Source organism: Homarus americanus, unplaced genomic scaffold, assembly GCF_018991925.1.
Source record: "Homarus americanus isolate GMGI-L3 unplaced genomic scaffold, GMGI_Hamer_2.0 scaffold50924, whole genome shotgun sequence".
NCBI classification, from domain to species: domain Eukaryota; kingdom Metazoa; phylum Arthropoda; class Malacostraca; order Decapoda; family Nephropidae; genus Homarus; species Homarus americanus.
This window is the reverse complement of record NW_024718094.1, coordinates 4,331,419-4,475,597: the sequence shown is the minus strand read 5'-3', so window position 1 is coordinate 4,475,597 and position 144,179 is coordinate 4,331,419. Positions and strand designations below refer to the sequence as shown.

Genomic DNA, 144,179 nt, shown 5'->3' with positions numbered 1-144,179 from the left:
AATGTTATTCTCCACGTACTGAAAATCTGGTGTCGTTTGTGTATCATGAAGGATGCTTAGACAATAGCGCCTCTCTTCTTTCGGTATTTTGATAATTTTAAGATACTGAAAAGAGGAAATTTCTCACTATTTTCGTTTCTATACGTTAACAAACAAATATAAAAATTTAATTCTTGTTATTTCAAAGGAGTGGTCAGAGAAACACGTGTTCAAGGGCTGTAAGAACACTGGCTTGTATAGTCTGACGTAGAGGCTTTTTTATGACGACAGGGGGAGCAATGAGGGGCCTGGGGTACGGTGAGGGGCTGGGGGTGCAGGGAGGGGCCGGGGGTGCAGGGAGGGGCCAGGGGTGCAGGTGAGGGGCCGGGGGGTGCAGGAGGGCTTGGGGTGGGAGAGGTTAACTAGAGGGATGGCCACTTATGATCAAGGGAGAGGAGGAGGAGGAGGAGGAGGATCCGTTACCAGACAAAAGGAACATAAATCGGTTATTTGAGTGAGGGAGAGAGTGGTGAGGGAGGGAGGAAGGACGGATGGTGAGGGAGGGGAGATGGATGATGAGGGAGGGAGAAGAAAATGGCGAGGGATTGGGGAGGGGAAGCACTATAATGGGATGATATCTGGTATTGCCTAACGATTACGATATCTTACTGATGAGGTGGTTAGGTTAGTTATTGTTAGGTGAGATGATGCGGTCTTGTTAAGGTCCGGGGAGGGGGGGGATGGCGATTTCCTATGTATTTGGGTCATGTTTCTTTGGTTTAACTGTCAGTGTATTGTTATTCGTTGCTAATTAATGGTGTTTGTTTGTGTCTTGTTCTATTCATGTTCTTGTTTCCATTCACTCATTTACTTCCTCGTTCGTCCACCTTCTCACTCTCACACTCTCAATCATCCACCCCCAGACCCTCCTTCAGTCTACTCCATCTCCACTCCCCTGCTTCATCTCCTCTCCCCTGCTTCATCTCCTCTCCCCTCTCCCCTCCTTCATCTCCTCTCCCCTCTCCCCCCTCTCTGTAGTGTACAGTTGCAGCAGTACACAAGAGAGTGGACGGCGGTACATAATGAATTGAGGTGTTTTAAGACATCTCCGGTGTGGGTGTGGACAGAGGGGATGGGCGGACAGGTCACACATCACCCGGGACGCCCACGTGTAATGACTAACCTGTGGGAGACGAGGACAAGGAACAGATAAGAGATAAAGATAACATTAAGATACATAGAAAATAAATAATGTAGCTATTTGTATATATAGCGAGAACAGAGGGACCTGGCTCAATGTTGCTAAGTTAAATATGTTAGGTAGTTAATATATGTTGTGAAAAGACATAAGCGGTTATATTATAGTCGGAGTTGTTGACGAGAGACAGATAATAGACTTGTTAAATAGGTTCTAGGAGGTACACACACACACACACACACACAGACGGACGGACAAGAGTGGATGGTGGGGCGGGCGTCAGGTAAGATGGGAAAGGAGGCTAATAAATAAGGTGAGGACAGGGTACACGAGTGGACGACAGGCCGTCTCTTGAGAACCATGTAATTCCCTCCAACCCGCCCTCCCTCTCTCCCTTCCTAACCCCCTCCCTCCTTCCCTTCCTACCTCCCTCCCTCCTTCCCTTCCTCCCTCCCTTCCTCCCTCCTTCCCTTCCTCCTCCCCTCCCTCCTTCCTCCCTCCTTCCTCCTCCTCCCTCCCCTTAATTTACTCCCCTCCCTCTCCTTCCCCCCCCTCTCCTCCTTCCCTCCTCCCCTTAATTTACTCCTTCCCTCCCCTCTCCTTCCCCTCTTTCCTCCTTCCTTCTTTCTTTCTCCCCTCCTCCCCCCCCCTCTCCTCCTATCCCTGAGGTTCTTAGAGTTTATTGGTGATTGGTCTTCAGAAGTAATGGTCCTCTGCCGCTGATGGATAGAGCCTGAAAAGATAATTTCGTGTGTAAAATACTTAAAAGGTAAACTAAAGAAATACACGTGGAGGTAATTGATCTCCCGCCACTGATGGTCAGAGCTTAGGAAATATTTCTGTGGTATTTCTCGTCATTTTTTTTTTGGTGGGGGGGGGGATTTAAAGTGCTTTAATGACTGTGTAAAGAAGAAATTAATCTGGTGTGTTTTGATAGTTATGTGATGTTTGCGTGTAACTCCTTCTCCTCCTACCCTGTGCCCCCCCTCCCTTCCCTCCTCTTCCTTTCGCCTCCTTCCTCTCCTTCTTTCCTGCGCCCTGTCTTCACCTGTGGATCATCGTCAGGAGGTTCCAGGCCATTGCTCTTTTTATATGTTTTCAGAATCGATGAGCGTGGTAATGTGGGCGAGGGCGGGGAGGGTACAGGCTGCAAGACAGGGGTGATAGGGCACGGGCGGCAGGATACAGGACACTGGTTTAGGGATAGCAGGATAAGATCACGTTCCTGCTGCAGCTGTTGACGGCTTAGAAACACTGTAGTACCCACAAAAAGGGATCTTATTTTCGGCGTCTTTGAAGGCGAGCTTAAAACACGACCTTTTAGGCATAGGGGTCAGAGTTGGCGTCATTAGGTGTTACGTATAAAGAGCAGCGTGCCATTCACCAGCCGGCGGTAGTTACGTGTTGGTGCCGCCGCCAGTAGTGGAACTTTATGGTGGTGTTGAGGCGCTGATGGTGGCGATAACTCATTGGTGACGACACTGGTGCCTTCATGGTGGGCGTGGTGGCCTGGCCTGGTTGACCACAAAGATAGTGAGGTGTGTGTGGGGGGTGTTGCAACGTATGAGGCGACCTCACTGTTTTGTGACGCCTCGCTCCCCACACCTTATTCTTGTCTCCGGACATTATCACACCCTCCCCGTTGTGAAAGTCTGAGGGAAGGAGTTACTGTGTTGGTCTACGTTGCTGCTCTTACTGAGTTCATACGGACCAGCCGCTTGTCTAGAGACTGCCGGGGTTTGGTAGTAGGTTGTGTGCTGGTAGTAATAGTAGGTCGACTGCTGCTGGTGGTGGTGGTAGGTCGACTGCTGGTGGTGGTGGTAGGAGTAGATAACTGTTATTGGTGGTAGGCATTTCTGTCTGTCTTCGAAGATGGTGTAGTTCAGTGTCTTCGTCAGGAAAGCAGCTGGTTAGTGTAAGAAAAGGAAATACCTGTTGTTATTGCTTCACTAAAAGGTCGCTTCGGCCCAGTAAGAGTGTGACTTGGCTCAGAGGTCAGTTATGGGGTGAAACTAGGGGAGATATTAGTGGAGTTGGTGGGTTTAGCAATTTGATATTTGTCGCTGTAAATATTGGACTTGTATATGTTGTCGAAGGTTTATCTACTGGATATGTAAATATGTACATGTAATATGGTTTTTGTAGAAGCTGGTAAAGGTAGACTGGTTAGCGTATTGTGGCGCTGTGTTGTGGTGCTCTGTTGGCGTGTTGTGGCGCGGGTTTGGCTTGTAGCGTTGTGTTGGCGTGAATTAAAGTGTTTATTCTGTGCGGTCACGTTCCACTTGGCCAGAAAATTGTCGCCACAATGGCCAGAGCTACGGTCACCTCGCAAACACTGCCCGAGGGGGGTGTGGAAGGCCTGGATATCGTGTGTTAGCGTCAGTAATATGGGTTTCGTAGTGAAGATGTGGCGATTACCGTGTGTGGGGGATTGATGTCTAGATGATTGATGTGCGTGTGTCAGGGTGGTTCCGCCTAGTAGTTAATGACTGTAGTTTGACATTATAAACCACGGTCGCCTCCAGAAGACACTAGTTTATAATCTGGTTGAGCTGTGTATATTATGTAATGTTATAAGTAAACAGTAACGTACCGTCACTTTGGCTGTCATAGAGTTCCTCGCCTCCATCTTTTTGCTCTTCATCCTTACCCAAGTCCTCCTCCCTCCCTGCTTGCCTCGTCCCCTTGCTCCCCCCTGCCCCCCCCTTGCATGCCCTCGTCCCCCCTTGCTTGCCCTCGTCCCCCTCCCTCCATCAGGCGGGGTCATCGTAACTCAGCCATTGAACCTCTGCGACCATCAACGTCACGCAACACATACGTGAGAGACATTTCTGTGCCCGTTGCGCCGCCCCTCCCCTCCCCTCCCGGCTCTGTGACTGTTGAGTGATCACTAAAGACTGACTGGTGGGTTGTATATTTTCTCCGTCGTCGAATTTATTGTTTATATGTTATTGTATCTTTTAGTTGTCTTATTTTTTACTCTGGTCACGTATCATAAAAACGTTGGCCGCACGAGCCCTCCCTCCATCCATCCTGCAATAAAACTCGTGCTATGTAATTTACTCTGGGTGAACGTTTTTCCTCTTTTTTTTTCTTATGTTTGTGAGGTAGTGGTTGGTATTAAGCGGCCGGTAGTTATCCAGTTTTGTGTTTGTGTCTTGTGAGTGTCCCGGAGATGCTCTTATCAATTATCATCCAGATAAACACCAGTTGAGGTTCCCACACGAGAACTCCTGGACACGTCAGCACCGAACTCACGATCCAAACACAAACTTAATTACAGTATCTCTCATTCAGGTGATCGGCGCCCTGTTTTCCTTGTGTGTGTGTGTGTGTGTGTTGCATCATGAGTTGGCGGTGTAAGCGTGTTGTGGGGGCGGTGTCCATTAGGCTTGACGACCCTATGATAGCTCCATCAGGGTTTGAGGTTCTCGCAGATCTTCACGCTGTAAAACCACTTAGAAACTTAAAAGATGGAGAATGTTCGTGTTCCTGTAACGTGCGAGCGCGTGCGAGAAGGCATTAAAAGAGGGAAGGTAATAATAAACGAGGCGTTTTATTTATAAGTTAGGCATAATTATGTAAATGAAATATGATACACACATTACAACAGGTACCGCGTCTTGACTCTTTTCTCCCGTCCTTCTCCCTCTCTCCCGTCCTTCTCCCTCTCTCCCCCCCCCTCCTTTCCTCCTCTCCCTCCCTCCTTTCCATCCTCCTTCCCTTTGTTCTCCTCTCTCTCTCCTCACATTCTTCCCTCGCTCCCTCCCTTCATCCCCCCCTTATTTTAAGAGCTCCCCTCACCACCATGGCCACCTGTCCCTCACCACCATGGCCACCTGTCCCTCACCACCATGGCCACCTGTCCCTCACCACCATGGCCACCTCTCCCTCACCATACATCAGCCAGGGACGCCCCAGGACCCCTAGTTGGACTCGCCTCAAGACAGACTTATGACCATCCTTAAGGCTTTACCCTTCCTAGATTTTTCTTCATTATTTACGAGTATCCCCCCCCCCCTGGGGTCAGGAGAGGCGGTGAAGGACACTGGGGATGAGATATATGGGTAGGATCTCTGAGTCTTGGCTGGAGGATCCTGTAAGACTGTGTGTGTTCTGTGGGGGCGTGGTGGTGATGGTTCAGGAGAGGTTAGGTTAGGTTTTGGAGTTATATTTAGTGAGGATGCTTAGTAAGTTGCATGAGGCTAGTTGAGGTTAGAGTGATTAAGGGAGTTACGTAGGGTAGGATAGGGTGGGTTAAAGGGTCTCTTTTAGGCAAGATATCTAGAAATCTGGTCACTTTTTACTCCGTCAATTGTAAATGTTCGTTACCGGATTTATCGTTTAGTTATTATGGTTTCCCTTCCATTTCCGTTTCCCTTTCTATTTCTTATCCTACCCACCCCATCCCCCAGTCACTAGCCAGCATCTTCCCTTCCCCTCCTCGGTCACTCCCCACCACCCCTTCCCCTCCCTTCACGATCACTGGCCATTGCACCTTCCCGCACCAGTGTCTCTCAATACACTATTTTCTGGACCCGTAAACCTGTTTTTGTGTCTCCCCGCCTTGCCCTGACCCATGCTACCTCTCCCCGCCTCGCCCTGAGCCTCATGCTACCTCTCCAGCCTCGCCCTGACCCGTCGTTACCTCTCCCGCTTCGCCCTGACCCGTGTTGCCTCTCCCGCTTCGCCCTGACCCGTTACCTCTCCCCTTTCGCCTGACCCATTACCTCTCCCCGCCTCGTCCTGACCCGTGTTACCTCTCCCCGCCTCGTCCTGACCCGTGTTACCTCTCCCCGCCTCGCCCTGACCCGTGTTACCTCTCCGCCTCGTCCCTGACCCGTGTTACCCCTCCCCGCCTCGTCCTGACCCGTGTTACCTCTCCCGCCTCGCCCTGACCCGTGCTACCTCTCCCCTCGCCCCTGACCCGTGCTACCTCCCGCCTCCGCCTGACCCGTGCTACCTCGCCTGACCCGTGCTGCCTCTCCCCGCCTCGCCCTGACCCGTGCTTTACTCTCCCGCCTCGCCCACGGCCGATGCTACCTCTCCCCGCCTCGCCTGGCCGTGCCACCTCTCCCGCCTCGCCTGACCCGTGCTACCTCTCCCCGCCTCGCGCGCCCTGACCCGCACTACCTCTCCCCGCCTCCGCCCCTGACCGTGCTACCTCTCCCGCCTCGCCCTGACCCGTGCTCTCTCGCCTCGCCTGACCCGTGTTGCCTCTCCCGCCTCGTGCGGCCGTGTTACCTCTCCCCGCCTCCCTGGCCCATCTTTACCTCTCCCCGCCTCGCCCTGACCCGTGCTACCTCTTTCGCCTCGCCCCGGCCCGTGCTATCCCTCCCCGCCTCGCCCCGCCCCTTATAACTCCTCCCCGTTTTGCCTTGCCCCGCCCTGCCCTGCGCCACACAGAAAACGGGACTACACAATCCACGCACCTCCATCCAGAAAAGAACTTTGTGTGTGTGTGTTTCAATCAGTCATGTTGGTATCTGGCACTCCTGTAAACTGAACATGTTGGCAGCTTTCATTGTTGACGCGCTTTTAAAACCCTGGACGAAGGACATAAGGTGAGTTCTGACTCATAACCAAGAGGAGAACTTTTCGAGGCACCAAGAACAGAAGAGAACAAGACAGAACAACTTTGTGACACTGACCCCTTGACCTATCACAGAATGACTCTTGGGGGGAGTGGACGGGAACCTTTGTGTACCAGTTTCTTGTTGATTGCTGTGTTACCTGTAGAGAGGGTGTGTTGGGGTGGGCGTGTTGCGACAGGTGAGATGATGTATGGTGGAGTAATACCTTGGGGGGAGGGAGGGTGAGGTGGAGAAGTGAGTGGAGGTGGATAAATGCCACAATCACCACTATAAAGCAACTACAACTACTGTATTACCACCACTACTACTACCACACCACTACCACTACTACCACACCACTCCCATCACCACACACTACCACACCACTCCCATCACCACACCACTCCCATCACCACACACTACCACACCACTCCCATCACCACACCACTCCCATCTACCTTTTCTCCCACCACTCCCACATCACCACACACACCATCACCCTCCCATCACCCTCCCATCCACCACCACACTACCCACACCCTCCCATCCTACACACTACCACACCACTCCCCATCACCACTACCATCACCACTCCCATCACCACCTCTACACCACTCCCATCACCACAACCACACCACTCCCATCACCACACACTACCCACACCACTCCCATCACACCCACACTCCCATCACCCACACACACACCCTCCCATCACCACACACTACCATCACCACTCCATCCACCCACCACTCCATCACCACACCCTCCCATCACCACACACTACCACACCACTCCCATCACCACACCACTCCCATCACCACACCACTCCCATCACCCACACCTCCCATCACCCACACTACCCACCCTCCCTCCACCACACACCTACCCACACCCTCCCATCACCCACACCCTCCCCATCCCCACACCCTCCCCATCACACCTCCCATCACCCACACCCTCCCATCACCACACCACCCATCTTTACCACACCACTCCCATCACCCACACCACTCCCATCACCACACACTACCACCACTCCATCACCACACACTACCACTCCCATCACCACACCATCCTACCTCCCATCTCTACACACTACCATCACCCTCCCATCACCACACCACTCCCATCACCACACCACTCCCATCACCACACACTACCACACCACTCCCATCACCACTCCCATCACCACCTTCCTTTCCTGTTTGTGTAATTATCTCTATCCTCTCCTTCCCCCCCTTTGCCCCTCCTTTATATTTTTAGCCTCCACCCCCCCTTCCCCAGCTACCACCACCGAGGCCAGTTTACGTCCTGTCAGCTTAGGGTTATTTATGGGATTGAATTTTAGGCTTATCTCACGCCTTGTCAGGTTGGTGGAACTGGTTTTGTCTGATAAATCGTAAGGGCGGGGGTGGGGTGTGGCAGGGGTCAGAGGTGGGTGTCACAGTCATGTGTTTGTGTGGGGGCCACGTAAAGGTCAGTAGTGGTCACTTGTCCACGAGGTCAGCCCAACCCTTCCTACAAGGTGAACATGGAAGGCAAGCATGAATGACGCATGCTTCCCAGATGGGCGCTGTAAACGCTTTTGCGCCTCACTTTGCACAGAATGTAAGGGGGTGCCCAATAAACTATCCACCTCGGGGGCAAATATAAAAAAATAAAAGGTGAATATGCATGCCTTATGGTCTCTCCTCTCTCTGTCTCTTCCCTGTCGGTCGGGCGTGGCAGGGTCAGTAAGCTAGCCAGAGAAACTATACCAGGCTTTGGCAAACCTCTTATTATGTTGGTTACTGGCGCCTACCCCTGGCCTCTAGTCTCTCTCTCTCTCCTCCTCCTCCTCCTCTCTGCTTCTCCTTCTTTTGGTCCGTGTCTCTTGTCCTTGTATTTTTTCTTTTCACTTTTATTGTCGCCTTTTTTTCCCTCTCCCCTTCCCCCTCTCGGTCTCTTGTCTTTGGATCTACCCTTTCTCCTTATTTTCTCCTTTTCCTTTGGGTCTCGCTGCTTATTATCTCTTTTATCTCCACTCGTTTTCTCTTTACTGTTCTCTACCCCTTCTTTTATTTTTATTTTTTATCTTTGTTCGGTTTTATTTATGAACACCTTGTTTTATCCATTTCTTTTCGTTGTCTTTATTATTCAGTCTACTTCCTTCTCTCTTTTACCATCTCTCTAGCCCCTATCCGTCGTGAGTCGCACCCATGTAATAGTGAGGGTGGGTGAGGCGGATAGTGAGGGTAGGTGAGGCGGATAGTGAGGGTAGGTGAGGCGGATAGTGAGGGTAGGTGAGGCGGATAGGGAGGGTAGGTTAGCGATACAGGGAGGGTACGTGAGGGAGGTGGAGGTCGACCTTGGCTGGGGGCCTGTGAAGCGTGAAGGCCTCCTCGACACCACCAGGAACCTTCCACTGTACAGCACCCAGTTGATGGTCGCCTCTGCTGCTACTGATGATGGGGTCTTGACTGCCACCGGGATGTTACTGGGGTCTTGACTGCCACCGAGATGTTATTAATGTCCCGACTGCCACTAAGAGCGTACTGGGGTCTTGACAGCCACTGAGGTCTAGTCTTACAGGGGTCCTGACTGGACATGCCAGGGTCTTTTTGGGGTATAGTCCATAACCGCATCAGATGGCACGGTCCTAAACAGTTACGGTGTCTTTGAGGTCTTAAAGCTTATCCTTAAACTGCGGCACCGTGCACAGCTATAAACTGCTGCTGAGGTTCCTTAATGCCTGCCTGACTTTTGCTGCTGCACCACACAGCCTTCAAGCCCCAAGGCCATCCTCTCCGACCTAAATTGCACCTTGCAGGCCACTCCAGACTGTGGCTCGTGTGTCGCCGTGGACGCCAAAGGGTCTTATATCCTACTGTCGTCTGCAAACTTACCTGCATGGCTCTAATTAGTTTATTACCTGTCTGTTGTACTGATAGATGCTGGTCTTGATACTAGACGAAGCTTCGGACGCTGGTCGTAAATTAAGCTTTAGTAGTTATTCGTTTATCATTAGTAGTAGTAGTTTGGTGGTGGTGGTAGTGGCAATAAATATCAGTAATAACTTCTCAAGAGAATCCTAACTTGAAGCCACCGTTTGAGAAGAATAAGCCACAGCCTCCAGCAACGGTAAGCGATGGAGACAACAGAAGCAGCGTGTCCGTGGCAGGAGCAGAAGCAGCGTGTCCGTGGCAGGAGCAGAAGCAGCGTGTCCGTGGCAGGAGCAGAAGCAGCGTGTCCGTGGCAGCAGCAGAAGCAGTGTCCGTGGCAACTTTCTCGGCCCTGGTTCTGACACCTGGCTGACACCAATATGAGCGTCGAGTCCCTGGCGAAAGCTGCTGCTCCCACTACTTGTTTCTACCACCCCACCCCCCCACCCCACCCCATCACACTCCCCGCTGCACTCTTCTTCACACTTTACTTTCTTCTACACGCTGCTCCCCACGCTATAGTGTTTACGCTATCCCCACTGCACGCTGCATGGTTTCTTTAAGCTACTCCACGCTATCATGTATGGTTTCAACTCCACCTCAGATTTGAATGGTCTTTAATGGATGCTACTCCTAACTAGATGGTTTCCATGGCGCCAGACTGCATGCTCTCGTGTGTGTGTGTGTGTGTGTGTGTGTTAATTAATGAAAGTGGATGAGGCAGACAGTTGTTCCTCCACTTACTTTAATTTGTATCTGACTTGTCGTGAAGTGATTGGCTCAGCTTGTACCTGTCTGTCGAGGTTGACGGGTCCGTGGGTGTGGTGGCTGAGACAGGGACGCCGAGGACAGTAAATCTAGGTGATTTTAGGTACCTGCATGTGATGGCGAGACAGGTAGATGGGGACTTGAGCTTGTTTGGGTGACCTGGGTGTGGTTGTGGGACAGGTACATGGGAGGGTAACAGGTACCTGGGTGTCACTTGCCTCACGTATTGATGATCTGGGATCTGACAGACACACCGACCAGCGTACACCTCTAATTAATTAACCTGTAATTAGTGCGGAGATTAATGATGAACTGGGACATTTAATTACGTCAGGGCTCTGAACTAAGCCTCGTTATTCCCTTCAAGGTTAAATTTACCTGAAGTGGGTGACTACATAAAAGGGATTATGTATTTTAAGGTAAGAACATACGAACTGCAGCGGGCCTATGGGCAGTCCCGTTTACACCCAACCCCTATTGCTCATATAAGCATCCAACCTCTGTTTGAAGCTATTCAGCGTATTCGAGTTAATGATGATATTTGGTAACTTGTTCCATTCATCCACTACTGTTTCCAAACCAGTGTTTACCTATTTCACGCCTAAATCTAAATTTGTCTAATTTAAAACCATTGTTACGAGTTCGCTCCTGGTTGGATAGTTTGAGTACCTTTGTAATGTCCCCTTTGTTTAGCCCTGCCTTCCACTTGTACACCTATCAGGTCGCCCCTCGCTCTACGTCTCTCGAGGGAGTGCAAATTAAGATGCTTTAACCTGTCTCTATACTCAAGGTTCCTAATGCCCGGGATTAGTCTTGTCATTCTCCTCTGAATTCTTTCCAAGGATTCTATATCCATTCTGTAATACGGTGACCAGCACTGAACTGCATAATCCAGGTGTGGTCTCACAAGAGCAAGATACAGTTTTAGGATGACCTCGCTAGTCTTGTAACTAACACTCCTTTGTATGGACCCAAGTACTTTATTAGTCTTGTTACGAGCAAAAACACATTGTTTACTTGGCTTAAGGTTCCTACTTATCATTACTCCTAAATCTCTCGCAGTCGGATTTCTCTATGGCATCGTTGTTCATCTGGTATCTGGTTCCCTGTTTACATTTCCTATACTGAGTACTTTACATTTGTCCACGTTGAATTTCATCTGCCATTTTTCAGACCATTCGAAAAATTTGTTTAGATCTCCCTGTAGTTTTGCGGAGTCCTCGTCAGATTTAATAACACGTCCTAATTTAGTATCATCAGCAAATTTGCCGTAGAAGTTGTCCCAGTTGTCAATGAATGGGACTGATATTGACTTGCAATATCTGTCAAGACGGTCGTTGACACCAACTGCCCTTGACAACCATTCACTGCCAACTCTCCTTCTAGGCAGGACACCGCATATGATAGGGATCCCTCCCTTAGTCCTAATACCATCTATAGCTGCCTTGAACTTATCAAGAAGCTCCTCGCTCCTACACCGGCCAATATCATTGCCTGTAGTTGTTGTAGCCAGGCAAAACATTAGAGTCGATCACCTGTAGAAATTGGAATCGTTCTTACTGTAGCGTTGAAATTACCTGAAGTTCTACGAAACACAGTGTTCTAAGTATGGTCTCTAATGTGTTCTATTCGGTTTCTAATCCGTTTTTGTTCTTTATTTTTCCTTGTGTGTTGGTCTGTAGCCAAGTCTGTACTTAGTGAGATATAGGAGTAAACTTTCTAATTCTCAGCCAGACTTGTACTTAAAAAAATTGGCCATTTTCTCCAGTAATAATGAAAGGTGGAGAGAGTTTTAAGTCTTACGAAGGCTGGAAGTGAAAGAGCCACCAAATATAGAGACGATATGAATGGTAAGAAGTGTTTTTCCCATGTTTAGATTATCGGGTTGTACAAATTAGTCCAGTTATGGCGGACGGTGTGTAAGAGCCAGGGTACCAAGGTGAACTAAATTAATAACTCCTTATAAGGTATCCGGGCAGCCTGGGCGTGTTCCTTCATGGTCGCGAGTGAGGTGTGTCAGGGGTTGTATGTGCTTGTTTGAGGTGTGTGCGAGTCGAAGAGTTGTGGGTGTGGTCATAGTGAAAGGTGGAGGGAAGGTGTGGTCAGGTGAAGGAGAGGATCGAAGGGTGTGGTCAAGTGAGGGAGATGGGGGAGGTGTGTTTAAAGGCAGGGAGGGGTATGAATTGGGACCACACCCTCACTACCACAATCCCTGTTACTACCACCATTAGCAACATTTCCACTAGGGACTGTGTATAGGGTGCGTGTGTGTGTGTGTGTCAACTTTGAGAGATTCTATCCTTGACACGCCCCTCACGCCTCTTATCTCCTACCTTCATTCACATTCCTTTTCTTTCATTTCCTCCCTCTCTATTCCTCCCTCTCCCTGTTCTCTTTATCCCCTCCATCTGGTTTATCCCTCCCCCCCCACCCTTCCCCTTGCATTTTTCTCCACCTTTTATGCCTTTCTTTATTCCGGTTTTTCTTTTGTTTCTCCCCATTCTCTCTCTCTTCTCCATTGTCTCATCCTTTTAATTTTGATCCCCCCTTCTCTCTCTCTCTCACATCATCCAGACGTCAGCTATTGTTTACACCATAATTAGGAGGAGATTTAAATAGCAGTAATAGGCGGAAATCTATCAAGAATTGGTCACGTTAAGCCTCACTACGGAAAAGAATTATCAGTTTGATCATGAAAGGCGGACACGGGGTGGGGTTTTGTCAGACTTAAACACAGCCTAGAATATAGTTGTCCTAGGAATGACGTCGACCTAGGAATGATATTGACTCCCTCCTGCTAACGGTTGTTGACCCAGTATATGGAGAGAAGGGGGGGGGGTGTAGGTGTATAAGGCCATCATGCCATGTTGGGCGCCTCTTCCTGGACCTTTACCTGTGGCGACCTGTTGGGATGAGTGGGTGACACCTTACTAAGACACGCTGGTGTATGAGGGAAGGGGGTAAGTTTAAGGTTAATTAAGATTCACTTGAGATGACGATGATCCCTCCTAAACATTCTCTTCCTCCTCTCCTTTTTCTCCTCATTTTCTTTTCCTTCATCTCTCTCTCTCTCTCTCTCTCTCTGGCAGAGAGCTACAGGGGAAGTAGAGGAATGGAGGAGGGAGGGAAGGAGGCAGAACGAACGAACGAAAGGAAGGGAGGAAGGAGGCAAGAAGGAAGGAAGGAAGGGAGGGAGGCCACTAGTTGTAGAGATAGATAGGGCTGGCCACCGTGTAGGGGAGTGGAAGAACGAGTTTGGTGTCTTAGGTACACAGGTAAATTATTTTCTTCACCCCTTACCTGGGCAAGTCTGGGCGGTGCATATAACTGTACCTGGTTCACTCTGTCTCTACCTGGTGGCTGTGCGCTCTGACCACCCCTTTGTTTACACTCACTCAACTATACTTTCAATTTGTTAGAGCTCTTGTTTTTAGCGTATGTATGTATGTATGTATGTATGTATGTATGTATGTATGTATGTATGTATGTATATGTATTTCATTCCTTATTCTGTGGTTATACTCTTGGCTATCTCGGTTGGGTGTTACGGCAAGATGTGGTGGGTTAATGTGTTGATAAAGTTGTGTTGCTAATGTATAGATTGTGATGTTGAGACTGTTATGTTGATATTTAGTGTGTGTGCTTGTGTGTGTGTGTGTTTGTTTGTTTGTTTGTTTGTTTGTTTTCCGTGCTGTGACACTGTGTTGTATTGGCGTTACGAGTTAATCCTCACTCATAAGGCTTCGTTTTTAGCGGCTTAGAAGTAATCCTCGCTGCTCCTCGTTAGTCCCGGCACCTGAAAAGTACAGAGACGGGTAGTGGTTATCGCTTGTGGTTAACGGTGTCCTTGGTTCGAGTTGTTGTTTTTTTGGATACTGTGATGCTTTAATTCAGGTATTGTGGCACTGTGGGAAGTATTGTGGTATTATGTGCCGTGTGAGGTAGTGTGTATTTGTGGGGCTGTGGTAGTGTGGTGATGCATTCTTGTAGTGGTATGGTAGTATGTGTGGTAGTGTGGTGTGGTAGCGCTGTGGTGCTATGGTTCTGTAGTGTGGTAGCTCTCTGGTGCTATGGTACTGTAGTGTGGTAGCTCTGTAGTGTGGTAGCCCTGTGGTGGTGTGGTAACGTGGCAGGGGAGGGGAATCATCTAAAGCAGCACCTGGGCACTTTGCTCTTGAAGGTACCGTAATGTTCACTCCCGTCACCACGCCGTCCTGACCATGCCTTCAGGGTTGAGACTCGAGGGAGGAGGAGGAGGGGTGACTCAGGGTAACTGAACGAATCACCATATGTAAATTACTGTTCCTTTACTTGTAGAGGTATTGGTGTTATAAGGATATACTCGAACCTGTTAATACTCGACCTGTTTACACTCGACCTGTTAGTACTCGACCTGTAGGAAGAAGAAAAAATGAGAGAAGTTCAACCAGGGAGGAAATAATGGAAACGAAGGGATAGAGAGATGGAAGGGGTAGGGGTCCATGAAAAGAGAGAAGGGTAGATAAAAGAGGAGTAAACCAAGAAGGGGGAGGGGAGGTGAGAGAAGGGAGGGGTCGCAGGCGTTATTAAGCAGCTGTGATGAAGCTTATTAGTAAAGAGTCCTGCCACAGCCCCTTGTTGCACCACTCCCCCTCTACCTCTTTATCCCCCCCTCACCCCTTTATCCTCCCCCCTCACCCCTTTATCCCCCCTCACCCCTTTATCCTCCCTTCAACAGGTGACCGGAAACATACCTTCATTTTTTATCTTCTGTTGTTGTCTAGATCTAGTGTGTGTGTGTGTGTGTGTGTGTGTTTCAGTATTTTGTCTATTGGAACGCTGTCTTAATGTGCGGTAACAGTGGTATAATAATAATGGTAGTAACAGTAATAATGACAACACCGAGGGAGGACAACACCGAGGTACACAAACGTAAATACCAACATGTATATGACACCTGGGCACTGGGTGAGGTGGTAGCCAAGCTTACTGCCCCAGAGCTCAATAACTGTGTTAACCGGAAGCTGGGGTCCACTTTTTGTATCTTATTTTCCAGTATGTTTATTCGTCTCACGGGATTTTTGGGGAGGTGAGTGATTGATCCAGTTATTTCTCTAAAGTTAGGTAAGTTGCTGGTGGGGTGGGTGGGGCGTGGCTGGCTAGCGGTATTCTCAGGCACTCTATAGGCTACCGTACCTGGATAATTTACCTGTAGAGAGTTAATGAGGAGGTTCATTCTACCTGTGTACTCCTTGCATCTCCCCTCCCCACCCAAGACAACCTGATCAATGAGACAGCAGCTTGTTGTTCGTCCTGTAACAAAAACACTTGAAGGCCTCTGTACTGTAACTTGTCAGGGGGCGGAGTCTTGGCTCAGGGCTTCAACGGGACTGAAGGATCTCTAGTGTCCCGGGGACTTGCAGCTCCTGTTGGTGCCATTGTTGCTTTGATTTCTGAAACTTGACGTGATCCCTGGGTGGTGTTGGGGAAGGTACTGGTTCACCTTGTATTGTTCGCTTACTAGTGTGAGAACCTCCTCCTCTTCCTCTCCCCCCCCCCTCTCCTCTTTCCCCTCTTCTTCCTTCATTTCCATTTCTCTCAACGTCAAAAGGTGAGACATGAGGGGTTGAAGGTTCCTCGTCTCCAGAAATGTAGGAACAACCCCACCCCTCCTTCCTTACCCCCATGTTCACCCTAACCACTGCCCTTAACTTCTACCCCCAAACCCACGCTGGCAAGATGCATCCAGTGAGAGGTAAAGGCTGCCTTAAGTAGAGAGAACTCGAGTGTTATGATCCGAGACCTTTCACTTCAACCTAACACCAAATATATATATAAAAAAAGACGCTGGGAGATTAGTCACAGGTAAGGATGTCAAATGTAGAATCAGATAAGTGTGTTAACGGCTGAGTTCCTCGATTTTTTTTTTTAAGTTTAGAGAAAAAAAAAGTGGGAGACAAGTTCAGGTTTTCAAGGGGGGATTCGGCAATTTCTTCAGAAGGCTCGAGACCAACACAGTGGTTATACTGACCCCCAGGCGACAAGCACCAGCAGGTAGTCATCAGGGACGTTGGGGCGCTCACCGAAATTGACGGAAATAAGTCTATTGGTAAAATAATGGAACCTTGTACAAAACTAAACCTTAATAATTTACGTATTTGAATTTAATCAAGGTGCTTGTGGTGTTGAGGTGGGCGGTAGAGGGGCAGTACACCACACACACGCCACCAAAGGTCATAGATAGCGGCGGTTGACCCCTGAGCCCCGCGGCCTGACTCGTGCGTGGCTTGTAAGTGGTGCTACCGTTGTGGTGGTGGGTGCTGGCTGGCTGGCTGGCTGGCTGGCGGGCATCCACTACCTGCCTGCACTCCTCCAACTCACTCACTAAAGTTGATCCTGCAATCTGTGTTGGAAACTTAATGTACATGTGTGTGAGTTAGTGAAGGGGTTGAGAGCCATTATTCTACCCATCCATTCTGTTTGTTAGGAAGTGTAGCAAGAGTCTCTGGCCAGGAGGACTGAGGAAGTACTTAAGGTATCTGGAATAGAAGGCAGGTCTTTCAAGCTTCATCTAAAAACACCTCAGTGACCCCAGTGATTAAGGTGGTACGGGCTGTAAGTGAATGTGTTGGCTGTAACTGTGCAACAAATTGGTTATGACGCCCAGGGAAACATGTTCACATAACAGGCTGTAGGGGAAGGTAGTGGTGGAGGGAGGTGTTGGAGACAAGGAAGGTAGTGGTGGAGACGAGGAAGGTAGTGGTGGAGACGAGGAAGGTAGTGCTGGAGAACAGTGTAGGGGAACGAAGTGAGATGGTGGTGGTGGGTGGACGCGTGGGAGGGCAGGTCTAAAGGTGTAGAAAGGTCAACAAGAGGTTGATCACAAACTGGATGTTTCCCTCCCTCCCTCCCTCCCTCCCTCAACTGCCTGACAGGTTGGTGGTCGCCCTTCACTTTCTCTGCTGCTCTTGTTCCCCCACACATCAGTGACCCTTAGTCTTGTTAAATCACGATTACATTTTCTGGTTTATGAGAAGAAATGTTGTATGGTCTCATCCCTTCCTCTTCTACCTTAAGATACGATTTTTGGCGAGTATAATTTCCTCTGGTGTGGTGCATGTGTGGTGGGTGAGTGAGCTCTATATAGGAGCTCTTCCACCATTGAGATTATTCGAGCCTTTCATTATAACCAATTTGCTACGTGGGTGAACTGTTTGGCTAATTACTGCGTTGTAGGGGGTGTTTGTCTGTCTGTCAGCCCGTCTGTAGCGCCCCTTTCTGTACCGGCTTCTTCACCCACCTTTCTCTTCCCTATCCCGTCCCCTTTTTTCTCTCTCTCCTCTTTCCCCTTTCCCGTCTGTCTGTCTAAACATTTTTCTCCCATCACACATCTCATTAGCTTTCCTCCTTGCCCCTTCACTCAATTCATTCACTCGTTGGCTTCTGTCCTTCCCTCTCTCACAAGTCGCCCCTCCCTCCCTCCCTCTTCCACACGCGTCTGCCGTCTCCCACACCCTATTGTTCTGCCCTGCCGTCAGCTCGCCCTTACCAGAGAGAGGCGTGGCCAGTAATTAGTAAAGAGCTGTTGAGTTGAGTTGAAGGGTAGGTGGAGAGGCGATTGAAAGGATGGAGGAGGTGGGGGTTAGAGGATTGAGAGGCAATTGAAGAGTTGATTGAGGGTGTTGAGTGAGGTTGACTGCCTGCCTCCTTCCCTCACTCTCTCCTTCCCTCTCTCACCCACCGTTCCTAGAGCAGTCTCCTCCTACAGTAGTTCACGTAAGAGCCGTATTTATGAGGTAGGAAGGAGGTGCCGCTGCTGTAGAGAGTCCCTGGCGATAGATACTGTGAGAGGGGGATGGCCGGATCCCGCCTGTACCCACATAGATACAGGAATGGATACAGGAATGGATACAGGAATTCAATACAGTACTGAACTTTTTTTTTTTTTACATGTGCTGTCGTGTGAGAGTACTTGCTTGCACGTGATCTCTGGAATTCTGTAAAGCAAAAGACCAATTGTGTCATTACCTGTATAAGTAAAGCTAAATTATCATATCCTTGTTTAGATTAACGTAGATACATTTTATTCATTATTATTATTCCCCCATATATTCCCACAGTATTCGCTTCAGTCTTTCTTGTACTGTTTGCATCATTCTATTTACCAGTTTCATCTCTCCACCTGATACAAACTCACTGTCCTATATTGGCCAGGTAAAACACTGGTTATCCGTCTATGGTTGATTCGGTGGTGGATGCGAATCTGTCTCGCTTAAACATGGTCGTGTAGTGAATTGAGTGACCCACCACTGAGGCCAACCCAAGCTGCATACTCCCTTACCTCAAGAGTTGATGTATATTTATGCTGTTTTTCTTTTGTTTTTGCTGTTACTAAGGCTGTTATTAAGGGCTGTTCTACGTGCTGTTCTCGTCTAACACACACACACACAGCACGGTGGTTGTGTAGGATTGTTCTTTGGTATTGTGAAGGAGTTTGGAGTTTGTCAGTCACCAACAAGTGATCATGATTGATAGGGCCTTGGTGGTGATTATAGTGGTGGTGATGGTGGTTGGTGTTTAATTGTTTACTGGGGTTATCTACAGTGTTTGAGGTAGTTTACGTAGTTTTACAGGTGAACTTCAGGTAGACGCTAAAGTCTTTCCACCTCACCCCCCCCTCCCATTCCCCCCCCCCTCCCCCCACAGTACCTGGACGTCACCGGAGCTACATGTTGGGCGAGAGTAGAGCAACAGTGTGGTAGCGAGGTGGGCCAGGGGAGCTAAGAGAACTAGCAGCAGTATAACTAGTGCTGAGAGAGAGGCCCCCAGGCGACACCATAATAAGCCAGCCTGGTCCCTCATACTGCTGCTGCACCACTACTACTACTCTGCCTGTGTCTTACCTCCCTCACTACACCCAGCCTCCATCCCTCACTACACCCAGCTTCCCTCACTACACCCGGCCTCCAATACACCCGGCCTCCCTCACACCCAGCCTCCCTCGCTACACCCAGCCTCCCTCACACACCCAGCCTCCCTCACTCCACCCAGCCTCCCTCACTACACCCAGCCTCCCTCACTACACCCAGCCTCCCTCACTACACCCAGCCTCCCTCACTACACCTCGACTCCCTACATATAAGATGGTGACTTAACCCAGATAGAAGAAACAAGACCTAATGAAACCAATCTAACCAACTAGTATCATCATCGAACACCTTTTATGTAGATAGTGTGAGGGGCAGCGAGGACTGGCAGTAGGTCTAGTTACGTCACCACCTTCTGTCACCACGGGAGGATTACTATACGTGTTAACATATACTTGCCTCTCGTCTTGATGCTTCTTAATAGTGGTTGAGTTTTGTGTCAGATCAAGTTTTTGATATTGTTCTCGCTCAGGTTTTCTCGGTATAACTGTACTTGAGGGAGCGGGAGGGAGGGGGAGGGAGGTAAACTGCAGCGGGTGACCCTGGCCCAAACTCTAGGAGGTGCGCCCCAGGTGAGTTGGCTGGAGGGTCACCTTAGGTCACACGGGTCGACAAGAGGTGGTGTTACTACTTGTCAGCCTCATGACTCTGGTACAAGATGGGTGTTGTGGCCTTGGTGTTAGAACCTTCTTATGAGAGAAGACTGGAAATGGTAGTCTTTGTGCTTAAGTTTTGTTGTTGTGTAAGTAAGGGAAAGTTGAGAGATGGTCGGGTGATTTTGGCAACGAGACGATTCAACGGTCGCTGGTTGGAATATCATGAGTGAGGCGCCTCCAGTTGACCCAGCTGGGGAATGGGTTCTTCTCGACGGTTGGGGAAGGGAAAGTGCCGCTTGTGCTGTTACTTGTATTGTGTATCGAGAGCCTTATTCTTCAGTATGTTGCATCCGCACTGCCTCTCAACTTTTATAAGACTTGAATCACCTGCAAGAAAAGTTAGGAAGCTAGTGAGTAGTTGTAGTGATTATATATTAACTTCTCATTTCAGTTTCGGTTCTCCCCCCCCCTCCTTCCTTCCTCTCCCCTCCCCTCCTTCCTCTCCCCTCCCCTCCTTCCTCTCACTTCTCCTCCTGCTCAGTCCTTGAGGGGTGCAGGGTGTGTGGCGCCACCCACCGTGCTGTGTACACTGTGTCTGTGAGGGTAACGGTAGTGGTGCAGGCTAGCTAGCTGGCCCCTGATGCATCGCCTGGCCAAGTCCCCCCACTGTATGTATGTCTGTATGTATGGTTGTAGATATATATATTTCATGAAGGGTACTGGTCTTTGCGCTGTATGCACTTAGGTCTGTTTGTCGAGTATGTAAAGGCCATCATGTGACATTCTGTGGTGAAGTTATGTCGTGCGGTGGTCACTTTACTTCCTGGCGTGATGCAGTGTTCACCCTTGAGATGGTTGTGTCTTATGAAGGTTCTTAGAGAAGCTGACCTTTCACGTTGTAGAGCGGGTGGGTTGTGGGTGGTGGAAGTGGCGAACAAGGTGTGGCGAACGGTGTGGAGTGGTGGTGGCGGTGGTTGGTACTTGCAGGGATGTGGGGTGGTTGTGGTGTATGCAGGGCGGTGCAGTGGACGTGTGCCAGCAGTAAGCAGGTCTGGGTGACGCCCTACCCCCGTCTTATAATGAAGTGTGGAACCCACCTAGTTCACTCCAGCAAGACCTGCCACCCACCCACCTTCACTCCTCACCTCTTACTCCTTGTCTCACTCCCCCACACACTTTGATCTGAAATCCCTCGCCCGTCACTTCTATAATCTTCCTCACGACTCCTATTCACATCTTTCCCTTCTCCCTCACTAGTCACCCTCGCCTCACCACCCCTCTCCCCTTTCCAACACCTTGCAGGGTGAGGTTGTGGAAGGTGGCTTCAACACTTGATATACACTGAGCCGGAGACAGATGAAGAACTGTACCGTGTTCTTTCATCACCTCAAGGGCGAACATGGCGACTCATACTGAACCTCGACGTGAATCATAACTGGCGCAGGAAAGATATCAGGTTACTCACGTCCTTCCCTACTTACGAAATAACCTCTGAAGACTTGCATATCGTAATGAGTCTCGGTGAACAGCTTTCTATTCTGAATATCTAGGTCGGTTTCCATAATGATTTACCAACGTGTGCAGCTACCGGAGTAATGGCCGCTGTTCACGTGATTTGTTCCTTGTGAGGTCATCATATATCGACGTCTGAATCCTGATAGTGACGTATACACCCTAAGAGATGAATGCCTATTCTATACTTTAATATCCTTTTGCTATATGTACATTGACACTGGTTAATGATTAAAGAATAATAAGTGAGGTGATTATTATAGGAATATTACAGTGCAGGGAGTATATTATATACTTGTCAACGTTGCATTATATACTGCAAATATTAGCATGTCAACTATGAAAACTTAACATATAAACATGAAGCTGTCGATATTAGAATTGTCAGGGGGGAGGCGACCATGTAGGGGGTGCGATATTGGGGGGTGGGGGAGGGATGGCATGGGGGAGAGGAGACTTTAACCTCCCCGTCCCTCCCTCCCTCAACTTAGCCCGAAGCGTTGCAGTCTCGCGTGCCGCCTCATCCACACACACACACTCCCCCACACAACATTTACCGCTACATCCTCCGTATCTACTTCAATCTGGTTCATAATAGCGTCTTATGTGGTAATTTACGAGGGTGTGCATCCCCCAAGACAACTAGATGGGAGGAAGGAGAGGTGGTGTGGTCGTGGGAGGGAAGAGTCGTGCCAGGTTGCAGTTTTGAACACCCAAGTCGCTGGATTCGGACGTCGCTCCCTCGGCTTCTGGGGACCGAACTGGGCTGTGGCCTGCCTGCCTGCCTGCTTGCCTACCTACCTACTTACCTGCCAGCCTGCTTACCTGCCAGCCTGCCTGCCTGCCTGCCTGCCTATTTTCCTATTTGTTTAGATTATATGCTCTTCCTGTTTAATAAAGTGCTTATTACTTGTGGTGTACTCGCTTGTTTAACCAACGCCCTATGAATATTTGCTTGCTTGCTTGCTTGCTTGCTTGCTTGCTTGGGTATTTACTTATCTGCTTGCTTGATTATTAACTTAACTGCTGGCTTGCTCATACACCGCCTCGCATATTTTGCTTGATAATCTCCTACCATGCATGATCTACGATTGCTTGCTGGTTGACCTCTCCCACTGCTTCGTTTGCTTGCATGGATTCCTCCTACAAGCGCGTGAGCTCCCTTGCATTCATGTAGTGGCCTGGGTATACGTGCTTGCGTGTTCTGAGTGTGTGTGTCTGTGCATGTTTAGTTGTATACATAAATGTGTATCTTCGGGTATACATGTACGTGCTTTTTTGGTGTATACAGTGTACGTTCTTGGTGTAAGTACATGTGTGTGTGTTAAAAAATACGTACATTTGTGTTATTGTTGTATTCATGCTTGTGTTCTTGTGTATATCTATGTATTCGTATTGTGTGTGTGTGTGTGTGTGTGTGTGTGTAATTTGCCAGATTTCTTATGTGCATGTTTGTATGTCTGGCCGCTTTCTTATACAGTACCTACCAGTCTGAACCCTTTCTCTCTTTTTTCATTTCTCCATTTTCTCTTATTCCTGTTTTCGTTGCAATTTTCCTATTTTTATTTCGTAGATTTGTCAGTTTTTTCTAGTTTTCTTTTGTCTGTTTTTTTCTATTTTCTGTATCTCCATATTTTCGTTTTCTTCTCCTTTTAGCTTTTGCTTCTTCTTTATCTTCTCTTGTGTTCTCGTCTCATTATTAAACCTTCCGCCAGTTCCTACGTTCTTGATGGTGTTATTGGTATGTAAGTCGTGTGAACAGTAGCTTCCTGCTGTAGTGCGTGGGTAGTGGTGTTGATGAAGTAAGTGTGTGTGTGTGTGTGTGTGTGTGTGTGTGTGTGTGTGTGTGTGTGTCGTCATCCTCTTTTTTATTGTTCGTACACCGATGAACCTGGGGAGATGGAAGAGAATAAGTGAACACCTACCTCCTCCTCCTCCTCTCCCTCTTTCTCCCCTTCTCTTCCTCTCCCCTCCTCCTCCTCCCCAGCGTCAGTCAATCAGTCATGAGTGAGAATATATCCTGTTGCGATACCCACAAGAATGCGGCCGTCACCAGGACCTTCCTCCCGTGGACATCGACGATGGCATTTCCCTCCCGCCGACCACCACCACCACACAAGGAAGCTTTCTCCTGTGTGGGGTTACGTTGGCTCTCTCTCTCTCTCTCTCTCTCTCTCTCTCTCGTGGCTCAGAACACGGAACATATCCCTACTGAAACTAAATCATCTACCTACCTCACCTTCCCTCTGGTGTTTACAATTCAATGTCTGATGAGAAATCGTACACCTTGACATCAGGGTAGATGATCAATACAATGACGTTTGGTAATAACAGGTTCCTTATCGCCTCAAGGATTATAATGAGTCTCTCTCTAATTACTTACCGTAGCTGTGTGTCTCATTAAGGTTCAACCACCATCTGGGTTTGTCCTCTTGAGTTAGTGTTCAATTAGCCAGTCAACCAATCTATAGATGTAATCAACCCACTCCACCCCACCCCCCCCCCAGTCTCGTCGCCAGGTAATCCCCAGGTATACTGTGATGAGTGGTCCTCGTCGCTGCTATAGAGAGGACTGTGGGTGTCTCCTGTAGTGTGGCTGCTAAACGTACCGGGAACCGTCGCTCATTGGTCAAGATTCTATCACGTTTGCTGTTTATTGGACGGGTTGTTGATTTATCGGCCCAATCAGCGTTGGTCGTGCTTTATATTAAGTTTATAGGGCCCTGTGATTGGTTGGGATTGCTATTTGGAGTAAAAACAAGCCTAGTTTGTCTGATTGGCTGACATTTACTGCTAAGATCGTGTCCTTAGTTGCTGGGATTTAAAGAGACAGACAGACAGACAGACAAGGGGTGGGGGGCAGGCAAGGGTCAAAGACTGAATCCATAGTGCCCAGTGTTTGTACAGTCGTCTCCCGTAGACTGACCCACAAACTAAACTCAACAAAAGATGTAGAACAGTACAGGGCTATTTTTTTCCCTGTTGTTTATTAGTAAAGGCTAATGGTGTTGGTTGTGTTGACAGATGGAGTGTAATACGGGTGGTGTGTGTGGGGGGGCAGTGTTGATGCGCGTGTGTGTGAGTGTAGGGTATTGATGACAGTGTTGGTGTTAATGATGTTTGTGATGGACTTGGAGTGTCTTACTGATGTTGATATTGGTTGCGTGACCTCCTCCTTGTTGGCTTATTATCCGCCGTGTTTGTGTGTGCGCGCGCGCGTGGGCAAATGGGATTATGTGATTTTTAGACTTGTATTGGAATTATTTTAGAGAAAGGAATTTTTTAGAATTTATTATTTGTTTATCTGTTTATATTGACTTTTAACACAATAATTATTTGTACGTTTAGATTATTAACGTAATGAGTTAAACACTAAGGTGAAATTGTCTGACATGATCTAATTGTTGTTTTCTTTCTTGTAGGTAAGGCCATCGGTTGACGACTATTTGGTGTCGTGTGGAGATGACGGACAGGTAAGTACAGGTGTGTGCTGCCTTCAAGAGGAGACGGAGGGAGATGAGTCCGAGGAGGAGACTAGGAGGACAGGGAGGAGACTGTAGGCACTTAAGTGAGAAGATGGAGGGGGGGGTGTTTATTTACTGTATATATATATAACAGGTCGCTAGAGGTATAGGCGGGGGGGGGGTGGAAGAGGTCTTTGGGAGAGAAAGGAGATAAAATGAAAAAGCTGAAGCACTGATGATGAGAGGAATGGAAAGTAGTAAGGGAAAGCTGTTGGAGAGGTTAGAGAAGAACAGATGGAGGAGGAGAGAAGAGCAGGGGAGAGGGAAAATTTAGGGAGGGACTTAAGTGGAACCTACCTGGCCAGCACCTGTTGATGAGAAAATGGGAGGGAGGGAGAAGTAGGGATGGATTTGTCTCCCTGTTGAGATAATAGTGAGATAAGAGTGAGGGTCGAGTCCTCCCCCACACCTCCCATTGATTATAGAGCTGATAGGTTTGATGGGGAGGGCCGTGTGGGGAAGGTTAGTGGGATAAGGGAGGTGGGATGTTGGGGTAGGGCAGGTGGGTTGAGGAGGGGCACCGGGATAGGGCTGGTGGGAGGATGAGAAGGGGAGTGGGTGTGTTAGGATGGGAGGGACAGTGGCTTGGTTGGAGGCTGCCACATCAAGATTAAGTTAATGGTTCTGGAAAAGTGCTCATGATAATCGGCTATTGATTTAGGTGAGGACGGCCACACCTTAAAGACTTCACACTGAATTAAAGTCTTAGGTTAGGTTATTAGAGAGATACAATATAGGTTTTAAAGGTAAGTGAGATTTTTGTGATGGCAGAGGCTTGGGAATTTGGCCATCTTGAGTAATAAAGAGCCTCTTGAAAGCTGGCCAAGGAGGACATTTGTTCGCCTCCCGTACAAATATAAGGATTAGATAGAATCATATGTTTTAGTATTTTAATAACGAATATCATAGTGCATCTGAGAATTTCTTCGTCAGAGTGTATGTATGTCTAGAAAAAAATAAGAAATGGAGCTAGACTTTTTCACTTTGTCTTATAACTTAACATCAGTAGCAGATAGATGGAAGGATTATTCTTCTTTATTTGAACTTAGGAGCCGCCACCTTCAACGATTGACTCGATAAGGGCGTTGTGTAGATGTTTTTAATTTATATTTTTGTTGTCTCCTTACGACTCCTGTGGCGGTGTGAGTATGGCGGTACTATCAGGTGTGGGGGGGGTGACTTAAGACAGCGGCAGGTTGTTAGAGGTGTAGAGGAGCTTGTGGGAGGCGGGGTAGTAAGGTTTCTCGGGGTGTTAAGTGTGAACACGTCGTGAGGTTCGCCAGGTGGTGGTCTCACGTTGCCCAGGTGTGAGGGAAAGTGAGTACCGCCTCTACCATGGAAAAAAACCTACCATGAGCATTCATCATCGCAACTGTGCCACCGAGCTATGACATAGTTACGGGAGTTACTCCAGACGAACGATTGCCAGTAACATAAAGGTTACGCCAGCACGAGCAGTTAAGTGACTGGCTATGTCACGCCTTTGGAAGTTAGGCCAGAGAAGCGCTTGGTTCTTTTCTGCCAGCAGTGGCGATGATGAAAGTGAATTTTAAATACCATGTGTTTTTTATAATAGTGAAATGTGTTAATGTGTTTTTGTTAATTAAAACAAAATCGTGTTTTTGGTACAAACTTCCCATTATTGAGTCATTATGTAATAAGAAATAAAATAGAATATTAATTTGACTGGCCCAATTCGGTAACAAAAGTTTCTTTATTTCTGACTTTAAGAGCAGTTTATACCAACGAATTTTGTGGAATGTAAACAAATAATACAAGGTCTTCATTGTGTATCACTTGAGAAATCATGAAACATTCGTGGGTGAAATTGTTTGGTTGATGATAAAAGTAGGGTACCAGCGGGACCAGGTAGAGATTCCTCCTCAGATACCACCTGATACATCGGTACCTTGTCACCACCGGGGGGGGGCGGCTATCATGTGGGTTGAGAAAGAGTATAGAGGAGGATCAGGTGGTGTTCATGATATAACGAAACAAAAGAAAAAATAGCATAATTTTTAATAGTCGAACAATAACAAAAGAAAAAAAATATTCAAAATCCTTAATTGAACAGATTGGCCTCGAGCAGTAACAGCCTTGGTATATACACATCAGACAGGAAGATTTTATGTAAAATCGACTCCACTGCGCCCATATTTTTGTCTCGCCGAATAGCAGACAAAGTTCTCAGACACATGGCATTACTAGTGAGTGTACGAGGGTATCAGAGGCTGTGGTAGTAAGGTAGGTGACTTAGAGAGATACCAGGAGGCTCACAGTGGTCGTTTTGGACTCTAGATCGTTCGGGGATGCTATAAAAAGGAGGCGTTATGTATGCCAGGAGAGGTGGGCGTTAATCCTCCCCCCTTTACTGCCCCTTTGGTCTCGGGTTATATAACTCTGGCTGGCACATACTCATAGACGGGTCTGTTGATAGTGGACGAGGTGTGTGTGTGTGTGTGTGTGTGTGTGTGTGTGTGTGTGTGTGTGTGTGTGTGTGTGTGTGGTGCCCCTAGGCTTGGTGCACGCCCTCGTAAAACCTAAGGAAAACAGCTCAAGCCAGTGTGTCTTCACCATCACCGTCAGTTTTCATCACCAACCGCTACCAGCATCACCATATACTTTGTCTTCACCAGTCCACTACCACTACTACCACCACCATCATCACCCACACGACTTCACCACACCTGCCAGCATCACCTACGTTTTCACCAGGTAGTAGAAAGGGGCTATGGTAGTGTTGTAGATCATTGTAATAATAGGAAGCATTGGAGTGATGATAATGGCAAGGGTAAACATGGTGGTGGATAATATTGAGGTTATGGTAGTGGATGGTACTATTAAGGTATGGTAGTCGGTGGTATGGACTGGTAAAGCAAAGGGTATGGTATTGTGGAAGGGGTAAGAGTGTGGTAGCATACCTTACGTGGTAGTGTGTGGTAGCGGACCAGCTGTTGTTATTTTTACGACTAGTTAGAACACCCCAAGCTAGTCTGGTCTTGAGGGAAGGAGGGGATGCGTGGCGTGCCTCAGCAACCCGCGGTGTTCAAGTCTTTTACTGTCATGTTGGGCTCCTGAGAAGTGCTCGTTTGGTGTGTTGTAACTATGGGTCGTCTCTCAGTGTGATGGGCGGCGGCGGCGTTGTTGTCCACCTCAGGAGTTGGGAAAGTTCGTTGGGTGCGTTGGATATTCGTTACGGGCGTTGAAAAGGTTCGTTGGGTGTTCGTTACGGGTCGTTGAAAAGGTTCGTTGGGTGTTCGTTGGATCCTCTTAATTGGTGATTGCGACCTTGTTATTGTGTCGTGGTTGAGAGGCGATGGTACACACGGGCTTCTTAATCCAGTGTTTTTCAGCAGCCTCTTACACAGGCACTCGAGTATGTTGCGTCACGGTTGGTTTAATAAGGCGCTCAGGTGTAATGGTTTAATTAATGTCGGGTTTTTTTTTATGGTTTGTTTTTCCTTAAGAGCGTGAACCAAGGATACGTGAGTGGTATGACAGGTGTATGTTGTTAATTAGTTGTAGTATGACAGGTGTTGGTTGTTAAGTAGTTGTAATAATGGTTGTTGGTTAATTGTAGTATGACAGGTTAAGTAGTTGTAGTTATAGTATGACTGGTTGGCTGTTAAGTAGTTGTAGCTATTTAAAGCTCCTGACAAATTACAAGCACATTGTAATTCATTCCTGTAATAGATTGAATCAACATACCTGAATGATTTGTCGTGTAAATTAACAAAATAAGCGGCATGACGGGATGTTGACAAGGTCTGTTTATTGAGTTGCCAGCGAACAGCAACAGCAGTAGTAGTAGTTTGTGATTCGATTCTTCTATTAGAACAGTATTTACTGTGTGGTCATTCTTGGTGCTCCTCGTGTGTGTGGCGGTATGAATGGCTAGTTTTGAGGATGAGATTCTGGCCAAGTTGTTTATTGAGAGAGAGAGAGAGAATGTATTAAAGTGCCATAAAGTTGATAGTCTCGGTATTAGCTTCTCGCAATACAATCATATCTGTAATGATGGTCTCCCGGGGTCTTCCCCTTCACCCCTCTCCCTTCACCCCCTGTTTACCAATCTGTACTTTTCTAACGAGGATAATCAGATGAGCTGCACCACAGGATGTTGACAAGGCTGACGGTTCTATTTAAAGATATGAAATCAACAGTAGTTTTGTCTCGTTGGTAGAAAGGCCTTCCCTGTCCCCTCCCTCTCCCCCCTGTCCCCTCCCTCTCCCCACATATCCCTCCCTCTCCCCACATCCCCCTCCCTCCCCCCTCAATACAATCATATCTACAATGGCCGTCTGTCAGTCCTCAACAATGTTCTTACGAAACCACCAAAATTATCCCGAGGTTATCGTTGGTTGTTTACATTGTGAAGGAACAATAGAGTCCAGGTCGTGCTTGTTGGAGTGGGAGGGAGTAATTGTGGTAGTGGTGGTTGTTGGTGGTGGTGGTGGTGGTTGTTGGTGGTGGAGGGGGAGTTGGTGGTTGGAGGCGGTGGAAGGTGGTTGTGTTGGGAAGTGGTGATTATTGGTGGTGGTGATTGTGGTGGTGGTGGTGATTGTGGTGGTGGAGGTGATTGTGGTGGTGGGGGTGATTGTGGTGGGGTGATTGTGGTGGGGGGTGATTGTGGTGGTGGGGGTGATTGTGGTGATTGTGGTGGTTGGGGTGGATTGTGGTGGGGTGGAACTAGTGGAGGAAGTCGGTGGAGGTGATTCAGGGTAGAGGACGTGGACCGTGAAGGATTACTTCCTGCGGCCACCTCCTCACTACCTCCAATTTCAGGTAAACTTCCAGGTAAATTCAACTGGACGGGATTCCCTTGTGGTAAACGGATTCCAAGTTGGGTTAGTTTAGGTTGGGTTGGGTGAGGTTGGGTTAGTTTAGTTTAGTTTAGTTTAGCTTGGGTTGGGTTAGGTTAGGTTAGACTCCAGCTAGATCAAACATGACAGACAGATCTCCTTAACGATAATTTGCTGGTCTTTATTCTGCTTTGATTGTCTAGTTTTCGACAACAGAGATCACTAAAGCCTAAAGTCTACGCTTTATACTGTTCATCATCACGAATGGCTAGTTGGACCGGGCGCAGCAGAAGACGAGGAAGGTCCCGGAAGGAGTTAATGGGAGAGAGAGAGAGAGAGTGTGAGTGACCAGAGCCAGTTCAAATAATAACAGCCCTCACCACGACCATTCACCCCCTTGGTCCAGAGTGTCCCTGAAGCACACGCTCGACCAGGACAAAAAAAAGTAATCTAAGAGAACTGTTTTCGAAGCTCGTGTGGAAAATTGTGCAAAATGGCGGTAAAAAAGCAGTAACTTGCATTCCAGGTTAATGAGGGTTTTCGGACTTGGTAAATTGTTGCTTATTTCTGGATAGATGGAGGGGGGGGGGGAACTTAATAGTTCTGGGGGGTGTTTTCCTCTCACTTTTGGCTAACATTAAACTTTCCTCATACTTTGGGCTCTAATGATAAACTTTCCTCACACTTGTAGTTTATAACCAACCGAAATCCTTCCCCACAAAAGTGTTTTTAGCTGTAGTATAAAACCATAACCCCCACACGTGAGCTTTAAGAGTGAAATAATTAACTCCGCCAGTTAACTTTTACGTGAGGAGATGTGGACACGAGACCTGGCCCTCTAAGTGTAGTGATCAGTTACTCGCGCAAGGCAGATGGCCACTTGAGCTATGATCGTATAAGATAGAAATCCTATTATTTATGTTGGGTTATTTCCAAGCGTCAGGTGAAACGTGTGAGTGTATAAATTCTTGTTTGGCTGTAGTGGACCTATTGCGGGAATTAAATTTTTACAATAATTTCCAAGCTGTAGGGTGAAAACAGTGTCATAATTCTTGTATTTTATTGGGTATGAATCGTCTGTATTAAATTGAAAACATCTCTAATTATTTTACATTATTATGCCTGAGAGTTGTTGTTATTTCCTCTGACTAGTTGTATGATATGCACTTGGAGTAATTTAAAGATTTACATACAATGAAATTCAAGCTCCGAGGAAGTTTTAAACCGTGTCAAGTACGTATTCAATTCCGTAGTATCAGGGTATTGCTTAAATGTTCAGTCACATTGAGTGGCTCCCCGAGTGCCAGGTGTAGATGGTGGGTTTTTGTTAACCATCCACGACGTAACGTAACGGTAGTGCGCCTCCAGTCACGTCTTGGGCGACGTTTCCCGCGAAAACCTGAACCCCTGTGTCACCCCGCCAGCCGCCTGAGCAAGAGGGGCGTTACTAATATCCCAGCCGAGGTAGAGCGCATGCCCTTCTAGCTCCCACCCACCGCACAAGATTTCCTTTTACGCTGTTTTCTTTACCAAATTGCGCCGCGACCAGTCCGGATTTCTGGCTTAATTCATTATGTATGGCCGATTATATATGAGTGGTATATTGTACAGAGGGAAAATTTGATTCCGCTGAAAAGATTATTGTATTCGTATGCTTCATTAAAAGTGTACGTTCTCTCGCTACTATACATAATAAATGAACGTAAAATTTCTAACGTTAGGAGAGGACTCAAGTGTGTACAAGTCTTTTTGTGAGGTTATGGCGGTGCTCGACCCCGTGTAGTGGTGGTGTAGGCCTAAGCAGGAATGTGTGACTGGTCGGGAAGTTAATACGTGCTGGAGGTGGTAGTGTGTGGCTGCTGGCCCGCACTGTGGTGTGCCTCAACCGTCGGCGCCCGTGTTGTGGCGTCGGGGCACGTATTGCTGAGCTACCTACCTCATTAACTTCCCCACGACACACACACGTCTTTCCTCTTTTATTGCTACTTTTTGTTTCCTTGTTTCCTCTTTTTACCCCTTTCCTCTTATCCCCTTTCCATCTTTTCCTATTTTATCTTGTTTCCTTTCCAGTGTTTTTGTTTAGTTTCCCCTTTCTGTATGATTTCTCTCGCTCCCACCGTCGTTCAAAGTGTTGGTTATTGATCCGTGATTGACGGTATGTTTAGAATTTGTTACACTTGGAAATCAGACTGCCATAATGTGCTGTTGCTAATCACCTGAAGTTAATGATGAACGTAAGAGGTAAGTGTGGTGGTGGGGTGGGGTGGTGGGTGGGTGGGTGGGTGGGGTCGGGTCGACAAGGATAGTGGTGGTTTGTGGCTGTGGCTGTAGGGGGTGGTGGGTGATGATGGGAGTACGTGGGAGATCCGGAGACCCCACCCACAGGCTTCCTTCAATGACTTCTACAGGAGACAGTCATTCCATCGAAATGTTACCGGGCAGAGTGATTTTACTTGAATAATTAAGTTGAACAAAATCACACATACTCAAGTTTTTAGTTTATGTTATTAACCTCGTAAATATGGTTAGTTGGTGGGATAATCTCTCTCAACCGTTGGTATAGTGCTTGTTGACTTAGACGGAACAGGATGAGTATTTGAGATTTACCCCGTCCGTCATTTCGTAATCTGAAAGTGACAAAATAATCTAGCTTAACCTGACGAGAGAGAGAGAGAAGTAGAGGTAAATGCAGATTAATAATAATAGTGTGACTTACCATATATAATTAACATTTAAAAATAAGTTTAGGGTCTGATCTATTCATTTTTTATCAATACTAAAGAAATACCATATGGCTTACGATGATGGTGTAACAAGTGTACCGTGATGATGTTGGAAGCTCACTGGAGGGTTCAGTTGGAGGAAAGCGGCGCGCACCGTTATGACGTGAGAGTGTGGTTGATGGAGGTGACGGCTTCTTCATTGTATTAAGCGTTATTAAGCTGCACGCGGCCTTGACTTGGTGGTGGTGATGAGGTAACCATGACACCCTCCCTCTCCCCCTCCTCTCGCCTTCCTCTCCTGGTGGTCTACACGGTACTGCTCTTGCGGGTCACGAGGTGTTTTTGAGACTCAGGTGGAGAGAGAGACACACTTGGGCCAGGTGGAGAGAGACTTGGGCCGGGTGGAGAGACTTGGACCAGGTGGAGAGATTTGGGCCGGGTGGAGAGACTTGGACCAGGTGGAGAGACTTGGGCCGGGTGGAGAGAGACTTTTGTCATACAGGAGGAAGTGGAATTAACTAGGGAGAGACTTCACATGGGGTAGAGATTGCAGAAGGGGAAGAGATAATTCTAGGAAGAGACTCATAACTTAAGGGAAAGGAGACTGCTGAGGGAGACTATAGCTTGTGTTAGGGGGATATTCTTCTGGGAGAGATTCTTGGCCGTATTTTACCGTGGGAAACAGTTAAAGACAGTGCTTAAGGTGATTGTAGTGTAGTCGGCAGCTTCCCCCTATCCACCCCCTTCCCCCTATCCACCCTCCTTCCCCCTGTCCACCCCCCTTTCCCCTATCACCCTCCTTCCCTATCCCCTCCTTCCCCTATCTACCCTCCTTCCCCCTATCTACCCCCTTCCCCCATCCACCCCCTTCCCCCATCCACCCATCTTCCCTATCCACCCCTTCCCCATCCACCTCTTCCCCATCCACCCCTTCCCCATCCACCCCTTCCCCATCACCCTCCCCCCTCTTCCCTCTCCCCCATCCACCCCTCCTTCTTCCCCCCATCCACCCCTTCCTCTCCAGTATCAGCGGCGCCAGAATTTTGTTATTTCTACTCGTGGTGAAAGTCTTAACCACCGCCTCACAGCCAAGCTTAGGGAAAGTGACGGTGGTGTGAGGTTTGTGGTGTCCCCTGGGTTAAGAGATGATACGGGGGGAGGGGGGGGGTTACTCTCGAGAGGATAAGCATGGTTATTTTTTACGTAAACTTGTAGTGGTGTTTGTGTATTTTTTTTAGTGTGGATTTAACCAGGACAAGAATTAAGTTGGTTCGCTTGTATGTATTTATTTTTTTTATATCTCATTTTCTTTACACCTTTTCTCATTTAACGCTTCTATCTTGTGAGTGTTTCGTTTTCACACTTCAATCTTATTTTTCACGTCTGAATTGTTTGGCTTTAGTTTGTAAATCTTCATATATTACACAATAATTTTTTTGCCGATTCTTTTACATTTGTCCTTTTTTTTCCTTTTTTCGTCTTTTCCATTTTCTTACGTTGGGTACTAATAAGAACATTCCGAGAGGGGAGGGAGGGGTGTTGTAGAGAGGGAGAGATCAGAGAGAGAGAGATGGGAGGGAGTTAGGGAGAGGGGAGGGAATTGTAGAGAGGGAGGGAGGGAGGGGAATAGTAGAGAGAGAGCCCTTGACGTTGTCCTGACCGAGTCGTCCTCGTCAGCAGCACACAGGTCGTATTGTCTGGTCCCGTCACTTCAAGTTGAGGGAGGTTTGAGGTCGCCGTGGGAAATGACCACTGGCCGGCCGGTTCACTCACGATAATATGTGGTGGTAGAAAGATTTTGGTTTTTTCCACTCATGGGATCAACGACTCCACATCCTAGATCCTTGCATTAGTTTTTTTTTATGTATAAATATTTGTTCGTGTTTTCGTTTATTTTTATCGGTATTTGTATTTTTTTTTTAGTTACTGTAATATGGTTTGATTTTGTTGTTGTTCACTGTCTTATTGAAGCTACTGCTGGATTTGAGATGTTTAGAAAATAAGCTTTGTTCTGTATTATTTATCATTACTGTGTTATTGTTGTTGGTCTTTATTATTACGTAAGCTAAAATGGCGTCACAACAGCACCGAGACGTTACCATAGTCGTCTTCTCATATAAACATTGTCAGCCTCAGGGAAGACAGAGCTCTCGAGAACCTGGGCCTATGACTGCTGCTGATCCCCATCCCCCCTCCACCTCTTAACCACAAGTCCTCACTGTCTCTTGAGGCTTTAAGGACATGTTGTAAAGGATGGGCGATGGGGAGGGAGGGGTAAGGATGAGGATGGGTCAAAATAGGATGTTAGGGTATGGGGGGGTTAGGGGGGTCTGGAGAGGATTAGGATTGTGGGTGGATTGAGTTAGGATTTTAGGGAATCGGGTTGTATGAAAAATAATGATAGGATGTATTGAGGATTTTGAAAGAGGAAGAAGGATATCATGAGGGGATGGGCGAAGATAGGATGTTAGGATGTGGAAGACTGAACTGATGAGAGAAGAGATTAGGATATGAGGATGGGTGGAGGAGGATACAGCTTCATGGACGAATACACCCCCTCCCCCTTTCCCACTCCTACTCCCAGGTTTGAAAATTTTCCTCCTCTTCCCTCCTGCTTCATACTCCCCCCTCCTCCTCTCCCTGCTCCTCCTCTACCCCCCCCCTCCTCTCTGTTCCTCTTCCTCCTTCTCTTACAGCCCTTTCTCATTCCTCCTCCTGTCTTCTCCTCCTCACAGCTCGAGCGTGAAGGTCAGGATCATTTGCCTCCATCAAATTATCGTGTCGGGGAGTCACTACTGCACAAGGACATCCCACCGACCCACTGAAGAAGAGCTGAAGTCCTACCTGAAGGTGACGTCAAGGAAAGGTTTACCGTGACGCGGCTGACATAAAATCCCCGCAAAAACAAAATCCTGAAGGACAAAATCCCATTAGAAAATTCCTCTTAAAAGATCCTATTAGACTGTCCCTCACTGAACCAAAATCTCAGCAATCGAGGTTCTTAGGTAATGAGTCCCTACCTACCTGCCGCCCCCCTCCCCTACCCGCCTGTCGCCCCCCTCACCTGCCCCTCCCTACCCGCCTGCCGCCCCCCCTCCCCTACCTGCCGCCCCCTCCCCTACCCGCCTGTCGCCCCCTCCCCTACCCGCCTGCCGCCCCTCCCCTACCTACCTGCGCCCCCCCCTCCTACCTGCCACCCCTCCCTACCTACCTGCCACCCTCCCTACTACTTGCCACCCTCCCTACCTACTTGCCACCCCCTCCCCTACCTACCTGCAGCGTGTTCAATGTTTTTTTTTGACTGATGGTCGCAACAGCTGGTGATCGGCGGGGCTTTTGACACCTGTTAAATAGTGGATGGTTTTTGTGTTTGTATGTGTCGTGTGTTTGTATGTGTCGTGTGTATGTGTCGTGTGTATGTGTCGTGTGTTTGTATGTGTCGCGTGTTTGTGTCGTGTGCTGCCTTCCTGTACTTATATTTCTCATGGAAGTAAATACACCATATCTTTACTAACACTTAGAGTTACTGTACCTGTACTCCTTAATTGGAACCCTGTATTATTGTACCTGTACTTTAGTATAATCTACCTGTAATTAACCAGACTCGTACATCTGTTGTGGTTTCTGAATCCGACTAGAAATATCTTGAGAAGTTATTTATCACGGAGAGATTTTGTCATTGTTATTACTTCAAGTCCGTTCTTTTTACAACTACCATCTGACGGTATTGCCGGACCTTCACGCCCATCTGTTTGTCCATCCGTCACTCCCGTTCCTGAAGGTGTGATGGGAGTGAGTAGCCTTGTGGGGAAACACTGGTAGGACAAGAGGTACTCATACGGAAGAGAGAGATGCTCGTGGCCGTTGTGGACATTGACATACAGTACCTGTGTTTAGTGTTGTATTTATTTATTACATGAAATTACGAAGTTCAGTGATAAAAAATCCCACTTCTTTAACATATTGTAACAATTATTCTTGGTCTAGGAAATTTGTTTGTGTTTTGCTAGTGTACGTGTGTGTGTGTGTGTGTGTGTGTGTGTGTGTGTGTGTGTGTGTGTGTGTGTGTGTGTGTGTGTTTTGCTGGTGTGCGTACGACATTTGCTCGGGGGTGGAGGAAAATATCTAACTATTGTGCTATTATCCGCTCTGGTGGGGGGCGCAGCAGGGTTCCTCAGCGCGGTGGTCGAGTGCCACTTTCTCCCCCCTGGTTATCGTCACGCTGCTGCCCTCACTGATTGTTGTCATACTCTGCGCGGTGGTCGAGTGCCACTTTCTCCCCCCTGGTTATCGTCACGCTGCTGCCCTCACTGATTGTTGTCATACTCTGCTCCTCCTGACTGCCGCTATGACTGTTTCTCCTCCTCCTCCTCTTCCTGCTGTCACTGCCGTTTCTCTCGCTGTCACTGCTGTTTTTCCTCTTCCTCTATTTCTTCTCCTGCTTTCAACTGCTGTTTTTTTCCTCCTGTTTCTCCTGTTCTCACTGCAGTATTTCTTTCTGTTACTGTCATCATTATTGCTCGGCTGTATAGTTGACTTCCACTTAAAACTGCTATTAGTTCTATTGCCTGTACTGCTATTACCTGTGCTACTATTACCTGTGCTACTATTACCTGTGCTACTATTACCTGTGCTACTATTACCTGTGCTACTTTTACCTTTACTACTATTACCTGTGCTACTTTTACCTTTACTACTATTACCACCACTCTTTCTCGTTCTTATTCAGGTATAGAAAACTACCGACGTTCCGTTATAACTTGCTGTTGTGTCCTCTGCTGTAAAACTCTTCCCTCCTAATAACTGACATGATTAACCTTCCTCTGGTGAGACCTTTGGGAGGCTGACTTCGTGTTGTTATAGGTGATGGCACTACTCAGTCCTGTAGGAACTATTTATTGGTATTTTCGTCGAGTTGTGGTAGGTGCCGGGTCACGTGTGTGTTTTGATAAGGTGTGGTAGGTGCCGGGTCACGTGTGTGTTTTGATAAGGTGTGGTGTTGACGGTGTTGCAGCAGGTCTGTTTGTTGTAAGACACTCGCATCTCGCCAGGTATACGGTACTCGGGCCTTCCTTTACTCTTTCTTGGTTGAACTCGCTATAGTAAACCTGACCTAAGGGATGTTTTTGTTGCTGCTGATGAGTTTTAACTTGTTTTCAATGCTGTTGTAGCTGAATAAAGCTTTTTTTTTCTGTTTTTACTGTTACCGTTTTTCCTGGTGCGTGCTTCTGTTGCTTCTGTTTTTGCTTTCTATTGTTTGCTGTGTTGTTTGTATGGCGTTTTGCTTTTACTGTTCTTGCTTTTTTTGGTCCTCTTGACATTGCTTCTGCTCTTACTGTTCATTGTTTGTTTTACCAATCCCTTTTACTTTCCTTATGATCCAAGGACTTCCCGAGTACTAGGAATGATCATATGGCTGGTGAGAGGATATTTCTCACTCGTTCATCTCGCAAAGTTATCCGGTATTCGGTAAATTGCCTACAAGAACGACTATTAATGGTCCTCTTCAATAGTTTCTGTAAATATTCTGATTTTTTTATCCTTAAAGTACAGTCACTGAAGAGAATGGTAAATATTCTTTCTATCTCGTGTAATGACTTTTATTATTACTCCCCCCTTCCCTTCCCTCCCCCTTCCCTTCCTCTCCCTCTCCCTCAAGTCACAAACAATCTCAGGAACTACAGTTTACAACATCTCTCTGGCAAGTTAGAATTCTGGCGAGGTAGGTGAAGGAGGGGGCCGTCTGAACAAGGCCAGGGAGGAGGGTAGTGGTCGGCGGTGAAGGTGTACTTGTGGCGGAACCTTCCGCCAGCCTGGTATTTCATCGGCCATGGTGGTTCTTGTGAGGAATGCGTGATTACTGCTGTTGATGGCGGGGCGTTTCCGGTGAGCGTCCCTCGAGGTAGTCACAGGGGCTCCCTCCTGTGCAGGGCTTCGTGAGGTAGATTTTATACCTGTTGTGGGGTAGATTAGGCCGGTGTTGAGGTTCACTGTTGGTATTGTGGCTTTTATCACTTGAAAATCGTGGCATGTATTCTGGAGGTGTTGTGGGTTATGTCTTACGAGTATTTTGGCTCATTGTCTCAGTCTTCAAGATGCTCTGGCAACCTGTAGTCTCGTGGTGTACTCTTTAAGTGGGCCTTGGTCGGGTGTTCGCTTAATCCTGTATCGTAATATCCAGCTTCTAAACAAATATTTGCATATCTCGGCACTTGTCTTTCTAACACTTCAGATTTTCAAGAATTTCCTTCGTTTTTTTAACGTTATGTATTATTAGACGTGTGTGTGTGTGTGTGTTTTTTATGACGTCCCTGCGGGCTCTTTAGTGTGAATTCCTCCTAATTGAGGCACACACAGGTGGCTTTTACGCCAGGTGAGTATGTGAGAGGTGTAGCGGGGGTGTGAGGTGGGGGAGCATGGGGGTGTAATGTGTATCCTTGTGTCCCTCTCCAGGACAACTGTTAGTGGCGCCTCAGGTGTCCTCGAGACCCCTCCTGTGTAGCCAAATTGGTCTAGGACGTCCCAGGTGGGGGTAGACGGGGGCACTATGGTTCTGACATCAACAGTATTCCGGAACCATATTATTGTAACCAGGAAGAGGTGATCGGTTTATAATTATAAAATAACGTGAATTTCCTATTTTTTCTTCCCCTTTTATTATTTACTGGAATTTGATCATTTATAGATTAAGTTGGAGGATTTTATCAACGTGTTCCTGTGATGGATACACAAGATAGGAGCTCTGTGGTGGGTGGGTGCGGGGCCGGGGAGGGGGGTGATGATGCAACTAAGATCGTATTTAAATATTGTTAGCTGGTGTGTTGGTGACAGCTGGTCTTCTGTGGTCTCAGTAGTGGCTGTTTAGTAACGCTCGACTGTTCGAAAAATACAGATATATATACTCCTAAAAACTACAGCTCGTCTTCCAAGCTTACAGCTGGTCTCTTGAACTTCTATATGGGGTTTTAGACAATTAGAGGTGTCCTAAAAAGTCTTGTTACAATTTTTAACACCTGTTCTGTAATCAGTGACAGGTGTATGTCCTCACCTCACCGTAGTGTCACCTAGACAAAAAAGTGAGCAGTTGTGTGGTAATTATTAGCGGTCGTTAAGCACTCACTGACGATGACGAAGGGAATTTTGGTGGTGGGATGGTGGTAGTGGTGGTTTTTTTTTTGGGGGGGGGGAGGCTGGTCGTGGTAATAGTGGTGAAGGTAAACGATATAATTTAATCTGAAATATATATTTTTTCTTCGTCTTGGGAGGTGAATTATCAAAGCATAGGAGAGGAGTAGCACAGTCAACAAGGTAGGGATGTGTGTGTGTTTTCAAAGGTAATACACTACTGATGGCGGCTTTCCTCAGGGTCGACCTTGGAACAAAGACCATGTCAGGTTTTTATTTAAATTCGTTGCATCCTTCGTGCTTACTGCCTAACATGTAGGATGTGTCTGTATCTTACGTGGAACAATTATCCTGCGAAGACTTATTGTATTTTAAATTTACTTCTTATATCCTTTAGGTCCGACCACCATCCCCTGTATCTACACACACACACACACACACACACACACACACACACACACTCCAAACATTAGTGAGGCGTCACCAACCAACACATTTGTGGCCTGCAGCGCGACGCACAAATTAGCAAATTGAGGATAATGAAGCGTTTGTGATTCCTCAAGGACCCGATGACTTCACCCAGCTAACCTCCATGCTCGCCTCGTTGTCTCTAGTAATCTTATCAGATCCTTCTTATTTACCAAACCTTTTTATCATGATTCATGGTGGTTTAATTAATTTGTCTTGGTTTAATTAATTTGTCTTGGTTTAATTTACATATTTTACTCATTATGGGGTTAGGTTCATTGCGGATCGCCTGAAGAATCTCCATCCCAGCTTAATTCTCCTAAAGATTAATCACAAACTATTTTGGGCTGAAGTTACAGCTGGGGTGGAGATTTTTCAGCTGTCTGTATTACCAAGAGTAAATTTATGTATTTTGAACCTGTGTGATGTTGACGTAATTACCTATTGTCCTAATGTGATGTATTTTTTGTCCCTCAGGTAATGTAATCACACTGCTGTACCTGGCCATCATCCTCCTAGCCCGGTCTCCTCCTCCTCCTGCTCCTCCTCCTAGCAGCCCTGGTTGTCGTATGATCAACCAGGGTGTTAGGAGGTGCAGCGTGTGGGTTTGTATGGCCAACGAAGTCTGGGTTATGGTGTAGCTTACGTGTGTGTGTGTGTGTGTGTGTGTGTTTGTGTGTGTGTGTGTTGGTCTTAGTGGTGAGAAGTATGGATATAAGATGATGTAATTTATCTGTGAGCGATTAAATAATGTTAGTATTGTTGAGAAAGAAAGTACTTTATTTTTTTAAGTGTGTTCTTGTGAGGTTTGGTGAACATAACATTTATACCTCTTGATTTGTGGTAAAGGAAAGGAAAACACACTTGTTCTTTTTTCTCACTATTCCTAGACCAACACTCAGGCGGTAAGTGCACCTTCTCATCATGCAAAAACCGCCGCCAAACCTTCAGTCTTCAATAATCTTTTTTTTTTCAACAGCCCTTGAATAAACCCACTTCCTGAACCCATACAACCCTCTCCCTCCCCCACCTGTAGAAACCTCTTTAAAACGTGAATTAGCCCCCATAACCTTCATTACTCCACAGGTGTGTTTTACAGCAGACTAGTGTAAACGTAGAGGACACACCACAGTAATCATTGTAACCTTAAGTACTGTGATAGTTTTTTCGTATTTCTTGGTCAGCATCTTCAGGTTGGAGTGTTTGGGCGGGGTAGTTCGCTGATTGTACCTGTTGTTCCAAGTATAAGCCAACACAGTGTTACAGACGACAAGAAAATATTGTCAGCACCATCAGAAACATCCAGGAACATAAGCAAACAATTTACACATGCGAAAGTCTAGTTAGTACAGGTAGGTGGCACAGGTAGGTCCATATATAATTAACTCATTTTAGACACATTTTATCTATATACAGGTAGAGTTACCATAATGAACACCAAAATAATGTATCTATCCACACCAGAATAAATATCCACACCAATATATCCACATCTTAAATACATACAGTATATCCACACACCAAAATGTTAACTTATTACTGATGGTAAATGAGATAATGGGGTTCAGGACTCGAGGTTAATGTGTATATAATTTAGTGGCATTTTCCTTGGGGTAGAAACTGTATCTTTACGTGATAAGTCAAGGCTGTGCTGTGGTCAAAGTGCCGAGGGTGTGTGCGCGCTTCAGGCAGGGGTGTGCGCTTCAGGCAGGTGTGTGCGCTTCAGGCATGTGTGTGTGCGCTTGTAGATGTGTGCGCGCGCTTGTACATGTGTGTGTAGTTATTAAATGAATATGTGTGAATTTTAACCCCCCAAACAGGTGCGTATACAGTGATGATGTACGTCTACGAATGAGTACCCCAGACAGGAGGTGTGTACGTGTGTGTAGTCATGTGTTAGCACCTAAGGGGAGCTGGGGGGAGGGGGTCTCTCTGGGGTTTTTGTGATGCTGGTGACGTGCTGGACCACAATCAAGGCTGTAGGGAGACCACAGTCACCTGCATGTTAAGTGACTCCACCTCACCAGCACTCCACACCACCAGTACTCCACACCACCGGCACTCCACACCACCGGCACTCCACACCACCGGTACTCCACACCACCGGCACTCCACACCACCGTCACTCCACACCACCGGCACTCCACACCACCGCTGGGAAGGTGTATTACTGAGGTGAAGGCTCCTACCTACTCCTCTTCCCCCACACTACTTTGTTTCCCATGATCAACATTAACTGTGACTCGTCTGTAAGTTTGTTTGGGAGGGAGAATTATCACCACCTACTGCACTAATTCCCGGTTTTATTATTATTATTATTATTATTATTATTATTATTATTATTCATAGTGATGTATTTTTCTTGTCTCCCTCCTCTCCCCTCCTCCTTCCCCCTTCCATGTACCCCCTTCCTCTTCTTTATCATCATTCTCATCCCCCCCCGGATATTGATGAGGTTAGGGAGGATGACACCGTGTGTATCATAAACAAACTCATTCCCTCCCTCCCTCCCTCCCTCCCTCCTACATTCTTTCTTCTCTCACGCTTCTATATCTCATTATTATCCCACCCCCTTCCCACACTCTTCCTCCCTCTCCTCCATTCGTTACCCCCTCCTCCCCTCTTCTCTCTGTCTCTGTCTCTCTCTGGTGTTGAGGTACGGGTTCCCCTGTTATAATTAGTGGTGATGGGAGTGTACCGGTACATATTGATTAGCGTACAGCCCCTCGTCCCGAATCCGCGATGGTGTTCAATTAAAGAGCATTGACGTGTGATTGGTCAAGGGGTCATTAAATTCGCCTTGGTAATGAGTGGAGTCGCCAGGAAGTCGCCACTATGATAGGATGCTTCGGTTATCTAATTATTACTTGCCTTTTGTTAACCTGGCCGTGTGACGTAGTATATCAGTTTCACCTCATAGATACAGGTACAAATACAGGTACAGTTACAAGTGCAGGTACGGATTTAAGTGTAGAGACAAGTACAGGTGTAGAGGCAAGTACAGGTGTAGAGACAAGTACAGGTGTAGAGACAAGTACAGGTGTAGAGACAAGTACAGGTGTAGAGCGTGGTCTGTATATGCGGGGAAGGATTGACCAGTACTTGGGTAAGGAGGTACTGAATGGGGAAGGAGGGAAGTCATCACTAGTCAGGTCTTGTGTGCAGTAGTTGGTCTCACATATCAGGGAGGAAAGTACGGTTAAGAGAGCTTTCCATAAATGGTAGTGGACAGCGGCTGTGATCGAGGAATGCTGGGCGAGATTTTCTTCCGGTCTCGCTCGCTCGTACTTCTTAGGGCGCTGGGGGGAGGGGAGGTAGACGCGGTTACTTTGGTGGGAGGGGGAAAGAGGGATAGATGGGTGGGATTCTCTTTTTCAATTGGGTATTATTAGTTCAGTCGAGTATATTTATTACATGATTACCGTTTGTTTATTTACTTACCACCTTTCCCCCTTTAATTCTCCTTTTATTCTTTATACTGTCTCCTCAGGTCTCTGCTGTTGTAGTTCTTATTATTGTCGTTGTAGTTATTGTCGTTGTTGTTGTTGTTGTTGTGTACAGTAATAGTATAGGCCCCTGGGTTCATCGTCTGATACCTTTGTCAAGAATAGGTGCGACTTTATGTGGAACGGATGGTGCGCTTCCTTCTCCACTTGACAGTAAAGGCGATGGACAGTGTCTAGGGTGGGTGTGGTAGCGGGTGTGGTGGTGGACAGTGGTAAGTGTGGTAGCGGGTGTGGCTTCAGGTTGTCGTGTGGTAGCCTGGAGGTGCACTTATCATCCCTAATAACCTGGAGAGTTTTGGTTACAGATGGTGTTGCAGGGGGGGACTGGACAGGGTGGGTGGAGTGGAGGAACTAGCCTGTTGGGTGGAGGAGCTGGCAGGGTGGAGTGGAGGGGTTGGTTGAGTGGGTGGAGTGGAGGGACTGACAGAATGAGTGGAGGGGTTGGTTGAGTGGGTAGATGGGTTGGTCGAGTGGGTAGAGGGGCTGGCTGGCGAGTGGCTGGCAAGTAGGAAGGGGGCCAAGGGAGGGAGGCGGGCAGGTGAAGTGTCAGGTTGGGTTCCTCCACCTTTATGGCCCACTATTGACGCTTTCTCCTAATTACCTCCGCCAGCCTTCTTCTTCTTTACCTCCTCTTCCTTTACCTCTTCCTCTTTCACCATCGCTACCACCACCACCACCACCACCACCTCATCACCACGTCCACCTTACCACCACCACCTTACCCCCCACCTCCTTTTACCCACCTCTTTTACCCCCACCTTCTTAGCACCACCACTACTACTTCACCACCACTTCACCACCACCTCCTACCACCATCACCACCTCCTTACCACCACCACCTCCTCACCACCACCTTCCTCCCGTCATGGCCACGGTGTCTTACTTATTAAGGCTTTCCAGTGTTCTCATGTTGTTTTAATGTCAGGCTTCCTAATCCTTGGTGACTGACCTGACATTCTTAAGCCTTTTCAGTCGTCTCTTGTGCTGAACGGCTCAGTATATACACAGGTCACCTTGTTTGTGTCTCTTGTCCTGCCGCCGCCACGTGCATGAAGCCCTGTTTACTTAGTGTGAGTTTTACCTGCTGTTGGGTTAAGGAGCGCCTGACTACCAGAATATCAGATTTTTGGGGTCAGTTGAAGGTTATTAGGCACTCGGCTTATTTTACCTGTTGATTAACCCACCCAAATCTGACCTGACTTGACCTAACCTTACCTAACCTACCCTACCCTTACCAGACCTAACCTAGGCTAATCTAAAGTCCCCAGGTAGCGTTAGGGTGGTTAATCTTTAGGTATAATTGTTGATTGGTAGGCGCGGGAGTGGAGTCTAGGTGCTTGAAGCCAACTATTAATTGCTTGAGCGTGGAGGTAATGGTTGGGAGGGAGGCAGTGTGTGGGTAAGGATGGACTGGGGAGGGAGGCAGTAAGGATGTAGGGAATGGTATTTTTAGGAGGGGGAGATAGGAAGAGGAGAGGCGGGGAGGGAGATGAGAAGGTGGAGTAGAAGGGTGAAGAGATAGAGGAGGAGGGAAAGTTTGCAACACGCCAGGAATGTGGGACAAGACGCCACACACCCTACTGCAGTGTGTGGTCGTTATCTGAGATCTTTAAGGGAGGAGGATGAGACAAGAGTAACCTGGGCCTTCACCTGCCATCTGTTCACGTGTAGGTAATGAACACCAGTGGACAACACACCTCAGTGACCCTTGGATGGCCCTAAGCCTTGGGTTCATCCCCCCCCCTCCTCTCTCTCTCTCTCTCTCTCTCTCTCTCAAAAATAATCCAAAGTCATCAAGGTCAACATCAAAATAAATGAAAATAAAAATAAAAACAAAAAACAAGTAAAAAATCAATACCAAAGAAAGTTCTTAGGCTGAGCCTTGACGTAACTAGACCGGAGACATTACTTCCGTGTTGTGTATGGGACCCCCTCCTTATCTCCTGCTGACTCCTTCCTTGTGTGTTCATTTTCCCTTTTCACCATCTTATTATTGTCATTAATCACTCTTAAAGTCGGCTCATGTTGTGGTCACGAGAGCGAGAAATTGTCTTATGAGGATTAATCTATTTTTTAGAACCTGTATTTAGCTGGATGTTGGTATCCCCTTTTTTGGTTGATATCTGGTTGTGTGGTTGACGTGTTGGATGAACTCGTGATTGGGTGATTTTTTTTTTACTTGGGTTGTATAGTGTAGAGGGTGTGGGTCTGGGTGTAGAGGGTGTGGGTCTGGGTGTAGAGGGTGTGGGTCTGGGTGTAGAGGGTGTGGGTCTGGGTGTACAGTACGGGTAGCATAACGGGGTCGAGTGTACCCAGCGGCGGGGCAGAGGAGGAACCGGGTCACCAACCACCGGCACGGCACCCCTCTCGCCCCACTCTGGCAGTATGGACCCGCCCTGTCGAACACCTTCCTCCTACCTCATTGTCTCCTGCCACACGCTGGCTGACCTAAGTAACCGACTTTGGGTGAATGAAGAATTAGAGGTTTTTGATAGTTGACGTCAATTGTTGGAAAATATTTTGATAATCTAAGTAACCACGATACAATTCCTGCTGGGCTTAAGGTATTAGCCATTTGTTGATGTAGGTGTTTGTGATCATTACTTGGTGTTTTAATTTGCGTTTGTTTTAGATTCGACGATCCCAGAGTGGGGCCTGATCGTGATGGTCAAGTTAGGTGGTATTATGATAGGTAGCTTTGAGCCGTAACTCATTAGCATAAGACTTGTGCAGGAGGAGGTGATTGTGTTTTACGAGTGAGTGATAGTCCTTGACCTTGTGGCGGCAGCTCCAGATTTAGTGGTAAGTGGGTTACGACGCGTGAGTCGCCTTGTGTGAGCTGTTCTCCCCGAGGTTTCTAATGGCTTGTTTTTACGTACGTGTGTGTGTGTGTTTTAACTGAGCATCAGACCTAAAAGTTGATCACTATACAGGTTCAAAGTTGCTATGACACTTAGTTTGTGAACAAGTTCGAAAAATTGTCTTTACAGTGATCTTTGGATACACACACACACACACACACACACTCACTCACTCACACACACACACACACACACACACTGGTCCCTTAGGTCGGCGGCTCCACAGTCTCGTCCAGGAGTCCGAACACAGGCCTTGAAGCCTTAGATGGTGACCGATGTTTGGCTTGACTGAAGGGTGGTTGTGTGTGTGTGTGTCTAGGTCGTCAATATTGTATCAACTTGACACTGATTTTTACATTGTCACAAAAATAGGCTCTCCATCCCCTCCTCTTCCCGTCTCGTCCCGTCCATCCTTCTTCCCGTCCACACGGAACTTTACAAGAAAATTATTCCTTTATTCCATAGGTTTAAATTCCATCCCGACGCGAGTGGTTTTGTGGCCTTAGTAAACTATTTTTTCTGATTTTTTTTATGCGCCCGTGTTAGGAAACTGCATGATCAAGTTCTGGAAGGGTGTAGGTGGTGTGTTTGAGGACAAGTAAAGTGTCTGAGGGTGTAGTAGGTAGCAGTGTAGGTGTAAAGTGAGGTGGTGGGAGTAATCTTGGAGGTGGGGAGTACAGTGTAGGTGTAGTGGCGTGTTGGTGGGTGCGTGTGTGTAGGTGGGTGCTATGTAATGTGGGTAACGTAGATGTAGGGAGTTGGTGGAAAAGGTGTGGAAGTGAAGGTGTAGTAGTGGGAGTGTGGAGGTGGTGGAGCGGCAACTTAAGCCAGCTGCCGTGCAAGGTGCGCCCGGCTCGGGTGTCTCCCTCTCTGACTCACCTTTGTTGTGGTGGCCGACGCTAACCCTCACGCTGACGGTACACTTACACATGTACCCAGCATCACCTCCCACACCCTATTGCTGCTGCCGTTGGTGGTGATGCGTCCACACCTGTAGCTTCCTGTACTCTTTCTTAACCACCGGAAGATACAGATGTGAATGTACAGCGGACACGACCCTCACCTGTACCTACCATCATTACCAATTTCCATCATGTTCTTACCTTTACACTTCTATCTCTTTCACTTATGTTATATTGTATATACGTGTTCCACGCTGATACGATGTAAATATCAGCAATTATTTTGCTTGAGACTCTGTTTACCTGCCTTGGTGTAAAAGCCATCCCGACACACAACTTTAATAAGAGGAAGGATGGGGTGATGGTGTGGGTATCAAAGGATTGGGGGGGGGGGTGATACTGTGAGGGCCCGGATCCGCAAGGCAAGGTCCTGGGATCGGTGACGGGTGTCGGGTACGGTTTCCCGATGTTGATGGTGTTGCCACTACTCACCACACGCCCACACCGCCTCGCTCTACCATCCATCACCCAGGCGTCCCCCAAGGCTTGGATCTCCTGCTGTTTGTTGTGGTTACCGTAATTGGTGGATAGGTCGGATTTGTTAGCCTTGGAGTCTATCTATCCACCCATTATAGTAGGTGGTAAAGTGGGTGTTTGGTGAGCCTTTCAATATCCTGTCTGGCGCCTTCCCTTCATCCTTCCCCCGGCTGCCTGTAATATCCTGGAGCGGAGAATGCCTGGGGGCGTGTGAGGAGCCAGAGCTTCCTGTGACCACCACCGCCCTCCCACCTCACCCTCACCTCTGTTCTTGAAAACTGGAGGACAAAATCACTGCTAACTTCACAAGACTTGGCCTACCCTAATTTAACCTAACTCGGCCTAATCGACCTTCACCTAATCTATCCTACTCTCAGGCTAGCGAATTTTATCTTCATCCGAATTCACCAAACCTAATCTAAGAAAGTATAAGTACTCCTTAATTCACACACACACACACACCATATCCTTATTTGTCACTCGTCTCCTTTCTCCCTCGTCACCAGCACCTGAGTCTTGGACAGGCTCGGGCAGTGTGTGTTATCTGGGTCATCTTAAATCAAGTGGATGCTGAAGCGATATTGCAAACCCCTGCCGCCACCACCACCACCACCTACTGGCTAATCTTCACGTTCACTGGGGTTCTGATCGTGAGAAACTTGTATGATAAGTTTTCCCTTGTAACTTGAGACGAAAGATGGAAAACTTTAACTGACTGATTAAAACAAAGTGGCTTCATAATTACGATGTGACTCTTACCTTAGCAGTAGTTAAGAGGATAAAGTTAACGTCCAGTCCTCACGGTCACCAATTGTCAAACTCTCTTAAGGTGTATTTCCCCAGAAGCTTTTGACCTGAACCTGTATTCAATTGGCTCACTCAAGACATACGAGCTGATGGTCAAAATGGTTTCGATAGTGCACAGACTCGACCCTAACTATAGAGGTTTTTTTTTTTTTTTTGCACAGTTAAGGGAAGAAAAAATAGTCGACGTGAGAGGATGTGGCCGCCACCTGTCGCTTTATCTGCTACATCAGTCGCTGAAGATGTGCATGACGATAGGAGTTTGTACACGTGTCATGCATTTTTAAAATACTACACTTATACAGAAATTCCTGACTTGTTTTGATTTGATTACACCTGTTCAAATGGACTGTTGGCATATGCATTTAATTAAACACCTGTAAAGAGAAAGTGTTATTTAAGAGTACACCTGTAATATGCATTTGTTTTATCAATTCGCCTGTGGGGATAGACGCTAATGGAATTGGCAGTACAGTAGTTTTCCTTGTGTTTACTTATCTACTGTAAGTCATATAATTTCTCGGCTTGTTTGTTTCAAGGTGTGGTGGTGGGTGTAGTAGTTGTGTGTGTAACGTGTGGAGTGTTTAGTGAGATAGTTATTGTAGGCGGCTTGAGGCACGAGAGTAAGGTGAACAGCACTACCTGAGGCTCCACGGCTTGAGTGTCAACATGAAGATTAGAGGAGAGAATGATGAAGCAAGGTGGACAGAGAAATGCAATAGATAGATATATAGAGTGGAAAATAAAGGGAAACAGAGACGGAGATTAACTGGGAGATAAATGAGAGAGAGAGAGAGAGAGAGAGAATAAGAACGTACCCAAAGGAGGACTCGACCCCCCCCCCCTCTTGCCAGCCCGGGGGTGGTGAGTGGTCACACCCGAATCTCAAGTGCCACCACCATCATGGCTCGAAGTCGAGTGCCTCTCCAGCTCCCACTCCACCGCCCCCACCCAACGACACCGAACACCCGGAGACAGACAGATAACTCCTCTCCCTCTCTCAGTTCCAGCTCTCTTCCTACCATGTATCAAATAACTGATAAGGCTGTGCTCGAACAAGGAGAGATTATCCTGACTCTTGCTTGAAGTGTTGGGGCCCGTATGCAGTTCTGTGAGTCTGTGGGAACGTCTTTAGCGTGGTGGTGAGGGATACGTGATATGTTGCTGGTGCACAAGGTGGTGTAGTGATAAGTTGTGGTGGTCACGAGGTGGGTGATAATGGGAGCTGGACCTGTGTGAACTGGTGCTGGCAGGTTTACTTGGCCCAGGGTGAAGTTGAGGCTCTCGTCTTCCATGGAGGGTTAATGTAAAATGATTCGGTGTCTGTAGAATTAAGAGGAAAAGGTAATATATTCCATAATGTTGACTTATTTCTTCAGTTGCATTTGTTGAACCGATGTATAAAAACTTGAACGTCGGCAGAAAGAATACAGTAGGAGGGGTCTTCAGTTGTGCCTGGCGTTCCCCTCGTTGACAAGTGTATAGAAGCTCCGTTAGAATGTTTCCCTCTCTTGTACCATCAGCAGCGCTCTTTTTTTTTTGCACTAAAAACGTTAATAATAGAGTGTGATTGTCCACCAGCACGTCCTCCACCCTCACGTCCACCCCGTCGACACACTCACGCCCCCGCTGGTCTGTGTGAGACGTGACCAGGAAGTGGACCTTGTGATGGTGGTGTGGAGGACTTGGTGAAGGCTGGCTGTATCCTCCACACTCCTCCACCAGATGAAGGTTCACCTACAATCATACTTGGGGCTCGCTCTACACTCATACTTGGGGTTCACTCTACCTAAAGAATGAATCATTTTGCTCTGCCATATCTCCCCTCCCTCCCACTTATCTCCCCTCCCTGTCCTGTGTTGTTTTCAGTTGTCTTACTCCCCATCTCGTCGATCCTGCCTCTCCCCCGCCCTTCTTATTGTCTTCTGCCCCCTCTCTTATCCAAGTGATACCACCCTCAGTGTCAAGACCTGACTGAATTACTCAGAATCGGCAAACTGTTCTACAAGCTTTGTCAATAAATTTGTTAAACTAAAAAAACTCTTATCTCCTTTCCCCTCATTCCTCTTGCCTCCTCCCCCCTCATTCCTCTTGCCTCCTCCCCCCCTTCTCCCACTTGTCCTCTTCCCCCTCCTACTTGTCCTCTGCCACTTGTCCTCTCCGTCATCCTCCCAAGTGTATTGACTGGTTTTATGTAAACACCGAAAAGATTAGAATTATTAATCAGCTTCGCAGGTGCGACTTATGGAACACAGAAGTTGCTAAAAATCTGATATATAAAAAATATCTATCCTTCTATCCAGCGCGTTAAAGGGATCTATCCGAGGGTCCCTTTTTGGGGTGGGGGGGGTAGGTAGGTGTTACGGGTCATCCCGGTCTCTTATCCCTGAAGTGCAGTGTAAGCGCCCCGTCTCACACGACTCATCACGGACGGTTCAGGATTAACTTTCTCAAACCTCGATTAACAGCGGCTATCTGTCCCTCAAATTGAAACTGAGACGGACGGAGGGAGGGAGGCCTGGGACTCCATTAGTGGTCTTTCCCCGAGCCTGCCCGTCATAAAGCGGGTTTATGTAGCTGCCAGAACCGGTTGTTGGAGGAGAGGGGGAGGAGTGGTTGTGGGCTGCTAGTAGGGGGATGGGGGTATAAGTGGAGGAGGATGGTGGGGGTGCAACAGAGAGGGGGGATGGTTGTGTGCTGCTAGTAGTGGGTTGGGAGGGCTTGGAGGAGGAGGATGGTAGGAGTGAAGGACGAGGTGTTGTTGGCTGCCAGTAGAGGGAGGAGTAGGGGTTTTTTGGGTGGGTTGTGATGTAGTAGGAGTGTTGTTAGTGGTGGGAGGAGGGGGCATAAGGATGACGGAGGGGGCTGAAGGAATTGTTGGGAGGGAGGGGATGATGGCTGCGTTGGGGTAGGAGGAAGAGGATGCCGGTCGGTGGTAAGAGGGCTGAAGGAGGTGGTTGTTGCGCTGCTGCTGGCAGGGGGGAGAGGGGGCAGGAGGGAGGGTTGATAGTGCATCTCCAGGACTCGGCTACTCAACAGTCTGGTTCATCCGTGTCTGTTACCCCCAACCCTACACCCCTCACCACCCCACTACCCCCCACCCCACTACCCCCCACCCCACTACCCCCAAAACACACACACACACACACACACACACACAAACCTCTAGTTCACTAACGTTATCTGTGACTGTTTTGTTGGCAGTATTCACGTATGTATTTAAAGGTCTCGTGGGGTATCGCCTTTACTCTGGTGTTGACGACGATTTTGATTTACAAATATGACAGATACTTTTTTTTTTACTATTTTTGACGTCATCTAAATTAGGAGTTAGTTAATTGAGGTGATTGGTGGATGTGAGGTGTATGGTGAGAGGGGAGGTTGTAGGAATCAGTGGACGTCAGTGGTAGTAGTGCTGGCGGGCACATCAGGACGGTGAGGATGACCGAGTGTTTTTTGTTTTTTTTTCTCTCGGGCAGCTACTAGTCTGGTCATCTGCCTCCCTCCCTAATCCCCCTCCCCCCCATCATTCTCCCCCCTCCCCAACACACGGGGTGGGGAGGAGGCCGGGGAAGTACTATAGTGGCTAATGTTAATATCAAAACATTGAAATCCCACTGTAGGATTATCAGTGTTAGGATTTGTGATATTATCCCAATAGTTTATCCTTGATGTGATGAAATAGAAGACAAGATAGACGATAATAAGGTGTACAGGGATTTGAATAGACGATTATTAGTGTATAAATAAAATCTTTCCATTGTCTTCTGTCCATTAGCAGTAAGGAACAATATTTATAAGTCTCCTTCCCGTGAAAATGATGAAGGGATATTGGGATTGTTGTCTTTGTCTGTCTGTCTGTTATTTTTACCATTTAATACATATTCCTGGCGAGTTTTTCACCAGTCTAGGCACGAGGTTAGAACATAGGAAAACAACGTAATGTAGTTCTTGTGATTGGTTTTAAAGACCTGGATTAATTACTAATGAGGGAGTAGCAGTAGAAGAATCCCCCGATTAGCCAGTTATAAGGTATATCGGAGGGCTGTGATTGGCGAATTAAATCATTCCTCGCGCTGTACCTAAACACTGCAGGTGTAGGTAAGGGCGGCGGTATTGGTGGTGTAGGTGAGGAATGTCGACTTCGGCGTCAGTATGGGTTAGCATTATCCAGGACCCCAGGTTGGGATAATGGCTCTTCCTAGTGGGATTGTAATTGCATTGTTCGTTAATGGATGTATCGTGCACTTTAGATAAGACGCGGTGGGGGGGGGGGGTTATCACCGGCACTCCTACACCACCAATTACATCGTAGATTTAATTATCGCGTGTTTTAATTGGTCAGTACAGCTGTAGAGTCTAGATATGGGGAGATATTTTTATTGTTAGTATTTTCATCATCATTTAAATTGGACAGACTTAGGCGAGAGTATAGTTTGTTTACTTTAGAGGTGCGTTGGTTCGTTCGTTCGTTCGTTCTAGGTGTGAGAAACGCTTCGAGGGCTTTTAGGTCTGTTGAGTGCAGGCATCACACATACAGGACGGCAAGCAGAGGATTCCCAGCCTGCACCGCCACCCCCCTGCACGCACGCCTCCCCCTCACACACGGGGAAAAAGGAGGTAATTCGATGCACGTTGGGATTTAATTACACACACACACACACACACACACACACACCTGACCTACCTGGCCTGGCGGTGGGAAGTTGAGGTTTTTGTAGAGAGTCGTGAGTCTTGGTGGAAGTTGGCGGTGGTGATGTGCGCTACTGTGTGATGCACACCACCAACCACCATCTCCCCCCCCCCTCCACACCATTTAGGGTTTCTTGAGGATGTGGAAGGTAGGATTGCCCCAGCCTTTACAGGAAGGCATTGTCGAAGCATCGTGCAGGATATGACAGGGATGGATCGTGTGATGATTGGGTGTTACCGAGGAGGAAGAGAGATGGCTGTGTTCAGGGCGGGAGGGAGGGTTGTGTGGCAGCTAAGAGGAGTTAACGCAAACGCATCGTGCAAGGTCTCGTGAGTGAAGCCTTTGTTGTTCATTCATCGTCGACTCTGGAGGCTCTACCTAACCTCCTCTGGGGTGACTGTGATCAGCCAGGATGTTACCACCAGCATCCTACCAGTTCAGCGATCACCACTACAGCCTGGGATAATTCAGGAACTTGTGAAAATGCCGAGTTATTGAAAATTTTCTCAAGAAGCCTTTTATTAGAGTTGGGTGTTGGTGTGGTAGAGGGGATGTATGTACACTACGCTCCCTTACCAATAGTTTAGCACCTGGACTAAACAGCACCTGGGAGGCAGTGGCTGCTTGGCTGTGTGCCAGTGACAGGTGGTGGTGTACACGGGAAGGGAAGTCAGTGTTGGAGGCGGAGGTGAGCTACAGTAATAGTGGCTCCTCCGCCTTCCCCCCGGGCCCTCACACACTCGCCTCACTCCACCGTAACTTGGGTCCAGATTCACTGAGGTTTTATATGTTAATTTCGTCCCCAAATAAATTAATTTTATGCAAATTTTAATTCATTTTTATGTTTTAGTTTGTGAGCCAGGTGGATGCCATCTTACCTCTATTGCTACCCAAGAAAATTTAACGTAAGGACTTAAAAAATACAAATCAAGAGCTTTAAGTGATATCTTGGGTATTTGGAAACCGTCACACTTATCTGAATTGAGATCACATTCATAATTCAGGTATCAGGATTAAGATGGGCAAAGGTGTATGATAGTGCACCTGTATGATAGCGTAATGATGTAAAAGAGTGGACAACAAGGCGGTGTGAGGATATGCACTTTGTTTACTACATGTGACGTCATGGCAGGTGGTGTTGCTTTGTTTACATATGACGTCATGTATAGAAGATGGTGGTGTGTTAAAACTCGCTGTTGAGGGTGTGTGGTGATAAGCAGGGCGGGATAACACACACACACACACACACACAGGTAGACTTGTTGGAGGTATGAGGGCACCTGTGTTGGGTCCTCTTCCATTTTCCATCAGCTTTCCCTTCAAGTATTCGGTAATGTGTGTTGAAGGCGGCGGTCACTCCCTGCCTGCCACTACGGTTTCCTAATGTCTGCTCTGACCCGCTCCACGTCATGCCGCTCTGCTCAAACCTGTTCTTGGAAGGTAGGCTGTGGTGGAGGGAGAGAGGCAAGGCTGTGGTGGAGGGAGAGAGGCAAGGCTGTGGTGGAGGGAGAGAGGCAAGGCTGTGGTGGAAGGAGAGGTGTGAAAGGAGGTAGAAAGGAGGAGGAGGGAAGTTATTGACGAAGGCCTGGTGACACTGTCGACCTTGCCCTGTAGTGCCGTTTCTATTATTGGATACGTCTGTGGTTGTGTGGCGCATACAGCACAAAAGAGTGGATATTTATTGTGGATTTGACGTTGTTTAGAGGCGTGGTGCGCCGTGTGTGAGGGACAGGTCAGGTTGGGGCACCACAGCAGCTACTGAAGGATCAGCGACGTGATAAAGCGATTGTAGGACAGGAAGGTTCTCAGGGGTATTAAGGGGATTATAATTTACAGAAGGAAATTTTTTGTCCATGGTCCACCCTACATACAGCTCGTGGCCCAAGTGTCGGGGGGGTCATGGCCCAAACGTCTGAATACCTAATAAAGCCCGCCCGTCAAGCCCAATCTTGGGTATCCCTACTTAACCGGTCTTCCTTCCCCATATTAATGAACCTGTCTGCCTATCCAGTCCTTCCGTTGGGACTTGTATTAACTAGGCAGTGTAGTATAGAATGAGATGGATTTTTATTGTCTTATTATGAGCGGTTCCTTGGTGAGGGAGGGGGAATGACATCTAGTGACGGTGGCCACACTAGTCTCAGCTGACGTGCAGTATGGAGAGACTGAATCCCTGACACCCGGTTTTACTGAGGAACAGGTGGACACACACAACGTTTGAGTAAGACGTTCATCTAGATTCTAGAGGACAGAGAGGTGGAGGTAGGTGGTGTGTGGGCGTGGTTGGCTGGCTGGCTGGCTGGTCAGGTAAGCTGGGCTGATGGTCACTGCCTTGCCCGTACCACCCGAACCCTGTCTCATTTTGCTACCACAATTGTATCCTAAATTCTGATGCCTTACTCTGGCTACCCACATTTAGTGACGATGAATTTTGAGTCGTGTCTTGTAAGAAACATTGCGATTGTGTTGTTGAGCGGTCATGAACAAGACTAGTGAGGTTTGTGTTACACTAGTGAGCACACTGAGCAAGGAACACCCCCCAGATGGGTCGCCCACTGGAGAGCAGAGGCACCTAAGGGTACAGGAGCAGAGGCACATAAGGGTACAGGAGCAGAGGCACCTAAGGGTACAGGAGCAGAGGCACATAAGGGTACAGGTGTATCAGGGAGGACAAGGGGTCACCGATCTTAGTCAGCCTTCCATATTGATGAAAAGTTGCAGGTAGTCAGGTAAGTGGAGGAACCGGTTACCCCTCCTCCTCCCTCATCTCTTCCCTGCTGCCTAATCAACACTGGGTGAGTGGCTGAGATTTGGGCATGGCTACTGTAAGGGGGTTTTACAGCCAGTCTTCCATATTGATGAATAGTTGTAGCTGACCAAGACGTTGTCCGCCAGCCCCACTCACCGCTGGATGGTTGGGTGGGTGGGTGTGAAGTGTAGAGGTGTTGATGTAATATAAACCAGGTCACGTCGGAGGAGCCGACAGACAACTTTACCACCACATTGTCTCTCGAGTTGTCCAATCGCCCGGATATTCCAAGGTATGCATATTTAATATCTTCTAAATGGGAATAAAAAATGCAGTCAAGATGCGATTGAGTCTCGGTGCCATTCCGGTATAGCCCAAGTTAGCCAGTTCACTGCTCTCACATTACCAGTTGGGGGAAATATAACCTGCGAAGCTTTGGCAGTAGCTCCCAGCACTTCATTATTTGCCTGGAGTCTACCAAGGTAATATTTTCTTACCCCCTGCCTCATAAGCTGCGGTGTTTTGGTATTTTAGAATATAATTTGTTTAACCTTTGTAGGATTTGGACTGTGAGGTAACTTAATTATGAGAAACATTCGATTCTTTACTAACTCGTAGTGCACAAAATTTATCACAATTGTTTAGTGTAGAACAATAACTTGTTTGTTGGTGGTCGTAATTTATGTTGCCTTGCCTAAATGTTGTATGAAATGTGTGGCAGTGATGAAGTTAAAGCTTTGTATTACCAAGTAAAAATACAAGACTTTTCGTTTTTTTATGGTTGAATTTATTTGTAATCTGTGGTTGGCTGTCATTGTTGCAGTTGATTTTATACGTACTTTGTTATTTATGATACAATTGACAGTACACAGTATATAACCTTTTGTTCCACTTTTTACTTTCACAGGAGTTGGGTTCGCATGCGCCACCAACCGCGAGGAGGTGGCAGACGTACGGGAGGGTAAGGATGTCACGCTCAAGTGCCGCTTCAACAACCCGGCGCTCCTCTCCACGGGCGGCGAGTTCTACTGGATGAGGCAGCGCAACGGAGAGAAGGACAACGTAGCCATCGGCAACACTCCCTTCGACATTAGCTACAAGTGAGTACAGTACAGCCCTTATAACTTGGTGCAATCTGATACAGTACCAGCTGGCTGTTTAAAGCTTTTAAGTGGGTAGAATAAGTAGTGGAAATTGATCAGTAGTAAAAATAAATGGTATGAGAAGGAGCATTGAACATTGTGGAATGTCAATTTTACCAGGAATCGAGCTTGGATGAGTAGGGTAAAGAGCGTAAGAACATAAGAATGGAGGAAACTGCAGCGGGCCTATTGACCCATACTGGGCAGTCCCGTTTATACCCAACCCGTATTGCTCAAATGAGCATCCAACCTGTGTTTGAAGCTATCCAGCGTATTCGAGTTAATGATGATATTTGGTAATTTGTTCCATTCATCCACTACTCTGTTTCAAAACCAGTGTTTACCTATTTCACGCCGAAATCTAAATTTGTCTGGTTGGATAGTTTGAGTACCTTTGTAATGTCCCCTTTGTTTAACCCTGACTTCCATTTATACACCTCTATCATGTCGCCCCTCACTACGTCTCTCGAGAGAGTGCAAATTAAGATGCTTTAACCTGTCTCTGTACTCAAGGTTCCTAATGCCCGGGATTAGTCTTGTCATTCTCCTCTGGATTCTTTCCAAGGATTCTATATCCATTCTGTAATACGGTGACCAGAACTGAACTGCGTAATCCAAATGAAATAATTATAAGTACTCAGCAATTTACTGCTCAAAACATTTAGTCTACATTCGGTTTAGAAAATACTGTTATATTGACACTTGAAAAGTGTTAATAATAATATATATTTAATACCCGGTGTTTATAAATTGGAGATTATGTATTAACCCATCCAGTGTATCAGTAGTACAGGCTTTTCTGCGAGAGTAATCTTTTTTTTTATCTTCCTTTGAAAACAAAACAAAACAAAAATAATTAATTAATTAATAGACACTTCGGCGCCCCCCTTACCTTGGCGCCCAGGGCGGCTGCCCCCTTCTGCCACCCACTAGGTACGCCCCTGTTGTACAGTATTTTTGTATAATATCACTTAATAATGAGCCACCACGTCATGTAGCAGGAAAGAGCCAAGACGTGTTTATCCGTGCGTTTGTCTTTGAGTTGAGGTCAGTACAGTATATCGAGAAGAGCTTGAAGGTAGGATCGTGATCTTTGTGTTGTCTTGTGTGAAAGGTATTATTGGCATGTTCAAAGGCATGTAAATAATACTAATAAAGATAATAGCAGTATTTCAGTCACATGATATCCGGAAAACAAATACAAATAGTTGATAATGACCTTTGTTGGGAAAAGAAATGGGAAGTTTTTTTTTTTTTTTGTTAATAGCAGATTATATTAGCAGAAGCACCGGTTTCTTGTCTGATCTTTTAGAGAGAGACGTCCACTAAGGGTGTTTATTACTGTTGGTCAGGAGGTGGGAAGACTTGTGGTCATATTAATTTTATTAGAGTTGAGGGTTCGGGTTACGAGTGTGAGGTGTTATCATCAAGTGAACCTGACCACTGCTGTAAGCCATAAACCGGTCACTGGGGTCCACCTACCAGTCCAAGCCCAATCTGATACCATCTGGACTCTATCTGATACCAACTCGGCTAAATCTGGTACAGTAGCAGTTGGGTGCAAATGGACGAATTGAGGGCGTTGATAGGTACGAGTAAGGCAGTATAGATACCGAGGAACATTACTTACAAGTGGGTAGAATTAAGAGTAGGGAAGAGGAAGTTGATAATTAGAAAGAAAGACATAACAGAACGTTTTATTATTGTAATAGTAAAAAATTATCAGCTAGTCATGATTCATCCCTACTAGGTCCCAACCTACACACACACACACAGTTCTGCCATCATTCATATTGTCATCTCTGGGGTGGGGGTGATTTCTTCATGGCAACTGCACCCTACCAAACAAAAATCGGACCCTGCCAGCTTACTCCTATTTTGATCAAGATAACTCTTGGCCTTAATTCTTAAATATCGCACTTTATTATGATAATCTATAATGGCCATAATTTATAAATACTTCATAAAACCTTTTAATTTATAGATCTCGTCGACAATGAATGGTGACATGGCAGTTAAAGTGGCACACAGTGGTACACCCACTCCTCCCCCACACATAATGGTGGCTGGCTAATTCTCGTGGGAAACCTCGCTACCGCTACAACAGCCAAAATTTGCTTCTTAATTCAAATAGGTTAATTTTGATCCTTTGAACGTTTTCTCCTCTTTTTCTACATTCAAAACGCAGAGAAAGGGTCGGTGGTATTCGGTTGTAGTAGTTTTAGGTCATTCGCACTGCATTTATTTAATTTTAGAATGATGAACGATATGTGGTGGACGAGTCGTGAGGTGGAGCTTGATTGGGTCAGTCTGGGAATGCTAGGGCTACTGGCGCTCTGCTGATACTCATTATTCCGTTCACGTACGTGAACCCTCCAATAGGGACGTCCTTTTGAAATACCGTTGGTCGTCCACCTAGCTGCTCGTTCGTCAACAACTTAACCTCACCAAACTTGTTTAGGATACTGTATGCATGTGGTTAAGGAAATTTGCTTTGACCAATGTGCCAGAGTTATGGCTACTATTTATTCAGAAAATTGCCAGTCATAGATTCTGGGACTTTGTTGGGTAATAAAGAATGATTTCCTGTTCACCTTTTCTCCTGTAGGCTTATTCATCATTTAACATGATCAGTAAGGGTCTGAGCGTAGTGACCAAGTGAGTTTATCATCATCTACGTGATGCTGCCATTTATAACAGGTTTTGACCATATATGTTAAGGCATTGGGGGGCTCGGGAAGGCGTCATGGTTATCAGTGATAAGTAATGAGCTAATTGTTAACTCTCTATTGCCTCATACCACGCAGGAAAAGTGCATTATTATTGTTAGTCATGTGATTACGGTGTGACACTAAAGAATATAACTGTCACTGTGTGTTCAAATATATAACTTAGAGTACTTCCCATGAGTACATACGTACAATAGGTTTCCCATAGAAATATTGCAATGTTGTTGACTGGCAGTTCAATCATTAACAAGTGTTCTTACCACTATAAGTTATCACCTACTAGTGATACAGTTAGTTATACTTGTGGACTTTTTAATTTTGGTTTAATACCTAATGGTGTTAAGTCATTACTAAAGGGGAGTGTTTGTGTTACAGAGTGGACCTGGAGGCTAGTGAAGGACGCTACGACCTGACCATCAGCCATGCCAAGTACGAACGAGACAATGGGATGTTTGAGTGCCGGTTCAAGGAGGCAGGGACGGGGTCTGACCTGCACACCACCACCGTCAACCTTACCGTCCTCATTCCTCCAGGCAGCCCCAGGATAAACCCTGAGGCTCCCACCGCCACCGAGGGACAGTCCATAGATCTTGTCTGCTCCTCCCAGGGTGGATCACCCGACCCGCAAATCATGTAAGTGCTATGTACTCCCAATTCGATGTTTATAATGATACTGTACTGCACTCATATTTTAATTGCACCTGGCTGTAAATGCCAGAATTTGGGTTTTGAATCATAATGTGCATTTGTGTGTGTTTTACCAGCAAAGTTACACAGAGATATCTTTGGTTGAACCTGTAAGGTAATGAGGCACTCACTTCTGTATTAATATTAATGCTCAGTGATAAATTTTCTAAGATTTGTTTGGTATCCTCAGTTGGTACCGATATGGGTCTGACCAGAAGCTGTACAGTGTGCTGAAACCAGGTGGTGGACGAGACTTTCCCACAACTTCTGTGTTGACGATTAATCCTGGAAAGGACGACGATGATGCTCAGTACCGCTGTGTTGTCTGGAACAGAGCTCTTTCAGATTCTGAGAAGATGGAGGCCACTGTCACACTCAGTGTTAACTGTAAGTATTTTTTCTTTTAAGTATGACTATATTATATTATTGACATTCCATAGTCACATACAGCACTTTGTGTACATAGAGTAGTGGATGAATGGAACAAGTTACCAAACATCATCAACTCGAATACGCTGGATAGCTTCAAACATAAGTTAGATGGATATATGAGCAATAGGGGTTGGGTGTAAATGGGACTGCCCAGTATGGGCCAATAGGCCCGCTGCAGTTTCCTTCATTCTTATGTACTCTCTCATTGAAGAGTCTAAAATCCATTTTTTTTCCAGATTATCCACGCATCACAATCGGCCCTGAAAACCCCCTACGTGTTGAGTTAGACAGGTCTGCTACACTGACTTGTTCAGCAGATGCCAAACCCCCTGTGAGTAATGTGCGATGGACACGTGGTGGACGTTTCATTGGTACTCAAAACACCCTTATCAAAGATCATGTATCTCTAGATGATGCTGGTCAATATGTCTGTCAAGCTGACAATGGATTAGGCCGCCTGCGTGAGGCAGAAGTAACATTGGATGTTCTGTATGGACCACGTGTTTCAGTAATCTCCAGTAAAGATGTAGATGAAGGGGAAGACATTGTAATCACTTGCAATGTAACAGCCAACCCAGCCCCAGTTACCATTGAGTGGCTCAAAGAAGGAGATGACTCATTCCGCCAGAGTGGTGTAGATATTTTGAGATTGAGTCGTGTGTCTGCTGTTAATCAGGGCAACTATATTTGTCGGGCTGTGAACATTCTCACTCCAACTGGTGGGGAACCTAGTGATCGTATCGGTAATGCTACTGTTGCTGTAAGGGTGCGACATGCTCCAGGAAAGACTTACATTACCCCAGCTGAACCTATTGCAGTGCAGGGTGAACAGTCGACTCTTACTTGTGGTGCTGATCCTCCAGGTTGGCCCATGCCTACATACCGCTGGTGGCGACATGACTCGGATGCCACCCTCACACTAGGAGCCAATTACACCATTCCTCGAGCCTCTCTTACTGATGAAGGTACATATTACTGCCAGCCTTCAAACCGCTTGGGTAAAGGTACTCCAGCTTCAGTACGTGTTCGAGTACATCAGCCTCCACGTATCTTGGAGAACCTTCCTGAAACAGCCATCTACCGCATTAGCAAAACAGATCTTAGTCTTGCTTGTCGTGCTCAGGGCAAGCCCCAGCCTTCTATCCGCTGGTTAAAAGATGGAGAAGAAATAAGCCCTGCTGATGGATTTTATAATATCTTGGTAGAACAATCATCCATTGGCCAAAATGCAGCACACACAGTCCAGTCAACACTGCAGTTCAGAGGTTCTAGAAGAATCAACGACAATCAGCTGTTGCCCACTGACCGTGGCACATACCAGTGTGTTTTCAAGAATGACGTACGAGAAGTATCTAGCTCTCAGCTTCTAAGAGTAGAACGTAAGTTGCTAATTTTGAATGTTGATGCAACTATGTAATATGTGCATAAAATACTATTTTATTCTAATGTCAGATTTTATAATTTTGAGTGTTGATGTAATCAATGAATGTGTTCATAATTATTATGCAGGTGATGAATATATAGTGTACATTTTATTCTGATGTCCTATTTTCTTCTTACAGATTCTCCAATTACAGTTCATAAACCCAACAAAGTAGCATTTGATCTTCTAGAAGATGCACAACTTGAGTGCCGCATGCAAGCTTACCCTGAACCCAAGTTCCAGTGGTCACTTGGTCCCAACTTCATTGAACCTGATGGTACCCACTATGCCACAAATGACACTGCTTTACCTGATGATGTTTATGCATCAGTACTTACTGTGAGAGGATTAACGGAAGCTGACTATGGTAGTTACACTTGTAAGGGTACAAACAGCAGAGGTGATCACAAGACACTTATTACACTACAAGAGAAGGGACGTCCTGAACACCCAACAAATCTCCGTGTTATAGATCAGAACATAGATGCCATTATGTTGGCATGGGATGAGAGTTTTAATGGAGGGTTTGCAGACACAATCTTTTACGTAAGAGCAGAGACTATGTCTGGGGAGAGTATGAGCCATGATTGCCAAACCCAAAACCCCTGTAACATCAAGCCTCTCCCTCAGCAGACTGCTTTTAAATTACAAGTCAAAGCCAGTAATATCATGGGAGACAGCGACTTTTCTGATCCACTTGAAGCTATGACTCTTGTTGATGTGGATACAATACCTGCGCCTGAGGAAGTATTTTTTCAAACAACTGGAAATATGCTGAGCTTTAAAGTTCTACCAACAGATTTGATGCTACAAGGTCAGGTTGAAATTCGAAGTGTTGATAATGATGAATGGTCTCCACTGGAGACAAGAGTTCCCATCAGCAGTGATAGTAATGACCATGGTGAAGTGTACTTGGGCAAGAAAGTGCCAGAAGAAGTTAGAATCAGGTTTTGTTCTCTATTTGTTGCAAGCAGCTGTGGAAAATATCGTGCTGCTATACAAGGTGAGTTGGGTTAAAAAAAAAAAAAAAAAAAAAATATATATATATATATATATATATATATATATATATATATATATATATATAGATAGATATAGATATAGATATATATATATATATATATATATATATATATATATATATATATAGATATATATATATATATAGATATATATATATAGATATATATATATATATAGATATATATATAGATATATATATATATAGATATAGATATATATATATAGAGATATATATATATATATATAGATATATATATAGATATATATATATATAGATATAGATATATATATATAGAGATATATATATAGATAGAGCATAAATTATAACTATCCGTGCTATTAATATAAGCATGAAATATATTTCCTGCTGTAAAACAAAATTGATGTCGTTTAGACTGAGTTTTACTGATGGCCATGTTTTTATCAACAGTTGACTCTTTGCCATCATTTCCAACCAAGTCTATGTCAATGCCGTACATGGTAGCAATCATCGTTGGTTGTGTCGTGTTTGTAGCTGTGGGTGCTCTAATATTTATTTGCTGTTGCTGCCGCCATAGAAACAACAAACTAAAAAACAAGACTGCTGACATGGAGGTGGCTCACCGTGGTGTTGTGACCCAGCAGGTAGTTATAACACTGTATAATATTAAGGTTGTACATGGTGAATTAAAGATACTGTACTGTTATATGAATTTTTCCAAGGAAATTGTGGCAGCAGCAGGGTCTGAATAACTGTGCTAACATGTAGATATTTTTTCTGGACTGTTATAAAAATTGAGGATGACCCTGCCTGCAACGTACCACTATGAAATATTTATATTTTAATGGGAATTCTTGTAAAGAATTTTTCCATCTTGTAGGCCCCACCACCACCATACTACACAGTTGGCATGGACAACAAAGGTCTGGATGGGTCCATGGACACTGGATTAGATGATCCCTCCAAGACAGCCATTTACAGCTCTCAACAATATCACAACTACAGTCAGAATGGACAAGTTAATACCCCAAATAATAATGGTAAGTTAAATTTATTATACAGGTATACCATAATGCATTGCTTACAAAGGATTAGTGTAATGTAATAACAGAGCAAGTTATTTGAATATGATGTATTAACACATCTAATTTTCAGATACCTGTACTGTACTTCTCCAACAAGTAATTTTGTGCGAGTGCAATAGCTTCTTATTTCTGTTTCAAGTTATGCTGTACAGAACTTAATTTTCAAGTTGGAACATACATATTTATTGTTTTTATTAATGTTAGCTTTAGTGTTAAACATTCATTGTCTGATTACATCATTCTTTGGGGGATGCTCTCCACTGTAGGTTCACACAACACAGTTTGGAGAGATCACAAAATGGGGAAAATAGTTGTAATAGTTACTTTTGATTGCAAAAAGTATGCAAAACATAATCATTCTAAAATGTTTATTAATTCATTTTAAGTAAAATTAATAATTCCATTTATTTTATGCAAATAAAATTTGTATGGATGTTTGTTGGGTTGGGGTGAGCAAAACATTAAAATGAAATTAAGAACACGTAGTGATGCATTCAATGTACACTGCCCTGAACTTTGTGCTACACCTGGAGACAAAGTGGAGGAGGGGAGGGGATGGTGTACAAAATGAGTAAAAAATAAGTTTAATACTGTGTGCACTTTTCAAGGTGACTTATTCAGACATGTAATATGGAGTAAAGTACAGCACTGAAATAATGATCTTTTTCACAATACAGTATAACATATACTGAATACTGTATTTTCCCTTTTCATATACTGTACCTGAAGATTCCAAACTTGGAATGAAAAGAGGTAAGACAAAAATAGTTGTTAATTATGTCAAATTACCAATATCCAAACTGAAGGTTGGGCTAGCTTGTATTAGAAATTAATTTTTAAAATTTATTATAAACATAGTTCTTTCCTTTTTCTAGGCATGGGATACATGGACAACAGCTACTCCAATTCCAATAATGGTGGTTCAGTAAACTCTCAAGATTCCTTGTGGCAAGTGAAAGGCCATGGTGACCCACAGATGACAACCCACATGGCACCACATATGTCTCAGGACTCTAGGGGTTACCAGTATGACCCTATGGTTCATGGTGGTTATGGCATCTCAGGATATGATGACTACTCTCATTATCCACCAGCAGGATACCAGGGGCAGGGAATGGTTGAAGATTATCCAGGCTCACGAGGCAACTATATTTCAAATGGAGACCCTTATGCTGCTGTACACAAGCCCAGGAAACGCGTTGATCACATTGGTAAGATTTAATTGATATTCCATTTAGACTGTACAGTTTAAGGTTTGTAGTACTGTATTATACCATGCAGCTTTGTAAAGGCTTGCAAGAGTGATAAGAGGGTAAAAATGCTTGGGCCATCCTTAAATATAACTGGTCACAATAAAATGAATAGAGCAGTAGACTGTTTATACTTTTCAGAAATATTCATACTGGAATCTCTACTTATATCTAATATATTACAGATGGAGGCTGTGATGTGAGTGGCATGCCGGACCCATACATGGAGCACTATGAACAAGGTGGTGCAGAGATGAACTCTGATAACAAACCCCAGATCAGCTTTGATGAATCCCTGGAATCAGGATACTCGACGCCAAACTCGCGTAACAGGCGTATTATCAGGGAAATTATTGTGTGAAGAGAAAGGAAGAATACTTTGGTGATTTAAGTTTAAGGTCATTTTTGAGGCTCATTAGGGTCATTGGATTTGTGAATTGTAGGTGGAGTTGATTAGGTGATTTAAAGTCTTGCTGGCTGATGATCACCAGATCTGCTCCTCTAATTTTTCTGAGGAAGGTTCATTTAGATGGTAATGAAAATGCCACTAATGAACAAAGAATATTCAGTACTCGTCCCCTTCAGCATGACCCCCTGTTGTTGGACCAATTTTACCAAGACCCAAATAATGTTAGACTTCAATCTATTAAAGATTGATGCACTGCCTCATGAACAGACCTATTTTCTGTACAGTGACCACATTTACATATTACTGCCTGCTTGCCTGCTTGCATGAAGACTACCCAAGACTTGATTTGTGGAGATGGCTGGCACTGGGAGGAACTGAGAAGTTTTGCCGTCACTTACCAGGCCGGGGCGGTTTGTATCCTTCCCCTTCTTACTCCTCCCACACCCAAAGTCAGTGATGAAGATTGGCTATGAAAAGACAAGAAGCTTACGCCGCCCCTTGCTCATGTCTAGTCTGAATCGCTGAGGATGTCAAGGTTGAAAATGATGTATAAATGCTGTGTGGATGAGGTTCCAAGTATAGTATATTTTGGTTAGCTTTGTGCTGTGACTGAGTAATATTAAGAGCCAATCCTGTGCTAGCTCCTACAGACAAAGATGTGCAAAGTGGAAAGTTTCTGTGATGGAAGCAGAGCTTTCATTAGTACAGGTACAAAGCACAAAAGTGAGCACAGAATGTGAAGCTCAAGCCTGGTCACAAAGTGGTGCCTATCAGTTTAATAATCACTACACAAACATTTAAATGGAAGAGTTGAAAACTTCTCTGTCTGTGTGGTTACTGTGATACTGACTACCCAAATGCAAGAACCTCGGTCACATTCATAAAAAAGAGTAATGTACACATAACTTTGAGAGAAACTGCCGTACATCAAAGACCTTTCCTGCATACATTGTATTGTGTCTTATCTCTATTTTTCAAGAACATTTAAAAAGAAAGATTTCTTTATGACGTGACCCCTAGTGTAAAGTGAAGCAGCTCGCTGTCGTAACAGGCTTTGTGATCTCAAGTGCAAATGAGGTAACTGCCTCATTATTTTTTACATTATATATATTTATGTTCTGTAACACATTTGTAATTTACATGTATGTAAAAAGTCTTATATTTGGACAGCAGAGGTAGTGCAATAATTATTTTAATGAGCTATTACCTCTCACATTTTGTTAAGTTTTCATATGATTTACTTTTTCATGTGTTCCCTTATTCAGAAGAAACATTTGGAATGAATCGTGTCTTCCTTTAAATTAAATTTACTGGCATTTTTAATGGTTAAATTATATTTAAAATCATAGTTTCTTTGGTTAAACACAACATTAGATTGTCTAGAGAGTATTGGGCATTTTCCCGCTGTTTCAAGTGCTGGTCATTGAGACTTAAAATGGAAGACTGTGCCATGTGGTCCTAAGAAGGAACTTCCTTTTCCAGTGTATTTTCATCATTCATCAATATAAAATTTGTTGAGGTACATAATGTTAGTTTCTGAAGAGTCCAAGTCTCAATGTTTTGGCAATTTGCCTCTGCCAACAATCTTTTTACTTTTGGTGCATGGCTCATTAAGTGTGGGACAACAGAGAATACAATGTAGTTTTCTTTGATAAATGGTAAATAATATTGTGGTACATCAGGAGCAGTGTTGAATCTTTGTTCCTTTATACTTTGTAAGCTTTTTTGTTTTTTCTGTAAATAGTTAATTTTTTAGAAGAAATGTCTTTGGGAATTCATTGGTACTATAAGTACCTACCACCCACACTCTCCGAGCTGCCAATACTAACTTCTCACCCTGTCGCTCATATGTGAATACTTTAACAAAGCAGAAACTTATGGGCAAAGCTTGCATTGTGAAAAATACGGATTCTTTTTCGAATAGTAAATCGAGTTTTGCTGATAAATCTGCTAACTTCTTGCTTTGATAATATATTTTTTTAGTACTGAATGATTTTTAGATCTGAGTTTTATTATTAATGATATGGTGTTGCAATCTGTAAGGAAGTCCATCATTTGATTTTAATATTCATACATTCCAAAAATTCCCTGTGCAATAACCTTTAAATAGGAAAGTTAAAGCTTGCTTGTGAGGTGTTTCCATAAACTAAGTACATGCACTTTGAAGATAGATACAGTGTATTGTTTCAAAAAAAGAAACTATATGTAAGCTTAAGTTTTCCTTAACTGAACTTTTCATTAAAAAAAAATTCTACATAACTTTAATGATAAGCAAAAGTTATTTTATAATAGAATTTTTTTATCTGATGCTCATTGATGTTTAATATATATTTTTTGTAAATAATGTATATGTACCTGTACATCATAGATCTGTAAATGGTCTAACGACAAAGTTTTGTGTTAGGTTATGATGTGGTTAAATGATTTTGTATTCTGAATTCAAAGCCAATAAAACATAGTAATTTCCATTACTGTACTTGTGATAACCAAACTTGTGAAAACAGCTAATACTGTACAGTATTAACATAAATTTGGCTTCAACATGAAACCATGACTAAAATACCTGCATTTTTAGAGAAAAAGAGAACACCAAGGCTATAGTCTTGGTATATTTTTTCCCCTAAAAATGCAAGAATTTGCCTTGTTAAAATATGACCAAATTCTTGCATTTCAGGGGAAAAAACACCAAGGATTCCCTCATGTCATGTTCGAGGATGGCCACCTAGGCGTGAATTTGTTTAAGGTATAGAATCTGTTGCTAATATAACAACCACCTTAATTTAACAAATTGCATGACCAAGTGTGAAGGAATAATCCTGATGGGGACTTTAAAGGAATTTTGGAAGTCCTACAACATTTTGGATGTAAAAAATACTGCAGATTCACGGGCTGAGGTAAAAGAAACCAACATTAATAGTGTTTGGAAAAAACTCTGCCCACAGTTTGTTGAATTCGTATTTTTTTCCCTCAGACAAAAGCCAATTCACTATTAAGTTCTTGGTCCTTTTCTTTTTTTGTATTAAGTAAAAATATTACGAATTCAACTGAACAATGTACCTACATTTTTGTTGAGAATGTGGATGGAAGACCAGACTTGGTGCCATGTCATAGGTTCACTTATGTTGAAAGCAAGAAGCATGAAGGCAAAGGATCAGTAACACATTTTAGGCCAGTTGCAGATGGTGCGACAGATTCAAGCTCATCTTTCTGCTGTCTGCACTCAAGAGGGTTGGCGCTTATTACAACAATGGTGTCTTAAGTACAATCAAATGATACTGCTGTCCATTTTTGTATGTGTTTGCATGTAACCTAATATAAAATCAAATATCTATAAAGTATGGACTAGAAGCAAAATGACTCAATCGTGTATCACTCCAAGGTAAGAAATACTACTACTGTACAGTACAGAAAAAAGGGTGACAAATGAAAAACAATTTTTGCGAACTTTTGCATTTAGGGTAAACAATTTCATCTATCTACTCTTCTTACCAGTTTTTTTTACTAGGTTTCATTTCTCTTGTACTTTTTCCAGTCTTATCTTTCTTCTTCTTACTGGGGCGCTCTAGTTCTAGTTCAAGTTCTTGCTCTGTCATCTTGGCTGGCCGTTTGGTGCTGTAACGTGAATTGGTGACATTTCTCTTACAATATTTATGTAACTGGTATACTGTACCTAGATATAGTGATCAACATTATAAGGTAGCTTACCCTCAGTCACTATTTTATCTAGGAACACATGCTCACCCTCACAGTCATTATCTTATCTAGGAACACTTGCTCACCCTCAGTCACTTTCTTCTCTAGGAACAGATGCTCACCCTCACACAGCCACTTTCTTCTCTAGGAACACATGCTCAGTCACTTTCTTCTCTAGGAACACATGCTCACCCTCACAGTCACTATCTTCTCTAGGAACACTTGCTCACCCTCACAGTCACTATCTTATCTAGGAACACTTGCTCACCCACAGTCACTTTCTTCTCTAGGAACACATGCTCACCCTCACACAGCCACTTTCTTCTCTAGGAACACATGCTCACCCTCACAGTCACTTTCTTCTCTAGGAACACATGCTCACCCTCACAGTCACTTTCTTCTCTAGGAACACATGCTCACCCTCACAGTCACTTTCTTAATATCTTTCCTCTCCACTTTCTTTAAAACTCAAGTAATGTTTGTCTCTCTCTTTATAATTCTTCTGTTCCAAAATGTATATAGAGAGAATAAAAAGCAACCAATTACTGTATGAACGGAATACAAGGAGAAGTATTAATAGCAACAGGAAAGTTCAGAAATATCAAATACATGTACAGTATACCTTGCTATACGTAGGATGTGCAATGTTAAGTGAAGCACCGTATAGTGAACAAGAGTTTATCAAAGACCTAATGATATAAATAGGGGTTACCGTATTTTATAGCATATAAGACACAGCAGCCCATTTCAGCAGGGAATATTTAGGGGGAAAAAATTTGTGTATACACTATTTAACTCCTGTAGCCATAATTTTCTTAAAAAAATATACTGTAGTCTTGTTCAAGATTCTTCAAACACTGCTGGAGACAGCTGGCAACTCAAGGCTGTTTGTTTACTATAATACGTAGTAAAAATTATGAATGAATGTAAAAGGTTGTCGGCGATTGGTTACTTAGTTCCCCGTTGTTTAATTAATGATTGGGCTTTGTTGTTTCATATTATATTATACTACCATATGATAATTATTTATTTTACATTTTATATGCAAAATATGTACAGTGTGTGGGATTGTGTGTGCATGTATTTCAGTAAAAAAGAAAAATATGAAAGTTACGTATAGCTACACAAAATTACAAGTTGAAAAATAACCATAACATACTACCCCCTCACCCTACTAACTCTGGCTGGCACATATAGAAATGTTTATTTCCTTTATGTTTTTGACCTTATGATAATTATTTTAATTCTGGAGTTGGGCTAGGTAGAAGTTAGCCTACTGGAGACAGGAACGGAGGGGGAGGGGGGGGGGGGTTCATTAGCCTTTGAAAGACCGCAACTTAACATATAGGATGCAGGCTGAACTTCTTTAGCAATTTTTCAGACAAAAAAAAAGTAGTGTCTTATATACCATAAAATACGGTAAGTGGGCTCGCTACTGCTACGTACAGTGTTTGCACCTGAAGATGCTAGAGGGCATTTAAACTATTGTTCCAATATAAATTTGACTCCTAATGTGAGTTTGATATTAAATGGGAAAACTGCATTCTACACAAACACACTTCCTCTTATTCATAACTTACAAACATATTAAATCAAACTATATTATCTACATTAATTACTGTATGTTTCACAATATCATTTTATGGTTCATTCTGTTCACTCACTGTTACTCACTTTCAAGTACTGTAGCAAGAAGCATTCTGCTAAGGTGTTTCCATTCTATAACAAAGCCACAAAATATCCATCCAGTTTACTTTTGTCACTTAGTACATCACCCACCACTCATGCCAATTTTTCATCACAATGACCATCCCCCTTGCATCTAGTGCCTCCTGCAACCTATCTTTTCATCTTCCATTATTTAATCTATGAGTCCCTTTTAGTGACTATAAAGTAATTCCTTGATAATTTGTTGCTATAACGAGTTATAGAAATTAAACAAAAAAATTTTTTATTACCTTTTCACACTGATTATGCTGCCTGGCCCTTCCTGAAGAGCAGCTTCCCATGCGGTCTCATTACCCTGAACGGCAAACCTTCTGATGTCTCCCAGTAACTTCGATCCAACTGGTTGATTTTTGTCCTTTTTCTCAGCCTCAGCATCATAGTCCTGTTTAATGAAAATAGTTATTTTTTCTCACAAACTGTTGGGCAGGAGTTTTGCTTATATCCCCAGGGAAAAAGGGAAAGGTTTAAAGTTATCTTAACATATTTTCAAAGTAGGTGGCTCTCATAATACAACTATACAAGGAGACATTTTTGTGGGCATTATATCACTTGGCATCAGCCCTACACATCATCCCAGAGAGAATTTGTTCGTGCACTTGCATATTTAGTGCATTTAACCCCTCCCTTCTCTCAATAAGACTGGCTTCAAATAAGGGAGCTCAGAACAGGAGTTGCCTTAAGGTTGAAGGTCTCACTAGACCTGTGGCTGCCCAATCAGCACCTAACATGCCTCACCACCAATGAATTTGAGCATGTCTGAGTTAAACTAACTGTTTCCTCTCTTAGTTCCTTGGCAGACAATCAGAGTGGATGGTATAGTGATTAACTCTCCCTTAATCTAGTTTGTTCTAAAAAGCTAATCATTGTCCCCATGATTATTGGTGCAGGTACCAGACCATTTATTTAACCTCCAGGAAACCGGATATATCAGAAAACTGGTTGTTTTTTAACCTGGTCAGTTTTGAAATGGGCGGGTTTGGCTGGCCACAATGTTTTCCTATTGGTAATGCCACAGTGGGGTGCACCCCAGTTTTTAACAGCCGATGACTGTGTGTACTTGCTTCTCTCTGCTTCTTGTAGTTATAAACCCCAATTTATGATCATCATTATCTATTAACACATCTTAAAGGTTAGTTAAGTACAATTGCGAAGTCCAAAAGAAATTTTTTTTTTTTTGCTCCAACGATAATGCATTGCCAGTCTTTGTTTGTCATGATGGCTGAGTCTCCTCTCTCTTCTCTCTCTCACCAGCATTTTTACAAGTGGTTTGTGACAGTCTACTTACTGCCTCATGTGACACGCAGTTGCCACACATGTTGAAGACTGAGTCAACTGGGTGGCTGGTTCAGCCTCGGTTTTACGGAAGGAACTATTTTTTTTTTTACATAAAATACGAGCTATTGTATTTTATGATGTGCTATGTATAGTAATATATTTCATATAATTTATTATGGGACTTTTTATTAATTTTTGGCAATGGCTTATTCTTAATGCATACAAGGCATGCATTGCATGCCTAGTAGAAAGCAAAATATATTTTAAAATAGTATCTTCAATAATACAGATTTAATTTTAGAGTTCACAGTTTTCACCCAGGAAAGTCGAGGAGACTCAGCGTCCCTCAATACATGCAGAAGGATAAGCCGCATGCCTTCAATGGACATATAGACGTAACCATCTTATCAATAACATGCTAAAATGAACTTTATTGTGTTGAAGCATAAGGAATTTGAGCCATTTTAGTCAAATTTAATACTTTTCCCATTAATAAGCATGAATTCTAATGTTATATGGTGACATTATATTACCTAAGAGTTGTTGTTCCAAAGAGTGGCTATTTAATAAGGTTTCTGTAAATGTAATGGGTACAAATGCATGCACATCAAAAACTGCATTCACTTGTCGAGCGGCTCTCCATCAGCTGGACAAAACTGGTCCACATTATTCTTTTTAATATTTCTAAATAACCCTACAGTCCACTTTCTGTTATAGTTTTTTCCCTTGGGAAAGTTATTCGGTTTTACTGTTTTAATTTAAATAATAATCGGATCATACAAATAAAAATATTTACTAATTATTTAAATGTTCATCAATAAGATCATTGGCAACTTTACATGATGCCTAGTCATTTTTTTAACTACAGTACTTTATTTCTAAATTACTGTAGATCACACTCAAAGATGAACATTCTTTTGCCGTAAATATTTTTACACCCATTATTTAATGATTTATAATATATACTTTGTCAGATGCCACTGATATAATTTAAGAAATTAAGAGAAGCTGTAATTTAGATTCTTAATTAAATGGCAACTAGCCAAACATAAACAGTAGGAATTAGGCAGTATATAGCCCAGTGGCCTAGTCAATAGACTGGTGATAAGTTCAGTAACTAATTAGTGATAGTAAACTGCCCCAGTTAAAATTATGAATGATCAAGATTGTGAAAATTAAAGGACGATGATGTGTTAAGTGAACTGAGAAGAAAATTTTTCAGTTCGTACACGTTTACAGATAAAAAAAACAATCCTCGGAGAGCTGAATTTCAATATAAGTAAATATTTCTTGACTGCAAAATGATTTGAGGCAAGATATTTTAATTTTAGTATAGTTTCTTAGGTGTTTATAAAAGCTTGACAACCCTTAACTAGAGAGAGGCCATATCCTACTTGATATTTGATTTCATAACTGATATATGTTTTCTGCATGCCTCAGCAGTGCAACCACAGTACGCCACTGATTTTTGGTGTATGCAAAATACAGAATAACCAATGAATCAAACCTATTCCCATTTACACCATGTTAATTCAACCTGATAACAAAGATTCTAAGAACAAAATGGATTTTTTTTAAATTTTTATCCATTTGTTTGTCATGGGCTATCAAATGGAGGTATTTTGGGGGCACGAGGCTTAATTATAGCTGGATGTGACAGCCATGACAAGACACATGGCTGCTAGACGTACGAGTGCTCGGCAACACCAGCTGCTGGGTGACTCGCTGAATACAGCTGTACTGAGTGCCAGCACCAAGCTGACGAGAGCGTAGGAGACCGAGGAAAGGTTTACTTTTTTCCACAGATGTTAAAACCCTAGACGGCTGAAAAAACGTTCATTGGGCATATAAAATCCTGAGGGAAATTAAATCTAGGCTAAAAATTACAATAGGTTCGGTGTTTTTAGGTAGCCTGAGACAGAAATCCCTCATCCTCTGGAATTTTCCACCTTGCAATATAGGTACAGACCCCAACCCAACCAGCAAAGGCCTTCCCCAACATTAATCTGGATTAGAGGAAGTTTACTATATTATTATAACAAATAATAAGTAATTTTATGTGATTATAACATATCTTTCATGCAAAAAATGTAAGTCAATGGGTTAGTCAGAACCGTTATTCATCCTTTTGTTGTTAGCCGTGGTCATCAGGAAAGCACCCCCAATGAACAAAGAGGACTCCCAATATATTTTAGCATGATCAAAATACCAACATTCAGAATCTGTAAGAGTTTAAGTCAAAGTTATTAAAAAAAAGATATAGATTATATTTCTAAATCAAACCTTTGCAGCATCTTCAAGGTCCTGATCCAGTGAAATAGACACAGGTGTGAACTCAGCAAGGGTCGCTGTGGACTTCGGAAGGTGGCGGGCAAGAGCAGTCTCCTGAACGGTGCACATAACCTTCAGGAGACGGCGCATGGCTCGGTTGAACTGACCAAGAGCAGATTCTATTGGAAGGTCTAGCGGTTTGGTAACATCATCAAAACTCTTCAGTTGTAGTCCTAAACCAACCAAGAGACTCTGCCAATAAAAATATATCTATTTATATATAAATGGTGAATTGATCTTTAACTCCTATTTTATAATTGAGACCAGACAGAGGGACCCATGTTATACCTAAGCCTATGGCAGTAGAACCCATTTAACCCCAATAACAATGGGTGGAGCCAATCAAAGGATTAGCTAGAACAAGGGCCCCTAAAACAAAGATATACTTATTACCGACTGAACCTCTGAACCTCACTCTGGAAACCAATCAAGCCTAATCAGTATACACTTATCTTGTTCTTAGAGGAGCAGGCAAAGCTAGAACAATATGTCCACACACTGAGTGAATATGGCTTGGACTGAAGATAGATTATTAATGTGGTCACTATGTTTTAATCAAGCAAGTAACTGGGGGATGTATTATACACTGTTTGTGACAATGACCTAACAACCTTCAGCTCTGAAAGGTAATAGCTTTCTTCAGAGCCACTATTATTGGATGTCAGTATGAGTTCTAGCCCCATAGGCTTAGTTGGTGGTGTACCATGGGTTCTCCAAGAAAATCATTAGCTTATAAGTTTTATAAATAATGTTTATCTTACTAAAGATGAATCCTAAGGCAGATTAAAATTTTAAAAACACAAAAGGAAAATACCTCAGGATATAAATTCTGCAGTAAGAAACCTTAATCATGTTGAAGACGACATGAGTGAATGCAGTAATCATTAATTATAATGGAATTCCTTTTTGCAGAAGTTCGATTTAGTGGGACGAATTTGTGCCGGTATTTGCTTCTCCAACTAGCAGTGCCTTCTGCTAGATGGAAGTTTTGGGTAACAACCAAGCAAGCTCACACCATTGCTTGGCCCAACAAGTCAGTTCCCACTGTGCCTCGCCACACATGGTTATGGGTCTCCCAGATTTTTTCATATTGTCCCAGCATGTGTGCTTGTATATCAATGTCACTATGCCAAGAGAGAGAGTGCATCTCTAAATTTTAGAGAAACTAAAAAGTTTTATTACCTATTTTATTAGTTATTTTGCTAATATCCTGCATGTACTATACAAGTATATGCATGTACAGTACTGTATGTGTAAAATCATAAGATGTGTACGTGTAAAATCATAAGATGCGTACATTTGGTTGGTTGGGAATGTTAATGTTGGGTTCGTGGTCTCGTCGTAATTTTATGAGTGGTTTCTGACAGTCTACTTACTGCCTAACAACTAAGTACCTGAGAATAACGTATAAATATTGTGAAGAGCGTCTAATATCATGTAAAGTAACCATCATAAGTAATAATAGAACCCCCATAACATGTTGCCAGACAGCCAAGAGATGGCTATGGATGTTACCTTTCTTAAATGTAATGAAATAATAAAAGTTGTGGGAAAATCATTTCAGTACTCTAATGTGTCTTGGAAATAAATAAAATATAATAAAAAACTATAAATAAGAAAAATTAAGAGCATGAGTGTGTGTGTGTGCTAAGCGGATCTTTCACTCGTCAGCATTTAGCTGATTGCTCACTCCACTGACCCGCGGCAGGCATTACTGTTTATACACAAATTTCTATGTATATATAGGTAAGGTATAAGCGAATGCTAGGATTTTATACTTGCGAAAATAAATGAATACTTTATTAAAATTTTGTTGTAATCAAAGTTTCTTAAAATGCACAAACATTCATAACTACTGTACAGCCATTGTTAAGGAAACAAAAACTGTACCTAGAAACATTTAAACTTTGATTGGCACATATAATGGAAAAGGACTGTTTATTTACCCCTTGGGAGAAGGTGTCCCTAATATTTCAGAAAATCTCATAATTCATAAAGGCTAGAGCCTCTATTATTTCAATTATGGGGTTTTATTGTACGTAGTTCCATAAATAATGATGACAATGTTAGTGAAAACAAGGAAAATAACCACTACACAAAGGTTATGACACAATTTCTACTACATTTCATGGAATTGGGCTAAAAAATTATCCCAGGAATCATAATTTATTTTTCCTAATTTAGGACATCATGAAACTGAAGAAATATACATATAACTTACAGACTGCAAAGGTGATAAGTGTACTGCTGGGAGTTTCTTCATGAAGAAAAGTCTCGCAATACTTGGAAGCAAGTCTGTGATGAGGTGTCGATCAGCTAAGTTCTTTGAATATTTCTCAAGACGCTGAAGATCATGCCCAGATATTACTGTCTTCAACTCCCGCCATTCAATTTCTGCGAATAAAAGATTCAGTTCACAATTTACTCTGATACTCTACTTTACACCATTATCTAATTCCAAATCATGAGACAAACCAACAGCAGCAACAACACCTTTTCTTATGATAATGATGTTCACCCCAAGTAAGGGAGCAAAAGCAGGGGAGAGGGAAAAGAGGAAGGGGCAGGATAGAAGAAAAGATGAGAGAGAGAAGGAAGAGGGTGAGAATATGAAAAATGTGATTTAACAATTACAATAAAAAATAAATAAATTTAGTAAAATGATGGTCAACTAAAATATATGTTAAAACAATAAGCATGGTCAACATGGCGTCCCCTAAAAGAAAGAAAAAATCTCCACATCCACCAATAGCATGAGTACCTTCCTCAGAAATAATGAAAACATGGCTTGAAAATATGTTTGGGTAATTTCCAATAAAAGGAGAATGCATTTAACCCCTCTGAACTGATTAAAAGTGTCTAGTGTTAGCCAAATAAAATAATAAAAGTGGCATCCCCACAGTGAGAAGTTAAAAGGGAGACTACAAAATATGCCCTTCACTACTGATCAGCTTCCATTTGGGTTGCACAGCTTGGAGATGCATCTAAAACTGCCAGTCATCCCAAATTGTAATACTGTATAACAATAAAAGTGGGTTGGGATTAACATTATATGGGGTTATGTTCTGAAAAAATTAAATGCATTCTGTGTACAGACAATGCTATAAATAATAATCATCACTGTTTTAACCCCCATTTTCCACACTTGTGAGGGCCAGCCATGATTACCCGCTGGCATGATGTCCTGGTCACCAAAAATAATACAAATAACAGACTTTTAGCGTGTAAAAACTCAAAAACTGTCAACCGAGATTAACCTGAGTAGTGAATGTTTTCAAAGTGTGATGGTGGAATGTAAAATGGCCAACACAGTTTATGACTTCTTAATTTGGGCAGAGGAGGGGTGGGGTTCATAAAGCTATCTCCCCCCCTCCCCAATAGCTTAATAGCTGCAGCGATTCTACAATGAAGCTGACTAAAATCAAATGTTCATTCAACATGCTCTGTGCGGTTGAGAAAGAACATCACCAGTACTACTGTTCCATTACTACTGATAGCTAGGCTGGCACCATCTAACCAAGTAAAGACAATATCAACCATTACAACATTTCCATGGCAATATAAGTGCCATGTAATAAAGCAACGATAAAATCATGGGGTTATGTGAGATTTCCCACACCAACCACAAAAGAGCCGAAAGAAATTATTTTAATAACATCATATTCCTGGAACATGTAGTGTGCACCCCTAAATACTTATTAATAAATATCTCTTTACTTGTTCAATACATACCATTTGTAGTAACTGTGTTCACATGTGCCTGAATAACCCTAAGAGCCAGCATGGGTGACAGATCACTAAGAGGACCTCCAAGAAGGGAGAGAAATCGTCTCAGGAACTCTTCAGATGGTCTCTTCACCCACGAACTTCTCCTTATTGTCATGTTATTATTGTCTCCCACATCTTCACCACCGTCAAGAGGTTGAACCATAACACAGTTGTGCTCCCCTGTCACTTTATTCACTACCTGGCTGTTGGGGTAAAATATATCATGGGAATCACAATAAATCCTCTTTAATATCCTGTTAGAATGAATGGAATTGGCAGAGAAAGTATATGGTGAGCCTTAGTTCTGGACACCATACAATATAGTGTGAAAGAGCCACCTATCCCACCCACACTGAAATACAACACAACTTAACACACACATTTACAGTAAACAGGAAAGCCTCCGATAACGACAGTTCTACTAACAACGATTCATATTTAAGACCCTGGTTAATTTAGGATCCATTTCAATTTACACCATTATTTTCTTTGTATTTACAACGAAAATTTAATACTGTACAAAATTAAATTAAATTAAATTAAATTTTCATTAAATAACAACTAAATTCCAATATGTTTTATACAAATAAAAAAAAACACGCCTTGCACAAGGAGGCTGCCGGGCTAGTGAATGGTGATGCCAGCATCACTAGTACAAACAGTCTCAGCTTGGCGGGCCTTTTGTTTTCACGCACCTGAACAGAAAAAGGAGAAAAATTTTCTCAGGTTTTTTTTGGCATTTTTGTGCTGCTATTCAACATGTGCAAGTGAGCAAGTGATGGTAGTGCTGGTTCAAAAGCTAAAAGAAATTGTATAAGCTTAGCTGAGAAACTAGATGTGTTAAAACGATATGAAAAGGGTGAGAGGTCTGTGGATATTATATGGAGCAAGCAATGCATTTATTTTCTGAAGTGGATCCATAAACAGAACAAAGCATTAAAATTAACAGGGACGTAAAAAATGCCTATGGCCTCTACAGAAAGATGTATAATGAGAAAACAAAGCAGCTGTGCAAGGTTCTTCCGTCAGCTTTTTTATTCGAAGGTCTAAACCACCAACGTCCCATATTATTATTAATTTATATTGTATAAGGTGCATTCATAAACATTATTTAAAGAATATAGTTTGCATTTTTCAGTAATTTTATAGTTTTGGAAGAAAAGAGGTTAAAAAAAACACAAAAAAGATATGAAAAGGTCAGACTTAGACTTTGGAACACATCTCATTATTATTGCTTTATTTTAATGGTAATTAATGATTCCCGATACGATGATTCACCTTACATTGCAATATTGGAGGACACATTACCGTCGTTATTCAAGGCTTTGCTGTATATGAACAGGGTAAAATTTCTGTTAGCTGGAATCCCTCAAACCCGGAACTCTCCAATAGCCGGAATTGAAATTTTCTTGGAAAATCGTTCCCAAAGCCGGAATTTTCCGGAAAATTACGGCTTTGGAAACAATTTTCCGAGGAGCACATTTTTCGGAAAATTCTGAGAACATTTTCCCGATACCCGGAAAATTAAGGGGATGGGGGGAGTTTTCTCGGGTTTGAGAGAAGAAAATCAAGCACATTTTCTGGAAATTCCGAGAAATATTTTCCTTTACCCGAAAAATTCCGGGAATGAGGGATATTTTTCCAGGTTCGAGAGAAAATGTAATGGGAAATTTCTGGAACTTCCGAGAACATTTTTCCGTTACCCGGAAAATCCGGGGATGAAGGATTTTTTCCGGCTTTGAGAGAGTCGTCTCGCTACCCGTAAATCTCTCATTCCCGGAAGTGCTCTGGACCAATTGTTCCAGCTAACAGGGATATTACTGTACAGAATTCTGAACTAGCAGGGCCATCCAAAATGGATCTTATCTGAAAACACTACAAGAAAAACCTAGACCATTAAGATAGCAGTAATGGCTAGTAATCATGAATTTAATTAATAATTATAGGATAATTAATCTAAAGTGCAGTACCTCATGTACCAATTCTGTAAATCACCAATCACCCCAAAGTACTGTACTTGAATGAATACTAACCTGATGTACAGTGGGATATATTCAGCTCGGCACCAGAATTTTAGGAGAGGCAGAGTAACACCATAAGATACACTCAAATAGTCGAGGTGCTCTGGTACTCGTTCGCCCAGCTTGGATAATAATGGCTCGTCTGTTTTTCTAGGTACTGTGAATTAAGAGATTTTTTCATAGTTTAAGACATTTGTATAAAGGGGGAAAAATAAAGGGGTTTCAACTTAAGGCTGTGCTGAAAATGAAAACTTTTTACCAGCGGAGTAATTGCATTGGGGCAGTGTGGGATTAAGTGAAGTATGATTTTTACTTCATGTACAGTATTCAGGAGTTGAGCAATAGTGTAAAGATATATTGGCAGAATTGGATAGTTTTGTTCGTCAAGTACTTGTTAATAATAAAGGTTTATGCACCAACAAATGATAGCAAGGATGAAGCTTAAAAAAATTATTATCAAGATTTAAAGAAAGCAAAAACATTGTGAAGTTCAATTAATGTCTGATTACAGTATAATGGGTGTTATTAATGTAAAAGATGGGAAAGGAAAAAAGCAGCAAAAGTAGGACCAAATACGCTGGATAGCTTCAAGCATAGGTTGGGTGGATATATGAGCGATAGGGGTTGGGTGTAAACGGGACTGCCCAGTATGAGCCAATAGGCCCGTGCAGTTTCCTCCACTCTTATGTGCTTATGGAATAGAAATGAAAGAGAAGAAGTATTAATTGACCTTTGTGAGGAAAATGAGATAATTGCAAATACTGTACATGGCTTAAACAACACCCTAGGCATCTCTATACATGAGTTTCACCTCAGGAATGAAATTTATTACATGTTAATTCATAAAAGATTCAGAAATTCAGGGGCAGATTGTGGGTCGGACCATGTCCCAGTTTTGAGTTTAGTGAGGTTAAAACTTCAAAAATTAAAAAGAAAAACAATGGACAAAATCAGATGAGATTTAAGGAAGCTCAAACCAGAGGCAGGGATAACATATGAAATTGAAACCTTAAAAAGATTTTCATTATTGATAGAGGATGATTTTGATGAACAATAAACAGAAAAACAATATAATACTGTAATTACAAAGAAATAATGTTAGAAATTGGGGAAAATCTTATAGGACATATAGGAGGAAAGAGGCTAGAAGTGAGTGGATGACAAGTGAAATTTTAAAGAAAATGGATAGATGAAGAAATGTGATAAAATGAAGTGAGGCTTACAAAAACTTTACAAAGTGATTAAAAAGGACTGTAGACAGGCCAAGGAAGATGATCTAGAAAGGAAATGCAAGGAGAAAGATGATGACAGAAGGCATAACTGTAGGGAAATGTACAAGAAAATTAAACAAATGAACAAGAAAAAAGGAAATAAATGGGGTGGGACTATAGCAAAAATAATCAGATCCTGTTTGAGACAGAAGAAGTAAAATAGAGATGGGCAGAAACAGACCCACTCATATGACACTGGTCATATTCTCGTCACTCGGAGACAATAAAAAGTTACATTAGAAACTCACCAATAACTTCTCCAGCCTGGTTTGCTTCAACGGCCGAAGGTTTGGAGTTCTGTTCGTCATCCAGTGTAATGTGTTTTCCCTTATAATAGTCACTGAGGAGGTTGATGGCTCTTGACCCATACCCCATTGACTGAAATATTTCAATAATAAATTGTAAGATCCACCATACCCAATTTCCCTGCTACCATAACTGGTGACAAAAGAAGATAAACAGCTGAATTATGACCAAGCTCCTCAGAAAATTGAGTATATGTAAGCTATATCCCCCTATATTAAGGAAAACCAATATTGATAATCCAATTTGTGTAAGAGACCCTAACAATAATGCATTTTGACAGACTCTAAGTCAAATTGATCTGGAATATGGCATTTGCAACATAGATGCACAGGGCATGCACACCTGCATTTGTATAGAAACCAGAAAGCACATCCAGGCCACTCCTATATGCAGGGTGATTCAGCAAAGAGTACATTGAATTGGAGGCTGAAATCCTTGGGTAATTCTAATCCACAATGTGTCTGTGGTAAAATGTCAGATCCTGCATATGCCCACATGTTCGTGACAGATGCGAGCATATTAAACATAGTTCAGGCATTCTGGAAAGCGTCAGACAATCAATGGTACGACGTGTTCAGGCCTGCATTGAGGCAGAAGGGGGCAACTTTTAACATTTCCTTTAGGTTGTAACAAAGAGGGGTCACACTGTAGAGATCTGTGAATAAATGATTACAAAAACCTACAGGGGTTTCACTTCAAATTCACTCTGTACAACATCTTAATGTATTGTAACATGGAAACTCTGCAGAATCTGACATTTTACCATAGAGACATTGTGGTTTCGAATTATCCAAGGATTTCAGCCTCTAATTTAATGTACTCTTTGCTAAATCACCCTGTATACAGGACACCATTTCATCAGGGAATCACAGCTAACCCATGCAAGTGTGGAAAATGGCCATAAAACAATGATGATGATGTTAATTATCTCCAGTATGATAACCTATATATCACAAGGATTGCAAAGCTTACCAAGAATTTTGCTGGTTCTCACTGTATACTGTCTATCTATACCTTTGATTCTCTCTCAACTTTGATTTCCATGGATTGTGGGGGAACTGAAACCTCCAAGAAAGAAAAAATAACATGGCAAAATAGTGCAAGAACACTGCAGAAAGTGAAAAGACAATGAAAACAGCAAGAAGAATTACAGTATCCACAAATGCACTTGCTTGTAGTCACAACCAACACATACATACTGACTTACTTGATAATCAGGATGTGTTGCTACTCTGATGATCCTTGCACCTGTCAGTTTTGTAAGATTCACATCCAGGAATTGTGAAGCCAGACTCCAGGGCACCAGATCCCCTGATGGACGTTCACCACGGCTCTTGCAAGCATTTGATACTGATGCTGGAATCCCTCCTTCCAAGCACACCTGAAAGAAATAATTAATGAGTTTTCACAAGACTGTTTATTAATGGACAGCCTCACTAGGAAAGATGAATAAACAATCAGGCCAAATGTTCTGGTATTTGGAGCTCTAATAACCTCTTTCATGTGGAGTAAAACCTCTTTGATATTCAACTTTTGTGGTTTGAATCACATCAAAATGACAAATTATTATAAGACTTATTTTTTGCATGGGGTTCCCTATATTTTCTTACCGCACAAACAAGAAATATTACTGTACCTATTACACAATATTTTGGGGATGATCTGAACAAAAACAGTAAAATATTGAAAATACATTGCACCTTAAGACACCAGGCCAAAGACTCAGTTAACAGTGTTACAATGGTAATATTCTTGAGATCTGTCTAAGAATTAAGAGATACAGAAAAATTATAGAAATCCTAACCTGTATAACTGCCAGGACAGTAGGCAGTGCTTTCATGCCAGAGACGATGGGTGGCAGCAAGACAAAAAGGTGATGTGCCGGAGCATCACTGAGCACCTGCAAGTCATCTGGAGAGTTGCGGTAGTGAGAGGCTACCAGCAGGGACACCACCTGTTGTAGGAACTCTTCACTCTCGCGGTGACCACACAATAATACATTTCTGCAGTGAAAGGAGAGAATGATTATCAAAGTCTGTACGCATTGAAGAGTGTGTTCCTTATATTATACGTACTGAGTTTTTCTATCCAATACACAAATTTTCCAGCATTACGCTATCTAATTTTGGCAAATGGCTTTTATCAATCACTACCAGGGTGTCTATAGGTCAGACAAAACAAAATTCCCTGGCTTTTCCAGGTTTTCCAGGTGTAAATTTGAAAAATTCCAGGTACAGTTTCATTCAAGATTCTTCGAACACTGCTGGAGACAGCTGGCAACTCAAGGCAATTTGTTTACTATAGTACGTAGTAAAAATAATGAATAAATGTAAAAGTGATCGGTAATTGGTTACTTAGTTCCCCGTTGCTTAATTTATTGGTTGGGCTTTGTTGTTTTGTATTATATTATATTACGTACTATAGTAAACAAACAGCCTTGAGTTGCCAGCTGTCTCCAGCAGTGTTCGAAGAATCTTGAACGAGACTGTACATTAATTCGGTATTTATTACAACTGAATAACAATACAGTGATATCTCCGTTAGCTGGAACAACCGGTGTAGAGCACTTCCGGGAATGAGAGATTTCCGGGTAACGAGACGACTCTCTCAAACCCGGAAAAATATCCCCCATCCCCGGAATTTTCCAGAAAATGCACCTGATTTTCGTCTCCCAAACCCGAAAAAAAACCTCCATCCCCAGAATTTTCCGGGTATCGGGAAAAATTTCTCAAAATGTTCTGGAAAATTTCAATTCCGGCTATCAGAGAGCTCCGTGTTGGAGGGACTCCAGCTAATGGAGATATCTGCAGAGGTTTTCAATAATAAGCATATACTGTATTGGGATATGATATTAATCAAGAAATTGAAGACCCTTTCGCGACCCACTCCAAGCCTAGTGATGAACATCAGCAAAAACCTTGACCCCCCCTCCACATTTTTCTCCTTGGAATTGTGTGATTTATGTGAGTCGACCTGGACGCTCCAAAAAAGCCAGAAATCTGGCAAAAAACGAAAATCACACTCGTGATTCACCTATATGTCTCACGATTAATATGTGGATTAATCACTGAAATAAAGTCACTTAATTACAAGAACAATTCATCTCTGTGTCTCTGACAATACTAATTGCAGAATTTGTAGGTATAACCTGTAATGCTTGGTTATTTGATCGCTAACATGAAATATGACAGGTACACAAACAGTTCAGCTATTGCAGTGGACTATTTACTGGAATTTGTCCCTAAAAGTTTTATTATTTGCCTATTAGACAGTACAGCATTAATTTATGGTAAGATTACTGTAAAAAAAAAAAAACAATATTTTGAAGTTGAACTGATTTCACATAAAATTCCAGGTTTATTTATAAAATTCCCTGGCTTTTACAGGTTTTCCAGCCCAAATAAAATTTCCTGCTTATTAGTATTTTTTCTAAATTTATCTTTTACATTTTTCATTTTACTTTCTCCTTTGCATATTCTTTTTAGGTTTTTTACTTCTTGATGCAATCATGTAATGGAAACAAGCCTAATTCAATTCTCCTAATTTGTAAATGCACAACATTTTCCCCCCAAAGCTGGTAATTATGTGACTTAGATATGTAAAACCTATAACCTTTCTTTAATTTCTAAGAAAGATGAAAACAAGATACAGCCACTATCAACAGCATGACACCAACCTGTTGACGTAGTAGAGCTGGCAATTTTGTGGTGGAGGACAAGTTGTGTTGTGTGACAGTGTGGAGGTGGCATCCAAACATAACAACTGGTGTAACCATGTTTCAACAGGGTCACCACCATTATAACGTACGCTTTCTTCAAGAGTCACCTCGTGCAAGGTTCGACCTGGAATTGGTGAATCCTATTTAAATTGGATGGTTTAAGTGAATAATGCCTGAGAAACATGTATGTTTATCCTGAAAATAAGCAAGAAATCTTCCTCATCACTAATTAACTTTTCTCAATCCACAATAAGTAAGGTAGCTGGGTGAAAATTGTTTCAACAAATCCAAACTTCTAACTTAAACATAAAATATTCTCCTGATTAGACAGCCATAGTTTTGACAATCAGTTATTGATTAATCTCAATAGAAAGAATTACAAATAAACATGTCTAATGCTGTCTCTTTTATTTTCATCTTTAGTTTAGTAATTTTTTTTATAATTTACTGTGGATTTATTTTAATATTTGAAACAATTATTTTGTTGTCCCATTTTATTTTCAGTACTTGAGTATTTTAAGAATGAGATACTTTTTTACTTCTACTTGAGTACATTGACATTTGGATACTTTTGGTTCCACTTAAATAACATTTTGCCAATGTAACAATACTTTTATTTAAGTAATGAAGTTCAGTACTTTTTACAACTCTGGTAGAAAATTACTAAAAATTCTTGAAATTTAATTAAAGTTTGTTTTTAAAACCGATTCACAAATTTACAAGATATTTTAATAACAGAAGGTTATGAATGTGTGCATGGTGGAAGAAGCTACAGTACAAGAAATGTGGAATTTATAAGAAGCCGGTTAGGGATATAAAGGTCATAGCAGGGAAGGAACGTGCCTTGTAGAGCACAGAGAATGGAAGATGTATAGTCCCAGGAGAATGTGGAAGCTAAAGGAACAGAAGGTATTCTTCTTGGTAATTTAATGTGAGCAAAAGTAAAAATTTGGATTCTGAAACTAAAAGGAGAATTGTGATAAGAGAATTATCAATACTTACTTGAGTTTACAGAGCTTTCTACAACTGTTGATGTTGCAGAAGCTGCTCCTGACAGCCCTGTCTGCTTTCTCAACTGTTGTAGGAGCTTGAGAGACAGAGATCGTCCTGTTCCTTCATATCTGAATGAAAATTTTAATTTTCTCAAGTACAAAGAATCTTAACAATGTCGGTGATATAAAAAAGTACAGTAAATTGAAACCTTAACATCCTATGAGTTTTTTAATAATATGATGCAAAACATTTAAGTTCACAATAACTGCTGATAATCTCTCCAATAGTTCTGGAAAATTGTTCAACTGTATTAATACTACAAAAAGCAGAAAGTAATATTTTAACTCTGGTTGCCATGAAATCAACTACAGCAGCAGCAACAGAGGTCACCTAAACTGAACAATATGAAAGATGTGTGGTAAAGTGGATTAATACCAGCTAAATAACTGGGAGCAATAATCATTCTATAAGACAAAGGAAATAAATATTAGACTTATGATTAGTCAATCTCTCACCACAATTAGTAAGGTGTAAGACTTTTTTTTTCAGAGTGTAAAACAAAGAATTTAGGAAATTTTAACTCTTTTTATCGAGTACTGAGAATCTTGATCAAGGGCCAATATTTTATATGACAGTACCAGGCATACAGGGAGGTCACATGTAGAACCTACCTAAACATTTTAGTTTCCAGTCATCTCCAAAACCTAACTATTTGTGAGGATATCTGATGAGTAAGACCAAAAATAATAGATAAAAATAAACAGTGAATGGTTGTATTCAAAGTCAAGTAGTAAAACATTAGGCTGAATGAGAATAAAATGAAGAAAGTAAAGTAGAGCAGAAGTCATTAAATTTTCAGTATGGATGGTGCACAGTTAAAAAGGTGTCGAATATGGGCATGATAAGAGAGATTAAGCAGCTGAAACTCCTCCACATAAGCCACAAGGAATAATGTAAACATAAAGTTTGTGTTAAGTGAGGTGATTTAAGTATTGAAGCAGTTAATTCTTTCAGTGTGAGAGTGGTGTAGGCTTAAATATTAAAAAAAAAAGACCTTTAGTGAATGGGAACCACATAAGGTATGAAAGGTTGAACTGAAGGGGTAAGTTGGTGAGAGAATTACCGGTACATAATGAATCTGAATTTAACTACTGATGAGAGTTGACAAGGCTGTATACAGGTGATTTGGAATGGGCTACCCAGTGTGACAGAATGAAAGCATCAAAGTAAGATCAGTACATACCCATTAACTGTGGATGCCATGATGACATTGCATGAGCCAATCAGAGATTTGACATAAGAAAGAGGAATAGCAGCAGCTTCATCTATCACTAACAGCTCTGCTTGAGTCAGCTTTTCTGAGTCAGCAGGGTCCAGGTACTGAAAAATTCCATTTATCATTTACATGTAGAGTATCAGAAAATAGTCCATTACACAAAAACAAGCTATGAAGAACATGTGATAAAACAAAATAATACAATAAGACTTCTCGAGTCCACCAATCAACACTGCATAAACAGCTTAGTTAATATCAACGTCACTTACAAAGCCATCAATATTATGTTTGCCAAAAAAATGTGACACTGTATACAGTAGTACTTCACCTTTTTCTAAGAAAATAGTAAAATAGATATCATAGCTAAAATTTTCTGTGTCACATCATTTACCCAGTACAATATATGAAGTAGGAGTACAAATACTAAAATTTTTGTAGAGTACATTCATCTCAATTTTAAATCCTTCTTCGTGATCAAATTTGAATTAGTATTTTTACTAGAGCCATTCTTGGGTACATCCAGGGTGTCATCCGCGAATAATGGAGGACCGCGCAATAAATATCTGCGAACTTGGGGGGGGGGGGCTGTATTTCCTTTTATAATTCAATAATGTACATACAGTATGTATCAAATGAGGCAAAGAAAATACTCCCCAACACAGAAAATTACTGATTTTCCCACAAAAATGGGACACTTCCTGTAGCATCCAAACACGTACTTTGCATATCCAGTACAGTACTGGTTATATCCATCAGGGCTGTGGAGTCGGAGTCGGAGGAAATTTCGGCTTGTGGAGTCGGAGTCGGAGTCGAGGAGTCGGAGGAAATTTCGGCTTGTGGAGTCGGAGTCGGTAAAATTGTCCAGACTCCGACTCCGACTGAAGCTATTCTGTTCCTAAGAACAAATATATGAACTCAGGCATATTCATTGCAGTGATTCCACTGATCCCACTAATTTTCTTAAATTATTAAAAGAATTTATTTCCATTTTATAAGCATTATTATGAATTTATTGTAGCAGGCACAGTATAGCACTATAATTTTGGACGATAGTCTCTTCTTTACCATTTGAAATTTTGAATTATATCAAATTTTGTTTCGTTGAAAACTGCACAGAGGCTCTCAGCTACAAAACAATTAGCTACAACCTGTTTTTGGTGAGATTAAGGCAAATTTAATTTAATAACTTAATCATGTAAGGTTTATCCATTTTCCTTAATAAGGTATTCATTTCTTTAATGTACATAAATATATAACTTTACTTTAAAAGGAATTGTAGGATCATCATTTAGATCCACATCAGATTATGAGCTTAAACAAAATTCATATGCTGAGATCGAACTTTTAGATATACATGTAAATGGTGTTTTCTAGTTAATATCTTGAATTCTTAATAAATTTATTTTTCTTTTGATTGAAACTTTGAAAGTCAAGCCTATCATCTTTTTGTAGTTCTTAAATATCGTCCAGATCATTAATAAAGCTGTAGCAGTATAGCCACGGTGTTTTACTTTTTACCTATGCAGGTTACAACATACAAATTACAATTAGGATGGTAGAAATAGTTGTTACAAATAGGCCAAGGAGTCGGAGTCGGAAGCATAAAAATTTGAGGAGTCGGAGTCGAAGGTTTTGTCTTCGACTCCACAGCCCTGATATCCATTGATAGGTAACTTTTGAATCACAGATAATGCCATGTATCTCCCTACACTATGTGATAAATTCAGTTGAAATTTACATCCAAATGCACTATCGTACAGTACTCACTTGATACTTACTTGTATGGTTTGACGATATTCCCTGAATATGTTGACACACACTACTGCTTCATTAAAGTCAACATTGGTTGACTGGATAATTTCATAATCACTTTGTTCCTCATACCCTAAAACATCAAAACCTGGAGGGGAGAATATTAGCTTGACTTTAATCTAATATTCATATATCTTCTAACATTAAAAATAACAATCTGGTAGGATGACAAGACAAAAAGTGTTAGGAGCCCTTTAAGGTCAGACTTCAACTGACCGTGCCAGTTTCATTAGCTTGTGTGTCTTGAGCAAGTATCTGTTTTCTTAAGGAGAATCTAAAGACTTTCTACAGTAAACATTAGGAGAGCTCTACATAATAGAGCCTTATTGATCCAAAAGATTATAAGTAAAATAAAGTTATGTAATCTTGTTAAGTGATAATCTGCTTCCAAACACCTCTACTCAAGCATCATGTTTTTTTGTAGTAATAAAATACAAAATTAAAAAGAAGTAGAGAAATTACAAATCTGTGGGAGGATAAACCTTATCTTTAAGGTTGTCAAAATTATCAAGAACAGTAGAGGGATCCTACATAAGCCACTGGCCTCCTTCCCTTGGCATGGCCATCTCTAATGCTTTCCAATTTCTGATAAGTACATAAAGCTGCTTCCTAGACTTGTGTAGAATAATTCACACAAATTAACTTCTAAAACTCATTTCATGAACACCAGAATCTACAAAGTGACTGTTCTCTAATAAATAGACCAACATTTTACCAGTACAGTGATCCCTCTTTTAACGAACGCCTCGGTTAACGAAATTTCGGTTAACGAACTGCCTTCCATAAGGATCTTCAATTCAGTTAACGAACAAAAATTCGGTTAACGAATTTCTTACGAACCGACCTCAACATGTTTTCGCTTGCACTGACCGGGCAACCAGCTTTAGTATCAGTCCGCCAATACATTAATCGGTTCTAGGGCTTAAATTCCTTACTATTTTAGTAAATATCAAGAAGTTTATACTTTTCAATAATTTTAAAAGTTTAAAATTCAATTTTTTAGTCATTTCAACAATTATTGAACATAATTGAAGGTAAAGTGACTAGTTTAATGCGCGGCATCCAGCCTCTTAACACACCAAACAGGCGTTAGTCTCTCTCTGTTTTCACTGGAGGTAACATCTTGCTTGAGACTCTCTTCAACTAAACGCTTTTTTTCTGTGTTTCCAAGCAAATTATTGGTCATTTTGAAATATATTTTACATATTGACAATATATAATGCAATGCAGTGTTGATTTAAAGAAAATAATCTTGAATTACACCAAGAGAGCTAAAATTTTGTGTGAAATGGTGCCATGGGGTGACTTCTCTTCCACCCCAATACCTTCTCTTCCGCCTTCTCCTCCACCCCCATTCTAAATCCCATCATCATCATCATCATCCAGGAGCCTTCTACATACACACCTCAAAGAAAGTGTACTTTTCTACCATTTTTGTTGAATTTAGGAAATTTTCGGTGAGCTGGAACCAATTACCCAAAAACCCATTGAAACAATGGTTTCGGTTAACGAACTTTTCGGTTAACGAACGACCTTCTGGAACGGATTGAGTTCGTTAACCGAGGGGTCACTGTATAATAGGAAAGCACAATCTAGAAAATGCAATCAATAGGAAAAATAAATCAATTAATTAACATTCTACATACCATTTATAATTGACTGACTTATGCTACAAAATCATTTCAGATCTCTGTCATGATACATCGTTAATAATTATTAATGATGTATATCATTAATTCCTTCTGACTAATTCTGCCTTATTTGCCTATCTACTCTTAGTGTTCCCCCACACATTCAACATTACACTAGCATAGTACCTATCTCAACCACACACACTCAGCTTGTTAGGTCCCCCTCTATCTAATCTTTCTATTTGTCCAAACTACTATAGCCAACCGTCTTTTATTTCCTCATCCACATCACATTCCTTCACATACCTTTACTACTCTCATTTTTTTTGGAGGGGTGCATCAAGAAATATAAAATCCTTAAAAAAAGGGGAGAGGGGAATTATAGAAAAGATTGGTGCAAGACAAGTGTAGAAAATGATACAAAATAACAAAAATGACAAGGAGAAATACTCTAACTACACTTGCTTACAGCCTCAATTTGTATATACAGAATAAAAGGTGACCCTTTCTTCTTACAAGTTCCATTAATTACCCAAATTTCTATACCACTCACAAGACATAGATTACAATACCTTTTAAAAGAAATTCAAAGAATGTGCCGAGGTTGTTTGGCGAGGGGCTGGTGACGAAAATATTGTTCAAACCAAAGTGTACTGCAGCGGCCACAGCCAGACCTAAAGCTGCTGACTTGCCTCGCCCTCGGCCAGCAGTTACTGATACTGTTGCTCGTCCACCTTTCTCCGTGATCACATCAATCATTTTCAATACAGCTTTTGCCTGAAAGTATATGCTCTTATTTGAGTAGGAAATAATAAAAAAAGATTTGAAAGACAATATTAAATTCTATCTTACATACAGGTATATGTAAAAAATATGTAACAAGAAGATCTCAAAAATAACCCAATAGGTAACTAGCTAACCCATAGGTGCATTTAGACATTTATGGGTTCATTCTTAAATCCTCTTTTGCAGCAGAGCCCATAACCAAGCAGCTACTCTTAAAACAGGTTGGGTATACAGTACAAGAGTAGCTTGGCAAAACAAAACAACTCAAAATCAAGAAAATTTCAGACTAAAAATGTTATCCAAAATGAATCTTCACAAAACAAAACATCAGAGAACTAGATAATCCAAATGAAAGTGATTTAAACTTAAATGACTTATGATATAACAAGTTACAGCTACTGTACAAATCCTGACTTTAAAGTGTTGAAGCAGTCTTCAGTATTTCCTCCCTGCTCTGGGCTAACACTATATAGAGAGGCCGTACCTCAGGTTAGTGAGACGAACTAAGTATAGTAGTCCCTTGGCTGGATCATTCCCCACCCGTTGCACTCAGTGATCAACCTAAATATATACAGTATATCCAAACTACATCAACAGGCCCCTTTAACCATTCACTTACAATCCACAATGCAAGATCATAAAAGAGTGCACAATAACCTATAACAGAGGATACAGTATTTTAATCACTTCTGGTCATTCCCAATGGAGACAATTTGGTGAGCCCTTCAAATAAATAAAAAATTAAACCTCACAGCTCACACCAAGATTCGACTCGTTTGGTGCGACTGCAGGACATTACAAGAGTCACTTAGTGGAGGACATTAGGCTATGAATACCTGCAGAAAAATGCAAGATATTTCCAATACAGTATACCTGTATAGTAATATTCTCTCTGCAGTTACAGCAAATATAATAATGGCATGTGCTTACCTGATCAAGTGTCTTACAGCAGCCCACTAATTGAGGAAGAGGCTTGTCACCATCCTCTAGGCTCTTCTGTAGATCACTCAATGCACCTTGAGATGCCTCTACCTCTTCCAGACGTGTGGGACCCACTGGATGAACTGGGCCACTAAGAGATGGCAACTCAGGGACAACCTGAAGTTGGTCATTCAAGATCAAACATGATTTGCACCAACCCAGTGAAAGCACAAACCTGTCAGGAAAATTATAAAATACATAACCCTATTTTATTTTATCAAAATTAAAGTTCACCAACAGGTTTCCATACAGCAGAGGAAATATGCAGATAAAATCTGACACAAAATATCAAATCAAGATCAAAGTTATTATAAAGTAAAATAACAAGCACAATATATAATTTTTGGGCTCAACAGAAGAGAAATACACTGTTAGAGCTTACAGTCATGCATTCATTTTTCCTTTCATGTTAAGCATCAACAACTATAATCAGCTTATTTCTTGTCACTAGGAACTCCATGCTTCTATAGCTCTATGGGTCTCAAACACAATGCTAAACCAATACATTACAGGTATTCATGTTTCAGTTTTTCTTACATGTGAGACACAAAGGTTAACAGCTATAATTTCTATCTTTTCCTGCCAGAATCTAAGACAGAATATTTGTGGTATGGGGTTTTATTTTAGTGTGTGCCCAGTAAACAATTCAAGCATGTATAAGTACAGTACTGAATGTTTATTATGTGTCACTAATTTTTGTTTTTAATATATACTGTAGATGTAACAAGGCATCAGTGATAATTATATATATTGCAAAAAGTAAAAGATAAACGAAGCCATATCCATCTTAAAAAATCCTTTAACTTACCTCTCATTAAACAAGGGTGTGACACAAGGGTGTGAATGTGTCTTCAACTTGCTATGAACATCCATGGAAAGGGTAAAGAGCTGACGCATTGACTGCATGCATGACATCAAAAAGATGACAGCTCCACCACCTGCTACAGTCTCCACAACACGACATAGTGTGTTAGGGGTCAAACCTTCAAAATCCTGAGGAAAAAAAAAAAAGATGCAGGCTGCAGTTACAGTACAGTAACATCAAATTCAAAAAATTATAAAAGAAACTAAAACTGACAGAGAACTAAAAATTTATAATAAATATCAAAATATAGCAGTACTGTACATAGCCTAATCTAAGCAAAAATGATGCTCAAAACCCAGGCAACACTACAACATTAACACAGACCCTTCGGCTGCCACACTAGGGTATAAAATTCAGAGAACTCCAGTTAGTCAAGCTATAATTAGAATGTCCTACTCCAAATTCATCCAGGAGAGTTGCATCTACAGTCACCTCCTTAGAACCAATTACAGTAATCTATTATATATCTACTAATAATTAAGATGAAGTGAATTGTGATTTATGTACATTTAAACAATTCATAGTGAACTTCCAAGCATTAAATAGCTTCCCTCAATTTTCCAACACTGTACTAAGCAATAATAAATGTTGTGCATGAGTATACCAAGTGGATTAACATATATACAGTTTTACAATTTCTTTACCTGTATGACACACATTCCATAAGTGTTTCCTAGTATCCTTTGTGTGTCAGATAGAGGGCAGTACCTTACTGGTGTTGACAACAGAAAAAGATCAAATGCATTTTCTTTCGAGATGTCACATTTACCAGATTTCAAATTTTTTTCCAGTTTCTTCAGGTGTTTCCGACTTTGTCTGTGGAAAAAAAAAAAAAAAAAACTTACAGTTAAAGGTTAATCAAAACTTATGAAATGAAAAATTGATGAAAACCAATAACCCTTTACCCCCTTGAAAAATTGCCTTACTGCAGTATGTACAATAAACATGAAAACTAAACACTCTTGGGGCAGACTGTCATTAACAGAAACGAATGTGCATTTCCCGTGATGACTAAGGCAACTGAGAGCTCAATTGAGGTGTGGGTACTGTGAGGAGATCATTGGGGCACATGATACACATTATGAATGCTAAAATTGGCGTGCAATTCGAAAAAATGGCTGTTCTCATTTGCGATATGTCACATAAGAGAGGCATCACAGTTTGAGGGTTAAGGATCTTTAATAAGATGTACTGAGAAGAGCTATGCAATGTCTGATTGAAAAATTTAGGATGAAAGATACTAAGAATTGACATTTATAAAGGTTAAAGAAAAAAAGAAAGAGGATATGGCTAAGAGATTTAAAAGAATTATTAAGAGGAAATTTACACATATATAATAATGAATTGGGAGGGGTTGAAGAACACTGGTGCAAATTTACGAGTGCAGCAGTGATATGTGAGTGAAAGATCCTAATACGGTACCAAAAAACAAGAAAAATTAAAAATGGAAAGTTAGATGGCATGAGTTGAAGAGGAAAAAAGGATACAAAAACATTAGTAGACAGTAATGAAAGAAGGAAGAAATGCATTACATGTCACAAACCCCACTAAGGAGTGCAAAAGAGATATGCTATTTCCTACAGTAATTCTGATTACTGGGCGTTTCTCTAAGCAAGAGCAATACAAGATAGAAAAACAGTACTGTATATGAATATTACCGACCTCGGAACATCAGAGTCTTTCTTGTGGCACCAAAGGATGGAAGGCCGCTCACCGGATGATTTGGAGATTAAATGATGGATGACCATTACCTGAAGCAAGAAAAGTTTACAAATTTACGAGAAGTCTTATTCATACTATAGCAGTGTCATTGCTTCACACTCCTAAAGTTTTATTAGAGAATATGATAATAAATTACAGTATACTGTACTCTGATATATGGTACCAATGAAAGAAATTTTCTTGATGAGGCATGGTGGAATTTTACATTTTTTGTGGACATGAAAATATGACCATTTTTTGCACTGAAACACATATTAATTCTTTACTGTCAGTTCTCTGCCATTGAAAAACAATATGGATATCTTCTCCATCAGTCCTCCTCCTTGAAGAATAGTAATAAGTATACAAACATACAGTTCACTTAGAATCCAATGCTACTCAGAAGAAATTGGAAATATATCAAAACCCATAATACTGGTAGGCAATTTGATTCCAACAAGATGATGCTCATCATTTATACATAAAATAGGTTTAAAAACCTAATGTGCCAAAAACAAGGGATTTGCACATACAATACTCAGGAATCTGGATAGTGAAGCCTATATAAAAAAAAAGACAATCAAGCTTATATTTATCGTAATAGACCCCACCATGTGCGGCTTTGTCGTTTATTTACAAGCTAAGCGAAACCAGATTCTGAATTTATTAGTTTAAGAGTGGACATCAGTATTCATCGCCATGGTAAAATTGTTGGTGGAATGTCTACAGTAAATAATTTTCTTCGTGTAAAAAGCACATAACGGTAGAGACATGATTTTTAGCGTTATATAATCAGTTTTTCACCATGTTTTACCCTGCAATTTCCCTCATCCTTCATGCCCTGCCCACTACAGGTGATTTACGATCATAGATAGAGAAAACTAAATATAAATATTCATAATTAAAAGAAAAGGGTAAGATTATCGTTTCGGTCATTAAATCACACTCGTTCAAAACACATCAAACTCCATCGGAAAAACATAATTTCAACCTAACCTCACCCTAAAATTTAAAAATTCGCTGGATGACCGAAACGATAATAATACCATAAAAGGTTAATATATAGGACTAACCTGCGGACGAGTTATATTTATTAATGTTCATTTTCTTACATTATTTTCATCACTGAGTTCTGATATAATAATCATTCATTGTGGAAATTGTTCGTTTCATAGATAAATAGGTGCCTAGGTGTGCATTAATTTGTCTTGCAGGCGCTTTTACTGCGCCCGGGGCAGTTTGTTTTTCAGCATGTCGTGTGAAGGTTGTCGCCGGCATGTATGTAATTTGTGAGATCCTTCAATTGTTCAAAGAACAGGGCGTTGTTCCTTTCAATAGAGACTGTCCACACTGCAGAAATTCCTGTGCTTTCAGACTGGAAAGAAATTTGTTCATTACTTCCTCAACGCCATGGCTCGACGTTTCCCGCCATCACAATAAATCACTACGCCGCTAAGGCTGCATCGCGCTGATGCAGCCGTATCATCTCATGTCCAGAAAATGCATAAAATTTCACCATATCATAGTAAGTTCTTTCGGTTAATATACAGAACTAACCCGCCGACGAGTTATTTTCATTACTGTTTATTTTCATTCGTGAGTTGTGATATGATAACCATTTCTTGTGGAAATTGGTCGTTTCATGGATAATTGGGCATCTAGGCGCGCACTAGTTTGTCTTGCGTGTCTTGCCAGCTGTAATAAGGCAGCACACAAGAGAGAAGTCTCGTCTCTTCCCCGAGGCAGTTTCATTTTCAGCATGACGTGCGACGGTTGTCGCCGGTCTTATTTTTTTATTTTTTTTACGGGAATTAGCCCACCCGGGCACAGGTCAAACGACCCACAACGGAGCCTGGGGGGGGCGAAAAAAAAAGAACGGAAAGAAATTGTAAATATAGAAAAAAAGGTTATACTGCATTAATCTACACACGAAGATGCCGGAAAACCAGCTTTTCAAAGTGAGACAGATTATAAGAGCATGGAAACACAGAAGAAGGCAGAGCATTCCACAGTTTGGCTGTGTGAGGAAAGAAGGAGGTACTATACGGGTTATTTTCGTGTGACCGACATCCACAGAGAAATGGTGGGCACCGCGGGCAAGACGTGTGTTACGAACCCACGGCCTTGCCGGTGGTACACAGGATGCCAAATCTACTGAACATTGCCCATTAAAGTACCTGTAAAAGAAAGAGAGTGAAGCAATATTGCGGAGGAAAAAGGGAAGAGAGATTGTCGACTAAAGGAAGAGAGTTAATAAGACGAAATGCCTTTGATTCCACCCTATCTAATAGTTGGACAGAAGAAGAGCCACCCCAGATATGAGAGCAGTACTCCAAGTTAGGACAAATGAATCCCTTATATACTTGGAGCAACTGCTCAGGAGTGAAGGAGCTGCGGCATCTGTACAGCATTCCCAACTTTCAGGAGGCAGCTTTAGTTATACTAAGGATGTGTGATTTCCAGGACATATTGGAGGAAATGGTGAGGCCTAACATATTTATTTCAGAATTTGGGAGGATGATTCGCGTTAAAGACGAGACCCTAAAGTTTTTAAAAGAAAACAACATCGTTCCTTAAAGTAGAAAGTATTGTTCACAGCAAAACTGTGAAATAGAACTGGGTTTGTGTGCTAAGTCAGTCGTTATTTGGAAACAATCATCCATCGTTTCCCGCTATCTAATAACAAAATAACAAATCCCTCCGCTGCCCGGGCTCAGTAGGCGCCGATACATCTCACATCCAGAAAATGCCTCAAATTTCAACATATCATAGTAATTTCTTTCCGTTTAACACACCGGTGGGGGGGGTTCCAGGGGGCGATGAGAATGTTAGGTAAGGTTCGGTAGGTTGTTTGGTTTGGTTGGTTAGGTCTGTTCTTCATACCCACTAATGTTAAGTAACGTGTATTTTAAAAATATCCCTTTTTTAACACATTTGCACAAACTAAAACAGTGTCCACTATAAAATAACAGTGAAAATCCGGAGTTTTTATAATCGTTTTCAATCAATTTCGGCCGCGGGTTAGTCCTTTTTAATTACCAAAAGCTGTATCACTTTTACGAGTTAATTTTATGAGCAAATTCCACAAACTACTCCTGGCGCTAACCGGCTGCCCCACTATTAACCTATACATGGACAGTAATTGTTAATCTCATGAACATAGCTTCACAGCCAACACTAGCGTAGCTAGGGGGGGGGGGGCGTCCCCGGCGGCACTTTTGAGTCTGCTCATCACCCATATCTGCAGCTACTGGAGACGTTAATCCATCCCTTTGTATCGGCGGCAAGTTAATCCTTGTCGTGTCTGACCTAACACCTGACCCACATCATCACGGCCACGTCATGAGCTACACCCTTGCTATGCGCCCCCCGCCACACACACAACCTGTAACCTGTTGAGGATTAAGGAAACAACTTCAAACAAGTACGCCAGTGAGCTCATGTGGTGTGGGTCAGGTGTTAGGTCAGACACGACGAGGATTAACTTGCCGCCGATACAAAGGGAAGGATTAACGTCTCCAGTAGCTGCAAAACCATGCAGTCTCGGGTCATATCAGTTCATGTACAGCCGACCAATCCACCAGTTACAAGCAATTCACTTCAGTTCTGCACAAGTCTCCATCGTGACAAGACGAGGGGAGGCTAGACGACTTTTAAGTTCTCTTGTGTTTTCGATCCAGTTATTTACTTCGTTGGAAGACATAATACTATAAGGTAAGAAATATTAAAGTATTGGTTAAAAAATATTAATGTGACTTTTGCTGCGGTACTGAGATTAAATATTAAGATTAAATATTAAGTTTAAGTATGTTTGGTGTGTATTTAAAGCATACTATATTTGAGTATGTGAAAGTACAGTAATATTATAATGGTACACAAACTATTTAATATATATAAGGGTGAGTCACTGTACAATATGTATTTTTTGTGGGGGCACGGGGGGGGGGGCGGCACACACACACTAGCTACGCCACTCACAGCCAAGTACAAACATTAAGAGTCTCACCTGTTCCTTCACATTATTACCGAGAGCCACCAGTAACTCTCTATGGCCAAGTTTGACGCCGTTGTCTATTAAAGTCTTGAGTCGGGCATCAGCCGTGAGCTTCTCTGCCTTGACCATCTTCTTCACCACAACCTCTGAATACTTCTCATTTGTCTGCCTTTACTGCGTCCCTCGTCAGTGTTGTCGCCGACCAACTTTACTTCACGTGTAATTTGTTATTGGTTATTTTAACCAACGTGTCAAGAAAGCTAATGCCCACAAATAACAACAATTAATACAATATATTGATTAAAGTCGGGATATTTTTTAATAATATTAGATAAAAATTTATTTAATGTATATAAATATTGCAAATATAGATAAAACAAATAAACAGTGAAAGGATATACATAATAACTTCTGTGTGAATAACAGCTAGTAGAAACATTTTAACAAAACACCTTTTCACTAATATTTGACCTTATATGAAATAAATTGGAATTTTTCAAATTATATTATTATTATTATTATTATTATTATTATTATATATTTCATTTTATTAATATACAGGCTTATTCCCGTAAAACGATTATATCCACTAAAATAATAAATGTAGCATGGCCAAGACAGTCAGCTGTTGTCCGACACAAACACAACAGCGAGGAGAAGGAGAGACGTGTGTAGTGAAGAGACAACTGATTACATTAACAAATTGGGCACTATAGTCATGGAGTAAGTATTGTTTCTTGTCGTAAATTAGATCAAATTACAGATGAGTTCAGCAATCTATTAAATAGTCGATAGTAAAGTTACCCTGAAAGAAGTTAAGAATTCCTTAAATGCCACACATCCATAAATGACTAAAATCAAATGTGATGAATATATAAGTTATTATATTGATTATTACAATTAAAATGGGACAAAGAGTAGATGAGAGCATTTAAATATTTCAAGTATATTGTGAATCTTGCAAAAATTCAACTGAAGTAGAGGGAAAATGTGAGGTAAATTACTTAAAATAAAACCAAGCAAGCCTTTAATAACCTTACCTGTTTGTGAACTAGGTGACTGGGATCAATAGCCCTTGAGCTATTTTACCGTCCAACCTGGTTCAGTACCCACTTCTTACTTTCAACATTTGATTGGATTTTATTGTGCCTTCATGTCCAGAATGACTTGTAAATGTATTTCAAGTGATTTGTGGTGTTGGTGCTATGCCTAAATAAGCCAGTAGCACCACACACCATGCTCCAGCTGCACCATCACATGTGTCAGCAATCTGGTTTATCACAAGTACAGTACAGTATACTTAATCTGTATTGAAGTTACAGTATTGCATGTAATTGGATATATAACACATTATACACACAGAATCATTAAAACCTGTTCAATGTTAATTTATTATTTTTTTATATATAATGGGTGTTTATGGGAAAATGTGCTTCAGTTTACAAAATGTTTTCAGGAATGGAACACTTCCACAAACTGGAGTCTGCCTGTATCTGAAAGTTCTATATCAGATGTTACCGATATTGTTCCCTTATTGAAAAATTTAATTCTGTGTTACTGTCTTGTCTCAGCTACATTTGTACAGTATGTAATTTGTGTTTCCATTTTTTCAGGGAAGGGAGCAAACGGGATTGTGAAGAAGATGGCCACTCTGTACCTGAAAAGATCATGAGAATGGATGCTACAGATACTGTGGAGAGGTATAACTGTGATGATTATACACATGTAAACTTAACTCCCATGCTCCAACATTGACCTCAGCTATGATGCCTCACGTATCCCTTACTCTCTGTTTCTTCCCTTATGAATTATTCCACTTTTCCCTCTCCTGATGGCAATCTTCCTAGGTTTATTGCTACTGCTAAGTAATACTTATACAGTACTGTACAGTATACCTTTTTAGTCTCCTCTCCTCTTGCATCTTCTCACATATCCATACCATATCAGCAAACTCTGTTCACCTATTCCACTAGTCCCTCAATTGACACCTTCTGTCTTCTTTACTATTCCAAACACCCTTCATACGTCATTATTTCTTACCCCTTGCATTCTGGTAATCCCTTATGCAGCTTCAGGTAATACTTTTTTTATAACCTGCTTCATTCCAAGCTCATTCTTCACTGCCATAAGTTAGAAGTTCACATGCTGTACAGTATTGTAGTAATATATCTGACTAGGGAGCCCTGTTGTTGTTGTTAACCAGTTTTACAATGTTCTAGACATACAAGTGTCAAGTAATTTGACATTCAACTGTACGCCATTTCTCATATCCTTCATCTACAGGCTTATGCCATATTCCCAGCATCTTGGTGATTGTCGTCAGTCTCATTCATGTTCAAGTTTTAAGTTTTTTAAAGTGTTAAATTTAAGAAATCCTTTACTTATTTGTTATTATAATTGATTTGTAGCATCGTCTTGCATTTCCATTAATGTTATTGCCCCCGAATCACTCAGATGTTATTAAATAGAACTCACAAACACTTGCAGGTATCCTGTTTTCAAACTACTGTATCATATTTCAGTAGATTTCTAATCCAGACATAGCTTGAAGTAATCGACTAAAAAATAGAGAACTTAAAGCTTTTCAAGCATTTATCATCTGGAAGCTTAACTTTACTTGAAAGCATATGGAGTTAACTAATGAAATATTATATATTGTCTTTCAGTAATGAAAATAGAGCCAATGTCCTTGCTCAGTTCCAATCAGAGTCTGGTGATACAGCTGGGCCCCCAATAGAGTTGCCTCTGACGCTGGCTCGTGATAAACTTCAGCAAATTCTTAATGTACTTCTAAAGCAGGTATGTGTAAGCCACCAACAGAGTACAGTATTTGAAGACTTAAGATTGCCATAATGATAAATTGTGAACGTGGTACAAGTTTTCCTCATTTGAATATCATTCTTGAAGTATTAAAAAGTTTAAGCTTAATAAAACATCTTTCTTCTTAAAATATATTACCCTTGTGTGTTTTTCTTTATGGTATCATTGTATAGTACAGATAAGTGTACAGTAAATCTATTGAGCCCAGAGGTTAAATCAAGTTTGGAACCCATTCTTCTAACTGTAAATAAAGAAAGGTACATTTTGGTATATAGAAGAGTTCTATTCCTGAAACACTCAAAAATCAGATCCCATTTTCCTTTAGACTCCTACTATATAACCTGAAATAAGTTCCAACAAAGATACCTTCCCCAAAATGTCTTAAAATGCTACAAAACAGGGTTTTAATGAAAATTTTTAGTGTACACAATGATTATAACCCATGCAGTACAGTACAAATTTTAAGTTGATGAGTTTGACATTCCTCTGAATTGCACTCCCTGATCAAATTTATGTAGGATTTCCAATTTAATTTCCAAATTAATCTCTTTCCTAGCATTCTTAGACTGTCCACTACGTACTTGGCTTACCTGTCATTTTGGAGTTCGGCAAGAAAATAATCCAAAGAATGTGAGAAATAAATTTTGCATGCTCTCAACGACCAGCTCGAGGATGCTGAGAGTATGTGACGAGAAACAATGGGAATACTGTATACTACGAAATGCTAAGCCAATATCTGTAGTAATTATTAACCCGTGGCAATTTTAACCATAGGGTGATTTTTTTTATTCAAGAGCTCTATATAATTCCATACACTAAAAACTATATCAGTTGGGAACCTAATGTTTTGTGTAAATGTAGCCTAATGTTACAAAAAGATGTAACATGATCCTGAGAGTTATCAGGTGTCATGTGATTTGTCGTGTGACCCGTCAGTGGTGTTAAACAGTTTTCATGCAATCACGCCATAACGCTCACTGTGGAAGAACATATGTTTCTCGTCAAACATTATATCAAGAATGCATCCTTTAGGGAATGTCAAATTACATTTAAAAGTCTCTTGGTGGTTGTACAGAACCTTCAAAATCAATGATATGGAAACTGGGGAAGCAGTTCAGAGAAATCGACTGCTTGAAAGTTAAAAAACACTTGCGCCAGCCAAGTGTTATTACAGCAGAAAAAGTGGATGAAGTGTAGGAAAAAATGGAAGCAACATGGTAGTGGACACTTCCAGCTGTTCATTTAAAGTAATCAATTGTATGGACCATGTCACATCTTTCTGTAACATTAGGCTACAGTTTCACAAAATGTTAGGTTTCTAACTGACATAGTTTTTAATGTGTGGGTATTATTTAGGGTTCTCGAATGAAACACTCGCCCTGTATAATAATTAAAAAAATTATATAAGATCATACGAACAAATGCCTACAGGTGTCAGCACCTCAACATCTTCCGATGCTATTAAAAAATTATGAAAATACAATACGTACTGTAGATAAAAAGTCATAACTTTGGATTTTCATAAATTGGATCGTTGTAAATGTATGTGTATAAAGAAATTCTTTTTTTCCAGGAGGACCACACCCCATACAGCTTTTATGTTAATGAAAAAGAAGTGACCACTGATCTTAATGGAGTGGTGAACTCGTCAACAAGTGAGGAGAAAGTGATGACCATTCTTTACCAGCCTCAGGCAGTGTTCAGAGTACGAGCTGTTACCAGGTGAGCAACAACATATCACTGATCACCTGATGGTGTAGATCTTAGTTACAACATTGTGAATTCTATTAATTAGGTCTTTATGTATCTTGCTACAGTTATAGTGTAAGAGTTGTAATGTTCATTTAGGTCTCACAAACATGTTCATGGCCATGTTAACCCCATGTGAGTTATTTTGCTTCTTTCCTCTTAGTTTCCAATAAACAATCACAGAATAGTTTCAATAATTAATTGGATATTTAGCAGTCATAGTCTTTAAAAATTTGATTTTCAAAGTAAAAGGGCTACAAGGCTTTTCAGATTTGTGTTTCGTATGTTCAGTCTTTTTGTTTTAATTTATGTTAAGTCAAGCCTTGATGAATTTATCAATCTTTTGTTACATTCTTTTTTCCTGTAAGAGTGGGGGGGGGGCACTGGGTCACTGGTTTTAGCTGGAAGACCTTGATGTTATTTTGATTAGTCTCAGCCCGTAATGTGGATGATTTAAGATTTCAGCCTTAGAGATGTCGCTGGTTACATAATACAGTTAAATTTTGGTATAGCCCCAAATATGAGATTTCATTCCTTTACGGTACAACCGTTTGGCAAGTACTGAAGTACAATACTGTATTTGATAGGACATAATATAAGAATAGTTGATAAAGATAAGGAGTCATGGAGGTTTCTTGATATAAAATATACATTATTTTTAGCTTATGTTTTCAAAGAAGCCTTTAGAGTTATCACTACCTGGGCATTGTTGTTGCTGTCATTGCTTTGGCAAAACTTTCTGCTTTTTTCTCTGTAACTTTGAATAAAAAAACATTGTGCTTTTATTTTATTTGTGTCTTAATGTACGTGCAAATTTTCTCATCTAGGTGTACCTCCTCCTTACCCGGTCATGCAGAAGCTGTTCTCTCGGCATCTTTTAGTCCCGATGGACAACATTTGGCCTCTGGTTCTGGGGACACCACTGTGCGCTTCTGGGATATTAACACTGAAACACCACACTTCACATGCAAAGGTAAATTTTTGGAGGTAGTTCATTTGACTTTAGGCATGACTTTGACTATTATAGGCCTCTGTGCGAATCATAATATTTGTGGCTCTGATATACTCGGGCTTTTTGTACTGCACACCATGACATGTCAGACTTGAATTACTATCAGCCTTAGATGGTAACTCCTGTTGCCAAGGTAATATTTATTAGATAAATGGGACCACAGACATACATAAGGGAAGCCATTTTTAGCAATCTTTCTGTTGCTTCAAGGTGACTTATAGGTTTGTTCATTATATTATTGATTGGGTCAAAGTAGTAACATTGAGTCATCCGTGGAGGTTACAATCTGTTTTCCTTGTACTGTATATACTGTACAATATAAATATGGTTTGGATTACAGGCCATCGGCATTGGGTGTTGGTCACAGCATGGTCCCCTGATGGTGAACGTTTAGCTTCTGGATGTAAATCTGGACAAATCTTCATTTGGGACCCCAAAACAGGAAAACAGGTGAGGTTTATTAAAGAACACTTGTCAACATGGTGACTTAAAGAAATAGTTGCAGTGTTCTACAAAAAAATTTATTTTGTAGTGTGTGAAGTTACTGGATATTGTTATCTATAACTTCCTTATACGTAATAGAGAGCACAGCTCTGGACATACCCTGTATTAACATTTAACATCTTATTGGTCTGTCACTGTTACACTTGTCTGAGTGATAATCTCATAAACTCTGTGTTCATCCCATATTTCCTCATTTATTTTTTTTAAATACCAAAATTATTATATATTTTTGAGTTAGGTAAAAACTTCAGAAGAGAATTGGAAAGAAAAAATATACAAATAATTAAACCTGTACTTGTAGTCTTCATATACAGGTAATTTAGTGGGTGTAAGTTGAATTTACTGTATGCTGATATTTCCTAATTTACGTTTTTGGAATTCCATTCAGTAAGTGAAAAAACGGATATCAAATAATAGAGCCCTCATTATTATTGGGGTTACATTCCAGGGAGAGAAAAGGTCAATTGGTTGTAGTATTTATCACTGCCTTTGTTAATGCTTTTGTCGTTTCACCCATATCTTATTTCATTTATTAAGAAATGAATGCTAGTTTTATGCATACAGTATTTTAAACAAACCACCATGCAAATTAATTATCAATTACAAAAGAGGTAGTACAGTTCTACACTGACATATTTTATTATTTTAGTAATGAATTATATTTCTTGCTTCACTGCCAAGCAGACAGGTCGGGCACTAACTGGCCACAAGCAGTGGGTTACGGCACTGTGCTGGGAACCTCTCCATTTGACCAACAATGGTGAGAGCACAAGATTAGCATCAGCTGGAAAGGATGGAGATGTCAGAATATGGAATACTATACTTAGCTCTTGTGAAAAGGTGAGATTATACGAATGTTAAGTTGATTTGATAAAAAAACCTCTTAAATAGTAATATCTCCGTTAGCCAGAATCCCTCAAACCCGGAACTCTCCGATAGTTGGAATTGAAATTTTCTCAGAAAATAGTTCCCAAATTCAGAATTTTTCAGAAAATTACAGCTTTGCGAATGATTTTCCAAGGGGCACGTTTTCTGGAAAATTCCAAGAAAATTTTCCTGATACCCGGAAAATTCCGAGGACGGGGATGTTTTTCTGGGTTCGAGAGATAATGTATTGGGCAATTTCTGGAACTTTTCGTAATCCGGAAATTTCTGGTGATGAGGGATATTTTTCCGGCTTTGAGAGAGTCGTCTTGGTACCTGGAAATCTCTCATTCCCAGAGGTGCTCTGGGCCATTTGTTCCGGCTAACGGAGCTATCACTGTACAGGTTATATTCTCGACCATGTTCAGTGAGTACTGCACAATTGAATGCACCTCCATGGCTTGTCCTACATGTGAACACAGTATTTTAAGGGAGTACGGTAAATTGAATTCTTAAAATGTAGTAGGAATAGTGGTCTCTCCAAAGGCTTCATTAATGGGCATAATCCAGTCTTTATAATAAATAATGTTTTAAGGCCATTTTCCATGCATGCATAGGTTAGCTAGTATTAACTAGGAGAACAAGGATATCTAGAGTATCTCATAGGGCACTCATCAAAGGAATCCCTCTCTCTCTCTCCAGGACCAGGGAATCATAAAGCAGTAAAGATTGGTAACCTAGAACCAATCAAATTGCTAAGGTCTCCAAACCTCACACCTCTCAATTTCTTCCTCTGAGCTCACCTAAGATTTGTCATTTACCAAGACTTTACGAGAACCATTTAGGTGACCCCAGAGGAAGAAATTGGGAGGCATAAGTCCCAGACACCGTGGAATCCATTTTATTAGTCCTCATCACCAAATCTTCAATGATTTATAATAATTCCCTCACCTGAAAAAAAAATCAAGGACTAGAACATTACTTCTCTTAAGGTGCATAACCTGTGAGACACTATGTATATAATTTTAACCCTTCAGCTGTGTCTTGCTGTTTTCACAAAAAATCTATCATACATTCTTAAACAACTTATTTTCGTCTTATGAAAATAAAGATATGCATTGCAAGTCAAGGATTAAAGCACATACAAGACACAATGACAAAATAAGTAACCAAGTTTGCATGAGTCTTAATTTTAACCAGGATTATAAGACCATTAGTCAATTTTCAGGGCAGTAATGACATTTGTCCAATTATACCCATCTTTAGTGCAATTCTGTAGTGAATCTGATAAGCATTAACATTTTGATCACTGGGTGTACAGATTTATATAATAAACTTCCAGGGTGCATTCCTTGTCTACTATTTGTCATCTTTATTTATGGGAGCTATGACCCTAGCACAACTCAGAAATTTGGCTATGGCATACATCATTTTCAGTGACAGTTAAGTTTGTGATTATACAATTATTGGTATTATAGTAATTACTTAATTTGATGTCTGTATTGATTATTTGAATAAACATATTTTCTTGAAGAATTATAGATTTCAGGGAGGTGCAGTAGTTGTATAAAAATTTTTGCTCACTCCAGGTGCTAACAAACCACCTTCAAAGTGTGACAGCTTTACGTTGGAGTGGTGAAGGTCTTCTATACTCTGCCTCCCAAGATAGAACCATAAAAGTCTGGAGAGCTTCAGATGTAAGTAGAAATTTGAGAATGATGTGAAATCTACAGTGTGTTAATGCATTATGTTCTTTAAGGACTTGAATTCTAGTCTGCTTTAATAGGTTATGAAATATTATAGCTTTACATGTTGAATGAGCAACTCTGCATAGCCAGCGTCTGTATGGGTCAAAATACCTGGTCCCAGGGCTCTGACTTGTGAATGGAATCTTCCAGTCACCTTTTATACAGTGCAGAAGACAATTCCTTATGAATTTTATGTATTTACTATTATTTGTGGCAAGTAATATTATAAAATGTCTAAATTATGATTGATATGTGTTCAGAATGTACAGTATATCTCCATTTATATGTGTTTTTATTGCTGTGTTGACCAAATTTTTTTTAGTATGAATGCATCTTCACTTTTAACATGGGAGTAAATGGGAAAAATTATTCGCGTTATTGAAATTCTCGATACAGCCACTTTTCGAAAACACACCCAGTGTACTGCACAACACAAATTGTATGCAAAAACAGCAGCTAGTGAGGGAACAACCTTGTACAGTTGCAGCAGAATATGAACTAAGCATGCAAGCCTTAGTTAACCAAGCAGCTAGCCCACCCATGTACGTATTGTGTCGGAAAAAGTATAGTTTGGGGGTCGGCCCAGTCTCTATTTCAATTAATCCCATATGTTCTGTTATTTCATTTACGCGTTTCTCGTTTTACGCGAACCTCCACGGGTTCAATTGACCGCGTAAATGAAGACTATACTGTATAAAGAATTATATTAATTATTCCTTGGATTTTCTCTTAGATGATGATAGTTCAATTGCACTCAACAACTCAACTGCCTGCTTCCAATCACCATTGGACAGGTGAAATTTTCGACAAGGGCCTTCGGGATTTATTCCCCCTAAACTTCATGGTTATATCAAGTTACTCATCCCTATCAATTATATAATGGGAGTTTAGGATCAAATTCATCAATATTATGTAATTATCCAAAAATATTTGTACAAGTGAAGAATGATATTATTTGTGTTTTTAGGGTGTAATGTGCCGGACATTACAAGGACATGGCCATTGGGTAAATACATTAGCCCTCAATACCGACTATGTTCTGAGAACTGGGGCATGTGATCCTCAGGCATTAATGAAGCCCTCACCTGAAGTGACTGCTCGTAAGTTTTTATTAACCAATTTTGTTTTTAGTACAGTACTATACTGTATTTGTATTGTCTATGTTACAGTACTTTATTACTATTAATTTGTTTGCCACATTTATTTACACAGATATTAACACATCAACAGAATACTGTGCCTATAGATATTGTTGACTTATCTGAAATATTTATCTGTGTATTTTTCTGACCTATAACTCCTGAGGTATTTTGGGATATTATTGTGTATCTTATTTACAATATTTAGGCTCCACCCACTCTTTGTCATGGTTTCCTGTCATACATAACCAGTACTGTACAGGGGCCCCTCAAGTTCGCGGTCCTCTATTATTCGCTGATGACACCCTGGATGTACCCAAGAATGTCTGTGGGTAGTTGTAAAAGTTGCCGTCATTTTTGGGACTGGGACAGGGAGCCATTCGTTCTAGAGACAGTAATTTCCTTTACCTGCATTGTAAATATGTGTGTGTGTGTGTGTAGACACACACATGCAAAACACATACAAATAAATAATAATGGGAAAATACTTTCACAAATAATCAGAAACAAATTTATTAAAAATGTGAGTCTACCCTCAAGTCCCCCCGCAAATTTTTTTGGGGGGCCCTGTACGTACACTCATTATCCCTTTCTGTCACTTTTCCATCTCAAATCCTTAACATTTCCAGAGCAATTCTATCCGCCAATGACCCCTTAATATTTTAAGCATACTCATAGCCTTTCTTAATTTTCTTATTATTTTTTCCTCTTTCACTCTGGTGCTCTTCATTTCTCCACATCCCAAACCTGATATAATCTACCTCCCTCTCATCTGGTACAAAAAGCAGTTGCCCAAACTATTTTTTCCCAGTTTTTTTTTTTTGCTTCGTCTGTTATAAATTTATCTCCTTTATTTCCTATTAAAATGGAATTTAAGGAAATCATATGAATAGCCTTAAAGAATTAATTATTTAAAGCTTTTTTCTTTTTTTTTATTACTGTCCTTTCAGCTGAGAAAAGACTATCATATGCTGAAAAACGTTACAAAGAAGTTCTAGCAGTTGCTGGCGGAGTTGAGCGGTTAGCATCTGGCTCTGATGATTTTACAATATTTCTCTGGGAACCTGCTAAGGATCGCAAACCAATTGGTAACTTTGCTTTCTTTTTCTGATTAAAAAGCAATCATATTTGTTGATAATACTGTAAGTGTAGACTGGTTCTCCCATAGGAATATGACAGTTTAAATGGATTTCAACTTTGTAGTCAAACATAAAAATGTAAAGCCTTCCAGAATGGGTGTCTCTTGACAGACTAACAGTGATATTTCAGACTCATAATTGACTAAATACATTGTTAAAATTAAACAAAGTGTAGTATAAATCTGATATCTGTTTTATAGGTGGATATGATCTTATTCATAAAACTTAACGTTTTCAGAGCGTATGACTGGGCACCAACAGCTGGTGAATGATGTCAAGTTCTCACCTAACACCCGTATCATAGCATCGGCGTCGTTTGATAAGAGCATAAGATTGTGGAATGGATTTACTGGAAAGTATGGCAAACAAATTCTTTGTATTTAGTATTTTAACCCCACATATATACTGTACTCAAGTATTCTTTACGGTTTAGAAGATTTTGAGAAGCCAAAATAGCAGATAAACTTGAGACTTTAGTCTGGATGATCAGCTTTCAGTTCACTAAAATTGAAGTACAGTACTGTATTACACAAATAAATACCCTGTACCATATATTGAACTGTATTAGATATATATTATATATGTAATACTGGTACAGGTGTACTTGCTATTTAACAACAACAAAGGACTGAATCATATACATTTCAGGTTTATAGCTGTCTTACGAGGACATGTCAATGGTGTGTACCAAATAGCATGGTCTGCTGACTCCAGACTTCTTGTTAGTGGCAGTAAAGATTCAACACTTAAAGGTAAGTTGCAGTTCAGAGTCACAGACTATTGTTAAAAATACAATAAACCAATGTTGTGCTGTAGGAATTTGCTTAAAAAGACATAAGCTGGAGTGGTGTATGAAGCAACAAAGGTAAATCAGGGGGATATCTAGGGCCTTATTATGAGAATGAAACCATAGCTGAAAACACTTAATAATGCAGTTAAGAGTGAATATATATATATATATACATCTGGTAATGCAATTAGAGTGAATGATAACAAGTTAGGGGGATGTCTTTGTTGATCTTCCTTCTAGCCACTTAGCACTGTGGGAGGAAAAGGCTTGCAAGATTGAAAAGAAAATGTAAAGGCAACAGAAAAAATTTATTACTTGGATACATACCTAAAATTGAGTTAGGTGGAAATTTTAAGTTGGAGAAGACACCTTAGAGACAAGGTGGATCTTATAAACTGACTGATAAAGATAATGTGTATGAATGGCTTGGAGAGAGAGTAGAACATGAAATAACAGCAGGAAACATTGGAGTTCTTGGAGGAATATTCATGAAGAACCAGTTTGTGAGAGAATATGATTCCTCACAAGATAATACTGTCGGTCATTAAGAGGTTTAAGGGGAAGTTTGTGTGACATATTTTTTTGGCTAATATTATTCTCAGGGTGACCAAAGCAAAGGAATATTAATGTAAGAGCAAGGAGGATGACAATTGAGAAGTTGTGAAACTCAAGTGATGAAACCTTCCAATAGCTGTTCGACAGAACATTACTGTAGTTGTAGAAAAGATGGTGTTGGGTTAATTTATTTTTCTTGTCAAATTTTGATTTCAAAGCCCATGATTCTTTTTAATAAAATAAAATTTGCTTCCTAAGGTGAAAATGACGTTATTCCACCAACCTATTACTGTTGTTGATAATAACAAGTAGCTTTTAATTCTTCAGCCACATTACCGAATGTGACAAATGAGATGCTTTGGACCACAAGCTGCCAGGCACCAAAATTAAAAAAATTAAGAAAAGTACAGTTACCTTTGTCAACTTACAAGATATCATTCCTTTTGAATCAGTAATGATTTTTTCCTTCCATAATGTACAGTCACCCAAAAAAGTCCTGTCTCCTCTCATCCTGAACCATGAACCCCGAGATTCAGACTCTTGAATCCGAAGCATTTACGGGCAGAATAATGTAACAGTGTCTACTGCTCCGGGTTCACGAGTCTGAATCTCGGGGTTCGTGGTTCAGGATGAGAGGCAACAGGATTTTTTTGGGTGATTAAAGATGATAGAAAACAGTATTGACAGACTTTCAACCATAGTTATAAATGAACAATGTGCTTCCTGACTTGCCCACGGGATAGAGGAAGGATGGGGGATATACTGTATATATATATATATATCATGTAGATCCACAATGAAAATGTGGATAAGATAAATCTTGATAAAATCACACAGGGAAAAGAGAAACAATATTGGCAGGTTGATACCCAAAGCACCTGAAATGTTCATTGATAATTTTTATTTAATTTGTTGAATTGCTGTACTGTACTCTCTTTCAGTTTGGAACATGTCAACAAAGAAAATAGAAATGGATCTTCCTGGTCATGCAGATGAGGTGTTTACAGTGGACTGGTCCCCCGACGGCCAGAGGGTTGTTAGTGGAGGGAAGGATAAAATTCTGAAGATGTGAGTAATGAAACAGCTAGTTCTTAAAGATAAATGGAAAAACTGTTAAAAAAAATTATCTTTGGTTAAAATTTGAATGTAAAAACATGTTTATTCATTTCATTAGTTGTAGTGCTAAACAAATACCGTACATACCAAGTTGCTCAACTACATTTTCACTTTCAGATGGAGACGGTAAAACACCCATTTCTTCAGGAAAAAATCAGTGACCAATAAAAGCCAATTTTATATGGAATGCACTGGTTTTACTTAAACATTATCACTTTACCCTCTAAAATCTCATTTTAAGTAGTAACGGAAACATACCCAGAGACAGAGACCGGTAAAAATGTGTTCATGGATTTTTAAGACACAAATATTAAGCAGATATAGATATTTGTGTGAAAGAAAATCTAATCATATAATAAATGAGGCAATGATTAATGCAAGGGCGAACACCTGAAAACCACGTTTAAAGTTTGCCCATATATTCAAAACGTTATACAATCTCCAAAAATTTATTAATTCGGTTTATTGCAGAATATGATCCTTGTAATAAATGAAGTGTGATGTATGATTTTGGTGCACATTGATGTCAAATAATGAAATGGTGTGAAATTAACATTCATGAAAATAATGGTAACACTCACTCTAGATGATGATTATGTTCCACTGAAGAACTTGGTAGCAGGGGGGAGGGTAGGTGGCTAGTAGTCTGAGCATCATCAGATACATCTTCCTCCTCTGGAACACCGAAAATAGAATGTAGCAGACTTCTCATTGGTCGGCATGCTCCTTCCTGACATGCTGATTAGCTCGGGGAGTAAGGCAGGCTGTGATTGCTTTACTCTTGCCAGACACTGAAATTACCACAGGCAGCGCAGAGATGCCGGGAGTTTTACACTATATGATTCAATGGGATTTTGCCAGTAAACCAAAGGCGAACTCGTCATACCATCTTGTCATAGTATAATAAACTTTCTGAAATGATTGGTACAAAAATCGCATTTTCGCTCGGGTGGCGAGTTTGCCCTTGCATTAATCAATGTCTCGTATATCTTTGGAGGTTCAAATATTGTAAAGAGAAAAAGGCTCTTTTAAAATACAGGCAGTCTCCGAGTTATGACCGCCCAACTTACAATCAGCCGCACTTACAAATGGGATCCCAGTGTACACCCACTAAAAAATTATTCGGCACCCGTGTCATATTGTATCAAGCCGTAAGTATGCCGAATAGTTTTTTAGTGGGTGTACATTTATTGCAAATTTTTTTAATTAAAATCCCATTTTTTTACACCTTTTCATTGTATTTTATTATATAACATACAGTCAACCCTCGCTTTACGCGGTCCCACTTTACGCGTTTCCACATTTACGCTGTACCCTGCCGAAACCGGAATGCTCACGTTCTGCGGTGTGTGTACCCTTTTAGGCGGAGAGAGGCGCGAGCAGGGTGCGCACAAGGTCGCCCAGTCATCAAAACATTACCGAGTTCTTCACCCGCCATCCACCACAGCCGGCCCAAGTCAGTGATAGTGATAATGATAGTGAGGACATGGACTTATATGGACTTTGAGGGGTTTGACAAAGAGGCCCTGCAAGCCTCTGTGGTGGATAGTTATACAATTGATACAAGTGATACAGGTGAGGGCCAATAATCTGCCCTCTGCCTCGGAACCAACCCCCCCATACCCAGCCATCTTTTCTACTAATGTAAGTGTTAAAAAACCTAATATTATTGATATTTCTCTTAATTATTAATTGTGTGTGCATACCATCATAAAATTAAGAAGTTATTTTTACTACAACGTACGTATTGTGTCGGAAAAAGTGGAGTTTGGGGGTCGGCCCGGTCTCTATTTCAATTAATCCCATATGTTATGTTGTTCACTTTACGCGGGCCGCCGTGGGTTGAATTAACCGCGTAAAGTGAGGGTTCACTAACTTTATTTACAGGATTTGATATGCATGGGATATTATTATTGTTTTGTATGGACACATTTGTTTTTTAACCTAGCCTAATCTATGGAATTAACACCGTTCTGATTTATGAACAAATCGACTTACAATCGAGGTCCAGGAACATATCCCTATCATAAGTCGGGGACTGCATTTAAGTAATTATATTTGATCACCCACAAAATGACCGTGAATCATTCTTGACAATGATGAAAGTTCTGAGACTGATGAAGGAATTGGTATTAGACCTACAGCTCAGAAGAATGGATTTATAATGAAAAGTATATAAATTTGAAAGGAAATGTGATTGCATGAAAAAAAATGTAGGTAGAATGGAAAGACTAGGTATTCTGGGATTACTGTACAGGTATAATGATTTATTTTTCCGATTGAAACATGCAACTTACTTCCAATTAAAAAGTGTGGTTTGACAACCAAGGTTCCCAGTCTTCAATATTTTCTTGTATGCTTATGCTGTACAGTACAGTACAGGTAACTGCTTCACTTCTTGTCACAGTTAAACCATCTTACAGTACTTCCCAATTCAAAACTATGATTGTGGGTCCATGACAAAAAAATGGTGCTTTACATGCAATAAGTGGATTACAGGATACATTTTATACTTTTTTTTTATGATAAGTATATACAATTCATAACGTTAACAATTTATTTTATTGTGGTATTTATGACATTTGAAATAATGCATGAATGAATGAATTACACTATACAGTACTGAGATTAAAATAGGAATGATACTTATCAGAATACACAAATTCCATATAAAAAAAATGCATTTGCTTTTGACCTGATGCAAATAACATGATCCATTTACCTTTAACAGAAAAACATGTATAACTGACAAAGTCAGCAAATAAGTATACACCTGTTGATGAGTTGCTATAAAAAATGTTTGTGTATCAACTGCTTGAAATGCACTGTTGTGGACAATGAAAAGTCGTCCCTTTACTATCAAAAATGCAAAATCACTCGATTCATCCAAGGGGAATTTACACATACAAAGACATTCATATTAAAGTGAAACATCTCTGCAAGATTCAGTAGTAATAGGACAGAGTAATAAACTACAAAGATTAATGAAAGTTTACCTCCTACATGTATTTTAAGCATGGAGAAGCAACACTTAAAAGGGTTCTGTTTCTATCCACCCTGAACAATGGGGTCACAGAAACATTTTATTTACAAAGTGTAAAGAGCTTCCAAGAAGCTTCAGATCTTTTGCCAAAGGTTAAAAATGTGGCCCCACACACCAACACCAAGTCCTTAAGTCTGTGCAAAAAAAAGAAAGTAATACCTGCCAAAATACACACACACACCCTCACCCCAAAACACATTATTCATATGAGACATTTTTCCTAATACATGAGTACAGTATTATGTAACTTACTTTTCGTGAGTATATTGTGCTTCAATTTCTTTTCACTGTTCACATTTGCAAGCACACAAGTCTGGTATTGCAACACATGCTGAATTCCACACCTGGGTTCACTTTGGAAAAACTTCCTAGTAATCATCTTTGCAATTTTGATCATCCCTCTAGATATAAGTTCTTGTAAGCAGGATCAATAAATGAAAAATCATCCAGACATATAGTCCTCTTGCTGTAATTGGTAATGCTGAGTCTAGTTACTACAAGGTTCTTCTGAGATGAACACAGGATTCTCTAGTTTGATAATCCTCTGATCACCTCTATCTTTCTTACAAGAATTGAGAGTAGATCGCAAAGGTCAGCAGGTGCCTTTGATTTTTTTATTTATTTTTTTTAATAAACACTGAAAGCATCTTCATAAAACTTTAGCATTAAGTGCTAAGGGAGCTTAACTTTCTTAGTTAGTATTCTTATTCAATGTCTTAACTAATTTGAGATTCAATGTCAATCTCATAAAGATACTCTGAAGATATTTATCCCATTAATTTTGCAGGAGTATATTCATTAAACTTATGGCAATGCCAAGGCATCTGTTTATCTGTGATTCATTACCATTCTCCTAGATATCAGGAGAATGTTTTGCAGCAAAACAAACCAGAACACACTGTGCAATTTGTCTCAACCTTTCAAACTATCAATATCCCTGATCCCAGACTTAAGCTAAATATACCTGTATCAACCTCAAGTAATAAGTGTATATAATAATGTCAAGGCTGTTACAAAAAAATATATAATATCAGGAATAATGTCTTAAAATTCAGTTATGCATTTGTTAATATTATTTTCTACTAGCATAGAGTGGAATATACAAGTGAAAAAAAGTCACACACCTTTGTTAAATGAAGTCCAAGTATCTGCTCAAAACTCCCCAAAATTATGTCAAGTCCTGGTTTACATACAACACTATTATAGTCCTCTATGGTACTGATACTCGACATTTTTAAAGATTTCAGGATACAGAACACTGATCTTTCAAGTCAATATGCATTTTGTGTACATTCTTAAGTAAATTTGGCACATTCTTGTTAATATAAAATGTTCATGCAAACAAAGCAAAAAAGGTATCAGAATTTTACCATGTGAAAACATGTTACATTACCCTTAGCTTTCACAAGTTAGAATATATACCTAAAATCCATCCATTTAGTACTGTACTTTAAATTTTTTTTAGGCATTATGCTGCTTAAGAAAAAAAATAATAAAATATATATACACCTGTATATGGCAATAATGAACAGCCAGTAGTATTTCTTTAAATAACTAATACGGCACAGACAAGTTCCAAACCTAATTTCATGAAAAAATATCCAGAACATCTTCAGATATGATGTTGCTGATAATTATTATCAGGATTTAAAGTTGTAGTTATTTATTTTTAGTGTGGAAATCTATGCTCTCATGGATGTTTATTCACTCTGGGGTGACATCAAGGCAATAACAATTCCCCATCAACTTGGCATACCTTAAATTTGTAAATAACTTTTGTGTATTTCATTTAACTTAGCAGACTGAATTTGATAAATGAAACTAGTTGATTAATCTGCCAAAGTTAAAGATGTTGTATACTGGTCTTAATCCACCCCATGCAGGGGAGCCTTGCCATTTCATGTTGCTATTATAAACAAACTGAAAATTTTGGTTGAAAGCAAAACTAATATGGACTACCCTCAGGAATCTCAAAAGAAAATATGAAGACAAATACATGGTGTTAAATCGCTAGAGCAATAATCCTCTTCAATGATATACCAACCTCAATGGTCAACAAGAATTATATCTTGCAATTGATCTCTGACTGATCTCAATCTAAAATCATGAGCTTCCAGGGTTAAACATCATGAAACTCATCATAAAGTTTGATGGCAAAAGCTCTCAGCATTAGTAAATAACTAAGTTCAGATCTCATGAACATAATTTACTTATCAACAGCAAATTTTCCTTGAGTAACAGAGAAAGTAATAATAATACTCCTCCTGAAATTAATACTACTACTCTAGTAATATAAAAACATAACAATTATAATGAAAATACAGATGTACCGGTATTCTAAAATTTGTTATTCATGTTATCCTGTATATGAGGTGTAGCGGACATTAGTTACGACTTTGACACATGTGACCTCGACATGTATGTGGAAATCCATTTTCGGTAGTAACAATTATCTCCAGTCTGTAGAGGAGTTAACGTTATCACAAATTGCCAAGGTGGTATAAGGGAAATTAGACTTATTTGAAGGGCTAAATATTGCTGTTGGCTGGGCAAATATCAGCGACAACCCGAGCAGGTGGCTGGGCCAATGAGCATAACATGTGGCTCCAGCACTCACCAAATATACACCCCTTCAAATATGTCAAATTTTTCCAATACTGATGACAGCCTCGCATCTTGTGATAACGTTAACTCTCCTCTACAGACTGGAAATAATAGTTACTACAGAAAATGGATTTCGACATACATGTCAAGGTCACATTTAATGTTTGCAACGGCTCATATGTGCAGTTCTAGTTATATATTTATGCAAAAAGAAAAAACAAAATGTAAGTGATTAACTAAAATTATTATTGCCAAATGGCTCTGAAGTCAGAGTATATAGAATATATAATTAGAAGGGTCATGTAAATAATAGGATTGGAATTTAATGGTCATAATAATTACCATTACCCTCTAACTGCCTGTGATGTCCCTTGGAAAAAATAAATAAACAATCAGCCATTGAACTGTGCCCCACTTCTATTTTAAGGCAGTGTCCTTTTCACATATTTTTTTGCCTAACATGTGCAACATGGTTATAAAATAACATACAATAATTTTATTTTCCGACTAATGAACAAAATTAAATGTGGCTTTTATCCAATGGTCAGAGCTAACTGAATAATTTTAAACTGAGATAGTGCAAGAAATAATACCTGATTAAGCAGCTTAGTAAGATTTGCACAACACTTTCTGCATCACCTTTCTTTAAAGCTAAAGTAAAAGTTTCCATATTAATCAGGAGGTATGTTGAAGATCTGTGAAAGAAAATCTGCTGTGCAACTATTTAAAAACCTGCTTTCCCAGTTACCAACAAAAAATATCATGTAACAACTGCTACTGTATTATATTATCACTGTAGGAATATATTACATGAAACAATAAATCTCTCATAATATCTGTTATATACTGTACACCAAGAAAATATATGTGACGATTATTCTTACACAAAATCCATCTCCAAAATAAGTCCTAAGTATTCAGGTTAATATTTTCATCTATAAAAGAATTATTTTCTTTTTAACTAATGCAACCTGCTCATTTTTATACAGTAATCTTTATGTCTTTGAATGACAGTAAAAAAAACGCTGTCTATTACATCCGGAGAAACACTTGACACATCATCCTTGGAGAGGTTTGGTTTCTTTTAAATGAGTTAATTATTGGAAACACTGCTTGAAGGTAGTTTGACTCCTTCTGATACAGTAAAGAAATACCAACAAATGAAGTTGTTATATTTACTACACAATATGAAATAAAAAGCAGATAACAACTGATAATCATGACATTACATGGTCAACTACAGAGTCAAACAAGTACTTTTTAGAATTACTGAGCAAACTATATCTCAAAATGAAGATCCTAACTGTAGTAGAGTGAAACAAACAATGTAAAGTATAACACAATGCTAAACTTCTGTATATAATTTCTTGATAAGGAGCATTAGTCAGCTTACACTTTACAGTATATACCGGGTATATTAGAAATTTGTACCAGAGAATGGAATATTTCTATAACAAGCATATAAATGGTGGAATGATCCTAGATTCCAATTCTCTCGCTGACTGTGTGCTAAGCAATTGTCAGGGTCTAGCTTATCTTACAATCAATTACCCATTCCTCTCTATCACAACCATCACCTTCAAAACAAAGGGATTACAGTACATGCAAAGGTTACCCTCTGGAAAAAAGAAGTCTAACAAGAACCAACCTACCTACCTACCCAGTAATTCATATGAGGTACTCGGTGGAAGAGCAACTTACTGACCAACCATGGAAAAAGAAGATCATTATTTCAATGTTTTGCCAGAGGAATCTCTATAAAACTAGATATGTTTTGGAAGGTAGATATGCCTTGGAAAAATATAGGAATTTCGCCCTTGCACGCGATAGCTCCCTAGGCTGGGGGAATACCGTACTGGCATATTAACAACAAGCACAGCCAGTCAGTGGTGAGCAATGACGTGAAGTCATGTGCACAGCCAATGAGGGGCCTGGGTTGTGAGGGTCTGTAAGTCTCTTCAGAGAACCAAACATCATACAAAACATAAAATTGTGGAAAACAATATAGCGAGCAGTAAGCAAGGGGGGATTAGGCCTTAAGTCTTCCTGTGTCTCAAAAGGCATAAGATTATAATACAGAAACAAACCTGGAGACCTCAAATAAAAAAAATAAAAGTTTTGCCAAGATGAAATATCAAAATGGTGTCAACACATCAAGCCTTCATAATTAGCCAGATTTCCTTATTACATTAACCACTCCACTTCCCTACCTCCAGTTTGAATCCTAAAAGTCAGGCCACATAATACACCAAGACTTGACTTTCACTAAGTACAATGCCATTTACTTGGAAAAAAAAATATAATAAATTAGAACCTTGGTCATAATTATAATCCAGAAAAATAACAAAAGGGAAGGGTTTTCACAGCCACAACATTAAGGAGTGTAATTATAGGGCTCTGTAATATTGAATTATAAGATTGTTATATTCAATGAGTGCTGTTTCTAAAGCACAGGCAAAGTTCATGTTATCCAGGTGCAAAATGCTTGATGATGCCTTGTCATATTATGTCCCATAGATATGCAGTAGCTGTACAACTGTGGGATGTACCTGAGATTTAGTGGATAAGACGGGGAATTTCAAAGATCACCCCAAGCAAAACTGCACTTATTACCCAACCCTAACATATTACAAGCTAGGTTGAAAACTTCTGAAGGGTTTTTGTATGATTAACTATGAAAGTTGCAGATACAGTACAAACAAACAAAATTTCTATGGTATACATGGGAAGGGGATTTTATGTGCTGCAATATTTAATCCTCATGGGGGTTGTGCCGAGTACCCCTATACCATAGCCATCTAATTGTTTTCCCGAAGCCAGTACACATCCAGATCTACCCACAGACTACTCGTTCCACCCTCTAAGTACTGTCCATTATTACCTCAGGTCCAAAGATGCTAGTCAATTTCAACAGCTCAGACTCTGAGAGGAAGCCATTTTGTTAACACCCTTATGAAATTATATCAGAAAGACAAAATTCAATCATAAGTTCATACTAAATTTTTGCTTAGTATAATTCCTGATAACTATACCTGAAGTGTTGTAATGGGGTGGACACTTAGCTTTTGTTAAGAGTCAAGCAGGCATTATTGCTCTCCAGGAGTGTTGGCTGGGTGGGGACTGGAGCAAGATGGTGGATTGGCCTAAAAATCAAAGATGGTGGCCCATAGCAGTAGCACAAGTATTAACTAAATAGTTCAACTTTAACCAGACCTTCTACCTCCAGAGAGCAACCTTTACACTATCTACTGTACTTTTCTTCTTAAACTTTAAAAGGGAGAGATGACCCATTATAAGAGCAGCCTGCAACTGTCAGGTGAGGGTGAGGTGTGATGATCAACACATACAACTGGCTATCACAATAAAGAAAGCTACCATGCAAAGGGGATCATTATACAACATGGTTAGCAAGGCTAGCTCACTCGTCACTCAATGTGGATGGTGCGTATACTGACGTGTCTGCCATCCTGAATGTGCCTGGTAAGTAGAAACCGCATCAGTAACCACACATCTCTTGCATTACTTGACTGTGTTCCTGTACTCGGTGCACCACATGCTATAATAAGTCTTGTATTTGTACCTTTTATGTATTATTTCTGGGGGATTTATAATAATTCCTAAGCACCCTATGCAGCTTTCTGGAGATGCTGCAGCTAGCACAAAAATAAGAGCATATTTCAAACTAAATACTAAGAAAACTGTCTGCCCACCAAACACCCGGATCAACTGCCACCACAACTAGACCGTCCACCACCATCTCCAATGAGCTGAATTTGCTTGTTTCTTTAATTTTTTTAATTTTAAATTGCATTCTTCTCATATTTCTAAGTTATTTTTTCAGTGACAAAAGACAGTACAGTACTGCACTGTGTGTTTATATTAATATTTAGGAAGAGAACATGCTGTAGGTTCAAGTGTCTTTGGAAATGTTATGTAATTATTCTCACTTACCAGTATACTGCACTGTATTTCAGTGTTTGCATGACCCAAATTTCTATACTGCAGCACTGTACAGGAACCTAAAGGGTTCTAGTGCACAATGAATCTGGCAACCTTCTCTCATTTCTGGTAATCCACTGTCTAACATTACTTTATGAACCAATACAATAAAGTATGGTATACAGTACTGGTATTTAAAAAAAGCTCATTTCCAGGGTTTAGCAAAATGCAAGCTTTAGATCTGCTGGCTAATACAGTATTACCTAATATATTACCATTTTCTAACTCAAATAAAACTGAATAGTAGCTTTTGCAAACAAATGCAACTTTGGCTCTCACACAAAATACACTTTCTACTTTACCTGTTTGTACTGTACTGTACTCAAAATGAAAGTAGGCTTCAAGTTTTCTTTAAATGCACCCATTGCATTCTTCACCCTTAAGCAATCCAGCACATTTCTCATACAGTTCAGGTATACCTCGCTATACATCACACATGCATTCTAGAAAGGTGTGACATTAAGTTAAATAACACAGTGAATAAAAGTTTACCATTAACCCAATATTGTAAATCGGGGTTATGTTCCGAGGGAACATTTCTGGCCAAAATTTTCTCACCAAAATATTAATTAGTTAGATACCCAACTATATTATTATAAATTAAAATAAATATTTAGATATAAAATATATGTCAATAAGATAACATTTACCCGAGTTGGTTACAGAAACTGCATACACTATAGAGGCCATCTGGGGTAGGCAATGGTAGAATTACAGAGATGAAACTGCAGGATTGTCTGCCTCTTCATCTGAGGATGAACGTCTAAAATATTGGTCCAAGGACAGCTGGACAGCTCTCTTCTTTTGTTTGTACAGCTCCCTGTAGCAATTAATGTCATTGGTTATTAACTTGTTATCTGTAGAGATACCTTCTCTGTTTGGATCAGAATCACTGAAGATGCCAGGTGGGCCAAGCACTCTGGTGATGTCAACTACTCATTTGGCAGTTTTAAAGCACCTTAAAACATCTAATTTAACACTTAGATTAAAATATTTCCCTTTTTTTTTCTTACCAGAGGCAAAAATATGACTTCCTAGACATTTTCCAGGATTTGGGTAAGGTTTAACTCACTGTAAACAGACAAGATCAAGCAAATGTGGCACTAATGCACAAAATGATGTTAGGGTGGGGATGCAACAGATGAATTCAATGGTTATTCGGCATTCTAAGGCTACCCAAAATAGTCTCTTGTTGTCGAATGATTTTTTTTCATTTTTGGAAAATATGTATTTTTCTCTAATTCCTCAATAACGTATAAACATGAAACAACATATAGCAAGGTATACCTGTATTCCTATCACTCTATAATATTTAATGCATCCAACCATTTTTATACCTCCATTTTCAAGAAATCAAAATTACTCCAATACAGTACTCTTCCAATTACAGGTACAGTATAGCAAATATTTTTCATATTCCTCCAAAACAGAAATAATCCACATGCTCATGCAATTTACAACCACTACTTGAATGTGTCTACAATACATTCCAAGTGTCCTCCTCCAATGCTGTACTGTACATTGTCACATCTGCAAAATGTCAACATTTCCTCATCACCTTTTAAACCTATCATAATCTTGCCCCAACAGTTTTCCTTTTTTTTTTTCAACCAACTCCAAGTACAGTTACCTGACTTCTCTTTATACTTATAACATTTTAAAATCATCCAACTTATAACAGTCTCACTGCATCTCCAACGCTTAAAACACTTTTTCCATACATCTAAAACATGCAATTACTCTTCCATTTGCTCTCCAGTATTTAAAAACCTCTTCATAGCTCTGAATACACTTTGCATAATGAATTATTGCCAACCTCAAGTATCTCAACACAACCTCAACTCCGAAACACTTCTCTAAAAATCCTATACCACTCACTACATAAAGTCATCCAAAATGCATCATGCCAGTTTAATTCAACAATTTATCCATTTCAAACAGATTTTGTCTTCAATATAGACCGATTTGAATTTTAATGTAGCAAATGATGATAAATTAAAAGTCTTGACAAGAACAGGACTGGCTCCCCCACATACACCTGGTGAGGTAATCACACATGTACTAACTTGGATTAGTCAGTATCTGATTAGTGCTGGATAAATGTGCAGGCCTTTCAATATATCATATATAAGAAGGTACTTGGTAGTAATTAGTAGGAGCACTACCTTTTCAATGGTCCAGCATACTGGTACATCTGCAACCAATAGTCTGGCATTTTTCAATTGTGGATATGCCACTTATCACCCGGCAGCTCACTCTAAAGTCCAACGCTACAACAAATACATAACAATTATAATTATTAATCTTCATCCGGTCTTTAGTAACTCAGCCATGCCACACTTCCTGTGGAATGAAATTCTTCAGCCTCTGATTGGCTGAAGCCTCCCTCTGGTAATGCTACCTTGTACTTAGCAGAAAAAGTCAGCATGCCACTTCCCAACCATACTGAGTTAGGCTTCACATCACACTGTTGCAATAACTTCACAAATACATTCTGTGTTTTTCCAATGATTTTATACCAGTAAAAGATCCTGCATCACCATCACATGATGTATGCCACGAATATTGATCCCAGTAACGGTACATACTGTACAGTATATTGTAATGACTAATGATGAGAGAATTGGACAGCCAATGACTGAAGCTCTTACCAATTTTTTTAACTTGGTCTAAGTGTTCTGAAAAAGATGGGTAGCAACACCGGTGCTGTCTTTTACAAGATTTTAACTTTCCATGGGCACCAGTAATGCTTGTTGTAGGAGGGAACCCAATAGTCCAGAAAATTCCCAATTCCAGAATGCTTCTGGAACTAATAATGCCTGACTATTGGGAGGTTAATGTAAATTACTTCCAAATATTAGCTGTAGACACTGCTTGTCCAAATAATTTTAGGGTTTGAGCTATATTTGGTCAGGGTCTGCACCATTCACAATAGCTCTAGCTTTTAATGTTAGGAGGCTGTCATCACCTACTGGATATTTATGGACTTTACTTTAGTTTATATAGTACAAGTACCTTAGAGAAGGAAATAAAAGTAGCAATGCAACCAAAGTAACTAATATAAAAGAATCATCATCAGTTCATGTATTGTGTGTGGCATTTTTTGTTGTTGTTTAGGTTAAGGGTCAGTTCAAATACAAACATATAATTTTCATAAAAAATTCATACCAGTAATAATTATAATGCACATGATGTGTAGGTGAGAAGGTCCTTATTCTGAGTGATAATGAAGGATGTCATCCAGATATGTGATACATGATAACTTCAATAGATGACAACCCAATGAAAATGATATTTAATCACAGTAAAAAGTGAACTGTTAAATAAAAACTTTAAGCTCATAAAACAATAACATAAACTTTACCTGGCTCATGTAACATAAATAGTATCTATCAATTTACAATATTTACTTTGTCTATTTTAAGATAAAGGGGACTTAAATACCAAAACTTCTCCATGTGCCCCGATAACTTGAGTCTACTTCATATGATGCTGCTAGCTCCAGGAAGGGTTGTATCCTTTCCAGTTATTACTTGGAGATAGAAAAATTCTGAGGCCTCCGTAGAAGAATGTAATAACACCCTTATATCCAGTTCTTGGTACTCCAGCCTAAAAGAATATAAAAAATAAAAAAGTAAATTTGCATAAGTATTTAATGTAAAAACACAGGCTATATGTTACTAATAGGTGATAAGAGTTTGGGAATACAGTGGTCCCTCGGTTAACGAGCACAATCCGTTCTAGAAGGCTACTCGTTAACCGAAAAACTCGTTAACCGAAACCATTGTTTCAATGGGTTTTTGGGTAATTGGTTACAGTTCACCGAAAATTGCCTAAATTCAACAAAAAAAGGTAGAAAAGTACACTTACTTTGAGGTGTGTATGTAGAAAGCTCCTGGATGATGATGGTGATGATGGGAATTAGAATGGGGGTGGAGGAAAAGGGAGAAGAGAAGGCATTGGGGTGGAAGAGAAGTCACCCCATGGCGCCATTTCACCCATAAAATTTTAGTTCTCTTGGTGTAATTCAAGATTATTTTCTTTAAATCAACACTGCACTGCATTATATATTGTCAATATGTAAAATAAATTTCAAAATGACCAATAATTTGCTTGTAAACACAGAAAAATAGCGTTTAGTTGAAGAGAGTCTCAAGCAAGATGTTACCTCCACTGAAAAGACACAAAGACTGACGCCTGTATGCTGTGTTGGCAGGCTGGATGGCGTGCCACAAACTAGTGACCCTACCTTCAATTATGTTCAATAATTGTTAAAATGACTAAAAAATTTAATATTAAACTTTTAAAATTATTGAATAGTATAAACTTCTTGATATTTACTAAAAGGGTACGGAATTTAAGCCCTAGAACCGATTACTGTATTGGCGGACTAATACTACAGTTGGTGGACCGCCAAATGCAAGCTAAAACATGTGGAGGTCGGCTCGTAAGAAACTCGTTAATCGAGGGATTGCTCGTTAACCGAAGTTAAGAATCTTATGGAAGGTAACTCGTGAACCGAAATCTCGTTAACCGAGGCGCTCGTTAACCGAGGGACCACTGTATAGTGCTGCATATCAAACGGCCACCTAAACAAGTCACTGTCTAAAGAACCTTCCAGGACAAATGCATTTACTGTACATGTATATATTTACATGGTAGACCAAAGCATTTCCAATAGTAATTCAACTTACTGTAGAAAGTGTGATATAATTTTTATTAAAACAAATTCATATTCAATATGAACATTTATTATGCTGTTGACAATGGAAATGCTACACTGAGCATCAAAATACTTTCACTTGGAAGTGAAAGTCAGACTGCAGATAAGATATACAACTTTGGGTTTGAGTTTGCTGTAGCCTCACGCTGAAATCAAAGTGAGGATAGTACATCTATCCTTTGGTAGGCGTCCTGACTCTAAAGGACATTATCCTGCATCATGTAATATAGGAGGAATGAAATATTGACTGAAATGAAAGGAAAAAATGACAAACAGAGCAAAAACACTAAGTTATCCCTATTAAGGCTGACACTTGAATATCTAAAACCTTAAATACTTCTTTATAAACTGTAAATCTAAAATCTTACCTTGAAGTCATCCATAAGGCCAAGGGCTTTTGTCATCTTCTTGAAGTTATCTTTAGTGTGATATATAAGTCTGTAAGTGTTACCCTTAGTTAAACGATCACTTTTTATATCAATGATGGACACCACCTGACTGGACTGAACTTGCTGCTCAAACACTGGATCATACTGCTCCTGATGGTCAAAAAGGAAACACAATCATCAAAATAGTAAATACTGTACAAGTATATGGACCCCAATATTATCAGTGATCACCTCATTCATATCTTCATTAGTAACAATAATGTTATTAAATAATATTTTTGTAAACAATTATATACAGTACTGTATATAAGAATATATAATTCATATAAGCAGATGGAAATGGGGTGTAGGAAGCACTAACAGTAAGAAAAATGGACATCCAGCTGGCAGTAATGTGAGTGGCATGCAGTGCATGGCATTGACTGACTTTTAAGGAAGGATGTACTGCTGGTTTGTCTGAAGTAACAAACATATACACCCTGTACCAGATTTGGCCACTTGTGAAAGGAGAAGACCATGAAAAAACACTACTTCTACAACAGTATGGATGTGAATAAGTGAGTTACTCTACATTAACTGGATTCTCGACAACATAAGACAGTTGCTTGGTAGATAATTTATAGGCCACTGTACAGTACTTGAATTTACTATTCTAAATAATCATTAAACGCAAGTAATGACATAGAACATACACAAACACTATCACTGTTTAAATTTATATCAGTAAATACAGTATCAAAAAACATACCTTCAGCAAGTAAGTAAGATTCATTTTGGAAAATGGTACGTAGGCATCATTTAGGTGTATCTGCTTTAAATGCTTCTCATAAAACAAGCCACTGAAAAAAATAAAAAAATAAAACCATAAATGGAGGAGTGATATGGAAATCCCATTTTTAACCCAGACTATAACAAAGCAACCTATGTAATCTGTACACCAAGTCTAAGAACCTGAGACCCAAGACACCCCTGTCACTGATGGCTGGGAACTAATATCTTATTTAGTTTACCTCCCAATTAAAATGATAAACCTTAAAAAGGAAGATAACAATCAACAGTCACCATCTAAAGTAGAAAGTTAACAAGTCATGACATTATACTAGTACGTTCCATGACCCTCATGAATGACCATACTGGATTTCAGGGTCAATCCTCCATCTCCAGCTAGATGCCTACACACTGGGAGGAAGGAGGGATACGAGTCACTTAAGCATGAGCTCAGTTATAAAGTGGAAATTCAGAATCAATCCTTTATTTGTATCATGATGCCCTCCACTGAGTAACTCATGGAACTGGAGCCAGATATAATATACAATGGGAGTCGGTAGTACTAGAAGTACTGCACAGTAAAATCTCATATTTCGCACAATTTCATTTCACGTTTTTGAATTTCGCGAGCACTACCTAATGTAACAAAGTCTTATATTTGGCGTAAAATATCGTGAATTTCGCGAAATCCAGCCAGCTGAAAGCGAGATCCATCAAGCTGAATGCTGGCCACCGTCTTGAATGACATCACAGCCCTCATACCAGTTACAGTCATATCTGCTACAACGAGTGTTTTGTCAACACGAATTGGTTGCAACGCGATTGATGAACAGGGGAACGCTGTTTGTAAAACGCAAACTTTTGCATACAAATGTTGGCTATAGCGCGATTCCACCCTCAATGTTTTAAGCGTGGCGCGGGGCTATGCAATGTTTGAAGTTCACATTCGACATCACATGTTCAATTGATTTGTATCTTTTGTCTGTGAAGTGATTTTTGAGAGGTACTCTGTAAATTTTTTAGTTTATTTTTTCAAATTTAGCTGTTACCCATAAATACTGTATGAAAAGAATAAGTAAAAAGAATGTTTCACAGTGAGGACTAATAACGGTTTACTCGAGTGCTCTCTGTTTACATCACGTGATCAGTTGAATCGCGCGGTTTCTGTCAATTACTCCGTGATTTTCGCTATTTTCTCCAAATTTGTTGTGTTAGCGATGAATACGGAAAGACAAGGTAAGAAGAATGTTTCCAAGAAGTGTTCTGGTGATCGAATTGCCAATGGTGAACATAAAAGAGGTTGACAAGAACGCAACTATCGCGTTGTAGCCTGCGCCATCCTAGCGACCGCCCGGGCTGTTATTGTGTGCTTTTTTGGGTGGTGCTACCACCTGTCGAGTCAAGATGATGGCCTCTACCTCTAATGGGGGTCCTACTGGTGCTGATGGGGGTGGGACAGACCCACCTAAGCGGCCAAATAAGGAAAAGGAGAAGCGGGACTATCATAAGGGAGTTAAGTTTGCCAAGTACTCGATGCAGGATAAGCAGCGTATGATTAAGTTACTTGAGGGAGGCCTAAAAACTAGTTTCCAAAAAGCACAATCAAGTCAATAGAGGCACAATTTGTATAATTTGGAGGTTATAAATGGGAAAATCAGAGGTTGATGTAGAGTGGCCAGTCTACTGTATATTGTTATTTTTCCCATAAGTTTATGTATCTTGTATTTGCATTTGGCGAATTTGAATTTGGCGCAATTTTACCAGTTTATATTACTTGAGAAATACAAGATCTTACTGTACTTAGTATACAGTATTCATCAAATGCATTGCACACAAGTACAACGAATTCCCTGTGTAATTAAACCAATACTGTATGAACTCTAAATAATGTCTAAATAAAGTCAAAAGGATTATTTCTGCAAGCAGTAACACAAGAACTCAATAATCCATTAATTTATCTGAAAAATATTTAGAAATCAAATTTCAAAGATATAAAAGATACAGAACCAAAAAATAAAGAGGGGGGAAAGTGTCCCTAAAATATAAATTTATCTATCTACTTATGCTGTGTATACACAGCCCAATAAATAAAAACAATGGTTTCCAAGGGCAATTTAGACAAAGAACAGTGTACAATCTGACTTTGAGCTTTTTGTAGGCTAGGTAGGCTATGTAATAGGCTCATACTGAGTTTTACTTCCAATAACAGTTGTATAGAAATCCAATGTGATACAGTACAAGAGATATCAAGAACTGATCCTCAATCATCAGAAAATGCTTAAAAGTCTGTAAAAATTAGGCTACTTTACATCTAACTATGGTTCTCCACTGATGAAAAATATTAAACCCTCATATACTCTTATCTTGAAAATGTCTTTTCACTATTTCTACAGGTTTACTCATAATATGCAGTTCTCTTTAAAAGTTAAAATTAAGGACTTGATATGAAAATCAGAATGCCCATGGTTCATCAGCAAGCAAGCTTCCTAACATTCAGTGAGCTTTTTCAGGGAAACAAAGATGACAGATTGGTTCTGGAACAAGAGGGTGAAGCTATTTTCATGACAAGGGGTATGCGGACTGGTCAGATAGTCTCTAATGCCCTCCTGCCTCCAAATGGCAACTGGTGCACCTCATCCCCCCCCCCTACTTAAGGCTGAGGGGGATGATTAACATATCCTAGCTAAATGACCAGGGCACTCTGAAGTGATAGAATGCACATAATTGGCAGTATGCATTAAAAGGAGCCACCTGGCTATGGGCTCATCCAGAAAAAGGAATTTTAGAATCACTTTCTTTCACATTTCCCAACAACAAAATTTCATGGTTGAACCTTTAAAATAACTAATACAGGTATTAAGATAAAAGCATACATTTACTTTAAAAATAAATAAATAAAATAGATTTATTTTTCAAAGATACCAAAGAATCCACTCACTTGCTAACACCTTTTTTGCCAAAGGTGCGTGTTCGTGACACTTCAGGCCTGATACATGCTCGGTCTGCTCGTTGCTCTGGGGCTCTTACCCAGTCATCCCAATAGGATCTTGGCCATTTAACTCCAAGCTCATCCCATAACTCCTTTGTCATCATCCAGCCAAGGCCCGGGAAGAAATCCGTTCGATACAAAATGGAGGTCCCATTCTTCACATCCACTAAATTTGCCTTTCCTATTTTTTTAATCAGAAACAATTAATATTACAGTACAACAACTTACATATATTTTAGTTTTAGAAAATCAGATTTACAAAAAGCATAGCATTATCAAGAATCCCTTTATCAAAACTAAAGTATCCCTGTTCTTACCATTATCATTCCAAGCAGACACACACCACAATGTTGGGTCAGATTGCAGGATAGGATAAGTTGCAGAGAAGTACTCAAAGAAATCTGGTGCAACATCTAAATCATCTGAAATATTACAGAATTATATTCTGTGAATAAATAGCTTGTCTTCAATTTCATAACATTTGAACTTTGATCACTAAAATCAAATACTGTACATGAAGATTTATATACAGTAGAACGTCGAATTAAAGCGATTCAATTTAAGATTATTGATTTAAAGCGACCCCCACAATTAAGGACAATGTTTTAATTTAAAGCGAATCTTTCCTATTTTGCACGAGTCAATCTGGCGCATCATATTTTAAAATTTGCGCCTTATGTTTCTCTGGGCATGCTACACTGTCCTAGGGGCAAAGCTGTACTGTACATATACTCAAAATATTGTACTAAATGATTACTCAAATTTTTGTCTAGTGCAAACTATAAGATGATTATATTAAAATTAATCACTATCTTATAAGAATTCCAGCAATGTTAATTATATTCTCCCTGGTCACTTCTGTGACATTTTATGAACAAAAAACAAAAACTCAATCTAAAGGACATAAATAAACAAATAAATACTTCACTAGACCTTCGACCCCAACTGTCAAACGTGTCACTGACACCCCCCCCCCCATCTTCCCAACCAGGGTTTGGTGTTTTAGACTCAAAGTTTTTATCTTATATAATATCACAGACTAAAGTTAGGAGAATATAATTTGTATTGCTGGAATTCTTGCAAGACAGCGAATAATTTGAATATAAACGTCATATATTTTGCACAAGAGATAAAAATTTTTTGCTTCTTGTAGTAAAATTCTTAAATTAGAACTAAAATTTTTGTCTTATGCGAGCTATAGCATGTTTATATTCAAATTAATCACTATCTTATAAGAATTCCAGCAATGTTAATTATATTCTCCCATGTCAGTCCAGTGACATTTTATAAGAGCAAAACTTAAAGTCACTCTTAAGGACAGATAAATAAGCACTAGACCTTGGCATCAACTGTCAAACATATCACCTCACCTCCCTCCGTCCCCCCACATCTTCCCAGCCAGTAAACAGACCATTTCCCATCCCTTAATTTTAGCTGTGTTTATTTACGAGTGTTTGTTTAAACATAATACTACTACAAAAAACAATGTTTTGTTTATTCTAGATGGGCTGAGGTGCATCTGGGTAGACTCAGTCTTTTTACTATTCTGTGTTTCTCTCAAGTACCAAACTAAATTATTCCATTGAAACAACATTTTGATTTAGTTCGAATTCAGTTTAAAGCAACCTCTCTTGGAACGTATCTCATTATATCAATGTTCTACTGTACTGTATAGTAGCTAGAAAGGTAATAAAGGCAGTGCCTGATTTATGAAGGTTTGGTTTACAAAAAATCTGCTGTTACCAAAAAAAGTCCTATGATTTGATTTATGCAATAAAAACTCAGTTACATTTTTTTTTTAGTTTTTCATGTTTTTTTCCTAATTATTAATGAAAAATGGTAAATTAATTGCAGGTTTTTTTACTCCAGTACACTAATTATTTCATTATTCTCTAACACTCAAAATATTATTAAGTACAGTACAGTACTGCATACAAATAAGCTTTCAATGTGCCACTATTCTCTTACAATCATCATAGAACTTACTCCTCAATCTCACACAAGAAAAGTAGTCTCATCTCCACTAGCAGTGTAGTGTGGAAAATTAATTAAATGAAAACTACTATATTCTGTATTCTTAAATTTCATATGCTAATCATATATAAAAAAGATGTAAAGCTGTAAAAGAAAGTGGAATTTGGAAGTGAACAAGAGTTTAGAGTTGTACATACTGCCAGCTACACACAGGAATGCGTGAGTGTAGCATCAGAAGAGCTGACTGTTGGTATCACTTGTGCCATGTAAACAAAGCCATTGGAATTTAGGATGATACATTAACTCCTCAGGAGCCGAGTGTGCAATAATTTCTACATTGTGAACATATTTCCAATTATATAATGGGAGCCAATGTATTATTGTATTTGGGTATTATATTTATTATAGATGTTGGCTTCGTGTTTCATACTGTTCACTTAGTTTAAAATCTCATCCGGTTTCTCATTAAGTACAGGTAAAAAATTATTACTGTATAACATGTATTTCACTTACTATGTTTATTATTGGCTTAAAATCATTGTCTATGCCATAAATATTCTTTAAAACATATTTTGTGGCATTTTAAATCTTTTGGGGAAGTTTCTCCCCATAGGAATAAATCTCCGCTTTTATAATGGAAATCTAAGGGAAAATGTGACCCAATTTGCAGAAGGTTTTTTCAGAAAAGAAACCCTTTCATCTATCTGGGAATTCCTGTTGTGTATCTGAGGAATATAAAATTAAGTGATCATTTATTAACACTGACAATAATATATGATTAGCTAATTTTGACCAAGTGACAATGAGAGGTGGAAAAATTATCCCTTCTCCCACTGATGGAACTATTCTTTGAGTACTCTGCAGAGACACCTGTGTCACACTACACTGGTATTGAATTAATTATATACAGTATTCTGTGCAAAGAGAGACGTGATAAGAGTGAGTGTAAAAGTTATAAAATAAGAAGTCTGTCGTGTACATCAATGTAACTGTGAAAGTGGGTTGCATGCCTAACACACCATTAGAAACACTGTGGACAAAGCACACTGTATACTAGGCCTTCAGTACTCCAGGATGCAGTATGGTCAGCACTACACTTAACCACCTTCACTTCTCCAAATGAAAAGTTAGGCATCCACTACAGCTGGGTGGACTAGGAGTACCCCAGTAATGAACCACCACCTCTCAGGACATGAGAAAAACACTGTATCCACGCAAGTACTGCTGCACCTTGAGGAAATGTAGATATAGTCAAGATAATTACACAAAAATACAGAGGATACCATATTTGGGTGTTTCAGAAAAGGAAAAAAAAATTGATCAAGTTTTTTGAATTTGAAAACTTGAGTTAAACATTTCTGGAGAAGAGGGATAATATGTCTAACATTTATGGTTTTTAATAATTGTTTGGGGTAAATGGTGAACTTTCAGATGCAGTCCACTATAATTATAGGAAGATTCCAGATAGTGACAGAGTTTTGCCGGGAAGGATGCTCGTTCGCATTGAAGGCACAACCATGTCAAGGATATGTGATGTCACCCTACCGGTAATTGTTCAATATTTTCATGGATGGAGGTGTAAACAAAATGATGGAAATAGGTGCAAAATTTGGTGAATAATATGGCATGTGAATCGGCTGCTGTTTGCAGATGACACTGTTCGTCTGGGCAATTCCAAAGAAAAGTAGCGGAACAAAAAATTTTATTCATCAAAAAGGCTAATATCCATGTTTATTCAACACAACCATGAGTTCATAAATTTAATGGAATCAATTAGATGAACTGTCTCATTTTTTTTTAATAAGGTAAAACAGGTACTCTTCCTTGAATTGGACTGAAACCTTACCTTCCACAATAATGACGGCTTCATGGTTAAATTTCTGGAACAGCTGATTAAGTGCCCATCTATAATGTCGAGCAATAAGGAAGTAACCCTTAAATTTTCTCTCTTTCAAAGGCACGTCAATGTCACTCAGATCAGGCTGCTGTAAATTATAAAATAAAATAAATCTTAATAGTCTTTTTCACTATTCTATACAGTACTCAACTAATGCCCTGAAGATTAAAAAATAAATCTCTTTCTTTGTTGATACACTGATACTGTTACATGCAACATTCTAGCACAATACTCTCATTCCACAGTCTTGTTATGTACATCAATACTTAACCTCATCATTATGGGGATGCCATTTTTAAAATTCTATTAGCTGATGCCAGACAATTTTATTCAGCTCACAGAGGACCCTGTACACAAGGGGTTAGTAGGCTATTTCCGCTACACAAGGGGTTAGTAGGCTATCTCCACTAACCCCTTCACTATGGGGATACCAGTTTTAATATTTTATTTGGCTAATGCCAGACAATTTTATCTAGCCCAGAGGGAACCCATACACAAAGGGTAAACTACACTCCAGTGATTGAGAAGTCATACCCAACCCAATTTAAAAGCCTTGGGATGTACCATCAGCTGAAGGTTTCCCTTTCCCCTATGAAAATTTTTCTGTGGCATCCTGTGCCAAAAGTATAAGACCAGAGTCTGTGTCTCTTGATTATAAATTATCCACTGGAATTGGCATATTCACGCCCTCAAAAGCCTCTTATAGCAAAGAGACATCTTCTCTGAACTACTTACCTTGTTCCCAAACACATCCACACTGAGAACTGAACATTCTTCTAAAACAAATGTGGCAGTACACTGTCCATTGGAACAGAGCATTCAAAGATCCTGCTAATATTAATACTGTGCTGTATGTTCCTTGGGATCAAAGAAGTCCAGAGAGCAAAAGACATCATGAGCCAGTCAGTTATCATGATTATTCCTAATGTAGAGCAACCTATAGCACACCAAGACTGCACAGGGATTGTCATCTTCACTCATCAATAACCATTAAAATTCATCTCAATACTAATCAAGTGTTATTTATAAGTATGCAACTACTGTACAATATTAATCCATCTATTCTGTCATGAAGCCAAGAGAATTCACCAAAAAAGCTTAACAAGTGTCACTAGCCACATTCTGAATAAGATGAGGTTAAGTTGTCTTATATGAGTTCCTACCTGTATTAATATGATCTTGTCCCCATATGATTCAATTGCTTCACGTGTTGGTCTGTGACCGCAGTCTTGTGACACAATTATTGGAAAACGGTCCTGACTCGGTCGGTATTTCAAAAGAAGGTCAAGTGATCGCCGTACAGCAGACTCACGGTTACAAGCTATTAGCAGCACAGGAAGAACTGGACCATTATATAGAGGTGACCCTGATGACGGCCTCTGGAAATAAAATTTAATGAAGAAACGGTACATCCCCATAAGGGTCCTAGGGAGGATTGGGAAAGGAGTAAAAAAATATGGCAGGATTAAATAATATGTTGCATACTGGTGCCTTTACTTGCAAATTAAATTATCATCATTGTACAGTACACTTTTTCAAGAATGAAAAAAAAGTCTACTACTGTACTTCCTCATAAAATAAATAAATAGTCATAAATTATATACACCCTGAGTTTGACACTTACTTGCCCTCCTTGACTATCAGCCACAGCATCACTGCCACCATTAATATCCTGCTGATGCCCCAGTATTCGAAGCTTTTCTAGGAGTCCATTATAAAACTGCAACTGGCCATTTAACTCTTCTTCAAGCTTATCTAACTGTTGGTTGATGCTCTGTGAAATCTTTAGAAAACATAATCCTTAAAACCATCTCAAAATACACCTAAATAACAGCAAAAGTAAAACTTCCCTTCCCATATCAAGTAAAATACTGTACTCAAATGTATACAGTAGTGACTACATGACTGAGTGCTACTTTCATGTTGAATAAGTCACTTGCATTATAACCAACTTTCGTAGATGAATGTTAGACGAGTGATGTTGTTCATACTAATTATTATTACTAGTGATAGCCTAATGTACAGTAACCGTGTCCCCCCCCCAAAAAAAAAACTCAATTTGAAAGTTCTCAACATTTCCTCTTCGAACCTAAGTACCTGTGCTAGCAGGAATATTATTCTTAACAGGGCATTATTGTTTGTTAAAAAAAAATGAAATTTTTTTACCCCAGATTATAAACTGTACAGGTTCTTCTATAATACCAGATATGCCACAGTATTCTACCACCTTAATACAATGGCCAAAGAAAATGAATTTGAGTATTTTAAGTACTGCTCTGCAAATCATACACCTACATTATACATTAGTAATAATAAAAAGATGTCATCATGGCAGTACTGTACATTTTTAACTATGACTTCTTGTGTCTACCATACTTAACTTCATAGTTCTCTTCCTCAACCACAATCTGCCTACCTTAAATATCAAAAGAAGAAGATTTCCAAATATAAAATTTTACCATATTTTTTTCCATAAAAATAGTACATCTACTATACATGTACAACCAGACTGTACATCTCTCATCTATCTGGCATTCTCTGTTTAGTTTGTAAAAAATATTCATATTAAATTTCTTCACAAGTGCACATATCCATTCCCTTCTGGCACTCCCCATTTTCCTCACTCCCTCGTCTTCCCTATTACCAACTCGGGCCATTATATAACCCTTAAACTTCACTATACCTCATATGAGAACAGCCATTTTCTTAAATTCATAAAGAGTGTCACGTGTCCCAGTAGACCTCCTCACACTACCCGTAATTCAATAGAGCTCTTAGTTGCCTCTGTCATCATGGAATCTGCATGTTCATTGCTGTTCGTAGTAATCTGCCCTGCTACACCTAAGGTCCTTCCTCCTCCCTCCTAGTCGTTTGGCCCCACACGTTCACTTAAGCACTCCACCAGTGCTGAACAAATGTAAGTACCTGTACAGTAAATATTTATTTCTATTTATACGATTTTTATGCATAAAGTAGTAAGCAGGTTTTCCAATAAGTTATATCATTGCCCATGAAATACAGTAATATGCTCTCCCACACTAAAACTTTAAGCACAAATTAAACTTGAGATCCCTGCAAAGCCTCAGTAGTGATACCTTTCTCAAGGGTGACCCTGATTGCACCACATGATTTCTTTTTCTTTTCTTTTTTTACGGGGAACTGACCCACATTGGGGCCCGGAGGAAGAAAATGTAATAAAATTTATAATACCCGTACAAAATACAAAATTGAAAATAAAATAATAAAATAATAATAATAACAACACTGTAATAATAATATAATAGCAGTAATAATAATAATAATAATAATAATAATAATAATAATAATAATAATAAAGAATCATAAAGAAATACAAAAATACAAAAATAAAAAAGATCAAGAGTGAGAAACAATATATGTACCCTATGTTGTGTTGTCAATAGTAGGAGAAATTGAGACCCTGCAATTATGTGTAAATGAAGCAGAAAGTCATATCAGCAACCTGGGACTTGGTCACGATTTTCGTGATGCCATATGGCAGCAGGGTCTATCATTAAACAATACATTATGCTTCCAGTATCTTCCCAGGCGGTAGTACCCCCGTTTGATAGCTGCCTACTACCTACCGGTACTTTCAACGGTGAAGTTTGATCCCAAGAAAATATCCAGAACAGACTATGGGGATAAAATGAGTATTGTACAGTATTGTAGTGGAATATTTCTAGGGACACACACTGCTGCTCTATTAAAATGCTTCAGTGTTGAGAACCAGGAAGCTCACAAGGTGCTGAGAGTGACAGTACAGTATGTGCTAATGTCTGTGCAGTAACTGGTAGGTCTTCATGTTCTCAATATTACCTGCATTAATTTTTTTTTATATGAACGGTTATCCTTCATATGAACAAGAGAAAAGTTAATATGATTATAAATCCATTAATGAAGGATAAAGGTAAATTTCCACCTACAATAGCAGCAGATGATTAATCCCTACACTGGCTAACAGTTCCTCCCAACATTGTTTAACACACCACTACAAACACTGGCTGAAAGATCTGTCAAACCCTGACTGACAAATAAATCCAAATACTGGCTAATAAGTCTACAAAACATTGGCTAACTATGGCAAATACCAAATTTCTTTATTCAACTCACAAATAAATAGACTTTAAAAAGAACATTTTAGTCAATGTCCCTCATGAAGCAGAAGTAAAATTCCAGTGCCCAACAGTGTATAACAATGAACCCTTTTTTATTTTTTACTAATACAAGGTAATCTAAATCTAGCCCATAAACTTTCTGAAAATCTTCCCTGCAACATTTACCATCCAGAGTAGACACTGTCTTGGGATGAGGGCACTGGTGTTAATAAATATAACGCACCTGAACACTGGTAGATGCAGGTTTATGTATGAAGAGAGCATATACTGCACATAGCCATACTACCACGCCCACCTTCAGGAGCAGTATCTGTTTCTTTCTCATTGTAAACTTCTCATCACATCGCTGAATGAAGCAGACAGATGGCATATGTAATTCATGTAGACCACAGAACTTTCTGAAAAGTACTTGGAACATCACAATTATGGCTAAAGTTTTATTTCTAATTTAGGCAATGCGACTTACCTTCTAATTCTGCAAAATGCATTATGCTTTCTAAGACAATGTTTTTCATTATGATTATGTTCAGAGGTGCCAGAGGACCAGTAATGCATATACCTTACAACTGTGACATATATATCTCTCACCAATTTGTCATGGGTTCAGGCCCTGATTGGCCCAGACACACATAGGAAGGGTATTATTTAGTGTGACCCGACTAAACAACAGGTTTCCTTGAGGTACTCCAATTTCCTCCTGTACCAACACTGGTCAGACCAACAGCTCAAACAGCTTGGAAGCTGGTAAGTGGTGAAATGATGATAATAATAATAAATAAACAAATAACTAATATTAAATAAACCTGATAAAAATTTTTAATTTACAACAGGACTTGTTTGGTAACTCAGTACTGTACAGTACCTTCAGGATCCTAGGAGTGGTGCCCAGCCTCTAGCCCCAATATTTATAGTTAAACTTGTGTAAATATTTAAAGCAACATTATTTATTTCCCTTCGGTAATTTAAAAATAAGTCTCAGCCCATCTTTCCAAATGAGAAATACATGGAAACATCGAATAAGGTCATTACAAGTTACTTTACCTGTAAGTGCCGACACACAGGGGCGCAGAATGTGAAGAATCTGTTGACTAGGGTAGACCAAACTCCTGGTGGTGGCAGGCCAACACACCAGCTGGGGATGGGTCTGACACTCGACCTCATTCACTTTTAGATCCGCTGTATTATGATATGACTATTAGCAAGGCATCAAGTATGTTAGAGCTTCACTTACGCGTATTACAAATGCGGCACGTAGCTCACCCAAGCAGGGAGAGCTCACGACAGTATAGGTCTGTGCGCCTCCATAGCCTCTTGTTGTCAAGATGGTCCCACCCTCCACCGCCAGATGCCTCCACTGCTGCCCAGCTGATTCTTTCCTTTAAAAGTTTCATTTAACAATTACCCCCGCCAAGTTTACTTTTATAATTTTCATAAATTAAATTGCTTCACTTACAGAGTACACTTAATACTTAACACTACAAGACCATAACAGTGTGATCTGAACAGACATATCAATGCATTAAAAATGAAAGTGCTTGGTTGAAGGAATTCCCGGTAAAATTATACATACCCACCAATATAAGCCGTCCACGTCCCTGCCTCACTAAAACCGCCTCAACGAGTGTAAAGATACTACTACGACTGCTACTGAGAAGATTCTTGTACTTGCGGCCGACTTTTAAAACCGATTTAAAGGGATCAACAGGTAAACATTGCTAAAGCTGCCTCCCGAAAGCTGGGCAGTTGCAGTATATAAAGGATTCATTCGTCCTAACTTGGAGTACTGTACTGCTCTCATATCTGGGTGACTTGTCTTCTGCCCAACTGTTAGATAGGGTGGAATCAAAGGCATGTCGTCTTATTAACTCTCCTCCTATAGTTGATAATCTTTCTTCCCTTTCTCTTCGCCGCAATGTTGCTTCACTCTCACTCTTTTACAGGTACTTTAACGGACAATGTTCGGTAGATTTGGCATCCTGTGTACCACCGGCAAGGCCGTGGGCTCGTAACACTCGTCTTGCACGCGGTGCCCACAGTTTCTCTGTGGCTGTCGGTCACACTAGTACATCCTACTCTTACAATCTGTCTCACTTTAAAAAGCTGGTTTTCCGGTATCTTCGTGGTGTACAGTTGATAAATATGATCTCTTTTCTTTTTCTATTTTTGTTTACTCTTATTTTTTTGTCCCCTAGGCCCTGTTGTGGGTCGATGACCTGTGCCCGGGTGGGTTCCCCGTAAAAAAAAAAAAAAAACCTACTGTAGTGCCTTGGTAACCATCATAGAGAATAGGAGACCAAGGAGAGCCTCACTATGCTGAAAATAATATAAATTAATAAGAATATCATTAAATATATATACACTTGACTAATATCTTTTTAAGAATACAAATTCAAGTGTATAGATCACGAAGAAATATGTTCAGTGTACATTTGCACAATATGCTTGAATTAAACATGCTTAGTAAGGCTGGTATCATGAGACAAACCTTCCAGTGCGATAAACCTAACCTAACCTGATCAAGGGGGAAGGAATCTAGCAAAAAATCTCATTAATATTCATGAACTTGGTGAACATGCGTAGTGAGTTCTTCCGTCAGGTTTGTCGCACAATATTGGGATTGTTGCAGTCCTCAATGACAATTGTACATAATTATAATGAAAGTCACAAGAACACTTACGTGCATCCCGTGCTCCCATGCTCTGTTGGCTTTATTTCCGGCACAATGCCTGTTTCAACTTTCAGTTTATTTTACGACTCAATCAGAAGCAGCAAACCTAGAACAAAACTATGCAGTCAAACAACTCGAGGCGGAGTAAAAAACTGATGCAGTATTATACTAGCACCCACCAAAGTGAGGGTATCGTGTAAGAATTACAATATACTTAAATACTGGGTTTACCAGGTAACATATAGCATAATTGCAACGTTTTTAAAAAAATGTATATTAGTTATGGGGAAATATTGCAACAACATTATTCTTGAGATAATCATCACGTTAAGAAGATAGTTTTGTCTAATGTTGGCATAACATTGTGGCAACATAGGTAAAAAACATAATGTAAAACAATAAGAGTGTTTATAAGCCGTTATCATCAAGCACTCGATCATGGCTGTATATGTACATACATACAGTACATAGTGTACATACATACTGTACATACATACTTGGATGCCTTATCTTCAGGTGAAGTGAGTTGGGGTGGCTAATCTTCAGTTGAAATAAGCTGGGGTGCCTAATCTTCAGGTGAAATAAGCTGGGGTGCCTAATCTTCAGGTGAAATAAGCTGGGTGCCTAATCTTCAGGTAATCCGTTTAATGTTATCCCAAACCTCGGCCATTATAATATTTAACCAAATTAGGTTAAACGTTAGGTTACTGCTGTTTATGTTAGGTTAATATTTTGTTAGATTAAGGCTACATGAGATAAAATTAGGTTAAGGTTAAGTTTAAGGTTGAGGTTAGGTTAGTAAATGTCAAGTTAAGGTCATATTAGTGTTTAATAGGTTAAATATATAGTAGGTACAATGTTATGTTAAGGTTTTGTTAAGTCAGTGCCACGCCAGGTAAAGTTAGGTAATGTTAGGTAAATTTTCTTAGCTTAATATGATGTCAGGTTAATGTTACTTCAAGTCAATATTGTGTAAGTTAATGTTATTTCAGGAAAATATTGTGTTAGGTTAAGGTTGTTTGGCTAAGGTTATGTTAGGTTAATATTTTATGGAGTGTTATCACCAAAATAACCTCTTAACAACCTAACACACAAC

The 144,179-nt window shown here is 40.8% G+C and overlaps 4 protein-coding genes across 7 annotated transcripts; 2 read left to right on the top strand and 2 right to left on the bottom strand.

The window, feature by feature from the left end:
- The first annotated feature begins 55,877 nt into the window (after positions 1 to 55,877).
- On the top strand, positions 55,878 to 68,775 carry LOC121859184 (hemicentin-2-like). Its single transcript, XM_042355933.1, has 11 exons — positions 55,878 to 55,976; positions 57,030 to 57,247; positions 60,394 to 60,651; positions 60,896 to 61,092; positions 61,374 to 62,516; positions 62,700 to 63,563; positions 64,014 to 64,207; positions 64,444 to 64,603; positions 65,378 to 65,401; positions 65,524 to 65,859; positions 66,084 to 68,775. Exons 1-11 carry the CDS (start codon positions 55,878 to 55,880, stop codon positions 66,257 to 66,259), a joined length of 3,669 nt encoding a protein of 1,222 aa, XP_042211867.1. The 3' UTR covers positions 66,260 to 68,775.
- Positions 64,596 to 100,693, bottom strand: LOC121859144 (RNA cytidine acetyltransferase-like). The gene is made up of 19 exons (XM_042355873.1): positions 100,470 to 100,693; positions 96,425 to 96,513; positions 95,407 to 95,578; positions 94,706 to 94,890; positions 93,847 to 94,072; positions 92,703 to 92,907; positions 90,466 to 90,587; positions 88,655 to 88,791; positions 87,421 to 87,539; positions 86,377 to 86,542; positions 84,505 to 84,703; positions 83,908 to 84,081; positions 82,643 to 82,772; positions 81,136 to 81,280; positions 79,067 to 79,305; positions 77,556 to 77,728; positions 75,287 to 75,526; positions 71,959 to 72,110; positions 64,596 to 69,919 (listed from the first exon to the last, which is right to left on the bottom strand). The coding sequence occupies exons 1-19, from the start codon at positions 100,584 to 100,586 to the stop codon at positions 69,793 to 69,795; spliced, it is 3,117 nt and encodes a 1,038-aa protein (XP_042211807.1). The 5' UTR covers positions 100,587 to 100,693; the 3' UTR covers positions 64,596 to 69,792.
- Positions 100,694 to 101,040: 347 nt separating this feature from the next.
- LOC121859143 (notchless protein homolog 1-like) lies at positions 101,041 to 114,080 on the top strand. Its single transcript, XM_042355872.1, has 14 exons — positions 101,041 to 101,180; positions 102,071 to 102,157; positions 103,124 to 103,256; positions 104,851 to 104,999; positions 105,854 to 105,999; positions 106,379 to 106,488; positions 107,227 to 107,382; positions 108,996 to 109,103; positions 110,122 to 110,254; positions 111,244 to 111,381; positions 111,671 to 111,788; positions 112,081 to 112,184; positions 113,719 to 113,845; positions 114,011 to 114,080. Exons 1-14 carry the CDS (start codon positions 101,176 to 101,178, stop codon positions 114,021 to 114,023), a joined length of 1,527 nt encoding a protein of 508 aa, XP_042211806.1. The 5' UTR covers positions 101,041 to 101,175; the 3' UTR covers positions 114,024 to 114,080.
- Positions 114,081 to 116,436: 2,356 nt separating this feature from the next.
- On the bottom strand, positions 116,437 to 142,129 carry LOC121859142 (alpha-1,3-mannosyl-glycoprotein 2-beta-N-acetylglucosaminyltransferase-like). Of its 4 annotated transcripts, XR_006087610.1 has the most exons (12): positions 141,986 to 142,129; positions 141,457 to 141,791; positions 140,639 to 140,761; positions 137,904 to 138,062; positions 137,443 to 137,658; positions 136,229 to 136,367; positions 132,726 to 132,830; positions 132,358 to 132,589; positions 129,400 to 129,490; positions 128,631 to 128,801; positions 126,984 to 127,148; positions 116,437 to 125,809 (listed from the first exon to the last, which is right to left on the bottom strand). XR_006087610.1 is itself a non-coding variant. In XM_042355869.1 (11 exons), the coding sequence occupies exons 2-11, from the start codon at positions 141,574 to 141,576 to the stop codon at positions 127,035 to 127,037; spliced, it is 1,470 nt and encodes a 489-aa protein (XP_042211803.1). In that variant the 5' UTR covers positions 141,577 to 141,791; positions 141,986 to 142,129; the 3' UTR covers positions 116,437 to 127,034. The 4 variants fall into 4 exon arrangements, 3 of the variants coding, with proteins under 3 accessions (XP_042211803.1, XP_042211805.1, XP_042211804.1); XM_042355869.1 differs by having other exon boundaries at positions 116,437 to 127,148; XM_042355871.1 differs by having other exon boundaries at positions 116,437 to 127,148; positions 140,639 to 140,813; positions 141,647 to 141,791; positions 141,986 to 142,128.
- Between the last annotated feature and the right edge of the window lie 2,050 nt (positions 142,130 to 144,179).

What these genes read in the sequence shown, in the direction of transcription:
- LOC121859144 (XM_042355873.1), bottom strand. Translation starts at nt 100,586, where the DNA reads ATGGTCAAGGCAGAGAAGCTCACGGCTGATGCCCGACTCAAGACTTTA. An exon ending in CCAGGCTGGAGAAGTTATTG is followed by an intron (nt 81,281 to 82,642) that starts GTGAGTTTCTAA and finishes CTTAATTCACAG; the next exon opens with TACCTAGAAAAACAGACGAG. An exon ending in AGCATAATCAGTGTGAAAAG is followed by an intron (nt 69,920 to 71,958) that starts GTAATAAAAAAT and finishes TTCACGTTACAG; the next exon opens with CACCAAACGGCCAGCCAAGA.
- LOC121859184 (XM_042355933.1), top strand. Translation starts at nt 55,878, where the DNA reads ATGAACAAGACTAGTGAGGTTTGTGTTACACTAGTGAGCACACTGAGC. An exon ending in TGTCACACTCAGTGTTAACT is followed by an intron (nt 61,093 to 61,373) that starts GTAAGTATTTTT and finishes TTTTTTTTCCAG; the next exon opens with ATTATCCACGCATCACAATC. An exon ending in ATATCGTGCTGCTATACAAG is followed by an intron (nt 63,564 to 64,013) that starts GTGAGTTGGGTT and finishes TTTTATCAACAG; the next exon opens with TTGACTCTTTGCCATCATTT.
- LOC121859143 (XM_042355872.1), top strand. An exon ending in TACTTAGCTCTTGTGAAAAG is followed by an intron (nt 107,383 to 108,995) that starts GTGAGATTATAC and finishes TGCTCACTCCAG; the next exon opens with GTGCTAACAAACCACCTTCA. An exon ending in TAAAGATTCAACACTTAAAG is followed by an intron (nt 112,185 to 113,718) that starts GTAAGTTGCAGT and finishes ACTCTCTTTCAG; the next exon opens with TTTGGAACATGTCAACAAAG.
- LOC121859142 (XM_042355869.1), bottom strand. Translation starts at nt 141,576, where the DNA reads ATGAGGTCGAGTGTCAGACCCATCCCCAGCTGGTGTGTTGGCCTGCCA. An exon ending in CTGTGTGTCGGCACTTACAG is followed by an intron (nt 140,762 to 141,456) that starts GTAAAGTAACTT and finishes TGCTTCATTCAG; the next exon opens with CGATGTGATGAGAAGTTTAC. An exon ending in CTGCATCTACCAGTGTTCAG is followed by an intron (nt 138,063 to 140,638) that starts GTGCGTTATATT and finishes TGTTTTCTAAAG; the next exon opens with ATTTCACAGAGCATCAACCA.